This window comes from Phyllobates terribilis, unplaced genomic scaffold (assembly GCF_046119375.1).
Source record: "Phyllobates terribilis strain yellow unplaced genomic scaffold, ASM4611937v1 Scaffold_5__5_contigs__length_657084704, whole genome shotgun sequence".
Lineage (NCBI taxonomy): Eukaryota > Metazoa > Chordata > Amphibia > Anura > Dendrobatidae > Phyllobates > Phyllobates terribilis.
In genome coordinates, this window is record NW_027362765.1 from 166824230 (window position 1) to 166968408 (window position 144179).

Below are 144179 nucleotides of genomic sequence, written 5' to 3' on the forward strand. Positions count from 1 at the left end.
CACAGCCATGGATAGATTTTCCAGACATAATGTTCCCCACCTTCATTGACACGTTATGGATATTACTATTCTGTTCTCCTAATGGGGTATTCTTGTAGCTGCGGGAGTAGTGCGCGTGTGCGGCGGTCCCTTGCCCACCTGCGCTCGTGCTCAGCTGTCTTGATGGCTAGGGTGAGCGTGACGGGGGGCGTGGCTCCGGGCACACGCGCCGGCATCCTCCAATCAGCTCCCCTGACCCTTGGATCACGTGACCGATCCGGGTCGTATAATTACAGGTCCTGGTGGCGCTTTAACAATGCGCCTCTTGAGAAAGATCAGCGAAACGCGCGTCGGGGCGCGTTCTTCTCCACATGTGCCGTCCTGGGGGTATCTGGGAATTGTGGGCTCTCCTCTACTGACCTCACGGGTGAGTGTTATGGCTCATGAGTCTGGGAATCTCTCTGGGACATTACTGCAGTCCACCCTCTATTTATTGACATGTTTTTTTGCAGTTATAATTGCCCTTAACTTGAGACCTCATCCCCTGTCATTGAACAGGATCTGTGTTGTATATACATTCTCTATCTAGCATTGACTAGGAGACTTTTGCTGTTTCATGGGGGTGAGCCTCTCTTATTGTCCCAGTTACTCTCTCCTGTCGATTTCATTGATGCATATCTACCCTTGGTCATGTATACATATATTTAAACTATTGTGATTGTTCTTGCCCTCCCAGAAAATCTCCCCCCTCTGTCCCTTTTCTCTGGTACCTTGCACTTTATTCCTCAATTCTAAGGATTTTGTGTACCTTCATGTCTTGAATTTATCTATTAATAAAACTTTACTTATTTTGCCTAATTACTCATTTTTTGTTCTCCTGTTTTTTGATTGATGATATGAGTAGGCTTTTCTGGACTCGGGACTCAACATGTTTGTTCAGGTACCGTGGTCCATTTAGCGTCTTATGGTTGGCCTTGGTTTGTTCATAGGTACGCCTCTCAGTTTCCCGCGGTTACACCCTTCTTCCCGCTCGGCGGCACAACAATGGCGGCGATCTTCGCCACAGTTAAATACACAGTTCTGATTAAAGGCGCACAGTACCCGGTGGCAACGGGCACAACACTCCGTCGTTGCAGCAGGCACGGAATCCTGTTCGTGACACCAAGAAGAGATGACGCGCCCAGGGGATGGGGACGACTCGGCGCCCGGGCCTTGTTGTTGCCTGGTTTTGGGGGATGTCACGGTGGTCGGCTCCCGGGCCCGTACCCTGGGGTCACTCTTAAAAAGGGGGGAAGGTTATTGGGATAGGGAAATGTTCGTGACGCCACCTGCGGTGTCTGGTGAGGATCACCAGCGCTGCGACAGTCCTCTGAGGCCGGTGTTTAGGCAGCTTAGTTGGTGTAGCTCCCCACAGATGGAGCGGGGCCTCAGGGCAGTGTAAGTGTAGAATGCAGGACAGAGGGGACCCAGCCGGGTCAGAGGAAGAATAGGCACACACACACAACAGTTCACTTCAGTACCTTTACTGGTGGTGTTTCAGGCACGATTCAGGGTACTTCAGGGTGAAGGGTGCATATCAGGACTCTCCCCAGTGAGCGGGTGTGGGGCCTCCTGTTCCTTGCCTTTCCTTGATAAGTTTCTGACCTGCCTGGAGCTAGGCCTAACTTGGTCTCTGTCTTGCACCTGCTGACCTGGTGGTAGGGCCTTCTATTGGAGTTCACACTCCCTGGTCTCTGGGGCCTCCATGACTCCTGACCCTGGTACGTAATCAGCTTTTGGTGTTCCTGGGACATATAGTTTGCCAGGTGTTCCGGTTGTTTCTGTTGGGTGTAAGGAATCCCTGCAGACGCGGACCCGGTGTCCGGTATATGTTCTTGGGGTGAGCGGGTAAAGCTTCTCTGCCCCCTATGTTACTCTCTTTCCACTCGCCTTCGGCCACACTCGGGGCCCTCACTAGGCTTCACACTGCAGCAGGCACGCTGCGCTTCGCCGCTCTTTTGGCGTTGGCACGCCCTAGGCTCACTAACTCGAGCTCTCTGAGTCTGGACTGAACTGACTGAGCTCCACTGCAGGCTAGCTTCTGCAGGAGCTCCTCTCAAGAGACTGCCTGCCTAACTCCACCATCCAGTTTATATATCCCTATCCGGGCTCCCTCTGGTGGTCTGAGGTGGTAGGGTGGAGGTGTGTGAATGCTATGAGGGCCTCTTGTGGAGAAGTCCATCCATGCACCCCTCTGGGATCTGTGGCACCAATGCGCAGCAGGGCGCCACACAAGCATGGCCTTCATCAGTGTAATCCGACCACTGTGTAGATCAGGAATGGAGAGGGGGGAAGCTCGACTCAGTGTCACAGTAGGTGAGGACCAGTTGAGCCTGTATCACCTGTAAAGACGGTATGAGGCTGGAACGCAGTTCATGTGTCTGCCCTGTCTACACAGCGGTCGGATTACACTGATGAAGGCCATGAAGGCTGAAACGTTTGTTTTCCTGGACTGCATTTGAATTAATTAAAAATTTAATTTCATTACAAGTACATTGAGTCCCGAGGCTTTTCTCATACCCTCAGAAATATACAGACCTGGACAAGACCCTTAAACTTACTAATACAGACTCTAAACAGACTCTTACAAAGGGCAGTTCATTCTCTGACTTTTTTCTCCTCTTTGCAGGTTTTGTCCTTTGGCCTCAGGACCTGCACAGATGTAGTCATGTGGCCATATCTTTACAGGGTACTCTACACCAGTGTTTCCCAAACTCCAGTCCTCACAGTCCCCAACACGTCATGCTTTCAGGATTTCCTTAGTATTGTACAGGTGATGGAAATATTATCATAGAATCATAGAATGTTAGAGTTGTAAGGGTCATTGTGTCCAACGCCCTGCTCAATGCAGAATTCACTAAACCATCTCAGACAGATGTCTGTCCAGCCTCTGTTTGAAAGAAGAAGAAAGAAAATGCGAGCTGTGTGAAGGACCAGAGGGATAAATTAAAATGAGAACTGCCAAAGGGCCACTCACCTGGTGGAGTTGTGCACTCCTGCACTACCCTGGTGATTGCTTTGAGTCTGGGAGATGGGTGCTCTCACTGCACGCTGCAGACTGATGCTGCCACCATGTGTTGCGGACCGCCATCTGCCACCGCTACTTCCGCAGTACTTCACACAGTACGCAGACATGCGCACTCACACAGTATGCAGACATGCACACACACAGTACGCAGACATGCGCACACACAGTACACAGACATGCGCGCGCACACGGTACGCAGACATGCACACACACAGTACACAGACATATGCACACACACAGTATGCAAACATGCACACACACAGTATGCGGACATGCACACACACAGTATGCAGACATGCACACACACAGTATGCACACATGCACACTCACATACACAGTACGCAGACATGCGCACACACACAGTACACAGACATGCGCACACACACAGTACACAGACATACGCACACACACAGTACCCAGACATACGCATGTCTGCGTACTGTGTGAAGTACTGCGGAAGTAGCGGTGGCAGATGGCGGTCCGCAACACATGGTGGCAGCATCAGTCTGCAGCGTGCAGTGAGAGCACCCATCTCCCAGACACAGTACACAGACATGCACACTGTACGCAGATATGCACACACAGTATGCAGACATGTGCACACACACACAGTATGCAGGCATGCACACGCAGTGTGCAGACATGCACACACACAGTATGCAGACATGCACACACACAGTATGCAGACATGCACACACACACTATGCAGACATGCACACATTATGCAGACATGCACACAGACAGTACGCAGACATGCACACACACAGTACGCAGACATGCACGCACACACACAGCACACAGACATGCACACACATAGTACGCAGACATGCACACACAGTACGCAGACATGCACACACACAGTACGCAGACATGCACACACAGTATGCAGACATGCACACATACAGTACACAGACATGTATGAGCACACACAGTACGCAGACATGCACGTGCATGCACATGGTACACAGATACAGTATGTACACACACATTACGCAAACACGCACATACATAAACAGATATGTACTTATGCCTGTATGTGTATGTATTTGAACACATTCTTAAAAACACATAAAACAGACATAAATATATATACAGTCATACACACTGACATACACACAGACACATTAGAAATATATTTAATATGGGGATTGGGGAATCTGGTGACAAGCCTCACTTACCTGCCCCTGGCCTGTGTCCCGTCCAGCTATGCAGGGCCGCTGGCGTGTCTGATGGCCATCACAGACATGGCCCTGGACCATCAGGTGGGCCCCCTCGCCGTTGAGGCTCTGGACCATCAGGGTGGCCCACTCACCGTCGGGGCCCTGGACCATCAGGGGGGCCCCCTCGCCATCTGAGCCCGGGCCGCTCCCCCGCATCTGTGCAGGACCTCTCTCAGACTCCAGTGCTGCTTAATTGCGGGCACTTCAGACATGGCCACGCTCTGTGCGGCTGTGTCTGGTAGTAATGACGTGGCAGGAGCGACACACAAGCACAATTAAAGGTGCAGTGTCACCCCTGCCGTGTCATTACTACCAGACACAGCCGCACAGTGCGTGGCCATGTCTGAAGTGCCATGAAGGGCCATGTCACGGTGCAGGCGACTGCTATGGGGCCCCCCCGGCTCACGGGTCCCACAGCAGTCGCATGGCCTGGTCTCCATAACATCTACCAAATATCCCTCATCCTCTGGAATTCTGTGCCTCAACACGTCCAATTAGCCTCCACATTTGGATCCTTCAGACACAACCTGAAAATCCATCTCTTCAAGACAGCCTACAGCCTGTCATTGCCATGCTGCCACCTCAACACCACCGGCGCTAATGCAACTCCACAACCTACTGTCTCCTTCTCCACCATCCTGTAGAATGTAAGGCCGCAAGTGCAGGGTCTATAAGACTTAAGATGCAATATGGCACCTTGGCAAAGCCCAGTTATGTTCTCCCTCTGATCTCTAACAATAACAAACAGGTCATGCTTGAGAAACTTGCACCTACTGCCACTCAGTGTCTTCAGCTCCTTTGTGAGAAACTAATGTTTGCTCAGCCAGTCTACCAAATAAAATCCAGAGGTACGGAAATTGTGTATGGCTTTGCTTCTGGTACTGGGCGGTAATACCAAACCGTGGATCACTGGATATTCCTGGCTGGTTGGAGACAAGCTCATTTCCACAGAAAAGTACCAGCAAGCTAAGGAGATGGTGACCTCTATCATCATGAAGGAGTCTGCTCGTTGTCTAATAGTCTGACTTTTATACTAAAGATCCTGCTCATTTTTATAGTTTTAAGTGAGCACGCAAAGATCGTGGTTTCTGCAGCAGCGCCTCCAGGCGGGATAGTGGCGCAGAAATTGCTGTACCATCAGGTTCAGGATGCAAGTCATGCAAGGCACGTGTCTAAGGTTGCCCCCCGGCGTGGGCCACCACTGGGTTTGCACCATTATAGCACACGGCCCTCCATTGCTCCAGGTTCAGCAGAGATAGCCTTTGCTCAAACTCTGCCTGGAGAGCTGTCCACAACTCTTCAGCTGTATGACTGCGATCTCCAAGGCATATTAATTTTAACACTGCCTGATTGCGGTAAGCTCTGGCTGCGCAGTACGGAGGTGGGGGGGATTCTCTCTGCACTGTTGGAACATTAAGGCAGAGGTTGAGGGCACAGGTGGGGAGGCCCTAGAGGAGGTGGAGGATGCTGAAGCACTGGAGGAAGTGTTAGATACAGAGGTTTGTCCCACAAGCCTTGGGGATTCCAACACTTGCTGTCTAGTGACACCTTGGTGTCTAGTGGTTTAGTTCTCCATCCCCTGGTGTGTAGTGGTTTAGTTCTCCAACCCTAGCTGTTTAGTAGGTTAGTTTTCCAACCCCTGTTGACTAATTAGTTTAGTTCTCCAACCTCTTGTTTTCTATTAGTTTAGTTCTCCATGTTCTGGTTTGTATTTATTTATTTCTCCAACCCATCCATGCTCACCCCCAGGGGTTAACATCTGGTGACGAGGGTTTGGATTCTTCTCAAACCCAACTTCGTCCGGGCCTGGATCAAGTGAAAAAAAATTGGGCTTCACTACACATGCTTTCCCCCTCTTGAGTCTGTGAAGCTTTGGATCAGACCTCTGTTGCCCCGGAATAGAATGTGTGAACAGTTCTGCAGACACACCCATCTGTGCTTCCCCACAGTCAGTTGGGCGGTTGGAGAGTTATGACGTGGGTGAAACAAGGGTAATTGGGGTGTCACCTCTGAGGACTGTACTGCGTGTGGTGTTAAGGTGGAGGAAGAGGAACAGAGGCCAATTGATGCAGCGCTTGTCATCTACTGGAGCACATGTTCTTCCTGCCCCTCATCTACAAGGCATACCACTGTTCGACTGCCAAAGAAAGGGAGTGGAGTCAAGTAACATAAGTTTTAAAAATGCTGCACAATTGCTCACTGCAGCTAAACTAACCTACTTCTCATCTCTCATATCATACGTGTCTCACAACCCTAAACAGCTATTCAGTACTTTCAAGTCCCTCCTCTGTCCACCAGCTCCCCTTCCCTCACCAATGACTTACTAACTGCCAAATCCAAGCCAGACTACTCTGTCCTCCTCCTCCTAGACCTGTCATCTGCCTTCGACAATGTAGACCATACCCTCTTACTAAAGACTCATCTCTCGGCATCACAGACTTGGCCCTGTCTTGGATCTTTTCATACCTAACCAACAGGACATTCAGAGTCTCCCACTCACACACCACCTCCTCATCTCACCACCTATGTGTCGGTGTCCCCCAAGGTTCAGTTCTAGGACCCAGGCTCTTCTCCATCTACACCTTCAGCCTGGTACAGCTCATAGTCTCACGGCTTTCAGTATCACCTCTATGCTGATGACACACAGATCTACCTCTCTGGACCTGATATCACCTCCTTACTAACCAGAATCTCACAATTTGTGTCCTGTATTTCATCTCAAGATAATAGGTGATCACTATGGGTCTCAGATGTTATATACGTATCATTACTAGTGTTGAGCGAGCACTAAAATGCTCGGGTGCTCTAAGCTCGGGCCGAGCTCGCCGTGATACTCGGGTGCTCGACCCGAGCAACGAGCCCAATGTTAGTCTATGGGAGACTCGAGCATTTTTGCGGTGGCACCCCCGGCAGTCTTTTAAAAGCCTAACAAGTGCCCAAAACGATAGTGACAGTGCTCAAATGACATGGGGACAGCATGGGGATCGCCCCAGGAAGCATTTCTGACCCCTAGGTCACTGCTGTCAACAACGTGGTCAGAGGTATTAAGCCACTTTTACGGGCTCACAATAAAACGTTCAAAAACGAAAGTGAAACTTTTTTCCTGTGAAATATGTTAAGGAACATCCTTTCCAGGGAAAAGACTTGTGTATAAGTTAAAATAAATGACCAAAAACAAAAATACTCCTCCACACCTTCGGTTATGTTCACAAGTAGCATTTTTTATGCGTTTTTGCACTTTTGTATTGCTTTCAACTATGACAAATGCATTCACCGGGAAATGTCATTTTAACATTTTGCAACCTTATCTGGCCATGTGCTGTGTGACACATGCATAAAGTGCTGAAAAGACCTGGTAACAGCATGGGGAAGACCCCTGGAAGCATCTCTGACTCCCAGGTCACTGTCTAAAAGTGTGCCCATCATAAGTGATCCTTTCCGCATCAGAAGATGCAGACTTGCAACTATCCCCATGCAAGTTCTAGTCCCAGGGCAGTGTTCAATTGTACCTCCCCCATTCCTTGCAATACAAGCGCAAGTATGCAGCCTGCCACCCACCCACCCCCAGGCTGCAATACCATACTGCTTGCTTGCTTGAACTTGAAATTGGGCCTTTTAGGCATGTGGAGGCAGAATCTGGCCACCACATCATGGCTGTGTTGGCGGCCTGGAATCCATACTCAGTCCCCAGCCGCCCGGCGGCCGGGTGTCCATACTCGGTCCCCAGCCGCCCCGCGGCCGGGTGTCCACACACGGTCCCCAGCCGCCTGGGGGCAGCCAGGTGTCCATAAACGGTCCCCAGCCACCCCTATTTCTCCTTGGAACATCCCCCCACACACTTTTCTTAGCCCGGCCTGCTTTAGGCAGCATTGGACGAGCCCACCAGAGAAACAGACTCCTCCGGTGGGCCCTGACTTCTCCATCGGTGGAGTTGAGAGTGCTAAGGTGAGGAGCATGATGATGATGACAGAAGTTAGCATCTGCTATGTTTTCTTTTAATGCAAGTGTAAGTGTGCAGCCTGCCACCCACCCACCCCCAGACTGCAATTCCATACTGCTAGCTTGCACTTGAAATGGGGCCTTCGGCAGCGAGGTATCCATACTCAGTCCCCAGCCGCCCCTATTTGTCCTGGTGTGTCTTATACATAAGATTAAGCGCGTATACCAAAACATTACCTGTGCCCTCCCCAGTGCATTTAGTGGGAAGGAGAGCCTATCCCGCTGTAGTGTGTGCATGCCAAACCCCTGTTCATGGTACATGCGAAGATGCCTCCCACCTTGCACCTGTCATTGCAGACTTGCAACTATCCCCATTCAAGTCCTTGTCCCAGGGCAGTGTTCAATTGTACCTCTCCCATTCCTTGCAATGCAAGCGCAAGTATGCAGCCTGCCACCCACCCACCCCCAGGCTGAAATACCATACTGCTTGCTTGCTTGCACTTTAAATTGGGCCTTTTAGGCATGTGGAGGCGGAATCTGGCCACCACGCCATGGCTGTCGGCGGCCTGGTATCCATACTCAGTCCCCAGCCGCCTGGTGGCCGGGTGTCCCCGCTTGCTCCCCAGACTCCAGGGGGTGGCCGGGTGTCCATACTCGATCCCCAGCCACCCCTATTTGTCCCGGTAACCTTTCCCACACTTTTCTTAGCCTGGCCTGCTTTAGGGCAGCATTGGCCGAGCCCACCGGACTATCCGACTCCTCCGGTGGGCCCTGGCTTCTCCATCAGGGGAGTTGAGAGTGCCAAGGTGAGGAGCATGATGAGGATGATAGAAGTTAGCATCTGCTTTGTTTTGTTGTAATGCAAGCGCATGTATGTAGTAGCGGCTAGGCCTGAGGTGGTCAGCGTTTTGGCGCATATCCTACCTCCTCCGAGGATTGCTGGATGTTTTCCTGCTACTATCCAAGTTCTATGACTCCCAAAACAAAGCTTCAGGTGATAAATGATGGATGAGGTAGTGGCAAAGGAGAAAGAGCAGGAGGAACAGGGACCATTCACATCAATATCAGGCAAGTCAACCAGATATGTCTTGTAGGATATGTTTCTGTAACAAAAGGAGCGGTTCGGCTACACAGTTATAGGGCATACAGTGAGTGCAATGCCTACCAAAAATTTTGAGGCACTCCAATGCCCCTTGGAAATGACATGGAGGTCAGAGGGCGTTAACTAAACCTTTTTTTCCATTTATAGCAACTGGGTCTCCTGTGCACTGTTGGCCTAAGCAGTGAAAGGAAGGCTTTCCAAAAATTATGAGGAACTGCAATGCCCCTTACAAGAGCCATGTGTGGCACCCCAGGGGTCTGGTCACCATAGTAATAGAGATATTACGTCGGAGAGCAAGTGGGAGGTTTCCTGGTCAGGATACCTTAAACATGCAACATCCTCCTGCCCCAGTCCTGGGAGGGGAGAATTCTGCCCTTATAAACTGGATCTGGGGCGGGGTTGAGTGAGTCAGAGAACAGAGAAGAGTCAGAGTGAGATCAAGGGAAAGTAACAGCAAGGAGCTCTGTAGGAGCTAGGAGCTAAAGACCAGGGGCTGGAAGCTGAGCAGAGCTCGCCCTGGCAGAAGACAATAGGAACCGGACACAGGAGTCCGAGGCTGTGAGGACTTATATATCCAGCAGCAGAAACCAGCCGGCAGGGGATTTCAGGTCCTCTGGCCATAGAAGCCCGGAGGCTCAGTCACAAGCAAGGGACCAGCACCACCGTCGTGGAGCGGAGGCTAACAGAAGGCCCCAAGTCACCAGCCATACGGGTGAGCACTACACGGTACACTCAGGGACGTGGGCTACTTCTACCCGCTTACATCCACACTCACTGCCCTGAGTGTGCGCACACAACACCAGCCTCACCGGTCTGCCTCGCAGCGGTGGTACTCCCTGACAGCAATCCACGGGTGGCGCAGTCGGACAATTAACCTCAAAACCTAAGAAAGACTGCCACTGGTTTGACCAGCCTGAGCTTCGGAACCGGGTCACCGCCATGGAGACTACAGACCCCAGAGACCCGGCACCGGGTATCCCACACACGTGTACACATGGCCCAGGGGGCGCGTCACATGCAGTACAGCATATTACAAACATAAGTCCCATTATTGGGGAGTGAGTCTCCCATAGTATTTGCTTATGCCTTGCAAGCAAAAGCTGCCAAAAATTAGGATGGAGCAACTTGCAATGCCCCTTACAAGAGCCATGCAGTACAGCATATTACAAACATAAGTCCCATTATTGTGGAGTGGGTGTCCCATAGTATTTGCTTATACCTTGCAAGCAAAAGCTGCCAAAAATTAGGACGGAGCAACTTGCAATGCCCCTTACAAGAGCCATGCAGTACAGCATATTACGAACATAAGTCCCATTATTGGGGAGTGGGTCTCCCATAGTATTTGCTTATGCTTTCCAAGCAAAAGCTGCCAAAAATTAGGACGGAGCAACTTGCAATGCCCCTTACAAGAGCCATGCAGTACAGCATATTACAAACATAAGTCCCATTATTGGGGAGTGGATGTCCCATAGTATTTGCTTATGCTTTCCAAGCAAAAGCTGCCAAAAATTAGGACGGAGCAACTTGCAATGCCCCTTACAAGAGCCATGCAGTACAGCATATTACAAACATAAGTCCAATTATTGGGGAGTGGGTGTCCCATAGTATTTGCTTATGCCTTGCAAGCAAAAGCTGCCAAAAATTAGGACGGAGCAACTTGCAATGCCCCTTACAAGAGCCATGCAGTACAGCATATTACAAACATAAGTCCCATTATTGGGGAGTGGGTGTCCCATAGTATTTGCTTATGCTTTCCAAGCAAAAGCTGCCAAAAATTAGGACGGAGCAACTTGCAATGCCCCTTACAAGAGCCATGCAGTACAGCATATTACAAACATAAGTCCCATTATTGGGGAGTGGGTGTCCCATAGTATTTGCTTATGCTTTCCAAGCAAAAGCTGCCAAAAACTAGGACGGAGCAACTTGCAATGCCCCTTACAAGAGCCATGCAGTACAGCATATTACAAACATAAGTTCCATTATTGGGGAGTGGGTCTCCCATAGTATTTGCTTATGCCTTGCAAGCAAAAGCTGCCAAAAATTAGGATGGAGCAACTTGCAATGCCCCTTACAAGAGCCATGCAGTACAGCATATTACAAACATAAGTCCCATTATTGTGGAGTGGGTGTCCCATAGTATTTGCTTATACCTTGCAAGCAAAAGCTGCCAAAAATTAGGACGGAGCAACTTGCAATGCCCCTTACAAGAGCCATGCAGTACAGCATATTACGAACATAAGTCCCATTATTGGGGAGTGGGTCTCCCATAGTATTTGCTTATGCTTTCCAAGCAAAAGCTGCCAAAAATTAGGACGGAGCAACTTGCAATGCCCCTTACAAGAGCCATGCAGTACAGCATATTACAAACATAAGTCCCATTATTGGGGAGTGGGTGTCCCATAGTATTTGCTTATGCTTTCCAAGCAAAAGCTGCCAAAAATTAGGACGGAGCAACTTGCAATGCCCCTTACAAGAGCCATGCAGTACAGCATATTACAAACATAAGTTCCATTATTGGGGAGTGGGTGTCCCATAGTATTTGCTTATGCCTTGCAAGCAAAAGCTGCCAAAAATTAGGACGGAGCAACTTGCAATGCCCCTTACAAGAGCCATGCAGTACAGCATATTACAAACATAAGTCGCATTATTGGGGAGTGGGTCTCCCATAGTATTTGCTTATGCTTTCCAAGCAAAAGCTGCCAAAAATTAGGACGGAGCAACTTGCAATACCCCTTACAAGAGCCATGCAGTACAGCATATTACAAACATAAGTCCCATTATTGGGGAGTGGGTGTCCCATAGTATTTGCTTATGCTTTCCAAGCAAAAGCTGCCAAAAATTAGGACGGAGCAACTTGCAATGCCCCTTACAAGAGCCATGCAGTACAGCATATTACAAACATAAGTTCCATTATTGGGGAGTGGGTGTCCCATAGTATTTGCTTATGCCTTGCAAGCAAAAGCTGCCAAAAATTAGGACGGAGCAACTTGCAATGCCCCTTACAAGAGCCATGCAGTACAGCATATTACAAACATAAGTCGCATTATTGGGGAGTGGGTCTCCCATAGTATTTGCTTATGCTTTCCAAGCAAAAGCTGCCAAAAATTAGGACGGAGCAACTTGCAATACCCCTTACAAGAGCCATGCAGTACAGCATATTACAAACATAAGTCCCATTATTGGGGAGTGGGTGTCCCATATTATTTGCTTATGCCTTGCAAGCAAAAGCTGGCAAAAATTAGGACGGAGGAACTTGCAATGCTGGCACTCTGGTGGTATAGTGGTGGTGGAGGCTGAGGATAAGGAGAAGAAGATAAAACCACCGAAACGAGGAAGCGTATACCCATGTGTGGGTGTGAAGCGGTGCATGTGAATACACCTCCCGAAATAACACAGTGGATTTGACTTTATGTTACTCTGCTGTCATTTGTTGGTGATGAGAAGTCTGGCCCAATCCAGCCCTTGTTCATTTTGATAAGGGTCAGCTTGTCAGCATTGTCAGTTGACAGGCGAGTGCGCTTATCAGTTATAATTCCCCCAGCGGCACAGAGGAATCATGGAGGACGCTGGTACGGTCGGCAAGGTACTCCCTCACCATCTTTTGAAACTTTCCACTCCTTGTGAGAGTACCCCGCGCCTCAGGGCCTGTAAGCTGGGCGAGTGTCAGAAAACTGTCCCAGAACGTTGACAGTGTTCCCCTGCCTCTGCTGGATTGGAGTTGCATCTCTCTCGCCTGTACGCCTTGGTTGGGCAACGAACTGTGACCTCTGCCGCTAGCGTGTTCAGATGGGAATTTTTTTAAGAGTTCTGCAGCAAGGGCCTTCTGGTACTGCCCCATTTTTGTAGACCTCTCCACCTCAGGAATAAGAGAGTGAAAGTTCTCCTTGTAGCGGGGGTCTACAAGTGTCACCAACCAGTAATGACTGTCACCCAACATTTTGACAACGCGAGGGTCACGGTTAAGGCAGCGTAACATAAAGTCAGCCATGCGTGCCAGACTGGTAACGGGCAAGATTTCCGTGTCCTCACCAAGATGACGACTGACCATGCTCTCCTCCTCCTCTTCCTCCTCCCCCCTGTCCTCAGGCCACCCACGCTGAACCGACGGTATGACACTTGTACAGGTACTACCGTCTACAACGCATGATAGCAGCTCCTGTTCTTCCTCCTCCTCCTCCTCCTCTCCCTCATTGTCCTCCAATGCGCGTTGGGATGAGATGAGGCTGGGCTGTGTGTAATCGCCCGCTACGGCTTCTTGATCCATCTCATCATACTCTGGCTGCAATGCCTCCTCTTCAATTCTCTGCAGAGAGCGTTGCAAAAGACAGACAAGTGGGATGCTGACACTAATGATGGCGTCATCGCCACTCACCATCTTGGTGTTCTCCTCAAAGTTTGTCAGGATGGTACATATGTCAGACATCCAGGTCCACTCCTGAGATCTTATGTGTGGAGTCTGACCTGATTATCGACGGCCTTGTTGCAGCTGGTATTCCACAACTGCTCTCTTCTGCTCACAAATCCTTTGCAACATGTGGAGGGTAGAGTTCCAACGTGTGGGGACATCACACACCAGTCGGTGTGCCGGAAGCTGCAAATGCTGCTGCAACACAGCAAGGGCGGCAGAAGCTGTAGCCGACTTGCGAAAATGAGCTGACAGGCGGCGTACGTTCACGAGCAGATCTGGCAACTCGCGGTACGATTTAAGAAACTGCTGAACCACGAGGTTAAGCACATGAGCCAGGCATGGTACGTGTGTGATCTCACCTCGCCTCAGAGCCGCCACCAGGTTACGGCCATTGTCACACACGACCATGCCGGGATGTAGGTTCAGCGGTCTCAGCCACAGATCTGCCTGCTCTTTCACAGCTGCCCACAACTCACAAGCAGTGTGAAGTTTATCACCTAAGCTTATGAGCTTCATCACAGCCTGTTGCCGCTTGGCGGAGGCAGTACTTCAATGCTTCCAGCTTGTAACTGATGTAGTGATATCTGAGATGGAGGCTGAACATGAGGAGGAGGAGGAGGAGGAGGATGCGCAGGAGCTGTACACTGTGGGGGCAACTCTGACTGACATAGGGCCCGCAATCCTCGGTGTGGGGAGGATGTGTTCCGTCCCAAGGTCCGACTGGGTCCCGGCTTCCACTACGTTTACCCAGTGTGTCAGAGAGATGTACCGTTCCTGGCCACAAGCACTTGTCCACGTGTCCGTTGTCAGGTGGACTCTCCCAGTAACTGCGTTGTTGAGGGCACGGCAGATGCTTTGGGACACGTGCTTGTGTAGTGCGGGGATGGCACACCGGGCAAAATAGTGTCGGCTGGGGACCGAGTACCGAGGGACGGCCACCGCCATAAGATTGCGGAAGGATTCCGTCTCCACCAGCCTAAAAGGCAGCATTTCCAACGCAAGCAGTCGTGAAATGTGCGAATTTAGGACTGTGGCCTGTGGGGCGTTAGCTGCGAATTTCCGCTTTCGTTCAAAGGTCTGGGATATGGACAATTGAACGCTGCGGTGGGACGTGGACGTGGACGTTGATGCTGTTTCTTGAGAAACTGCCATAACAAGTGAAGACTGAGAGGAGGGGGCATCTTTACATGCAGTATGGACAGGGGATTGCCTTGCACACACAACAGGGGGTTCTATTGCACGCACAACAGTGGAAGAAGCAGTGGTGACACCCGCTGACACTGGTCGTGGACCCTGGGTTTCGCCCCACAAAGTCGGGTGCTTTGCTGCCATGTGCCTGATCATGCTGGTGGTGGTCAGGCTGGTAGTTTTGTCACCCCTGCTGATGCTGGCATGGCAGGTGGAACATATGGCCTTTTGGGGGTTATCAGCAGAGTCTTTAAAAAAATTCCAGACTCTGGAAGACCTACCGCTTGTACTGGCAACGTCCCTCGTGTTGGTGTTACGGGGAACGGTTGCCTGCCTTCTGTCTGCGGCCACCACACTGCTTCTTCCTGTCTGTTGGGGTACTCTGCCTCCCTCCCCCTGTGTGCTGCTGGCCTCACTCTGCATGTCCTCCTTCCACGTTGGGTCAGTTACTAGATCATCCACCACCTCCTCCTCTTCCACTTGCGCACCACGATCCTCCTCCTCACTTCCTGGCAATTGTGTCTCGTCATCGTCCACCTCTTGTGACAGATTGCCAACGTCGACTTCCTGTGGCCGTGGCTGTTCAAATATTTGGGCATCGCAACATGGGATCTCCTCTTCCACCACTTCAAGCGTATCAGGCGAGGGGCCCAAATATGGAAATGGACCAGTGAACAGCTCTTCAGAGTGTCCAAGTGTGGGATCACTTGCTGTCTGACGACACTCGGCATGGTGGGAGGAAGGAGCATCAGGGTGAGGAGGAGTATGCGGTCGAGACTCACGGCTACTAAGAGTTGACCGTGTGGAAGACAGACCGGAGGAGATGGTGCCCAGGTAACTGGAAGTATTATCTGCTATCCAATTAATAACCTGTTCACACTGATCAGTTCTCAATACTGGTGTTGTTCTGTGCTTCCCTAGTAATTCGGTCAAGAAGTGGGAGCGAGAAGATGTGGCTGTTGGTTGTGGCACATTTTCACCTTGGCCACGGCCCCGTCCTCTGCACGAACCATCACCACAACGTCCACTTCCACGTCCCTTGCCACGCGCCTTGCTCATTGTAAATGAAGTAAAATAGCTTACACTTGCACTATCAATGGAAAAAGGGTAATAAAGAGTAGATTAGAACCGTGGAAGAGGAAAACCACAGTTATTGTTTACTGGGGTATACCACACTTTTTTAAATAGAGATATTTGCGGCTGAACAGTGAGCGACACACTCAAACTGCTTTTTTTTTAGATACCAAAGGCCCAAAACTGGATAGTACAGCGATTTGATCCGTGGAACTGCGAAACCACACTGGGATGTCGGGCCTACACAAGACTATTTTCAACAGATATATTTTTGTGTCACAACAGTCAGGAGACACAACTGTTTTTCTTTACGGAAAAAACTACCAAAAGCTGAATAATAGAGATTTTTTACCGTGGGATGGCAAAACCACAGTTATTGTTTACTGGGGTATACCACACATTTTTAAATAGAGATATTTGCGGCTGAACAGTGAGCGACACACTCAAACTGCTTTTTTTTTAGATACCAAAGGCCCAAAACTGGATAGTACAGCGATTTGACCCATGGAACTGCGAAACCACACTGGGATGTCGGGCCTACACAAGACTATTTTCAACAGATATATTTTTGTGTCACAACAGTCAGGAGACACAACTGTTTTTCTTTACGGAAAAAACTACCAAAAGCTGAATAATAGAGATTTTTTACCGTGGGATGGCAAAACCACAGTTATTGTTTACTGGGGTATACCACACTTTTTTAAATAGAGATATTTGCGGCTGAACAGTGAGCGACACACTCAAACTGCTTTTTTTTTAGATACCAAAGGCCCAAAACTGGATAGTACAGCGATTTGACCCATGGAACTGCGAAACCACACTGGGATGTCGGGCCTACGCAAGAGTATTTTCAACAGATATATTTTTGTGTCACAACAGTCAGGAGACACTACTGTTTTTCTTTACGGAAAATATACCAAAACCTGAATAATAGAGATTTTTTACCGTGGGATGGCAAAACCACAGTTATTGTTTACTGGGGTATACCAGACTTTTTTAAATATATAGATTTGCGGCTGAACAGTGAGCGACACACTCAAACTGTTTTTTTTTTTAGATACAAATGGCCCAAAATGGATAATACAGAGGTTTGAACCATGGAAGTGCAAAACAACACTTCTGTTTCTCTAGCCTACACCAGACTATTTTCAACAGTTATATTTGTGTCTGAAAAATCAGAGACACGCTTTTTTTTTGGGGGGGGGGGGACACACCAAAAGGTTAATAAGACGGGTATTTGTACAGTGTGAAGGAGGAAAAAAAAAAGGAGGATTTAGATGAAAAAAAAAGGATTTTTCCTGGCCCCCGACACCTGGTGCTAAGTCCAGCAATTTCAGCAACAGGAGCACACAGTACTGTAATGCAGCATTTGCTGGTATAACCACTGTGTCTCCTATACAGCCTGCCTCCCTGGTATCTGGGATGGATATTAGTCCTGAAAAGGACTGTTTGTTTGTTCTGGCAGCCTTTACAGACCCTACACTAACTATTTCGCAGTTTATATCTCTCCCTAAATCAGCAGCGCTGTCCCTACACTGTCTAATCCGGAGCGACTGTGTCCAAGATGGCGGCGCCCGGTTTTAAATACTCGAGGTGACGCTGTGCGGCTAGCCAATCACTGTAATGCCCACAACCAACATGGCTGCAGCATTACAGTGACTGGCTGACAATCCCTGCATGTTCATTGGCTCTGTAAAGAGCGCCAAACATGCAGGGCGGAAACCCGAGCTCCCGCCCGAGTAACCCGGAAATGCTCGGTGCTCGCCGAACATCCCGAGTAGCGTGATGCTCGGGCGAGTACCGAGCAGTGTGGAGCATGTTCGCTCAACACTAATCATTACCTTTCTCAGGGGACCCTTCTAATAAAAAGAAGTCGACAGCCCCCCTAACATATCAACATATCAATGGCCCTTTTAAAATCTGCAAATAAATGTACAAATACAGGGACTGTACATGATAAGAAAAAAAACTTTATATTTTTTTCAGAAACAGCACCACATCAGTCCTTTTATATGAACAGAGCTGAACACAACGTGTGTGAACATAGCCTAACTAGATGTAAGTGTATGTTGTGATGACAGCACAGTAACTCAGTGGTTAGCACTATTGCTTTGCATTTATCCCCAATTAAATATACTGCAAATTTCTTAACTTCTCTTATATTACTGATTCATTATTTAATTCTAGACACTTGCAACACCATGACATCCATAAATTCTTTAAAGATGATGTGTACAGAAAGAAGGTCATCATCTTGGTATAATATATCTCTTTCTTAAAATTGTCAAGAAGTACAGCCTCCTCTGTAGTCACCATAGGACCAACACAGAATTCCATCCACCAGATCAGTGTTTCCCAAACTCCCGTCCTCACAGCCCTCAACACATCTTGTTTTCAGGATTTCCTTAGGGTTGTACAGGTGAGGGAATGGCATTATACTGCATATTAACCTGCTTTCAAAAAACCCTATTATTTACCACACTCAATAAACATGACATACGCAGATTTGGTTGGAAAAATTTATGGCCACGGCCTTTATTAAAATTTCTTATACTTAAAAAACCATAACTTTAATAAAACTCTTATAACACCGCAGCTTAGCCATAAGCTCAAGCCCGTTTACCTTACCAACCTGGTGTCCATTCAGTCTCCTGAACGACTAACCCCAAACGGCCATCGTGACTAAAAAGATACGCATGGCCCCGCCCCACCAAGGGCCAACTCAACCATTGCTTGTAAATTTAGGTTGAATATGTCAAGACCTACATCAGATAGGTGAACACAATCAACCTGAAAAAGGCCTGGCAATCCCCCTTCCAAATCCACGTGTCTAAATGAAAACCCACCAATTAGTGGCATGAATTTACTCAAAGACCTGTTTAACCTTTTATGTATTTTCTCACAAAACTTCAGCTCCGCTAAACTAACCCACAAAAGCCTGGAAATAACCTCAGAAAGTATAATCTTAACATTATAAAATGACTTCTTTAACTCTAACAAACTCTTCTTCACCTGGAATAACAGGTCAATAGTGCCCAACTTTCCAATGTCGTTTCCTCCTAGGTCTACGATAATGATGTCAGGGGCTGGAGCTCGAATACTCATTAGGGTCACTTGATCCAAAAGACCGTCCCATCTTTGTCCACTAATTCCAAACCAAAAAATTCTCACTTTATCCGAAGACAATGATAAATTTGGCCCGTCGCAGCGCTGTTGCGCCCTCCATTCAGCCCATCGGATAAATGAATGGCCCAAAATCCAGACTGTGACACCTAGAAAAACTACAACAGAAAAAAAACAATAGTGTTAATTATCTCCTAATGTACAACTTATAACATTTCGAATCCCACCTTCCCAATCTCTTAATGACTTCCTCACTCAATCCCAATCTGGCGGCCTCTGTCGCAGCACCAATCCTAAAGGAATGAGTAGAAAAATATATATCTCCCAACTGCATCACCGACAAACACTTTTTAAGAATACTCCTAAACTGGAATTGCGTCAGAGGCTCACCAGACCGATGAAGCAGGAACTTCTCTCCATTTGCCGGGCGAATATCCAAGTAGCTCTTCACCATGCCGACTGGACAGATAGCTGCATCAGAAAAACATTTTAAATGAATACCACAACCTTTACCGGACTGATCTGTCTTTGACCTAGCTATAAAAAGCATTAATGATTTTTTTCCCAACTTCACGTGCTGCCATGACAATCCTTCTGTGCCCGTCTTACTTCTGGGTAACAGCTCACCTATATGAAGAGCTCCAAAAAACATTAAAACTGCTGCTGTGGAAAATAAAATAGCCTCAAATTCATTATAACAACAAGTAAATGCCACTTCACACAGATTTCTTAGCATAGTTGGGGAAATCGGGCACCTTCCATCACGAACAAAACGCTTCCTCTTGTACCCCTTCAATACCTGCTTAATTAAAAAATAATCATTAATTGGACGCTGACCCAGAATTTTAAGAAATAAAGAAATACCGGATACATTTTTTGCTATTGTTGAATATGCAAACCCTTTATCAATACATGTCAACACAAAAGTTAAAGCAGCCTGCTCCGAACACCTGTCAGCTCTCAACCTGCCACCCGCACAGAATTCTGACCACAGCTCCCAAGACGCCAGGTAACCCTTCCAGGTTGAACCCGCTAGTGACCTCTGCAACAATTCAATTATTAGGCACAGATTATTCCCCAAAAATATCCTGGACAATCCTCTCCTATCCGTTGAGCGCGGGGTGCGAGCCTGAAGAAATCTGAGAACTGTAAATGAGAAAGTGATTCAGCAACTGCACTATATTTATTATCAACTTCTACCGCCTTCAGCCAAATGTTCCTTTTGAGACACAACAGAACTAAATGCCTGAGCAGTCTAACTACTAATTTACATTTACTTGACAAGCAATTCACAGCAAGAACTACTCCTTTCCTACTGGAATGAATGAGAATATTCCTATTAGACAACTGCTCTCCCCAAATCGCTATTGACACCAAAATGGGAAAAAATTTCTAACAAAATTATATAATTTAAAACGCCATTTTTTAACCAGGCAGGGTGCCATTTCTCTGCACACCACTTACCACCCAGATAGATACCAAAACCTAAGGAAGAATTTACATCCATATACCACTCCAATTCAACCTCAGCAACAAAGGCAGACCGCCAGATTGATAGGCGATTAAAATACTGCAAAAAATCTAACCAGACTTCTAAATCTTCCTTGACCTCCTTGGTTATGCGCACATGAAACTGTGGGTTCCCAACTCCTGTAATGTGCGCAGACAAGCGTCTACTGAAAACTACCCATAGGCATAACTCTAGACGCAAAGGCTAGCAAACCCAACACAGACTCAACTTCTTTGACCATTGCTTTCTTCTTACTGAATAATGCTAGCAATGCATTCCTACATTTGTCAATCTTAACTAAAGGTAATCGACACTTGCCCTTAACTGGATCTACTACAATACCTAAATATTCAATGCAACTAACCGGATGAATAGTTTTCCCTCTAGCTAGTGGGATACCAAACTCCACACAAATTGATTGAAAGATAGCTAACAGCTCACTACAAACATCAGAATCAGCTGGGCCTACAAAAAGAAAATCGTCCAAGTAGTGCGCTATACCGCCCTTCATGGACTTGACTGCTGTCACCCACTCCATAAATGAAGCAAACGCCTCAAAATAAAAACACGATACTGAACAACCCATAGGCAGGCATTTATCTACATAGAAAGAACCATTAAACTGAAAACTAAGAGAATTAAACCCACTAGGGTGTATAGGCAGCAGCCTAAAGGCAGATTCTATGTCGGCCTTGGCCATTAAAGCCCCAGGCCCAAAACATTTAACTATCTCCACTGCCGTATCAAATGATGTATAGCTAACAGAAATAACGCTATTGTCAATGCTGTCATTTAAAGAAGACCCGTATGGATATGATAAGTGGTGAATAAGCCTAAACGAATTTGGCTCCTTCTTAGGGACTACACCCAGAGGTGATAAACGAAAATTCTTAAACGGACGCACTCTAAAGGGGCCCGCTACTCTCCCTTCCACTATTTCTTTACTTAATTTCTTTTCTACCACCTCTGGGTGTAGATCCACAGATTTTAAATTATTCACCCATATGCAGCCTTCCCCCAGGAATTGGGGAATATAGAAACACTCCGTAAAACCGCTCTAACCAGGGGCGCATTTTCTCCAGATTTATTGGAGTCAATGCCCTTGTTAAGGTGCTCCTTTGTGGAGGGCTGTCCTGACAGGCTCACTTTTTTAAAACACCTGGACATAGGATGTGACCCTCCACAAAAGGAGCACTCGTGTTTGTATTTGCAGGTGTTGGGCCATTTACACTGTGTTTCATTGAAAGCGAAGCAAGTACCTTTCCTCATTGTAGTTTGAGCCGGTATTGGGCGCTGAACATTAGCAGGTTTGGAGGGCAACATAAGGTTCAGCCACAAACCCACATCCTTAACCCCCCATCTAAGGGATGGGTATACTGATAGTTTCTGTCTAAAATTCTCATCATAGAAATACCAGCTCAAATTACCAAAATGTTTGTATGCTTCCAATACTATTTCCACATGTTGGAAAAGCCCTGAACACTTGCTGGGAAACCTCTCACCCATAACACTGGCGTAAATACAAAAGGCTTGCAGCCAATTATTAAAAGACCGTGGAATCGGTCTGCGTCTATCATCGTCTTTCTCCAGCCGGGACAAAAAGTCCTTAGAAGCTGGCAGCAAAGACAAGATATCCAAATATTCATTACGCCAATTTTTTTTTTTTTTCTTTTACTGTTATGGGTAAGTGATAACCCAGAGGAGGACATTGCATACTAATGCTTCCTTATAACAATCCTCCCCTACCCCTTTAACCCCTGAAGCTACAGAAGTTAACATGGATTCCTGCTCCCCCCTCTCTCCCCCCAGGCCCTGGTCTAAGTGCTTCCATACCTCAGCTACACCCGGGGCCCTGAAGGACAGACTAGCTGGCCTAGAAGGCACAGCAGGGGGCTGTAATAAGTCCCTCAATGAGGACAATACATGTGACAATTGTTCCAGTGTGTAGTGTGTATCAGGATGGCTATACTCACCGCCCTCAGGCGACCCGTCCAGACTGTCCTCACGCCTGGAGACCTCGTTCTCTGCGGGCTCTCCAGCTTGCGGACCGTCAGCCTCAGGACCAGCAACAGCTTCCTCCAGCCGGTGGTCAACTGAGGCCAGCTTGGTCCTTGTGTGTGGGGTGACATCAGTGGCACCCCTGCGTCCTCGCCTCCTCCCTGGTGTCCCGTGCGCCCTCACTGGGGATGGAGAGTATACCACTCTCCTCCTCCTGCTCCTGGCTCCGGTGCGCAGGACCGCGCCGCCGGATGATGTCATCAGGGCTTCCGGCTCAGCGTCGGTGATGCGCTCCTCCAGTGCTTCCTGTTCTCCATTCAGTCTGTAGGCGGCACTCGGTCCGGGCTCATCTCCCTCATCCTGGTCCAGGCATCGACGGATCCACGACAGGGCACCTTCCTCCCCCAAGGAACCTATCAGCAGCTGTCGCATAGGGAAGAAGTAGTCTTCCCCCTGCGACACCTCACTGACAGGCTGGCTACCTGAACCAATCCCCAGCATGGCGGGAAACCGTTCCAGCCACATTAACCCTTTCAGGAGAGGAAAACAATGCATAATAATGCCATGCATTCCCCTCCTGATGGTCTGGGTCTTAACATTATCATCAAGGCATCAGAAATCGCACAGGTTCTCTCACATGTCCAATATTAAGGAAATCCTGAAAACATGATGTGTTGGGAGTCATGGGGACTGGAGTTTGGGAAACACCGCACTAGAGGTGAACAGTGAAGGATCCAATTTATGACACCAAGCAGAGATCTTGAGCAGCATGAGAAACTGATACACAAAATAAATAGGAAATTGTATAAACTTGCAGAAACTGTAACATTTCTGTAATTCTTCAATAATTTAATAAGTGTAACTGGGGAAAGGGCTTCTTTTGCATCCTATGACCTTATCTGATGGAGGGTGAACTCAGGGTGTGTGCTGATATAGTCTAGAAAAAGATAAGAGCACCAAGTGCCAAAGGTTATTGAGACAGTCATATTGCACTAAGGCGAGAAAGAAGTCTATCAACCATAGGACAAAAGTGTTTGGACTGCTTGAAAATCAGCCTTCCCTGAAATGGCAGGACCGGGCTACAGGACTGTTCTGCTACTGATTTTTATACTGGTGCCAGCACAGGCACAGTGGATAATATTTGGTGGCAACAGAGCCAAGGAAGCAACCACAACTGTACGTCACATTCCAGAGGAAACAGGTACGGAATGGGAACATGAAAGCTGTACATATTACTGACTGCCATGGGATCTCTATAGATGTGAGTTTAGAGAATGAGATGTATGACTTTCCCATTATTATGAGATCCAGATTATGTTGAGTTAACTATTTTTGTTCTGGGTACACCTGTTGCAACAAGCTCTACTATCATGCAAACATTTTTTTCTTGAATTCTTTAGAAGACAGGGCTTGAGTTGCCATAAAACATAAATGAAAGGCTAAAAGGGGTTGTCTACTTTGACGATAGGCTGGTGCTGGGACTCACCTCATTCAGTCGTAATCTGTTGGGTAACAGAACAGTAAATGACTGATTCCCTTGTAGCCCATATAGAAGAAATAGAGCATTACATGGTGCTCATTAAGGTCAATGGTTTGGCCAGTATATGCCCAGACAGGCTACGTTCTCCAAAGACCAACACTTTTTAGCTACTCCAGCCTCATGCACAGATGATTCACTGAAGGACCTCCTCCTATTAACTCAGAGTGGCCAACTATAGTAATCTAGACCGGTTTTCTGGTACCATAACATTGATGTCTTGTACTTAAAGGGGTTGTACTCTACCTTTAAAGGACCAAAAGAGGTTAAAAAAAAAAGATATTCATGTCCTGGACTGGCAACGCTTCTTCCTATTCAATGCTCTGTATTTTCTTATGCTCGGAAGAAATGTAACTGCTGAAGTCGATCAGAAGTAACTGATTGGCTGCAGCCTCTCTATTGGATGTTAATCGAAGAAAGTTGTGAGGGGCACAGTGCCGAACGTGGAGGATCGGTTCCATTTAGGGATATGAGTTTCACCTCCCTAGGCTCATTAATGAAGGGGTTGACCGCTACTTTAAGGTGCCTATTAGTGTTGAGCGAACATGCTCGACACTGCTCGGTACTCGCCCGAGCATCACGCTACTCGGGATGTTCGGCGAGCACCGAGCATTTCCGGGTTACTCGGGCGGGAGCTCGGGTCTCCGCCCTGCTTGTTTGGCGCTCTTTACAGAGCCAATGAACATGCAGGGATTGCCAGCCAGTCACTGTAATGCCGCAGCCATGTTGTTTGTGGGCATTACAGTGATTGGCTGGCCGCACAGCGTCACCTCGAGTATTTAAACCGGGCGCCGCCATCTTGGACACAGACGGCTGGGATCAGACAGTGTAGGGACAGCGCTGCTGATTTAGGGAGAGATATATCCTGCAAAATAGTTAGTGTAGGGTCTGTAAAGGCTGCCAGATCAAACAAACAGTCCTTCTCAGGACTAATATCCATCCCAGGTATATCAGGCAGGCAGGCCGGCAGGCTGTATAGGAGACGGAGTGGTTATACCAGCAAACGCTGCATTACAGTCCCGTGTGCTGCTCCTGTTGCTGAAATTGCTGGACTTAGCTCCAGGTCCCGGGGGCCAGGAAAAATCCTTTTTTTTAATCTAAATCCTCTTTTTTTTTTCCTCCTTCACAATGTACAAATACCCATCTTATTAACCTTTTGGTGCCCCCCCCCCCAAAAAAAAAGTGTGCCTCTGATTTTTCAGACACAAATATATCTGTTGAAAATAGTCTGGTGTAGGCCAGAGAAATAGAAGAGTGGTTTTGCAGTTCTATGGGCCATTTGTATCTAAAAAAAACAGTTTGAGTGTGTCGCTCACTGTTCAGCCGCAAATATATATATATTTTAAAAAGCCTGGTATACACCAGTAAATTATTACTGTGGTTTTGGTGTTCCACGGTAAAACATCTCTATTATCCTGTTTTTGGCATTTTTTGCTGTATAAAAATAATAAGTGTCTCCCTGATTTTTCAGACACAAATATATCTGTTGAAAATAGTCTGGTGTAGGCCAGAGAGACAGAAGTGTGCTTTTGCTGTTCCACGGTAAAAAATCTCTATTATCCTGCTTTTTGCATTTTTTGCTGTAAAAAAAAAAAAAAATAGTGTCTCCCTGATTTTTCAGACACAAATATATCTGTTGAAAATAGTCTGGTGTAGGCCCGAGAAATACAAGTGTGGTTTTGCAGTTCCATGGTACAAACCTCTGTATTATCCACTTTTGGGCCATTTGTATCTAAAAAAAACAGTTTGAGTGTGTCGCTCACTGTTCAGCCGCAAATATATATATATTTTAAAAAGCCTGGTATACACCAGTAAATTATTACTGTGGTTTTGATGTTCCACGGTAAAACATCTCTATTATCCTGTTTTTGGCATTTTTTGCTGTATAAAAATAATAATAGTGTCTCCCTGATTTTTCAGACACAAATATATCTGTTGAAAATAGTCTAGTGTAGGCCAGAGAGACAGAAGTGTGCTTTTGCTGTTCCATGGTAAAAAATCTCTATTATCCTGCTTTTTGCATTTTTTGCTGTAAAAAAAAAAAAAATAGTGTCTCCCGGATTTTTCAGACACAAATATATCTGTTGAAAATAGTCTGGTGTAGGCCAGAGAGACAGAAGTGTGCTTTTGCTGTTCCACGGTAAAAAATCTCTATTATCCTGCTTTTTGCATTTTTTGCTGTAAGAAAAAAAAAAAAATAGTGTCTCCCTGATTTTTCAGACACAAATATATCTGTTGAAAATAGTCGGGTGTAGGCCCGAGAAATACAAGTGTGGTTTTGCAGTTCCACGGTACAAACCTCTGTATTATCCACTTTTGGGCCATTTGTATCTAAAAAAAACAGTTTGAGTGTGTCGCTCACTGTTCAGCCGCAAATATATATATATTTTAAAAAGCCTGGTATACACCAGTAAATTATTACTGTGGTTTTGATGTTCCACGGTAAAACATCTCTATTATCCTGTTTTTGCCATTTTTTGCTGTATAAAAATAATAATAGTGTCTCCCTGATTTTTCAGACACAAATATATCTGTTGAAAATAGTCTGGTGTAGGCCAGAGAGACAGAAGTGTGCTTTTGCTGTTCCACGGTAAAAAATCTCTATTATCCTGCTTTTTGCATTTTTTGCCGTAAAAAAAAAAAAAAATAGTGTCTCCCTGATGTTTCAGACACAAATATATCTGTTGAAAATAGTCTGGTGTAGGCCCGAGAAATACAAGTGTGGTTTTGCAGTTCCACGGTACAAACCTCTGTATTATCCACTTTTGAGCCATTTGTATCTAAAAAAAACAGTTTGAGTGTGTCGCTCACTGTTCAGCCGCAAATATATATATATTTTAAAAAGCCTGGTATACACCAGTAAATTATTACTGTGGTTTTGATGTTCCACGGTAAAACATCTCTATTATCCTGTTTTTGGCATTTTTTGCTGTATAAAAATAATAATAGTGTCTCCCTGATTTTTCAGACACAGATATATCTGTTCAAAATAGTCTGGTGTAGGCCAGAGAGACAGAAGTGTGCTTTTGCTGTTCCACGGTAAAAAATCTCTATTATCCTGCTTTTTGCATTTTTTGCTGTAAAAAAAAAAAAAATAGTGTCTCCCTGATTTTTCAGACACAAATATATCTGTTGGAAATAGTCTGGTGTAGGCCCGAGAAATACAAGTGTGGTTTTGCAGTTCCACGGTACAAACCTCTGTATTATCCACTTTTGGGCCATTTGTATCTAAAAAAAACAGTTTGAGTGTGTCGCTCACTGTTCAGCCGCAAATATATATATATTTTAAAAAGCCTGGTATACACCAGTAAATTATTACTGTGGTTTTGATGTTCCACGGTAAAACAACTCTATTATCCTGTTTTTGGCATTTTTTGCTGTATAAAAATAATAATAGTGTCTCCCTGATTTTTCAGACACAAATATATCTGTTGAAAATAGTCTGGTGTAGGCCAGAGAGACAGAAGTGTGCTTTTGCTGTTCCACGGTAAAAAATCTCTATTATCCTGCTTTTTGCATTTTTTGCTGTAAAAAAAAAAAAAATAGTGTCTCCCTGATTTTTCAGACACAAATATATCTGTTGAAAATAGTCTGGTGTAGGCCAGAGAGACAGAAGTGTGCTTTTCCTGTTCCATGGTAAAAAATCTCTATTATTCTGCTTTTTGCATTTTTTGCTGTAAAAAAAAAAAAAATAGTGTCTCCCTGATTTTTCAGACACAAATATATCTGTTGAAAATAGTCTGGTGTAGGCCCGAGAAATACAAGTGTGGTTTTGCAAATATATATATATTTTCAGCCGCAAATATATATATATTTTAAAAAGACTGGTATACACCAGTAAATTATAACTGTGGTTTTGCTGTTCCACGGTAAAAAATCTCTATTATTCAGGTTTTGGTAGTTTTTTCCGTAAAGAAAAACAGTAGTGTCTCCTGACTGTTGTGACACAAAAATATATCTGTTGAAAATAGTCTTGTGTAGGCCCGACATCCCAGTGTGGTTTCGCAGTTCCACGGGTCAAATCGCTGTACTATCCAGTTTTGGGCCTTTGGTATCTAAAAAAAAAGCAGTTTGAGTGTGTCGCTCACTGTTCAGCCGCAAATATATATATATTTTAAAAAGCCTGGTATACACCAGTAAATTATTACTGTGGTTTTGATGTTCCACGGTAAAACATCTCTATTATCCTGTTTTTGCCATTTTTTGCTGTATAAAAATAATAATAGTGTCTCCCTGATTTTTCAGACACAAATATATCTGTTGAAAATAGTCTGGTGTAGGCCAGAGAGACAGAAGTGTGCTTTTGCTGTTCCACGGTAAAAAATCTCTATTATCCTGCTTTTTGCATTTTTTGCCGTAAAAAAAAAAAAAAATAGTGTCTCCCTGATGTTTCAGACACAAATATATCTGTTGAAAATAGTCTGGTGTAGGCCCGAGAAATACAAGTGTGGTTTTGCAGTTCCACGGTACAAACCTCTGTATTATCCACTTTTGAGCCATTTGTATCTAAAAAAAACAGTTTGAGTGTGTCGCTCACTGTTCAGCCGCAAATATATATATATTTTAAAAAGCCTGGTATACACCAGTAAATTATTACTGTGGTTTTGATGTTCCACGGTAAAACATCTCTATTATCCTGTTTTTGGCATTTTTTGCTGTATAAAAATAATAATAGTGTCTCCCTGATTTTTCAGACACAGATATATCTGTTCAAAATAGTCTGGTGTAGGCCAGAGAGACAGAAGTGTGCTTTTGCTGTTCCACGGTAAAAAATCTCTATTATCCTGCTTTTTGCATTTTTTGCTGTAAAAAAAAAAAAAATAGTGTCTCCCTGATTTTTCAGACACAAATATATCTGTTGGAAATAGTCTGGTGTAGGCCCGAGAAATACAAGTGTGGTTTTGCAGTTCCACGGTACAAACCTCTGTATTATCCACTTTTGGGCCATTTGTATCTAAAAAAAACAGTTTGAGTGTGTCGCTCACTGTTCAGCCGCAAATATATATATATTTTAAAAAGCCTGGTATACACCAGTAAATTATTACTGTGGTTTTGATGTTCCACGGTAAAACAACTCTATTATCCTGTTTTTGGCATTTTTTGCTGTATAAAAATAATAATAGTGTCTCCCTGATTTTTCAGACACAAATATATCTGTTGAAAATAGTCTGGTGTAGGCCAGAGAGACAGAAGTGTGCTTTTGCTGTTCCACGGTAAAAAATCTCTATTATCCTGCTTTTTGCATTTTTTGCTGTAAAAAAAAAAAAAATAGTGTCTCCCTGATTTTTCAGACACAAATATATCTGTTGAAAATAGTCTGGTGTAGGCCAGAGAGACAGAAGTGTGCTTTTCCTGTTCCATGGTAAAAAATCTCTATTATTCTGCTTTTTGCATTTTTTGCTGTAAAAAAAAAAAAAATAGTGTCTCCCTGATTTTTCAGACACAAATATATCTGTTGAAAATAGTCTGGTGTAGGCCCGAGAAATACAAGTGTGGTTTTGCAAATATATATATATTTTCAGCCGCAAATATATATATATTTTAAAAAGACTGGTATACACCAGTAAATTATAACTGTGGTTTTGCTGTTCCACGGTAAAAAATCTCTATTATTCAGGTTTTGGTAGTTTTTTCCGTAAAGAAAAACAGTAGTGTCTCCTGACTGTTGTGACACAAAAATATATCTGTTGAAAATAGTCTTGTGTAGGCCCGACATCCCAGTGTGGTTTCGCAGTTCCACGGGTCAAATCGCTGTACTATCCAGTTTTGGGCCTTTGGTATCTAAAAAAAAAGCAGTTTGAGTGTGTCGCTCACTGTTCAGCCGCAAATATCTCTATTTAAAAAAGTGTGGTATACCCCAGTAAACAATAACTGTGGTTTTCCTCTGCCACGGTTCTAATCTACTCTTTATTACCCTTTTTCAATTGATAGTGCAAGTGTAAACTATTTTACTTCATTTACAATGGGCAAGGCACGTGGCAAGGGACGTGGAATTGGACGTTCTGGTGATGGTTCGTGCAGAGGACGGGGCCGTGGCCAAGGTGAAAATGTGCCACAACCAACAGCCACATCTTCTCGCTCCCACTTCTTGACCGAATTACTAGGGAAGCACAGAACAACACCAGTATTGAGAACTGATCAATGTGAACAGGTTATTAATTGGATAGCAGACAATACTTCCAGTTACCTGGGCACCACCACCTCCGGTCTGTCTTCCACACGGTCAACTCTTAGTAGCCGTGAGTCTCGACCGCATACTCCTCCTCACCCTGATGCTCCTTCCTCCCACCATGCCGAGTGTCGTCAGACAGCAAGTGATCCCACACTTGGACACTCTGAAGAGCTGTTCACTGGTCCATTTCCATATTTGGGCCCCTCGCCTGATACGCTTGATGTGGTGGAAGAGGAGATCCCATGTTGCGATGCCCAAATATTTGAACAGCCACGGCCACAGGAAGTCGACGTTGGCAATCTGTCACAAGAGGTGGACGATGACGAGACACAATTGCCAGGAAGTGAGGAGGAGGATCGTGGTGCGCAAGTGGAAGAGGAGGAGGTGGTGGATGATCTAGTAACTGACCCAACGTGGAAGGAGGACATGCAGAGTGAGGCCAGCAGCACACAGGGGGAGGGAGGCAGAGTACCCCAACAGGCAGGAAGAAGCAGTGTGGTGGCCGCAGACAGAAGGCAGGCAACCATTCCCCGTAACACCAACACGAGGGACGTTGCCAGTACAAGCGGTAGGTCTTCCAGAGTCTGGAATTTTTTAAAGACTCTGCTGATAACCCCAAAAAGGCCATATGTTCCACCTGCCATGCCAGCATCAGCAGGGGTGACAAAACTACCAGCCTGACCACCACCAGCATGATCAGGCACATGGCAGCAAAGCACCCGACTTTGTGGGGCGAAACCCAGGGTCCCCGACCAGTGTCAGCGGGTGTCACCACTGCTTCTTCCACTGTTGTGCGTGCAATAGAACCCCCTGTTGTGTGTGCAAGGCAATCCCCTGTCCATACTGCATGTAAAGATGCCCCCTCCTCTCAGTCTTCACTTGTTATGGCAGTTTCTCAAGAAACAGCATCAACGTCCACGTCCACGTCCCACCGCAGCGTTCAATTGTCCATATCCCAGATCTTTGAACGAAAGCGGAAATTCGCAGCTAACGCCCCACAGGCCACAGTCCTAAATTCGCACATTTCACGACTGCTTGCATTGGAAATGCTGCCTTTTAGGCTGGTGGAGACGGAATCCTTCCGCAATCTTATGGCGGTGGCCGTCCCTCTGTACTCGGTCCCCAGCCGACACTATTTTGCCCGGTGTGCCATCCCCGCACTACACAAGCACGTGTCCCAAAGCATCTGCCGTGCCCTCAACAACGCAGTTACTGGGAGAGTCCACCTGACAACGGACACGTGGACAAGTGCTTGTGGCCAGGGACGGTACATCTCTCTGACGGCACACTGGGTAAACATAGTGGAAGCCGGGACCCAGTCGGTCCTTGGGACGGAACACATCCTCCCCACACCGAGGATTGCGGGCCCTATGTCAGTCAGAGTTGCCCCCACAGTGTACAGCTCCTGCGCATCCTCCTCCTCCTCCTCCTCCTCCTCATGTTCAGCCTCCATCTCAGATATCACCACATCAGTTACAAGCTGGAAGCATTGCAGTACTGCCTCCGCCAAGCGGCAACAGGCTGTGCTGAAACTCATAAGCTTAGGTGATAAACCTCACACTGCTTGTGAGTTGTGGGCAGCTGTGAAAGAGCAGGCAGATCTGTGGCTGAGACCGCTGAACCTACATCCCGGCATGGTCGTGTGTGACAATGGCCGTAACCTGGTGGTGGCTCTGAGGCGAGGTGAGATCACACACGTACCATGCCTGGCTCATGTGCTTAACCTCGTGGTTCAGCGGTTTCTTAAATCGCACCCCGAGTTGCCAGATCTGCTCGTAAAAGTACGCCGCTTGTCAGCTCATTTTCGCAAGTCAGCTACAGCTTCCGCCGCCCTTGCTGTGTTGCAGCAGCGTTTGCAGCTTCCGGCACACCGACTGGTGTGTGATGTCCCCACACGTTGGAACTCTACCCTCCACATGTTGCAAAGGATTTGTGAGCAGAAGAGAGCAGTTGTGGAGTACCAGCTGCAACAAGGCCGTCGATATTCAGGTCAGACTCCACACATAAGACCTCAGGAGTGGACCTGGATGTCTGACATATGTACCATCCTGACAAACTTTGAGGAGGCTACCAAGATGGTGAGTGGCGATGACGCCATGATTAGTGTCAGCATCCCACTTGTCTGTCTTTTGCAACGCTCTCTGCAGAGAATTAAAGAGGAGGCATTGCAGCCAGAGTATGATGAGATGGATCAAGAAGCCGTAGCGGGCGATTACACACAGCCCAGCCTCATCTCATCCCAACGTGCATTGGGGGACAATGAGGGAGAGGAGGAGGAGGAGAAGGAAGAACAGGAGCTGCTATCATGCGTTGTAGACGGTAGTACCTGTACAAGTGTCATACCGTCGGTTCAGCGTGGGTGGCCTGAGGACAGGGGGGAGGAGGAAGAGGAGGAGGAGGAGGAGAGCATGGTCAGTCGTCATCTTGGTGAGGACACGGAAATCTTGCCCGTTACCAGTCTGGCACGCATGGCTGACTTTATGTTACGCTGCCTTAACCGTGACCCTCGCGTTGTCAAAATGTTGGGTGACAGTCATTACTGGTTCGTGACACTTGTAGACCCCCGCTACAAGGAGAACTTTCACTCTCTTATTCCTGAGGTGGAGAGGTCTACAAAAATGGGGCAGTACCAGAAGGCCCTTGCTGCAGAACTCTTAAAAAAATTCCCATCTGAACACGCTAGCGGCAGAGGTCACAGTTCGTTGCCCAACCAAGGCGTACAGGCGAGAGAGATGCAACTCCAATCCAGCAGAGGCAGGGGAACACTGTCAACGTTCTGGGACAGTTTTCTGACACCCGCCCAGCTTACAGGCCCTGAGGCGCGGGGTACTCTCACAAGGAGTGGAAAGTTTCAAAAGATGGTGAGGGAGTACCTTGCCGATCGTACCAGCGTCCTCCGTGATTCCTCTGTGCCTTTTAATTATTGGGTATCCAAGCTGGACACTTGGAATGAACTCGCTCTGTACGCCTTGGAGGTCCTGGCCTGCCCTGCCGCTAGCGTGTTATCGGAGCGTGTTTTTAGTGCCGCTGGGGGAATTATAACTGATAAGCGCACTCGCCTGTCAACTGACAATGCTGACAAGCTGACCCTTATCAAAATGAACAAGGGCTGGATTGGGCCAGACTTCTCATCACCACCAAATGACAGCAGAGTAACATAAAGTCAAATCCACTGTGTTATTTCGGGAGGTGTATTCACATGCACCGCTTCACACCCACACATGGGTATACGCTTCCTCGTTTCGGCTGTTTAATCTTCTTCTCCTTATCCTCAGCCTCTACCACCACTATACCACCAGGGTGCCAGCATTGCAAGTTCCTCCGTTCTAATTTTTGGCAGCTTTTGCTGGGAAAGCATAAGCAAATACCATGGGACACCCACTCCCCAATAATGGGACTTATGTTTGTAATATGCTGTACTGCATGGCTCTTGTAAGGGGCATTGCAAGTTGCTCCATCCTAATTTTTGGCAGCTTTTGCTGGGAAAGCATAAGCAAATACTATGGGAGACCCACTCCCCAATAATGGGACTTATGTTTGTAATATGCTGTACTGCATGGCTCTGGTAAGGGGCATTGCAAGTTGCTCCGTCCTAATTTTTGGCAGCTTTTGCTGGGAAAGCATAAGCAAATACTATTCCTCATAATTTTTGGAAAGCCTTCCATTCACTGCTTAGGCCAACAGTGCACAGGAGACCCAGTTGCTATAAATGGAAAAAAAGGTTTAGTTAACGCCCTCTGACCTCCATGTCATTTCCAAGGGGCATTGGAGTGCCTCAAAATTTTTGGTAGGCATTGCACTCACTGTATGCCCTATAACTGTGTAGCCGAACCGCTCCTTTTGTTACAGAAACATATCCTACAAGACATATCTGGTTGACTTGCCTGATATTGATGTGAATGGTCCCTGTTCCTCCTGCTCTTTCTCCTTTGCCACTACCTCATCCATCATTTATCACCTGAAGCTTTGTTTTAACGGGAGTCATAGAACTTGGATAGTAGCAGGAAAACATCCAGCAATCCTCGAAGGAGGTAGGATATGCGCCAAAACGCTGACCTCCTCAGGCCTAGCCGCTACTACATACATGCGCTTGCATTACAACAAAACAAAGCAGATGCTAACTTCTATCATCCTCATCATGCTCCTCACCTTGGCACTCTCAACTCCCCTGATGGAGAAGCCAGGGCCCACCGGAGGAGTCTGATAGTCCGGTGGGCTCGGCCAATGCTGCCCTAAAGCAGGCCAGGCTAAGAAAAGTGTGGGAAAGGTTACCGGTACAAATAGGGGTGGCTGGGGACCGAGTATGGACTCCCGGCCACCCCCTGGAGGCTGGGGAGCAAGCGGGGACACCCGGCCACCAGGCGGCTGGGGACTGAGTATGGATACCAGGCCGCCGACACAGCCATGGCGTGGTGGCCAGATTCCGCCTCCACATGCCTAAAAGGCCCAATTTAAAGTGCAAGCAAGCATGCAGTATGGTATTGCAGCCTGGGGGTGGGTGGGTGGCAGGCTGCATACTTGCGCTTGCATTGCAAGGAATGGGAGAGGTACAATTGAACACTGCCCTGGGACAAGGACTTGAATGGGGATAGTTGCAAGTCTGCAACGACAGGTGCAAGGTGGGAGGCATCTTCGCATGTACCATGAACAGGGGTTTGGCATGCACACACTACAGCGGAATAGGCTCTCCTTCCCACTAAATGCACTGGGGAGGGCACAGGTAATGTTTTGGTATACGCGCTTAATCTTATGTATAAGGTACACCAGGACAAATAGGGGCGGCTGGGGACTGAGTATGGATACCTCGCTGCCGAAGCAGCCATGAGGTAGTGGCCAGCTTCGGCCTCCTCTAAACTAAAAGGCCTCATTTCAAGTGCAAGCTAGCAGTATGAATTGCAGTCTGGGGGTGGGTGGGTGGCAGGCTGCACACTTACACTTGCATTAAAAGAAAACATAGCAGATGCTAACTTCTGTCATCATCATCATGCTCCTCACCTTGGCACTCTCAACTCCACCGATGGAGAAGTCAGGGCCCACCGGAGGAGTCTGGTTCTCTGGTGGGCTCGTCCAATGCTGCCTAAAGCAGGCCGGGCTAAGAAAAGTGTGGGGGGGGATGTTCCAAGGAGAAATGGGGGCGGCTGGGGACCGTTTATGGACACCCGGCCGCCGGGCGGCTGGGGACTGAGTATGGATTCCAGGCCGCCAACACAGCCATGACGTGGTGGCCAGATTCCGCCTCCACATGCCTAAAAGGCCCAATTTCAAGTTCAAGCAAGCAAGCAGTATGGTATTGCAGCCTGGGGGTGGGTGGGTGGCAGGCTGTATACTTGCGCTTGTATTGCAAGGAATGGGGGAGGTACAATTGAACACTGCCCTGGGACTAGAACTTGCATAGGGATAGTTGCAAGTCTGCATCTTCTGATGCGGCAAGGATCACTTATGATGGGCACACTTTTAGACAGTGACCTGGGAGTCAGAGATGCTTCCAGGGGTCTTCCCCATGCTGTTCCCATGTCTTTTCAGCACTTTATGCATGTGTCACACAGCACATGGCCAGATAAGGTTGTAAAATGTTAAAATGACATTTCCCGGTGAATGCATTTGTCATAGTTGAAAGCAATACAAAAGTGCAAAAACGCATAAAAAATGCTACTTGTTTACATAGCCGAAGGTGTGGAGGAGTATTTTTGTTTTTGGTCATTTATTTTAACTTATACACAAGTCTTTTCCCTGGAAAGGATGTTCTTTAACATATTTCACAGGAAAAAAGTTTCACTTTCGTTTTATTGTGAGCCCGTAAAAGTGGCTTAATACCTCTGACCACGTTGTTGACAGCAGTGACCTGGGGTCAGAAATGCTTCCTGGGGCGATCCCCATGCTGTCCCCATGTCATTTGAGCACTGTCACTATCGTTTTGGGCACTTGTTAGGCTTTTAAAAGACTGCCGGGGGTGCCACCGCAAAAATGCTCGAGTCTCCCATAGACTAACATTGGGCTCGTTGCTCGGGTCGAGCACCCGAGTATCACGGCGAGCTCGGCCCGAGCTTCGAGCACCCGAGCATTTTAGTGCTCGCTCAACACTAGTGCATACACAGATTAACTAAATGTCAAATGAAACTGCCATTTTTTGGCAGAACCAAATGAATTTTCAATGTGAAATACTTCTCTGATAGATGATCTGGGAATAGAAGGAATGGTTATGTTGATTGACAACATCCAATCTGTTTGTTCCCACAGAAATAAGGCACTGTGTAAAAATACACACAGCATGCATATACCCACTGAAAAAACATGCATGTGTGGCTGAAGCTAATATTCATGTGTATGGGGCGGTTGTTCAATCCTATGTGTTGGGGACCTTCTGACTTTGGCATTTAAATTTAAGTGGCAGATCTTTTTCCTCTTCTTGCAGATAAGTCACTGCTGACAAAGTTGTGTGGTAGTGGCTTACTCCCCTCTTCCTATAAAGAACACTTGCACACTGAGGCGAGGCAAGGGTGCATGTGTATGAAGATGAAGGGAGGGGGTAGTAGAGACAGCTGTTGGCCGATCAAAGATTCGTCCAACACCTATGTGATGTGTATGGCCAATTTAATAATTATTGAAAGTGTATGGCCCTGTATAGGCTCTCTCTGACCTCCTCTGATCAGCAGATTAATTAGCTGTCCCCATTATTATTAACATAGACACAGCAGCTTGTCCAAGTGACTGTGATTGTTACTGCATCTTGTCACTTTAACTATTATGCTTTTATATAATTTTTCTAGACACAGATCCAGAGGACGAGGATGACTGGGAGGATGACATCAAAGTGACTTCTCCATCAGAGAACTTTAATCATGAAGAACCTCCTGAAGAAGTCAGAGAGACTACTACAATCATTAAACAACAAGATTCAACTTTGAAAAAAACAACTGAAGAATCACAGATATCTACAAGCAAGCGGGAGAATGAAGATGGGCAAGAAGACCTCAAAGTTTTTAAGGAGACAATACGAGACATCAAAAATTCTGTAAATACAGAAGAGGAAGAAGATGATACAAAAAGCTTCAGTCTTTCAACTAGATCTCTAGTTATAGATGAAGAAGATAAACCAGAACATTCATCTTTTTCCACTAACATACCAGATGTGGAGGGAGGAGTGCAGCAAGAGCACCATGCTCCTATTGTAAGCCCACCAGAACTAGAGGCTGAGGAGCAGACTACACATCCCACCACTATAAACCCACCAGAACTAGAGGCTGAGGAGCAGACTACACATCTCACCACTAAGAGAGAAACAACACCTCCCATACCATCTACTACAGATCATGCTGATGGCAAAACAATGAGGAAGGTAACACGCTCTATTTCTCAAAGCAAGAGAAAGTGAAATAAGAAAAAGCGTTGATTGAAACAGGGTTTTATTCCCCCACTGTTTTGCTGAGATATGGGCTTTTGAAGTTTAGGGTGCCCACTATGCAAATTTTCCCTTCAACCAAGGGGTCAATAACAGAGATTCTTCTCTGGGATTATTTGTTTTTTCACCTCTATGACTCTGCCCAATAATAAGAAGCCAGCAACATAGAGGAGAAAAAAAGCAAATGCCCACAGAAAAGGTCAAAAACAGTCATTTTCAGCGTGATCTGGTGAGACTTGATGTGTCTCACTTGACAAAACTGAGAACCCCTTACTTCTGTCACTTCCTGTCATTTCAGTGCCGGGATAGGAGAGCCGCAGCATGGGAGCAATGAAGATCATCGTGGGAGAAGTGTTTGTCACATACAGCGCTCTGGGCCTACTACTGGTATTGTGGAGTAAGAAGATTGACGGTATGCCGCAATGATCTTCACTGCTCTTGGGCTTCCATGCTGCAGCTCTTCTTCTCTCCTGGCACCAAAATTACAGAAAGTAATGGGAGTGAGAGGTTTTCAGCGTGGTCAAGTGAGACACATCAACTCTCACCAGATTACACTGAAAATGCCTGTTTTTGACCTGCTCTGTGGACATTTGCTTTACATTCCTCTGTATGACACTATTTTCATTCCAAGGCCCATATCTCAGCAAAGCAGCGGAGAAATAAAACTTTTAAATCATTACTTCAGCTGCTTTCTACTGATATGTACAGTATTAAATATAAAAAAAAGTTGTGAAAGTTCATCTCCCTGAAAGATACAGTTTTAATGGATTTGTTTTCACTAGAACTATATAACTCTACATGTCAGATAAATAAGCCCAGCCTTAATGGAGACATTTTTGCAGTCATACTAATCTCAGACATTATTACCAGAAATGAACAAGGAGCAAAGTCTTAAAGATAAGGCAGAAACCCACTCCTTGTATACTGTTTTAGTTTCACGTTCCTTTGTTATACAATTATAGTAGCACAATCCTGTGCGTGTCATAGCAGGACACTGAACCTTCCTGCAATATGTCATTTGTGCTACATTTTTTACAAAACCGGTTTCAAATATGGAGAATACAATCATATTTGCTTTTTATTGGTAAATTCTAAGGCTATGTTCACACATGTTGTGTTTTTTTACATCACAAATCTGCAGCAAAACTTTATCTTCAGGGGCATTTTGTTGTGGATTTTTCTTGCAGTTTTTGTGCTTTTTTGATGCGTTTTTTTCACTGTCCTTCTGTCTCTATTTAGTTCAAAATAATAATTTGCGTGCACTCTGTCAGAAGTGGAGGTGCTGATGTAATGGGCAGCGAGTGCCCCTTAACTGTAGAAAATTCAATTCATCGCACACTCAAATGTTGTGAATGCAAAAACATTTATTAATACACAGACAATTTGTTCAAACCCAGGTGCAAGTCGACAGCGGTACGACGTTTCGGCCTAAATTGCGGCCTTAATCATTTAGTCGCTTACTAAAAAGGAAAACATACAGGTGTCAGTACCAGATTTGTAATATCAAAATCAAAATTACAATCATATTGTCGAGAAGTATGACGAAGAGGTAGGGATAGAGGGGAAGGTGGGGTGGGGGGAAAGGCGGGAGGGTGGAGGGGGGAGGGAGGTGGAGGTAAGGAGAGACGAGGGTGAAGGTGTTGTGGTTACATTCAGTATAAATACGCAGAACAGGGTATAAAAACCATAAAAGTAAAAGGTAGATAAAAGCCATATTTGTTCTTACTTGTATGGGTGGTTTGAAATTGTTTAGAGTCTGAGAATAGGGCTAAAGTCCAGGAAAGAGGAGAGCTGCAATATCAAGATGTTACAGTTGAAATATATTACCCATGATTTTGCCAGTGAGATGATTGTATAGTCTGGGGTGGTTACCTCAACCAGGTCCAACAGTGGTGTGGGGCCACGTGGATCTAAAGGATAGTATGGAGAGTTCATCCCATCATTTGTTGGCTGGTCTGTAGCTTTAGCTGGTCTGTAGCTTACCATGCGGTCATATGGAGTCCATGCATAGTCAGGGTGTAGGTCCCAGAAGGGGTTGTGTCATTCATTGGTGGTATGGAGGGGTATAGCGGCGCTCCTGCGCCTTGCTGTGGCTCTGGTAAATGTCATACTGAGGAGACTGTGCTTTATACACCGGCGGGGAACGCCCGACCGGAAGTGCGTCATTGGTGGGGCGTGTCACCGGAAGTGACGTTCCGCCGGCCCCGCACTGCGTGATTGGATGGCCGGACATTGCCTGTGTTTACAGGCACGGTACCACCTCTAATATTGTGTATGGTGGTAGTCAAGGAAACTGAGCTGTGGCGCATGTGCAGGGGACAGGCTATGCATTATGGTGCTGTGCAGACGCAAATAAAGTTGCTTTTATATATTAAATGTATTGTATGGAGGTATGTTATATATTTGTCTCTAGGGCACGGTATGTTGTACATGTCATTATAGTCCTAGTGCATGACATATAGTGGATAGGTTTAATAAGTCAGTGTTAGATGGTAGTGAGTGGTAATCGTGTAGTTGGGGCATAATTACGGAGTATAGTAGGTGTTGGGTTGTAACATGGGTGATTCACGGAGCACCTTGAAATATTATAAACATTATAAACACATTATTATATACATACGGATAGAAGTTCATAGAGCACCTTGTAACATTATAAACACATAATTATATACATAGGTCTAGAAGGTATGGATTAGGTGTATTGTATAGAGGTATGGTATACAATTATCTCTAGGGTACGGTATATAGCACATGTTATTATGATCCTAGTGCATGACATATAATGGATGGATTTACTGGATCGGTGTTGATAGTGTAACTGGGGCACAATTATGAAGTATAGAAGTTATTGGATTGTCACATGGAGCATTCTAAACACAATAGTAAGGATAGAGACACTCACCCAAAGGGCAGGATGGATTCAGTGTGTCTGTGGAGGGAACAGACCAGTAAGTCAATAAATCCAATCGATTTCTCTATTCAAACCATTAGGCGCAAGGGTTTGCAGGGTATAGATCCAATATGCTTCCCGTTGTTTTAATAATTTCACATGGTGACCACCCCTCCTAGGTCTTGGGACATGTTCGATGACTTGAAAGCGGAGTTGTGCTACAGTGTGTTTCGCTTTCGAAAAGTGGTCTGGTAGTGGTAACCAGGTTTTACCGCATCTAATGGTTGATTTGTGACTTGCTATGCGATCCTTAACATGTTATGTTGTTTCACCCACATAGAGAAGGCCACAAGGGCACTTGACTACGTAGATGACAAAATTGGAATCACAAGTATGAAATCCCTTGATGGGGTAACTTTTGCCGGTCCTGGGGTGCGTGATGTTGTCTGATTTGATTACATTAGAGCAGGCGGCGCAGCTCAGACAAGGAAAGGTCCCGCACCTGCGGGTACTCAGTAGTCGTTGTGAAGGTGTGGTATGTGAGCTACCTATGTCAGCCCTAACGATCTTGTCCTTGATGTTTGGGGCTCTCCTTGTGCACATCAGAGCCGGAGTGGTAAAGGCTGGAATGTGGGGGTATGCTTTGGTGACGAGGGGCCAATGTTTCCTTATGGTAGTGTGAACTTTGGACTTGAGTGGATGATAGGTATGGACAAAGGGTTTGGGGGAGGGGGATTGGGTAGGTCTGGGTTCCGGTAATCTAGATCTTTCATCTAAAAGGAATCGACTAGGGTAGTTCCTCTCCTGAAATTTAAGTGACATCTCCTCAAGGCATAGGGGGAGGGTGTCAGGGTTAGAGACAATTCGCCTAACTCTGTGGAATTGGGAACGGGGCAGGCCATCTCTGGTGGCCTTGGAGTGGCAACTTGTGTAGTGCAATAAGCTATTGCAATCGGTTGGTTTTGAAAAAAGGTCGGTTGTAAGGGTGTCATTGTCCCCACGGATTACCATTGTGTCCAGAAAGGAGATTTGTTGTGGATTGTAGTTTAGTGTGAATTGAAGTTCTGGTCTGATAGAGTTGAGGGTGGTTAGGAATAAAGAGAGTGTCTCAGTTGACCCCTGCCAAATGAGGAAAATGTCATCAATATAGCGGTGGTAGGCGGTACCGTGTCTTTGAAAGAGCGAGGGGGGAGAGGATGGAGTCAGTGGAGGCTACAATGGGTCGGCCGGGTGGGTTGATCAGTGATTTGTGGATTTTAGGTAAGATATAGAATACAGGTGTTATCGGATGTTGATTGGTCAGGAACGTGACTGTCTTGGAATCTACTGTGTGAAGATGAAGGTGTCTAGTCAGTATCTCTTGTATTTTGGTATGGATGGTAGGTGTGGGGTCGGTATTGATCTGTCTGTAGGTAGTGGTGTCTGCTAGTTGTTGATTGATTTCGCTGATGTAGGATGACTTGTCCATAACTACTGTGGCACCCCCCTTGTCAGCAGGCTTGATGACTATAGAGTTATTGCTTTGTAGTGACCTAAGGGCGTGTTTTTCCTCATTCGTTAGGTTCTGGTGTGTAGGGAAAAAGCCGAGTCGTTGTTCGTGTATCAGATTTTTTATGTCTCTATCAATGAGTGCTATCGTTGTTTCTGCTGCATGGTTGGTGTGGGGGGGGGGCAGTAAGGACTAGTGTTGCATAATCTCAGGGCGGTAATAGAGAGCTCCGGGACAGGTGAACCCCCGGATGGAGGTGCCCTGTACAAGGAGGTCTCCTTAGATACACCATAATAAGTCTTTAAACGGATCATCCTATAGAGCCGCTGGAGGTCCTTCTTTAGCTGGAACGAGTCCCAGTTAGGTGTCGGACAGAAGGAGACATCCTTCTGAAGGACTGAGAGTTCAGTGGGAGTGAGGGTATAGCTGGAGATGTTCTTCACCAGGTTAGGTTCCTTACCTGGGATCGGGTTGTCATCCTTTCTCCTCCTCGACCTCCTTGTAGGTCTGTACGTGTCTCTATCTGTCTCTATTTATTCATATACATAAAATTCTGTGAAAAGAAAGAACCCCATTCTATTTTGCCATCAAAAATGCTGAAAAACGCTAATTCTACTTTTGGTGCGTTTTTGATGCCTTTTTTCAGCGTTTTTTTCACCACCCATTACTTCCTATGGGTGAAAAAACGCTGAAAGAAGTGACATGCTCTATTTTCCTAAAACCCAACTAAGGCATAAAATACGCAAAAAAAAACCCATGATGTGTGAACAGAGAATTGTGGTTTCTCAGAGACTTTTGCTGGTACTGGAAAACGCAGCTGAACATTTGCATAAAAATCTGCAGCAAAAAATGCTGAAAAGCCCAACATGTGTGAACATAGCCTTAGGAGGTTCTGAGGATCGACCATTAATGCCAATATTTTATTTTAAATGGTCACTGTTGCATCAATCAATGTAGTCTCATCTGAACATAATTTCTGAGCATGTTATTACCCAAAGTACTTTGCATTGCAAAGACATTGCAATGGATTGCAGGAAGCTGTGATCTCTGCTCCTGCTCTCCTGTCTGCAAAACCAAATACAGGCATGAAGAGAGATGGGCCTTTAGTTCAAAGCAGGCAAGCTATTAGACAATGGTATGAGTGATGTATGCTTACAAGTGAGGGGAAGAAAGTTTTAGCACCTATTGTGCTGGCAGAATACCAATTAAGAAGAACTACTCACTTATTAGACTGGCCCTATCAGACTCATATAGATGCTAAAAGCAGTTTAAACCCATTGTATGGGAATAGGCAGCAAGACCATGTTACCCAGGCAAAATGACAAGTACGCTTACCGGTACATTATTATTTTCTTTTTTTATGTGCTTTGATTTCATTTAAAAGTATTTTGACCAGCATTATAAATACCCTTCCAATAGGATGCATCAAAAGTAACACCTATATAGTAATGTCACATCACGAGTTTACCTTGGAATGTTACATCTTTATTGTCGAAATCTTATTATGGCACATCATATACCAATGGATGAGACAGAGACATGAAATGACACATGGGGGGTTATTATCAGCTTTAAGGCACTAAGTCACCTTCTTTACACCATACGCAGGAAAATTCGGCTCAGCCAGGTGTTCCAAAAATTCTCCAACGGAGCCACTGCCGAAATCCTCTGGCAGCGTCTTATCAATGGGGACAACATAATGATTGTATTTTGGAAATCCACCATGCCAGAACCTTCTCTCCTTACAATATCTATTAGGAGAAAGTTAGGAGGCTCCCATATACATTACATGGGTTAGATTGACTTTAGTTTAATTTATGTGTGAGCCTTAAAGGGAATCTGTCAGCAGGATTTCACAACCCAAACTATTTATATGTGCATGTAGCTCTTTTAAAGACAAGTCTAGCAATACCTTTACATGTCCAGTCCATTTCTCCGTAGCATTTCAACTCCTGGTAGACTGACAGCTCCTTTGCCTGAAGTCACACAGCCTAGAGGTTGTCAGTCAAACAAGAGATGGCGGCGCTGAGTGGGGAATAGAGCTGGAGTGACAGAGGCTTCAGATCTTCAGAATAATTTGCATATCAATTCAAACACTGATTTCTCAGTAACAGAGGAAAGGACTTACCATTCAAAGGTATTGATGAACTTGTCTTTCAAATAGCTACATGCACATATACCGTAAATTCTGAAGGTGAAATCCTGCTGAGAGATTTCCTTTAACCCCTTCACAACATCCGCCGTACATATACGCCCAAGACTAGCCTCTAACAATTGCAGGTGGTGATTTTCACCGGCCATGATTGTTAACCTGTGAAATACCGCTGTCAAACTCTGACAGCGGCATTTAATATGCGTCAGCATGGGGGCGCGTCATTCCGTGCACCCATCGCTGCACATGTGACGTGATCGCAGGTCGCCGATAGGTTGCTATGACAGCAGGGAGTCTGTTGAAGACCTCCATGCTCGTCTTTACGGAGCTCCACTGAAACCCACCATGTGGCCGGGCTTCAAAGGAGACTGTGATTTTTACTATATACAGCAATGCTGTGGCTGTGGCATTGCTGTATATAGAACAAGTTCAAATCACCCTCTTTTTCCCCCTTTAAAAATAAAGAAATAAAAAAATATACACATACGTGGTATCGCCGCATTCAGAAAAGTAAGATCTATCAAAATATAAAAATTATTAACACCGTAGACAAAAAAAATTCAAGAACGCCAAAATTACGTTTTTTTGGTAGCTGCAATACTATTATAATAATAGAATTTCTATATAATAATATTATAATAATAAAAATTCTATAACAAGCTTTCAAAACTTTATATCTATCGCAAAATGGTATCAATAAAAACATCTCGCTGTTACACAGCTTCATTGACCAAAAAATTAAAGCGTTACAGGTCTCAGAAAATGGTGACACAACCAAAACATTTTTTTTTTCAAACTTCTAATTTTTTTTACCACTAAAAAACTGGAAATATTTGGTATTACTATAATCGTACTGATTGGCAGAATCCTATTGCGAGGTTATTTTTACCACAAAATGTACACCGTAAAGATAATTCCCAAAAAACAATGCCTGAATTGCATTTTTTTCACAATTTCTCTCCACTTGGAATTTTTTTCCTGTTTTCCGGTACACTATGTAGTAAAATGAATAGGGTCATTCACAATTACAACTCGTCCCTCAAAAAAAAAGCCTTCACATAACTTGAAAAATAAAAAATTTATGGCTCTGTGAAGAAGGGGAGGAAAAAACCGAAAACGCTAAAAACGGAAATGGGCAGCGTCGTGTGCTTTTATGGTGTAAAAACGTCAGTTTAGAGTACTCTAAATTTGTGCATACATTTGCAACTTTATGAAGCAGGAGATACAGAGATCTATGCATATAAAAGTATTAATAAGAAGCAATTAATGAACTGTAATAATATAATATCCCTTTTAATGCAGGTTAACATGGGAGAAAAAAAAACACCACTGCCACCATCCAACCAAGAAGTATTCAGGACAGACAGAGGTGACATGGGTGAGAGAAAATGAAATCATACAAGAAACAGCTCAGGTCTAACAAAAATATCATAAAATGCTTTTCTTTAGGTTAGGAGGTGTTGAAACATGACTTTTTGTCATAGAGCGTTGTGTGATTTTCTTTTATCCCAGTGGTATATTTATTCTATTTGTACGTCTCTTTTCTGTTTCTAACCTGTTTCCCATTTTTTTTATACTTTCTTTGTGTTTTATATTCCTAATAATCGTTAAAACTGCACTGTCTACAGGATCTTTTCTTTAATATCTTTCCAGGTTCACTGCGTTTTATTGAGCACGAAGACCCCAGACTGATTGAGGAAATGCTGGGAAAAGCTGAGTCTCAGACAAGTCTACAAAAAGTAATACAATGTGTCTGAACGCTGCTGCAAAATTTATGGTATTATACCGGTTGTGGTAGCCCTTTCCAAGGAGAGCTAATTTGAGTTGAGATACAACTGAACTCCAATATTTCTGCCATTATTGGTTTAAATTAAATAAAATAAATACGATGCATCGGAGAAAAAAAAATAACACACAGCCAGTGTCTGAGTGTACAATTCTTGTCTGCCCTCAGATCCCAAGCAACAAGTATTTTATTACACCCCCAGAAGAAAGGGGATGGCTATGTGCCTTACCTTACACAGAAAGTATTTTAATTGGAAATAACAGAGTCTTAAATTATGGATTCTCCAGAAGTCCTTGAAAGCTGGCTCTATCTAATTAACTATACTTTTAAAAACAAAGAAGGAAAGCTTAACAAGAAGACAGCTCTATATAACATACAGTGCCCTGTGTTATTGCTTTTATGAATAACACTTATAAAGTTAATATTAAACTACAAAATTATCAAAGATATATAGGTAGATTTAAAGGGGTATTCCCATCTCCAAGATCCTATCCCAATATGTAGTAGGTGTAATAATAGTAATAATATTAGCAAATATCTCCAATTAGAAATGTAGTGCAGTTTTTTCTGATTGGCTATGTCTCTTTCCTCATATGCAGGGCATTGCAGGACCTTAGGTATCCATGGTTACGACCACTAGCAACTAACTGTCACTAGATCGGTGGTCGTAACCATGGATACCCAAGGTCCTAAAATGCCGACACATTATGAAAGATACATAGTGAATCAGAAAAACTATACTACATTTCTAATTGGAGGTAATTGCTAATATTATTATTATTACATTTACTACATATTGGGATAGGATCTTGGAGATGGCAATACCCCTTTAATTGTCTAAAATAATAATCAAAGCAAAGTATAAATATTAATCATAACATATGGTACATATCAGGGCCAGGTCTAGAGAAATCGTAGGTGGCCACCTAGGATACTTTTGGGCACTATTTGAATATTTTTACAGCCAGTTAGATGCCGTAACAGAGTGGCTGATAATGATGATTAACAACTGTGCATACATATATGGATATAGGTATACAGATATAACATGCATAATACTAGGAGAAAAAGACTGATAGGATTGTCGATTAGGCAGTTATCATGTTAAACTTTGGGAACTGAAAGTAGGGGGGCACATTCTTGAAAAAAATGCTGCCTTGGTCACCAAATGGGCCAATCCCCTTGTAAATACCATATTATCTATTAGTCAATATCATCTTAAAATGGTTTATTTCTTTCTTTAGGGCAACTTTTCTCAGTGTGTTTGTCCTATATCACCAGGACCCCAGGGGCCAAAGGTCAGTAATGTATTGGGTGCTAACAAAGGAGGAAACAAATTTAGAACATAAAGGCCAACATTGTGTTATTGCCTAACTAAAAATGAACTGTATTTCCTTTTATAACTACAATAATCTGTGTACAGTATACTTACAAACAAACATCAATTCCAATTGGCACTCAGTCCATGGTGCTCGTGTCTAGGGATGGCATCCCATTGCAAACAATATAAGAAGCAAATAATAGACAACCAACAGAAGATTAGACCCCTAAAATATAACTTTTATTCGAATATGCTAAAAAGGACTCAATAGTCACCATAACAACAAACACAAAAACAAGACAAAATGCCAGGGAACAGGGATAAGTCACACATCAGTCAGGAAGGATTACGGGCTCTATCTGTCCCTATTTTGTCCCTAAAATCTCTCCCTTCCTGACAGCGGAGGTTGGCACCCTAATTTTTGCTCCGTGGCGCCCCCGCTCAACGTCGGTGTCCCTAATATCCCTGGTAAATCTCTATCTTTATATTTAAAAAACCACAATCGTGAATAAAAGATAGAGAAAAGTGAACGTACAGATTAAGAAGCCGACAATTCATCATAGATATGCATTTACAGTCTCTATCACATTCTGGCTCTGACAATTTAGAACGACATAGAGCAGGATGCACATATGATACCGGTCTGTGGGCATTACTTCTGGGGATTAGTCTCATATATAACAGAACCTGCTTTATTAGCTTTGGTTATTTAGTATATGCTGGCTTGTGTATGAATGTAATAAACCAGCTATCTTGAGACAAATCTTACCTTCTAAAAATTCCCAGGGCTATTATTATTGTCGCAATATACAGACTTGGGTCTCCTTAAATGCATATCTATGATGAATTGTCGGCTTCTTAATCTGTACGTTCACTTTTCTCTATCTTTTATTCACGATTGTGGTTTTTTAAATATAAAGATAGAGATTTACCAGGGATATTAGGGACACCGACGTTGAGCGGGGGCGCCACGGAGCAAAAATTAGGGTGCCAACCTCCGCTGTCAGGAAGGGAGAGAATTTAGGGACAAAATAGGGACAGATAGAGCCCGTAATCCTTCCTGACTGATGTGTGACTTATCCCTGTTCCCTGGCATTTTGTCTTGTTTTTGTGTTTGTTGTTATGGTGACTACTGAGTCCTTTTTAGCATATTCGAATAAAAGTTATATTTTAGGGGTCTAATCTTCTGTTGGTTGTCTAGTTTTGCAATTGGGCCCCGCTTATACATTCCTTGTTCAGGTGTTTAATAAGAAGCAAATAATATAAGAAGACCGACACTCACTTGTAAGTTTGCAGAATTTATTCCATGCTCTTCAGAAGACAAACATGTTACGCGTTTCGGCCTGAACACAAGTCTTTTTCAGACTCTGTTTGAAAAAGGCTTGTGTTCAAGCCGAAAAGCATAACATGTTTGTTTTTAAAGCTCATGGAATAAATTCTACAAATTCTTCAAACTTACAAGTGAGTGTTGGTCTTCTTACAGCATACGTACTTGATGTCATTACTTTGATGGGTTACTTAAAAACAGATTGTAACAGAATTTTTTAAAACTCAGGATTTGTATTTATTAGGGTGACAGAGGAGATCCCGGACTCCCAGGACTTCCAGGTAGCCCAGGACGCATTGGTCCAGTCGGACTTCCAGGCCCACCAGGACCACAAGGTCCCCCAGGAAATCCAGGGCAGCCTGGTGTGGCAAGTATCTTTAGTGATGTACAGGAAGAAGAGGTAAATGTTTGGTGAATGTATGCCAATATTATACTATTATTGAATACAATTGCCTTCTAATGTTCATGTTTTTATTCTTGCAGACTCCCACACTCAGAGGTTCTCCAGGACCCCAGGGCTTTCCTGGACTCCCAGGTCCCCAGGGATTCTCTGGACCACAAGGGCCTGAAGGTCCACCTGGCTCACCTGGGCTTCCAGGATCTCCTGGTCTTCCAGGATCACCAGGGTCATCAGGGTTAAGAGGAGACCAAGGACCTGAGGGTATTCCCGGGTCAAGAGGATTTCCAGGCCAGCCAGGGCCTCAAGGTCTTGAAGGCCAACAAGGAGCAGTAGGATTACGAGGACCAGAAGGACCCCAGGGTCCACAAGGCCCCCAGGGGACTCAAGGTCTGCAAGGACTATCAGGACCAGAAGGCAGTCCTGGTCTACCAGGGCCACTAGGAATTCCAGGTGTGGATGGCCCTCAAGGTTTTCCAGGACTTCCAGGTGAAGATGGGATCCCTGGACTTCAAGGACTGCCTGGCCCAAAGGTGGTACAGTCTTATTGTGTAAAAATGAACGTTTACATTCTTTTTTCAGTGAGCAACTGACTAATTTCAAGTCTGATTTTTTAAATTTGTCTAAATTCTTTGCACCTGGGAGCTGAAATAATTGTGCCGTTCATGAAGAAAATAAGTATCTTGATCATTTATTTAGCCTAATTTCTTCTGTTATAAATGTTATTGTACTTCCTGATAAAAATTATTGTCAAGTTTTCTCTTTAATTCAACAGGGGGATAAAGGAGACACCGGAGCACTTGGTCTTCCAGGAGTTAGAGGATCACAAGGTGAAAAGGGAGATCCAGGCCTGCCAGGGCCTTCTGGAGGTTCATGTTGTAAAGTAAATATCTCCTTTACAATTATCATATCTCCCCACATGGTCTGATCTTACCACATCTCCTGGCCAGGGAAGGAAGCAAAAAAGAGTATAGAGACAGGACAGCATGGGATCGCAGCTGATTCTTTTTGTAAGGCATAACATTTCCCAGGATGATTTTAAGTAATGTTTTACCTCACAAAAAGAATCAGCTGCGATCCCATGCTGTCCTGTCTGTATACTCTTTTTTTGCTTTCTTCCCTGGCCAGAAGATGTGGTATGATCAGACTTTGTTCCTGCACAGTCAGACACGGCCATTATACAGTACATAACAGAGGCACATTTATAAGATTATCTCAGCACAGGGACATTATTTTTACCCACATCAAATTATGGAAATTATTATTCTTCAAAGATCAGTTGATTAAAATGTTGATTAAAATTAACTTTTTTCTTGGGAAAATCCCTTTAAAGATTGAAGTTTGGAAGTCTATTAACTCTATTAATGTTACTTCTTAGCTAAGTAGTATTATTAATATAAAAATATAAATGATTAATTATATCTTATTCTCATTTTCTACACACAGGATGATGTGTCTTCTGTATCTCCTGCACAACATGTAGAGGTTCTTAGACCACCTGGACCTAAGGTGAGAACTTGAAATTAAAATAAGCAATTATTATAAAATTCCACTGGTAAGGCCAATCCCCTTGTAATGATAAAAATTAGTATACAATTCCACAGATAAGGCCAATCCCATTGTAATAATAATTATTATAAAATTATACATGTAAGGCGAGTCCCCTTATAATATTTGTCCTACTGGCCCACTCTTATCATTGACACCTAAAAAGGATTCAGCAGCAGTGCTATTAAATGTGGATTTTAAAGGGAATCTATCAGCACATTTCTGCTATGTAATTTGACAGCAGCATGAGGTAGGGACAGCGTCCCTAATTCCCAGTGATGTGTCACTTAGTTTATTGGATGCAGCAGTTATGCTAGAGTCACAGTTTTCTCTGTTGCAGATTTAGCAAAGATCGGAATGATGGTAGCTGTATTATCCTTCCCACACCATTGATTGGCATCTTTTTGTCTACATTGTATGATAACAGAAAGCTGCTATTCAGTACTGGAGCTGTGGTTGGACTAGGATGCATGAGGCAGCTTGACCCGTAGTGATAATCTCCTGCTGATAAAACACTAATTGTATTGAAACAGAGAAACACAGTCCAGTAAGTGACACATCTCTGTAAACAGGATCTCTTCCACCACATCATGGTGCTCTGGATTACATAGCAAAAACCTGCTGACAAATTCCCTTTAAGGCTTTTATAGACAAAATAGATTGAGAATGTTCTATGCCAGTAACTACAGTACAGACCAAAAGTTTGGACACACCTTCTCATTTAAAGATTTTTCTGTATTTTCATGACTATGAAAATTGTACATTCACACTGAAGGCATCAAAACTATGAATTAACACATGTGGAATTATATACTTAACAAAAAAGTGTGAAACAACTGAAAATATGTCTTATATTCTAGGTTCTTCAAAGTAGCCACCTTCTGCTTTGATGACTGCTTTGTAAACTCTTGGCATTCTCTTGATGAGCTTCAAGAGGTGGTCAACGGAAATTGTCTTCCAAGAATCTTGAAGGAGTTCCCAGAGATGCTTAGCACTTGTTGCCCCTTTTGCCTTCACTCTGCGGTCCAGCTCACCCCAAACCATCTCGATATGGTTCAGGTCTGGTGACTGTGCAGGCCAGGTCATATGGCGTAGCACCCCATCACTCTCCCTCTTGGTCAAATAGCCCTTACACAGCCTGACAGGTGTGTTTGAGGTCATTGTCCTGTTGAAAAATAAATGATGGTCCAACTAAACGCAAACTGGATGGAATAGCATGCCGCTGCAAGATGCTGTGGTAGCCATGCTGGTTCAGTATGCCTTCAATTTTGAATAAATCCCCAACAGTGTCACCAGCAAAGCACCCCCACACCATCACACCTCCTCCTCCATGCTTCATAGTGAGAACCAGGCATGTAGAGTCCATCCGTTCACCTCTTCTGAGTCTCACAGAGACACGGTGGTTGGAACCAAAGATCTCAAATTTGGACTCATCAGACCAAAGCACAGATTTCCACTGGTCTAATGTCCATTCCTTGTGTTCTTTAGCGCAAACAAGTCTCTTCTGCTTGTTGCTTGTCCTTAGCAGTGGTTTCCTAGCAGCTATTTTACCATGAAGGCCTGCTGCACAAAGTCTCCTCTGAACAGTTGTTGTAGAGATGTGTCTGCTGCTAGAACTCTGTGTGGCATTGACCTGGTCTCTAATCTGAGCTGCTGTTAACCTGCGATTTCTGAGGCTGGTGACTTGGATAAACTTATCCTCAGAAGCAGAGGTGACTCTTGGTCTTCCTTTCCTGGGGCGGTCCTCATGTGAGCCAGTTTCTTTGTAGCGCTTGATGGCTTTTGCAACTGCACTTGGGGACACTTTCAAAGTTTCCCAATTTTTCGGACTGACTGACCTTCATTTCTTAAAGTAATGATGGTCACTCGTTTTTCTTTACTTAGCTGCTTTTTACTTGCCATAATACAAATTCTAACAGTCTATTCAGTAGGACTATTAGCTGTGTATCCACCAGACTTCTGCACAACACAACTGATGGTCCCAACCTCATTTATAAGGCAAGAAATCCCACTTATTAAACCTGACAGGGCACACCTGTGAAGTGAAAACCATTTCCGGTGACTACCTCTTGAAGCTTATCAAGAGAATGCCAAGAGTGTGCAAAGCAGTCATCAAAGCAAAAGGTGGCTACTTTGAAGAACCTAGAATATAAGACATATTTTCAGTTGTTTCACACTTTTTTGTTAAGTATACAATTCCACATGTGTTAATTCATAGTTTTGAAGCCTTCAGTGTGAATGTACAATTTTCATAGTCATGAAAATACAGAAAAATCTTTAAATGAGAAGGTGTGTCCAAACTTTTGGTCTGTACTGTACATTTATGTACACCGGATAACGGCCACCTAATTTACCATTAATTTAAGTTAATTTAGGCTAACAAAGAATAATTGTTATATCCTATAATATATTCTGTGTTTTGCTTGTAGGGTGAGAAGGGAGACCCAGGAGAGGTTTGTATACAGCTATGTGGCATTGTGATGGCAGCCCAATTAATGTCTCATTAACTAGGTATTTACCCTACTTATAATTTCTTCTTATTGGAAGGGCTGTAGTTTGTGCAATGACAACAGTAAGATCAAAACTATTGGTCCTCCAGGTCCTGTTGGGCCTCCAGGTCCACCAGGTCCTCCTGGCTCTCCTGGGCCCATAATTCCATCAGAAGCAAAGAGCCCTACAATCTTCCACCAGGTATGTTTTATCGTATACTGCTCATTTCCATTAACTTTTCTGTTAGTTTCTCAGCTCGATGTCCTCTAAAGCAGAAAATATGGTTGTTGTTTTTTCTATAAATCAGAAAATGTTCTCCATCCCTTACTCTGAATTCCACAGAAGGAGCACTACTATCAAGGGAACTGTGTAATGCTGGTCCCTGTGATCAGAAACCTTTATAAAAAAAAAAGAGTTTGCCCAAAAAGTACAACCCTTTTAACATTTTCTTTTTACAGAATGGCAGATCGGAGGTGTATGGCTCAGTACTTTATTCTGTGAGTTCTCTCTGCTTTTTTCTGTTCTTATACAGTATAAATTCATGAATATTGACTGTATATACATTTATAGATAGTTAGTACAAAAAGTAGTGGCACTGTGGTTAGCCACTAAAAAATATACAGGAATATAGCAGGCTTCCAAAAGTAAAGCAATTACAAATCGGCACTGTTTGTCCTAAATTCCAGGTCCTTTACAACTTCTAGCCTATTGTGATTGATATAGGATCTTGGATAACATTGGATTTACATAGAAGTTGATTATTATGAGGCCAATTCAGAAAAAAATATGTATAAAGCAGTGTGCACTGGAGAAAGATGAGCTCATCTTACAGCTTGAAAGTTACTTTTGAGGCACTAGGCTTGGAAGTTACACTTAAAGAGTTATTCCCATCTCCAAGATCGTATCCCAATATGTAGTAGGTGTCATAATAATAATAATATTAGCAAATGCCTCCAATTAGGAATGTAGTATAGTTTTTCTGATTCGCTATGTCTCTTTCCTCATGTGAAGGCATTGCAGGACCTTAGGTATCCATGGTTACGACCACTGATATAATGACAGTTAGTTAGCTAGTTGCTAGTGGTCGTAACCATGGAAACCTTAGGTCCTGCACATGAGGAAATAAACATAGCAAATCGGAAAAACTATACTACATTTCTAATTGGAGGTATTTTCTAATATTGTTATTACACCTACTACATATTGGGATAGGATCTTGGAGATGGGAATACAGCTTTAAGTTTTGAGACACAGTTTTTTAGAAGTTACACTTTAGGAAAAAGGCTTTGTGGTTACATATGCATTTTATTTGAACAATTAAAGAAGATGTCCATTACTTTTTATTATCCCCCCAATGTATTCCCCCAGGGTCCATAAGGGTTTTTGTAATTACCTTGCATTGCAGTTACTGCCTGTGAGCGGCGCTATCGCGGGCCGCTCACAGGCATCACGTGACCCGCCACTGATGTTAAGTCAAGTGAGGCGTGATATCAGTGACACGGTCCGCGCGGTGGATGCTGGGCTGAGGGACAGGTTACCTCGTGCGTCACACTCAGCATCCACCATGGAACGCAGAAGTAAGTCACATGATACCTGTGAGCGGCCAGCGATAGCGCCACTCACAGGCAGTAACTGCAACGCAAGGTATTTACAAAAACCCTTATGGGCCCCGGGGGGAATACATTAGGGGGATAATAAAAAGTAGTGGTCAACCCCTTTAATAAAATATAGCCATAACATGACATAGGACATATAGATAGGAAAGACCACAGATGAGGAAAAATGGTGAAAAACTATTGGACACAAGGTATACAAGCATTATATATAGTATATATACATCATGTAATATAAATAGCAAGGTATATCCATGAAATCATTAAGAGCAGAAGAAAATATGTAAGAGCAACATCAAATGTCTGCTTTCTATACCAATAGTAATCAATTAGCAGCAGGTCATAAACCAATATACAAGGCAATGTGTATAATATATATAAAGAAAGTTAGGCAATGTGGTTTGGTCCAAACATATGCAGTTTTATTGGTTTCATAAAACTCTTAACAAAGTATATGGTTGTATATTTTTAGTGGCTGGAAAACCCTTTTTAAATGAAACAATCATTTCTTGTAATAAGTAATACTTGTATACATTTTTTAACCCTTATGGCTGCCAATACAATGTGCAAACAATGGACAGAAATAAAGCTCTTTTCAAAACAAAAACTGGTTGCTTTTCCACTTCAGGATACATTTTAAGGAGAAACAGGGAATTTTTTTAATTCTCTGATTCTCACACTGAACAAATTTACAGTATTTTAATACTTTCAGAACATCTCAACAAACAAGACTTCAACTCTAATTATTCCCATACACTGGATTATAGTTATCCTAATCCACTGATTTCTGCAAAACTGGCCAACTATCTAATGTGTATTGGGGACCTCCCAACGCTCTACCGACAGATGCTATTGGGGTGAGATGTCAAGGGTCAAGCAGTTTAAATGTACCTGGCGATTCTTTTGTTCTCTACGTAGATAAGTCACTGGCAGATGAGTCTGGAAGTGGCTTACCCAACTCTCCTTCTACTGAAGCTTCTCCCAGCACCACAGCTGGTAATTGACAGATCAGTCCTTATGTACAAGTGAGGGAGAGACCTATAAGTTACCAGCTGTGGCGCTGGGAGAAGCCGGCCAGGGGGGCAGAGCCGGACTAGTCTCATGTCCGGATATGTTCCCCAGCCGGAGCGTTTCCATCGTGCTGCCAGGCGGCAATTTATGCTGTCCGTGGTTTGAAATAGCATGAATCACCTGACAGGTTCCCTTAGAATAACACAAAAGAAATAAAACACAGACATGTTGCAATTCAAAATCAGTACATATCTTATATAGTGCTAAACTGAAATAGTTAATGTTGACTTTCTGCACAGGGCCCTCCTGGAATCCCTGGAATCCCTGGCCCTCCAGGACCTCCCGGACCACCTGGGGTTGTTTATCTAAATGTAAGTTTTATTTTCATGAGTGTCTGTGCCCCCTGGGGTAACCGATTCTAAGCAATTATGAACACCAAGAGCAACCCCATACAAAATCTTATTATTGTACAAGTTTTGCCACCCAGGACAGAAGGGACTAGTATTTGTTACCCCTTCCCTGTTAGGTGTATCCCTCACTCTCTGTTTGTCAAAAGTGCAATTCCCCTGGACAGTGTTCTGCACAGGTTCTCCCCACCTAATAGTAAAGGGGAAAGGACTGACGACACTATGACAGCCAAATGCCAAATACTTTTGCCCTTAACCGCTTCGCGACGGCCCACTGTAGATAAACGTCGTCGCTTGCTGGGCTCTGTGCAGCGCCGACGTTTAAAAACGGTGGGTGGTCTCGCAGCGCTCAGGACCCCCAGGGTCCTGCAAGCGCTGCGTTTGCGGTGCAGAGCGATAGCTCTGACAGGGGACATCATCGAGACCTGATTGGGTCAGGTCCCAATGATATTAACCCTTTGCTATGTTCTATATGCCGCGATCTATACATTACATGAGATCAGTGATCAGAAAAATAAAAATTAATGTCCCATACAGGACTAAGTAAAAATGTGAAAAAAAAGTAAAAAAAAATGTTTTTAAACTGTTAAAAAAAATCACAAAATAAATAAAAATGAATAAATAAAATATTAAACCAATAAATCCTTATATTTATGCAAAAACAAAAAAGTACACATATTTGGTATCGCCACGTCCGAAACAACCCGATCTATAAAACTTCACACTAATTAACTCCTTCTGTGCACACCGTAATAAAAATAAATAAAAAACGGAGCAAAAAAATATGCTTTTTCATCATATCGCCAAGCAAAAAGTGGAAAAAATGCGATCAAAAAGCAAAATGGAAATAAAAATGGTACCGCTGAAAACGTCATCTTGTTCCGCAAAAAAAAAGTCGCCATACAGCTCCATCAGCCGAAAAATAAAAAAGTTATAGCGCTCAGAATAAAGCAATGCAAAAAAAATATTTTTTCTATAAAATTGTTTTATTGTGTAAAAGCGCCAAAACATAAAAAAAATATACAGCAAGTGTAGTATCGCTGTAAACGTACTGACCCGAAGAATAACGCTGCCTGATCACTTTTACCACACGCAGAACGGCATAAAAAAAAACCTCAAAAAACAATTCCTGAATTGTTGGTTTTTGTTAATTTTACCTCCCAAAAAATGGAATAGAAAGCGATCAAAAAATGTCACGTACCCAAAAATGGTACTAATAAAAATGTCAACTCGTCCCGCAAAAAACAAGCCATCACATGACTCTGTCGGCCGAAATATGGTAAAATTATAGCTCTCAAAATATGGCAATGCAAAAACTAGATTTTGCAAAAAAAAGCGTCTCTTAGTGTGTGACAGCTGTCAGTCATAAAAACCCGATATAAATCTGGTATCTCTGTAATCGCACCGACCCGAAGAATAAAGTAATCTCATCACTTATACCGCATGAGGAATGGCGTAAAAAAATAAATAAAACCAATTCTTCACCTGCTACTGATTTGTTTATTATGTCTCCCAAAGATCGAAGTAAGGCTCTGCCCACATTTATCCTGCGCTCTGCGCTAAGCACTTACACCAGAGTTTCCGTGTAAATCTCTGAAATATGTGATTCAGCCGGAATTACATCACTTGGAAATTTAGATGGAAACCCCGATGTAAGTGCTCAGCCTAGAGCGCCGGATAAATGTTACGTAAAATGTTCCCAATAAAAGCTTCAACTCAGTCCTCAAAAAAAGCTAGTCCCCACTCAGGTCCGTCATCTGTTAAAAATATAAGGGACTTCCAAGTTACTGGTAGCAGAAAGGCTCTGGAAAAGCGAAATGGCCCTTGCCCCCCAAAAGAAATTCAGAAAATGTTGTGCTCCCAAATCCAAATGCCTATTCTACAACAATTTGTTCTCCAATTGTCAAATAGCGCTCCGTCCCCCCAGATCTCGCCGTCTGGCTGAGCGGTACGATACAGCCACATATGGGGTATTGACACTTTTAGAAGAAATTGTGTGACACATTTCGGCACCATTTTTACCCATTGCCCTGTGTGAAAATATAAAATCTGAGGGTAAAACATTTTTTTGTGGTAAAAATATAATTATGCTTTTTTCACTGCCCAATGGTATAAATTTAAAAATTAAAAAATACTCACTACTTCCCTAGGTGAATTCCTTGAGAGGTGTAGTTTACAAAATGGGGTCACTTGTGGGGGTTTCTGCTGTTTCGGCATGTCAGCGACTCTTCAAATATGACATGGTGTCTGCAACCTATCCCAGCCAACATAGCGCTCCTTTCTCTTCCAAACCCTGCCGTACACCAAAGCAGTGGTTTTCCCCCACATATGGGGTATCGGCGTGTTCAGGAGAAATTGCACAACAAATTTCATGGTGCAATTTATCCTGTTACCCTTATGATAATGCAAAATTAGGGAATGAAAAACATTTTTTGTGGGAAAAATGTGAAAATTTTATTTTTATGGCTCAATATTATAAACTTCTGTGAAGCAGCTGGGGGTGCAAGGTGCTCACCACACATCTAGATAAGTTCCCTAAGGGGTCTAGTTTCCAAAATGGTGTCACTTGTGGGGGGTTTCCACTGTTTAGGCACATCAGGGGCTCCCCAAATGCAACATGGCATCCGCTAATTATTCAAACAAATTTTACATTCAAAAAGTCAAATGGCGCTCCTTCCCTTTCAAACCCTGCCGTGCGCCCAAGCAGTGGTTTGCCTCCACATATGGGGTATCATTGTGTTCAGGAGAAATTGCACAACAAATTTCATGGTGCAATTTATCCTATTACCCTTATGATAATGCAAAATTAAGGGATGAAGAACGTTTTTGTGGGAAAAATGTGAAAATTTTATTTTTACAGCTCATTATTATAAACTTCTGTGAAGCACCTTGAGGTTCAAGGTGCTCACCACACATCTACATAAGTTCCCTAAGGGGTCTAGTTTCCAAAATGGTGGCACTTGTGGGGGGTTTCCAGTGTTTAGGCACATTAGGGTCTCCCCAAATGCGACATGGCATGTGCTAATTATTCAAACAAATTTTACATTCAAAAAGTCAAATGGCGCTCCTTCCCTTTCAAACCCTGCCGTGCGCCCAAACAGTGGTTTGCCTCCACATATGGGGTATCGGCATGTTCAGGAGAAATTGCATAACAAACTTCATGGTGCAAGTTATCCTATTACCCTTATGATAATGCAAAATTAAGGGATGAAAAACGTTTTTGTGGGAAAAATGTGAAAATTGTATTTTTACAGCTCATTATTATAAACTTCTGTGAAGCACCTTGGGGTTCAAGGTGCTCACCACACATCTAGATAAGTTCCCTAAGGGGTCTAGTTTCCAAAATGGTGTCACTTGTGGGGGGTTTCCACTGTTTAGGCACATCAGGGGCTCCCCAAATGCAACATGGCATCCGCTAATTATTCAAACAAATTTTACATTCAAAAAGTCAAATGGCGCTCCTTCCCTTTCAAACCCTGCCGTGCGCCCAAGCAGTGGTTTGCCTCCACATATGGGGTATCAGCGTGTTCAGGAGAAATTGCACAACAAATTTCATGGTGCAATTTATCCTATTACCCTTATGATAATGCAAAATTAAGGGATGAAGAAAGTTTTTGTGGGAAAAATGTGAAAATTTTATTTTTACAGCTCATTATTATAAATTCTGTGAAGCACCTTGAGGTTCAAGGTGCTCACCACACATCTACATAAGTTCCCTAAGGGGTCTAGTTTCCAAAATGGTGGCACTTGTGGGGGGTTTCCAGTGTTTAGGCACATTAGGGGCTCCCCAAATGCGACATGGCATGTGCTAATTATTCAAACAAATTTTACATTCAAAAAGTCAAATGGCGCTCCTTCCCTTTCAAACCCTGCCGTGCGCCCAAACAGTGGTTTGCCTCCACATATGGGGTATCGGCATGTTCAGGAGAAATTGCATAACAAACTTCATGGTGCAATTTATCCTATTACCCTTATGATAATGCAAAATTAAGGGATGAAAAACGTTTTTGTGGGAAAAATGTGAAAATTGTATTTTTACAGCTCATTATTATAAACTTCTGTGAAGCACCTTGGGGTTCAAGGTGCTCACCACACATCTAGATAAGTTCCCTAAGGGGTCTAGTTTCCAAAATGGTGTCACTTGTGGGGGGTTTCCACTGTTTAGGCACATCAGGGGCTCCCCAAATGCAACATGGTGTCCGCTAATTATTCAAACAAATTTTACATTCAAAAAGTCAAATGGTGCTCCTTCCCTTTCAAACCCTGCCGTGCGCCCAAACAGTGGTTTGCCTCCACATATGGGGTATCGGCGTGTTCAGGAGAAATTGCACAACAAACTTCATGGTGCAATTTATCCTATTACCCTTATGATAATGCAAAATTAAGGGATGAAAAACGTTTTTGTGGGAAAAATGTGAAAATTTTATTTTTACAGCTCATTATTATAAACTTCTGTGAAGCACCTTGGGGTTCAAGGTGCTCACCACACATCTAGATAAGTTCCCTAAGGGGTCTAGTTTCCAAAATGGTGTCACTTGTGGGGGGTTTCCACTGTTTAGGCACATCAGGGACTCCCCAAATGCAACATGACGTCCGCTAATTATTCAAACAAATTTTACATTCAAAAAGTCAAATGGCGCTCCTTCCCTTTCAAACCCTGCCGTGCGCCCAAACAGTGGTTTGCCTCCACATATGGGGTATCAGCGTGTTCAGAAGAAATTGCACAACAAATTTCATGGTGCAATTTATCCTATTATCCTTATGATAATGCAAAATTAAGGGATGAAAAGCGTTTTTGTGGGAAAAATGTGAAAATTTTATTTTTACAGCTCAATATTATAAACTTCAGTGAAGCACCTTGGGGTTCAAGGTGCTCACCACACATCTAGATAAGTTCCCTAAGGGGTCTAGTTTCCAAAATGGTGTCAATTGTGGGGGGTTTCCACTGTTTAGGAACATCAGGGGCTCTCCAAACGCAACATGGTGTCTGCTAATTATTCAGACAAATTTTACATTCAAAAAGTCAAATGGCGCTCCTTCCCTTCCGAACCCTGCAGTGCGCCCAAACAGTGGTTTTCCCTCACATATGGGGTATCAGCGCACTCAAGAGAAATTGCACAAAAAAATTTGGGGTCCATTTTTTCCTGTTACCCTTGTGAAAATAAAAAAAGTTGGGTCTAAAGTAACATTTTTGTGAAAAAAGTTAAATGTTAATTTTTTTCTTCCACATTCTAAAAATTCCTGTGAAGCACCTGAAGGGTTAATAAAGTTCTTGAATGTGGTTTTGAGCACCTTGAGGGGTGCAGTTTTTAGAATGGTGTCACTTTTCGGTATTTTCTGTCATAAAGACCCTTCAAAGTGACTTCAAATATGATGTGGTCCCTAAAAAAATGTTTTTGTAAATTTTGTTGGAAAAATGAGAAATCGCTGGTCAACTTTTAACCCTTATAGCTCCCTAACAAAAAAAAATTTTGGTTCCAAAATTGTGCTGATGTAAAGTAGACATGTGGGAAATGTTATTTATTAACTATTTTGTGTGACATATCTCTCTGATTTAAAGGCATGAAAATTCAAAGTTTGAAAATTGCTAAATTTTCAAAATTTTCGCCAAATTTCCGATTTTTTCACAAATAAACGCAAGTGATGTCAAAGAAATTTTACCACTATCATGAAGTACAATATGTCACGAAAAAAAAATCTCAGAATCAGGGGAATCCGTTGAAGCGTTCCAGAGTAATTACTTCATAAAGTGACAATGGTCAGAATTGAAAAAATTGGCCCGGTCACGAAGGCAAAAACAGGCTCTGGTGCGAAGTGGTTAATTCTAAGTACCTGACCTCTATCTATACACAACGTGTACATCTTCTTTTATTGTACTGTCAATGGTTAACATTGCACGCACAGGAATTTTCATTAATAACACTGAATAGATTTTTTGGAAACCATTCCATAAGAAGTAGTCTCTGGTGAAAAAGTGATTATGATTACCAAAAAATTTCATCTCCAAAAGAAGATGACTTTTCCTGGACCTTGAGGCCATTGATTCCCACTAAGACCCACTAAAGATCATGTAGTATTCACTTTGTTTAGCATATTATTATTATTATTATTATTTATTATTATAGCATATGAAGTGTTACTTACCTGGAAACGCTTTCTTTCTGCAGAGAGTCTTCCCTGTCCCAGCACGGCCACATTGCAAGGAGACGGTAAGGTGGAAGAGCAAATATGGACTTGTATAATTTAAAACACTAACCCAATATAAATATGAGATGCCACTATTAAAATGAAGACTAATAGGATGGAGTGAAGGATTTAATGGCTCAATATGAGCTATGATAAATGAGACGCCCTTTGTGATCAGTTGTGTGGTGATATGTCTTTTTTTAAACACAGAATGATAGACTGCATTTAGTCCCAAATTCACCCTTCATTCATTTTATACAGGTTGCCAATGAAGAGACTAAAGACCCAGGTAAAAATATCTCCTTTTAGATAATTATTTTTATTGATACATTCACATTATTTGTAAATGCATTTGTTCATTGTTCTATCATCCTCCACATGCATTATCATCTGTTATGTTGTGGTCTTCAAAACTTACTTGTCATCTAAATTTCTGTTGCCAACAGACTCTGGACCAGTTGAAAAGAGTCATCATCAAAAGGTAAGAATAGACATTGTCTCCATTTTTCAAAAAAAAAAAGCTTCTTTGACACATATACCACCACTTTACTGTGTAATGGCTGTTTCTGACTGTGCAGGAACATGGTCTGATCATACCACAGCTCCTGGGCAGGGGGGGGGAGCAAAAGAGAGTATTCAGATAGGACAACATGGGATCACAGCTGATTATTTCTATGAGGTACAGGCATGGAAATGCTTTCCTTCTCAAACAGCAGCAGCTGTGATCTCATACTGTCCTGTCTGTATACTCTTTTGCTTCCTCCACTGCCCAGGAGATGTGGTATGATCAGACCATGTCCCTGTATGGTCAGACACAGCCATTACACAGTACACAGCAGGGGCACATTTATAAGATTATCTCAGCACAGGAACATTTTATTTAAACATTTTGGAACTTATTATTATTCCGAGATCTATTGATTAAAATGTTGATTAAAATTAACATTGTTCATGGGAAAACCCCTTTAAATGTCCAACCCTTTAACAAGCCATGCAGCTTGACTCTAAAGTCAGGTGGCAGTGACTAGATAGTCTTATCATTTGCAAACTCTTCTGAATTCTAAGTTTATACCAATGGTCATAGCTAGACTTTCATTTGCCTATGGCAAAGAGTCAGTTTGCTACACTATTACTGTCTCTAAGCACCCTGGCCAAGGTAGACTGGCTTTTTGGCACGTAATTGACACCCACACCTCTCAACCTATGCCCCTACCAATAGTTGGCATCTAGTATGGTGAGTGTATTAGACTCTTTGGTTGAATATAGTAATGGGAGGTAGTTGGAATATTCTTAATTTTCTAGTTTTAATATTTTATTTGAATGAAAACCTTTAAAATGATCTATTACACAAAGTTTTATCTGAGGGAAGAGGCAGAGGCAATAAAATTGTTTTGTATGGTGCAACAGATACACAGTTGGGTTTTTGCAAGCAAAGATGAGATGTCTCAGGCTTGGGAGGATGTAGCAGAAGGCAGCCTGGTGTACGTGAAGGTACCAAGTAGTGCTTTCTTCCGGACGAATGTGGGATGGAGTAAAATCATGGTATGTTCCACATAGATACTGTCCTGAACATGTATGTTATGCCTAATATTATTGTATGTGCGCCTCATGTTTATAGTGCTAGTTGCAAATGGCTGCATATGTGTTTACTTCTTTTAGTTGGAAGAGTCTGAACCCATTTTCTCAGCTGATGACCCCTTATTGTCGGAGGAAGTAACAGTGAGTACCCGATGGAGACCTATAATGAGTGCTACATTTGGCTTATGAAAACTCACATTTATAGCTTTTTCTTATTATTAACAGTACTCTCTATTGTCAGGAGGAAGACTTTGATAACCATGATGAGATTGTAGCAGTGCTGCCGAGCATCAGCCCCAGGATTCCCTCAGTAAGATTTCTTCATATGATCAAATTTTCTTCTGGCTCTTACAGTAAGGTGATATTAAAGAGTAACTATAATTTCATAAAACTTCTGAGATGGCATGTTAAAAGCCTTGAAAGGTGCGGTCTGAGTGCTGACTTGCATCATTTGCTGGGTAACATGCTTCCATCATTATTTATTATCTCTGCTTGTGTCTGTATTTCTACAGGCCATACACTGTACATATATAGTCCGATAAATGCAGACGGAAGTCCAATGGGCACATTTCTCAGTAGAATATCTCCTTTCATAAAGATGTATGCCAACCTGGAAACAGTCAACTGTGCTCACTGACTAAACATTGTCAGTTTTCTCTTTGGAGGTGGATGACGCATGCTGCTTGTCCTGCTCGCAGGACAATATTTTAAAGTTCTTGATTTCCCCAGCAGTGAGCAGCTACCAGGTGGTAATCTTGGCAATAGCAGCTTTCATTTATTGTCTGTGACACCCTCAAAATAGAGGAAAGTCTTTAAAAATAACAGAACCCCAAGGGGGAAACTTGCGAGCGAGTGGCCAAGTGACCAAAACTGCATCCACCCAAGGTGGCCAAATGGCTGCACAACGATGAAACAAAATCCAACCTTAAGTTCAGATGAACTTACTTTTGGAAAGTATGATGTCTACATAAAAATTGACAAAACACACTAGTTTGTTCCGATTTATGGATTACTCTACTGCATGTAAATAGTAGACCCGTTTTCTAAGTGGACGAGTGCGATGTGATTGGTATGCAAAGTTCAGCGCTTGTAAAAAGGATGTCCAGGTTGAGGAGAAAGGGTCTGCTTTGTTTCTAGAAACAGCAATATATCTGTCTATGGATTGTGTCTAGCATTGCAGTTAATCCAATTTCACTTGAATAGAAATATACATTACAAATATTACTGTTTTTAAAGGGGTTGCAAGCTTTCTGCTTAAATCCTAGAATTACCATACATTGACATGTAATAGCATAAGAAACACAATGCTTTATGTCATGGGTGTGTCAGGTTTGACAGTCATACGGGGTCCGGCTGTAGAAGGTCGTTGCGTTTGGCAAACATCTTCCTGATCCTTTCATGATCACTCTCCCTTTAGGACCCAACAGTGATCCTCACCTTGCTTGGGGATTATACCTTTAGGACCCAGCGGTGATCCTCACCTTCTGCTGCTAATTATCACACCGTTGCTGGATCCTTAAATAAGGCCTTATCCTTAAATACACTCAGTTTCTCCAGAAAGTTGCTGGTGATAGAATGTTCTGATCTATTCGGGCCTGAAATTCTAGTAGTTGGCTAGAATTTTCTTGGAGTTCCTTCGTGATTCTTGCCATGTTTTCTCCAGTGTCATCTTGAAGCTAAGTGTATTCCCATGTTCGTTTCCCTTGAATGTATTTTAGTTTGCAGTGGGGCTGACTAGTACATGCCTCTCCCCCTCCCTACCTTGGGCCTAGCTTTAGGGTCAGCTAGGGTCAGGTTTCCTGCTCGGTGATAAGTGCAGAACCTATATAAGGTCTATAGGGGAGTCAGAGTTTGTTGTTTGAGCTGTTTAGGGGTCTCCACTCCCCCTTTCCCTACTTGTGGGGCACCCTTCCCTTTTTCTGTCGTTATATGCTGGGTTCTATCCATACCCAGCGTGAGACTTTAGGGCTTATGTTAGCTCACAGAGTGAAGTCCTCGGAGTCCATAAGTAACACTTGGAAACAAGTCGCAGTGTCCATCGCTTACCAGGTTGGTAGCTGCATCTGACTCGCCCCCTGGGCCGTGGGGTACCCAGAACCGGGCCTTCTGTACGATGCTGGGGGTAGTAGTGGCAACCCGATCCCGTGGTTCAGGGTGGTCAGACCAAGTTGTGGCAGTCTATCAATCAGTGCTTTAAATGTCTGACTACGCCACCCGTGGATTGCGGTCAGGGATAACCGCCGCTGCAGGCAGGCCACCGGGGCTGGTGTTGGTGTGCAGCACAGAGGTTGAATAACTCCCCACGGGAGGAGCGTAGCCCCAGGGTAGTGTAGGTGGATGTTGGGGGTGATAGTGCAGGCCGCAATAGTAAGAGTTCAGAGTCCGCTTCAAACAGTTCAGGGTCTTTATTGTACATATTATTAATGACCCAACAGTAGTACCGGTTAGGAATGGGCCTGGGTGTCTGAGAGCATTCGGTGAACCCCACTGGTCAGGGTGAGTGTGTAGGCCTACCGTTCTCTCTATGCTCTTTCTGACTATCCCCCTTTTCGTGGTGTAATAGCCCACGTCCCTGAGCTGGCCGTGTACTTCTCGCCTGTATGGCTTGCGACTTGGGCCTTGGGTACCTTTTGCTTTCTCCTTGCGGTACTGGTCCCTCTGTGTGGCGGAGCCTCCAGGCTTCTTAGGCCAAGGGACCTGAAATCCCTCGCGGGTTGGTTCTCTGCTGCTGGGCTTATAACCCTGACAGCCTCGGACCCCAATGTCCGGTTGTGTGATTCTCTCAGCCAGGACCGGCTCTCGTCGCCTCTGTCCCTGGCTTGCCGTCTCTCCTCTGCCTCACGGACTCCTCAGCTGCTGCTGACCTGTCCCTTTTCTCTGAGAACCCTTCTGGTCACTTCAGAAGTGGGTTCTGATCTCTCTAACTCTGCCCCAGTTCCAGCTTTTATAGGGCAGCCAGCTCCCCCTACTGGCCTGGGACAGGAGGTGCTGCATGCTAATGGTCCCTAACCAGGGAACCTCCCTCCTGCTCTCAGACACAGATTATTGTTTGTGGCATCCAGGCCTGGGGTGACACACATCCTCTACTAAACAGGTGCTGAACCTGCCCAGCACGGTTTACAAGCAGGAGGACCTCCTGTATCTGCTCTCAGCATCTGTGCAGTAGACCACAGAACAGCCATTTTGACAAGTTATGGGGGCAGCCGTTTGCTTACATGCGTAACCCATGGGCACTTATTGGTTTAACGGGGTTGGCCAAAGTAAGAACTAAAACGTTTGTGTTTCTTATTACGAGTTAGAAAATTTGGGCAGAAAGCAGACAACCCATTAGATGTACCTTAGAGAATATATCACAGGACAAGTTTTATCTGCTTAAACATCAGTCATCAGTGCTACTGCACCTAACAAGCAGTACAGCATGTATAAGTGCCCGAGCACTGTGCCGATTGTGAAGTATCAGATAATTAGTATTCTGACACATCTAATATGAAAGTTAACGATGTGAATAGCCATCAGGGGATGTCAGAGCAGCATACTGAACATCGCACCTTGGGCTGCCATGATAGTTCCCTTTAGGAGTAGGTGAGTAGTTGGCGACTGAGATATAATAATTTTGATTATAAATACCAGATGTTCTTCTTACTATGAAATCAACAGCTTCGCCTCATAGCACTAAACATTCCTTTGTCTGGGGACATGACGGGGATCCGGGGAGCTGACTTACAGTGCTATCGTCAGGCTCAGGAGATGTCTCTTTTTGGGACATTCAGAGCACTTCTCTCCTCCTCCAGTCAATCCCTGTCTTCTATAGTGAAGAAGACTGACAGGGGACTTCCCATAGTGAACTTCAAGGTAAGCAAAAGCTACAGTGTGATCATTTATTATTGATCTTCAGAGAATGTGAAGATGCAGCTAAATACTATTTCTTCTTGTCGATAGGGAGAAATGCTCATTAGGAACTGGCACTCTCTTTTTGATAGTAAATTGTCCATCCATAAGTCTGGTGTCCCAATTTATTCTTTCAATGGAAGAAACATACTCAGTGACCCTTTATGGTAAGAAAAGTATTTTTTTCTATTTTCAGCACAACAATAATCTCTAAAAACATAAACAGTTTAAAAAAAATCTAACAAAAAGCAAAACTTCATCTTGAACATTGTGTGCAGAAACACTGGTTCTCTACACTCAATATGCAAAACTTCTGGTCTCCAGAATTGCAAGAAGTCTCAGTATAATCACCCTGCATCCCTCAACAAACACAGAGCTTGAAATGAATCGCTCATTAGGGAATCTTTTCAGGAATCTGTCACCAGGTTTTTGCTACCTTACCTGACAGCAGTATGATGTAGAGGCTGTGATTCCAGCGATGCGCCACTTACTGGGCTGCTGTTACACCTCAGGATTTGATCCGTCAGTCTTGTGTTTGTCTGCCAGTGTCTCTATCTGCTGAGCCACTGGAGATCCGGTTGCTGTCTAGGTGCTGATTAACCTTTGACTTTCATCCACTCGTTTCTTACAGCAGGTATTTTCCATTTGCTATTTGGTGTATCCTATCACTCGGCAGGGGCTTCTGTTTAAACATCACTTCTACCTCTGTTCCCTGCTGGTGATAGCTTACAACTACCCAGTTTGGTGTTGAAGGGGTAGTCCTTATTTGTAGCTTTATGTTGTAGTGATCTGAGTGTTTATCTCTTTGTCCGTATTCCTATTTAGTTGGTTTATTCCTTCCTTTCCCTATTTGCCTCCTTATCTGTTGGTATGTGTTTTTGTGTGATAGTGGTATTCATTTATCCCATTTGTCTTTGTGTCCTGTTTCCCTTATATTTCTGTCCCATGCCTCATGGAGCATTGTAAGGTCAGAGACCCAAGCCTCTGTACCATCAGGAGCATAGTAAGGTCGGAGACCCAGGCCTCTGTACCTCTGGTACAAGGATAGTTAGAGTCCCAGTTCCAGGGACAGTTGTAGGCCCTTTGGCCCCTGTCCCTTACTTCTAGCCATCACGTTGTGACAGTTGCTTGCTGCAGTTTTGATGAAATCACTGTTTTATCAGCAGGAGATTATCATTAGAGGACTACTAAACCTGCTGCCATACTATGAGCTTGGCATATTCCCTCCCCCACCACTGATTACAAAAATCATTTTATTCGCTAAGAAATAATAATTCTGGAGCATCATTTCTTTGTTCTATTTCTCTATTATTCCTCCCGTAAAAGTATGAACAAATTGACAGCTGGGTGTTACCATCTATAATATTTACCATATTGTCAAAGTAGTGTGTCTCCACACATTTTGATACAGTCAACTTTAATTGGATAGTGTGGAGTGCACACTCCCCACTGGTAGCACCCATTTGGAAATTCATACATTTTCAGGATGCCTAATGAGCTAAAGGCACAAAGAAAATATGCTCCAGAATTGTGTTCTTCTTAGCAAATACAATTATTTACTAAAACAGATTCGCCAGAAAAGCTGACAGCTCCTCATTAAAGTGAATCTATCGCCACATTTGACCATTCTAAACTATTATTATGGGCATTCAGGTTATAGACTGTTGAAGAAAGTGATACCTGTATGTCTCAGATCAGATGCCTGGTTGTGGATAAATCATCTTGTATCACTTTATATAAATGACCTCTTCCAGGCTCTGGGGAGGACACTGCCTGGAAGATAACTCTGCCTCCAGAGATTATTATACATGAAGGGGAGTTACCAGTGTGATGTGTGATGGCCGCTCTCTGCTCCCCTGATCTCACTGCTGAGCTGTGTGTGATTATACCTGACACATCTTCAGGTTCCTCTCAGCTTCAGCTTCCAGCTCACAGGCAGACAGAGTTGTAATATTGTTGCAATACAGCAGAGCTCAGAGAGCTGCAAAAAATGTGTTTGCAAGAAGACAAATTCCATTACTCCTGTTCTGTGTTAGTTACTTGTCTCACACTGGTAACTCCTCCCTCATGTAAAATAATCTCTAGAGGCAAAGTTATCTTCCAGGGAACATCCTCCCCATAGCCTGGAAAACGTCATTTACATGTAAGAAAAATGTGGATTTCTCTGGAATAAGACATCGGATTGCAGATATCAAGGTATCATTTTATTCAGCTGCCTATGACCTGTGCACCCATATAGGCGGCTTAAGGGGGTTGATCCTACTGACAGATTCTCTTTAAGGTCAACTTGCAATCTCCATGGCAAAATCTAATTTACAGTTATATTTGAAATGTCATGATTTTTTTAAGGATGCGCATATTGGAGTAGATTTATCAACTGTTTAATTCTTAGACAGTGCAAACTGAGACAAAACAGTCTTAAAATCCATGTACATGAACCAACTGGTATCACAAAACGACCAGCCATCAGCTACTTGTTTGCCAGTCTGTGGTACTTTCATATCCTGTGTACACAGGTAGACCGTGCTTCAGATGTGCATTGAACTATCTGCAACAGATGGTTGAGTGCACAGAGGCTGCCATGGTTCTCAGCAGCACAAGCCCTGTCTACACTGAATGATGTGCTGCCGAGAACGATGATCTTTTGTGCAAACAAAAAGATCATTTCATCCAACAAACAAGCATTTTGCTTTTTTCTTTGAGTCATTGGCAGCCTGCTTAGACTGCAAGATTATCGTAAAACAAGCTCTACTAGGAACGATATTTGTCCAGTATAAACTGACCTTTAAAATGAGCCAGATTTAACAAAGTTGTGCATGCTGTTTGATAAAATTGGTGTAGCTTTGACTGTTCAGTTTAATTTTATACAACTTTTTATTTTTCTTTCTTTGTGTCAGAAATATACGCCAAAATTTAAAAGCATTTTTGTCACACAGTGTCGAACCCTAAGCCATGCACCCTTTCCACTAATCCACATCCCTTTTTAAGTGGTCATACCACTTTGTCAGAAAAAGTGTAGAAAGTGTCTAAAACTCATAATAAATATTGTTAGAAGTCATAAAAGGCAGTTTGTTGGTGCAAATTCTGCTTCAATTCTAGTGCATTTAACTTGATAAATCTCTGCTATTGTTTGTAGGAATTAATAAGTATTCACAAATAACTGACTGTATTTTCTCACTTTCAGGCCACATAAGGCTTTCTGGCATGGCTCTAGCCAAAGGGGGTCTTTTGTCCGTGGCCGAAACTGCAAGGAATGGAGAAATCAAGTCAATGCAGAAGGCCTTGCATCACCATTTACAAGTCACTGGATCCAAGAAAATGATTCCTTTAGTTGTACCAAGACGTTAGCCATCCTATGCATAGAAATAGCATTCCCATATCACTATATGTGGTGATCGCAGATCCGCAGCAGCAAACCATGCAGGCAGCATATTTATATTCCTATATTTATATTGTATACATAACAAGCAATCATGTCAGCACTTGCTTCTCCTTTCACAGCTGCTGGACATCACACGTACAATCTAGAAGTACTCGAGTTGTGACCTCAAAACAGTTTACTACTGCTGTGCTTATCATGTTGTGTCTATTAACGGGAACCTGTCAGCAGGTTTTTGCTAACTCATCTGAGTGCAGCATGATGTAGGCAAAGAGACCCTGAATCCAATGATATATCACTTAGATTACTGAGTGCAGCAATTGTGACACAATCAGAGTTCTGAGATTTAGCATGTAGCAGAGCTGAGAAAGCTAACCCCACCCACACCAGGTTCTCTATGTACATTTTTCTATTGTCAGTGAGCTGCTTATCACGGGAGGGGGTGGAGTCGGACTAGAAGGCACTCACTGCTGTAGTCCAGGCAATGATAATCACCAGGTGATAAAACCTTCGGAGTAAGTAAACAGCATACAGCCTGACATGTGACATATCTTTGAAATCTGAACCTCTACCTCATGCTGTCCTCAGATTACAAAGCAAAAACCTGCTGACAGATTCCCTTTAAATAGCAGCACCATCAAAATACCAACATTTGCACAGAAACGCCCATACCATTATCACATAGAGAATTTTGCCAGCATAATAGCACAACAAGAATGGAAATAGAAAACCATTAACACTGGACAGGGGAGCACAGAGGATATGCATAAGATGCCCCCTCCCTCCTTCCCCTCTAGTTATTGCATATTCTGCAGCTCTATATACTTTCCTTAGCAGAAATGACCTGAATCAGCACCAGGTTTCCTTGTAGATCACTAACTGGCAAATGGTTTTATGGAAGTCCGTAGTCTGCAACCTATAGGCTTAAAGATGGCCAAAAAAATACAGACTACATGAAAACTTCTGAGTTTTAGGACTAATTTACCCTTCATGATAAGGGGGCTATATGAGGATTACGCACCTAACCCCCTTCTTCCTCCAGTTTCCCCCACTATCATATTTTGCATTAGATCATATTCATTTACTGATATTATAAGAAAATTATACTAATAAGTCCCCTTTTAACCCACCAGTATGAATATTTAGGTTTATTCTGTGATTAATTTGTGAAAATTCGTAATTATCACTTTTTGTAAAAGTTTATTTAAAGTTCAATAAATGATATTGAAATAGTAAATATAAAAAAAATGACATTATTATCATTGTAAGGCCACGTTCACACATTCAGTATTTGGTCAGTATTTTACATCAATATTTGTAGGCCAAAACCAGGAGTGGGTGATAAATACAGAAGTGGTGACGTGTTTCTATTATACTTTTCCTCTGATTGTTCCACTCCTGGTTGTGGCTTACAAATACTCCAGTGTGACCCCCAGTCTAGTGCATGCTCTCCCGGCGTAGAGATGTGGTCCATGAATGAGCGCTGAATGGCCACTACTGGACTAAATAAAGTGAATGTTACAGTAGAGAAACACTACAAAGAAAGTTAATAATTATCAAGTCATCATAGAGACAGATCGAGCATAGATCGAGCATAGATAATGTTCCATAGACTATGCTATGCAGGATGGTCAAGGTTGACAAATGGATTCATAAAGATTCTGGAGTTGTGCAATTAGCTTTGGTTTTTCCATAGCGTGATTAAATACATTCTTCATTGGGCAACTGGTCTTAAAAAAGTGGCCAGTGTCCACTTTGCAGTCGTCATTGTGCAATATTGTGTGGATTTTCCATTTTTTGCAATGGATAAATTCACAGAAAATTCACAAAAAAATCTACAGGGGTTTTCCTTTTTCACGTTTCTCACCTTTATTGGTTAGCGCAGTGTAAAAATATTAAAAACAGATGGTACTCACTCTCCCAAAGTTCAATGCCGGCTCTACACTTCTGCTCAAGTCTCTGTGTAAAGGCACGTTCACACATTCAGTATTTGGTCAGTATTTTACATCAGTATTTGTAAGCCAAAACCAGGAGTGGGTGATAAATACAGAAGTGGTGACGGGTTTCTATTATACTTTTCTTCTGTTTGTTCTGTGACACCCCAGGGGTCTGGTTGTCACAGTGATAGAGATATTACGTCTGAGAGCAGGTGGGAGGTCCTTTGGTCAGGGATCCTGTGCATGCCACACCTCCTGCCCAGCCTTGGGAGGGGAAGAACTTCCCCTGTATAAACCCGGGGCTGAGGCAGGGTTAGTGAGTCCAGGAAGAGTAGAGACAAGAGCAGCATAGGAAGCAGCAGAGTCACAAGGAGTCAGGGGCTGGCAGCTAAAGAGCTCGCCCTGACTAAGAAGATTCTTTACCGGACCCGGAGTCCGAGGCTGTGGGGACTAACTTCTACCCAGCAGCAGAATCCGTCAGGCAGGGGATTTCAGGTCCCCTGGCCCAGAAGCCCGAAGGCCCGGTCACACGCGTGGGACCAGCACTGCCATCGTGGAGCGGAAGCCATTAGAAGGCCCCGAGTCACCGGCCATACGGGTGAGCACCACACGGTACACTCAGGGACGTGGGCTACTTACATCAGCTTCTAGCAAGGTAGCCAGAAGAGTACAGTCAGCTTGGGAGGCCTACAACTACGCCTGGCCAGGGGAGATCCCATCTGCTCAAGGACTGACCAGGCCCCGTTCGCTAGCAAGTACTCCGGGAGGGTCTATCGTTGTTACCAGTAAAGACCCTGAACGCTACCATACCGTCTCTGAGTGGTTCCTGCTACCCCCATCATCCACGTCGGCTGCCCTGAGGCCATACCCCTCCCGTTGGGGGTTATACTATCACGCTGCACCATCCTTCCACCGGCCTCAGCGGTCTGCCCTGCAGCAGCAGCCCCCCTGGCTGCATTCAACGGGTGGCGTAGTCATCAACCATTTTCTACCGCTAACAGACTGCCGTCCAGTTTGACTCCCTGGGCACGGACCGGGTCACCGCCACGAGACTACAACCCTAAACAGATCCGGCTCCGGGTAAGCTCCCGCGTGCGCAACGCAGCGCGACACAGGCCCAGGGGCGCGTCAACTTTGGCGTAGTCGGCAGGATCTCGTGCCCGCAACCACCGGGTACTGCGTGCATGAAAAAGAGACTTTTCAAACTTACCAGTGGTGAAGATTCCAGCCATCTGTGAAGATTCCCGCCATCCGTGGAGTTTTCCCGCCATCCGGCGCCATCTTCTGCCTTCTTCCCGCCATCCGAGGAGTTTTCCCGCCATCCGGCGCCATCTTCTGCCTTCTTCCCGCCATCCGAGGAGTTTTCCCGCCATCCGGCGCCATCTTGGAGACGCCGCGCGGGAAGAAGAGGGGCGTGGACTCCGAAAGCGCGCGAGAACTGAAGCCCCGCCTCACGTCCGGACGTTGCGTAAGGTCCTGGAAGGAGCCCAGCAGACGCCGACGTCACAGGAGCGCGACGGAAGGTCCTCAACCCTGACGATCCACTGCGGAGCCGCGGCCTACGGAACAGGATCATCGCAAGGTAGGCCACGGTCCACTAGGGGGGAGGAAGATGTCGGATACGGAGGAGAGCTCCACTGCCTCAACCCCCGCCAGCGCTACCTCTGTTGCAGTTATGCCCTTCACCATGCCCTATATCCCGGGAGCAGCTTGGCTACCCCAGTACTCAGGGGAGTCACATACCCTGCATGACTTTAGAGAAAAGCTGGATAGCCTCTTCCAGGTGTACCCCCTCACAGAAGAGCAAAAAGTGAGCATCCTGGTGGCCCAACTAACTGGGGCAGCCAAAAGGGAAGTAAAATCCTGGCCACCTGGGAGGAAGACTGTCGCAGGGATACTAACCCGGCTGAAGGACACCTTTGATACCCGCACCTCAGCCGAGATTAAACTTAGATTCTACGGGTGCAAGCAGCGAGCGCATGAGAGTATAAGGGACTATGCACTCAACCTACAAGAGGCCCTGAGGGCCATTAAGCAGACCGACCCTAATGGAGTGGGAAACGAGGACAGGCTGTTGACCGAACAATTTATAGAGGGTTTATATTGCAATGCCCACCGCACCCAGTTGCGGGCAATGGCCTTACAGGACCCTCATCTAGAATTTGCACAGTTCAAGGACAGAGCCATCCGGGTGCTCCGAGAACCGGCACCAGGTGGCGTTGTGACCCACAGACGCCCCACTACCACTTACTACCAGGAGGCGGCGCCCTTGTCAGCAGGGCCTGTGGGAGCTGATGCGCAGGCTTTGGACAATGACCCGGCTCCAGACCTACACCATCAGGTCCAAGAGCTAGCTAAAAGCGTTGCTGCGCTAACCCGAACTGTGCAGTCTTTACAGGTTTCCACTCCAGGGAAGATCCAGCTGGCATCCGGACCGGAGGACATCCCGTGGCGTCGACCAAGGAGGACCCCACCGGCCAGAGGAAGACCCAGTGACCGATACAGCGAGGACGGACGACCCATCTGCCGCCGCTGCAATCAACCCGGACATATGGAAAGGTACTGTTCTTTAAACGGGCACAACCTGGGGTAGAGGGCCAACCCCCAGGAAAAAGATCACCAGGCCCATCGAACTGGCGCGACAGATATGTGGGAGGACGTCCAGTCTTGCCTGTGGTACTGGATGGCATTCCCATGAGTGCCCTACTGGACACCGGGTCACAGGTCACCACCATCCCGTACGTGCTCTTCAAGCAGTACTGGAATGACTCGGATATTACCCGCTACCCTGACGACGACTTGAGTATCATCGCCAGCAATGGTCAGCCCGTGCCACAGATCGGATTTAAAGAGGTGACCATCAAAATTGGTAGAGTCGAACTGGCCGCACAGGGACTGATCATTGTAGATATTGACAAACATGAGAGTCACCCAAAAATAACTCTAGGAACTAATGTAATTGAAAATTGTCTTGCAGAGGTGATTTTCCTTTTACAGCAGGTTGCCAAGAATGCCAGCTCCGGCGAGCAGCGGGTGCTCCAGAAAGAGATCCGGGCACTGATGCAACGGCAACAAGTGGAACTCTCCGGCGGTGAGATTGGTAGCGTAAGAATGTGTGACCCTTTTCCTATTGCCATGCCCCCAAAAAGTGAAATGATGATTTGGTGCCGGGCAGCTATTGGTCTGAGAGGTAGAGATTACCAGGCAATGGTAGAACCAGTTTACTCAGACAGTAGGCCCACCATTTTGACAGCACGGGGGGTGGTCAATGTACGCCATGGGAGGGTGCCCGTTCGCATAATAAATATCGGGGAGAGGGAAGTGTACCTGCCCCGGTATGCCACGCTAGACAAATTATATACCACTAATCAAAATTCTATACAATCTGTGGAACCCTTGCCTCCATCTCACCCGGAGGAAGGTAACGGCTCTAAGAAAGACATGGAGGACTGGTGTCAGCAACTACATCTGGGTACTGACTCCACTCCCTCACACCAGAAACAAGGAGTCTATCGTGTGGTTCAAGAGTATGAGAGAGTGTTTAGTAAACACCCGTTAGACTTCGGGCGAGTCAAGGGGGTAGAACACCGCATCCCCACGGGAGATCATCCTCCCATAAAAGAGAGGTATCGACCCGTACCCCCTGCACATTACCAACACGCCAAGGGGATGCTTAGAGACATGAAGGAGGCTGGGGTAATCCGGGATAGCTGTAGCCCCTGGGCAGCCCCACTAGTTTTAGTCAAAAAGAAAGACAACACCATGAGGATGTGTGTAGATTACCGGAAAATCAACCGTATCACACACAAGGATGCGTACCCCTTACCAAGGATAGAGGAGTCATTGGCTGCTTTAAGATCTGCTAACTTCTTCTCTACCTTGGATCTCACTAGCGGGTACTGGCAGGTTCCTGTAGCAGAGGCGGACCGGGAGAAGACCGCATTCACCACCCCGATGGGACTTAGCGAGTTCACCTGCATGCCGTTCGGACTCTGCAACGCCCCAGGAACCTTCCAACGATTAATGGAGTGCTGTCTGGGCCACAGAAACTTCGAGACGGTCCTGTTGTACCTGGACGATGTCATCGTATACTCCAAAACTTATGAGGACCACCTGAAACACCTGGCGGAGGTGTTCGAAGCTCTGGCGAGTTACGGCCTAAAGGTGAAACCCTCCAAGTGTCACCTCCTGAAACCAAAGGTGCAATACCTGGGACACGTGGTGAGCGCTGACGGAGTGGCTCCCGACCCCGATAAGATCACCGCAATTAAGGGATGGCCAAGCCCCTCCAGCGTAAAAGAAGTGCGGCAGTTCCTAGGGTTGGTAGGCTACTACCGAAGGTTTATTCCCGGTTTCACCAAAAAGGCAGCACCTATGCAGGACCTCCTGATAGGCCAGTCCCGGAAGGCCAAGAACCAGAAGCCGCCCTTCAAATGGGAAAAGCTAGAAGAAGAGTCCTTCCGCCAGCTGAAGATGGCCCTCACGGGGGATGAAATCTTGGCGTACCCGGACTATAGCCAGCCCTTCATCCTCTACACCGACGCCAGTAACATCGGGCTAGGAGCCGTACTGTCCCAGATTCAGCAGGGGAGAGAACGAGTAATCTCCTATGCCAGCCGAAAACTGCGACCCACCGAAAGGAACCCCGAAAATTACAGCTCATTTAAGCTAGAGTTCCTGGCCGTGGTATGGGCAGTCACCGAGCGCTTTAGGCATTACCTCGCTTCTTCCCGGTTCACCGTATACACGGATAACAACCCGTTGACACACCTGGACACGGCAAGACTCGGTGCCCTGGAGCAGAGGTGGATGGCCCGTCTGTCCAACTACGAGTTCACAATTAAATACCGGGCAGGGCGCTCCAATACCAACGCGGACGCCCTGTCCAGGATGCCCAACCTGCCGGACGGAGGAGAAGATCCGGAGGGACTGGAAGAAGTTGAACTCCCTGCGTTCCACCGTCATGGGACTATCCAGTATTCCCACCGGGTAAGGAGTAAGCAGGCTGCTACGTTGAACCCCTTACCTCACTACAACTGGGCGGAAACGCAAGACAGCGACCCTGCCGTCCGACTGGTGAAGGAGATGCTGACTCGCCCGGAGGCTAGCCTGGAATCAGACGCTCCAGAGGAAGCCAAACAACTATGGGCAGAGAAGAGTCGACTGTTCCTTTACAAGGGGAAGTTGTGCCGCAGAATGGTTAACTCCAGGACGCATGAACTACTCTGGCAAGTAGTGGTGCCACGAAGAGACGCAGCCATGGTGATGGAGGCATACCACGACGGAGCTGGACACTTCGGGTGGAAAAAGCTGGAGTTCCTGCTGCGCGAGCGGTTCCACTGGGTAGGCATGAGGGGAACCATCGAGAAGTGGTGCAGAGACTGTGGCCCGTGCAATCTGAGAAGGAAGGACCGGGCCAGCCAGAAGACTCCCCTGCAGTCCATCGTCACCCGGCAACCGTTGGAACTGGTAGCCTTGGATCATGTAAAACTGACCCCCAGCAGAAGTGGCTACGTCTACGCGTTAACCATCGTGGATCATTACTCCCGGTTTCTGGTTGTCGTCCCCGTCAAGGACTTAACGGCTCGAACAGCAGCTAGAGCCTTCCAGCAGCACTTTTGCCGTCCACACGGGTACCCGGACCAAGTGCTGACGGACCAGGGACCTGCCTTTGAAGCGGAGGTCTTCCAGGAATTCTGCAATCTGTATGGCTGCCGGAAGATAAGGACGACACCCTACCATCCGCAAACTAATGGACTTTGTGAGAAAATGAACCAGGTGGTAATGGATCTTCTAAAAACGTTGCCCCTGGAAGAACGCAGTCTGTGGCCTGAGAAGTTGCCCGATCTGGTGGACCTATACAACCACATCCCGGTAGGTTCCACCAACTGTACCCCGGCTTACCTAATGAGGGCAAGACCTGGTAAGTTACCTGTTGACCTGGAAATGGGAGTCCTGACGCCCGAGGACACTTCACCAGAAACAGACTGGGACACAGAGAGGCAGCAGCAGTACCGGAAAGTACAGGAGAGCGTGGAGCGAAGTCTCTGTCAGGCTAGGGAAAGACAAGAGAAGACTTACAACCAGTATGCTCCCGCTGTTCCCCTGGTACCCGGAGAGCAGGTCTTGAAGAGGAAGAGACGGCTCCACAAGTTGGACGACCAGTGGGAGAAGGACCCGTACACCGTACTGCCCTCAAGCCACGAGAACCCGAAGGTCTGTACCATCAGTAAAGACGGAGGGGAAACCACAGCCATTGTATCCCGGGACCACCTGAAGAAGTGCCCCGAACAACTGAGGAACCCTGAGGAGGAACAGGAAGACCATCCACCCGTGGAAGAAAGGGAAGATATGGTTAGTACCGTGCTCGGGGACTTCCCTCGGTCTTGGACTCAAGTTAATGGTGCAGTTGTGGTACCCGTACTCACCTTCCTCCAACCATCATCCCAAGAACCTACGGAGCAACGGGTAGAGCTGGAAGAGCAGCCGGTCCAGGAGGCAGAAGACTCCACCCAAGCGGAACAGGAGAATCCACCCTCTGCTTATAGTGAGCCTGCCGTACCCCTAGTGAGACAAAGAGCCGGTAGACAGCTGCCCAGTTTACCCTTGACAGCTCCTACACCCTGTAGTTCAGGGCCAGACAGTCAGCTCCGTAGGTCCACTAGGGCCACTAGAGGCCAGTTACCCGCACGTTGGAGGATCTAAATGTTTAAGTTGTTTTACAATGTTTACCTGTTTATTGTTGCTTGTGTGTAATTTTGTGTTTCTAGTTGTTTTTAGGAGTCTTCGGTGGATTTACCGGGAATCCTTTGTATATAGTTGGAGCGTAACCCAGGATGGACTAGAGACTGTTAAGGACTTGGGGTAGGACAGACCCCTACCTGGTTACGTCTCCCTGTGTTGGTGAAATGGACACCTTTGCTTTTCTTCAAAGACTGCACCCGGTTGCGGACATCCGTGACCATCTTATTGTGTTTCCTTATTGTATGTTATTGTTCTTTGATATACCTTGTTATATTTTTCTAAAAAGTGTTTAGTCCCGGAGTACTAAATTTCACTAGGGGGGAGTGTGACACCCCAGGGGTCTGGTTGTCACAGTGATAGAGATATTACGTCTGAGAGCAGGTGGGAGGTCCTTTGGTCAGGGATCCTGTGCATGCCACACCTCCTGCCCAGCCTTGGGAGGGGAAGAACTTCCCCTGTATAAACCCGGGGCTGAGGCAGGGTTAGTGAGTCCAGGAAGAGTAGAGACAAGAGCAGCATAGGAAGCAGCAGAGTCACAAGGAGTCAGGGGCTGGCAGCTAAAGAGCTCGCCCTGACTAAGAAGATTCTTTACCGGACCCGGAGTCCGAGGCTGTGGGGACTAACTTCTACCCAGCAGCAGAATCCGTCAGGCAGGGGATTTCAGGTCCCCTGGCCCAGAAGCCCGAAGGCCCGGTCACACGCGTGGGACCAGCACTGCCATCGTGGAGCGGAAGCCATTAGAAGGCCCCGAGTCACCGGCCATACGGGTGAGCACCACACGGTACACTCAGGGACGTGGGCTACTTACATCAGCTTCTAGCAAGGTAGCCAGAAGAGTACAGTCAGCTTGGGAGGCCTACAACTACGCCTGGCCAGGGGAGATCCCATCTGCTCAAGGACTGACCAGGCCCCGTTCGCTAGCAAGTACTCCGGGAGGGTCTATCGTTGTTACCAGTAAAGACCCTGAACGCTACCATACCGTCTCTGAGTGGTTCCTGCTACCCCCATCATCCACGTCGGCTGCCCTGAGGCCATACCCCTCCCGTTGGGGGTTATACTATCACGCTGCACCATCCTTCCACCGGCCTCAGCGGTCTGCCCTGCAGCAGCAGCCCCCCTGGCTGCATTCAACGGGTGGCGTAGTCATCAACCATTTTCTACCGCTAACAGACTGCCGTCCAGTTTGACTCCCTGGGCACGGACCGGGTCACCGCCACGAGACTACAACCCTAAACAGATCCGGCTCCGGGTAAGCTCCCGCGTGCGCAACGCAGCGCGACACAGGCCCAGGGGCGCGTCAGTTCCACTTATAAATACTGAGGCAAAATACTGACCAAATACCTAATAACTACAATGACTACAACTCACATCACTGCTGCAGACAATCACTGAGCCCAGAAGCTTTTCTGATGTAGCTGATAGCCTCACTGATCGGCTGCAGCGTTGTGCGCTGTAATCATGACATCACCGCTGCAGCTAACACATAGTGACTGAAATAGCAGCAGACTGCCGCCACTGGACCTTGGGAGGGTGAGTTCCATCTGATTTTATTATTTTTACAAAGCGCTGGCGAGTGGAAGGCAGAACATAGAAGTGCAAAAGCCCTGTAATGAAATGTAGTGAACATCCTCTTTAATTTTTCAAAATACCCCATAGATTTTTTTGGGAAATTTTCAATGATTTTACCCAGAAAAGTGCTTCCTCCTCCAGACCCAGCTAACATGTGATCGCCAAGTGCCATTAGGGAGCAGGAGCTGCTGAGTTCTAGTAGATCAGATCTGCTGTTCAAGCAGGAGGCCGAATTTCTCCATAATTGGGGCTAACATGCCAGCCTCAGTTACAGGGGAAACCAGCAATATAAAAATGTATTAAAATGTTGAAATGTACCTCAAAAGTCTTTTATGACCTTATGGGAGGAAATGTTTGAACTAAATGGAACAAAAAAAGACCAACCCACCAGTCCAAATTGCTGTTTCTAGCCCTGCCTCCATAAAAAATAAAAATATGTGTTCAATGTCTAAAACAGTTTCTGCGGAAGGGGAATACAATTTAAAATATTTTTAGTGGTCCACTGTGGGCATAAAAAGTAAAAATGTGAAAAATTAGACATATTTTCTTTTTTTTCTGCTATATTTTCCCTCCCCCTGCACCAGCAAAATAAAAATAAAAGAACATAGCGACATAAAATTTAGGCTCCATGTATCATGAAATAAAGTGGCAAAAAGAATTGAGTATCTAAATGAGAATTTTGTAGAGATATTAAAGAACCAATCATGTCAGAAACGCTATCTATCTCCAGATATAGGCTTTATCTGCAAGTAAATAGCATTAAAACCATGTCTGTTTGACTTACTGGAGCAGCAGCCGCAGGAAGAATATGAACTTAAATCCTCCCTGTAGCCGCTCACTTCCAGCCATTGGGGCGGTGCAGGGAGCGGTTGCAGTCACCCCTCATTATATATTGAACACTGCTGTAATCACGCCCCAGCACTTTGACTGACAGCCTGCTCTACACACACACACGGTGCACACATACACACCACAGTGATTACAGCCAGCAGGTAAATAATGTCACTTTATGTGACAAGTAGTGTTGAGCGATACCTTCCGATATCGGCAAATATCGGATCGGATTGGATCGGACCGATACCCCAAAAGTATCGGATATCGTCGATTCCGATACCGGAAACCAATGCAAGTCAATGGGACAGAAATATCGGAATGAAAATACACCCTTTCTTTCCTTGTAGGTTAATTCTACATGAAGGAAAACAACTAAGAATAATGTAGAATGTATTGGGGGAGGTGGGGGAGACAATAAAGGCATAGAGGTTTAGCCCAATCAAATGGAATAGCAGGAATTAATATTTTTTTTAAGACGTTCTGAGTTACGGAAATATTGACTATGTTAAGTATTTTTATATTTTGTCAGATATTTATGTTTCACTACTTCCATGCTCTTCACCTTCTTTTTTACTTCTCCCACACTTTCTCCTTCATCATCCTCAGCATCAGCATCTTTTTCATCCACTTCTTCTTCACCTTCTTCATCTTCTTTTTCTTCACCTTCTTCGTATTATTCTTTTTTTTTACATTCTTCATATTCTTCTTATTCAACTATTATTCTTCTTCATATTCTACTTCTTCATCTTCTTCATATTCTTCTTCTTCATCATATTCTTATTTGTGACAGGCATTCCTGTAGTTGTTATCTATAAAAGTTTGAACATTACACCTTTCGTTCTGCCCGTCACAAAAGATTTACAACAGGATTTGTCCGCGTTCAGTTTGGCCCGCAGCAGCAGGTCTTTTCCAGGGGCACCACGAGGAGGAACGGACTCACCCCCATACACTGCTTAGTCATCTTCTGCTTATAATTTAGATATTATCTTTTGCTCTGATTTTTAGTCTTATACTTAATGTTCTTCCGCTTTTTGTTCTGCAGCTTCTTGTACTTCTGCTTCTTGGTTTTCTGTCTCTTGTTCTTCTGTATCTTGGTGGTTGTCTTCTCTTCTTTGTCCTCTTGGTCATCTTCTTCAGGGTCATCTTCTTGGTCTTCTTCGGGGTGGTCTTCAGGGTCGTTGTCTTTGGGGTCCTCATCTTCAGGGTCGTCGTCTTTGGGGTCCTCGTCTTCGGGGTCCTCGTCTTCTTCGGGTTGGTCTTCAGGGTCCTCGTCTTCGGGGTCCTCGTCTTCTTCGGGGTGGTCTTCAGGGTCCTCGTCTTCTTCGGGGTGGTCTTCAGGGTCCTTGTCTTCAGGGTCCTCGTCTTCGGGGTCCTCGTCTTCTTCGGGTTGGTCTTCAGGGTCCTCGTCTTCAGGGTCCTCGTCAGGGAGATCCAGAGTGATTGCCAAGAACCATTTCAAAAAGCTTGAACTTGGAAATGTAGCAGAAGGTACAAGAAGGCTGAGGAACTACCGAGGACCAGCTGACGGTACTGGAACCCGGATGGGTAGCAGAAGGTACTAGAGCCAATGGAACTACCGAGGACCAGCTGACGGTACTGGAACTCGGTTACTAAGCAGGAGGTACCTGTGCCAGAAAGCACTACCAAGGACCAGCAGACGTTGGTGGAACTTGGATACCGAGAAGGAGGCACCTAATCCAAAGGCACTGCCAAGAACCAGCTGACGGTACTGGAACCCGGATGGGTAGCAGAAGGTACAAGAGCCAATGGAACTACCGAGGACCAGCTGACGGTACTGGAACTCGGTTACTAAGCAGGAGGTACCTGTGCCAGAAAGCACTACCAAGGACCAGCAGACGTTGGTGGAACTTGGATACCGAGAAGGAGGCACCTAATCCAAAGGCACTGTCGAGAACCAGCTGACGATACTGGAACCCGGATGGGTAGCATAAGGTACAAGAGCCAATGGAACTACCGAGGACCAGCTGCAGTTACCAAAACCCACAGTCCTACAGGGGGTGCTTGTTCTATTGGCACTATGGAACCAGCCTTCATTGCCAGATCCCGCAGCCCACATAGGAGTCACCTAAACTGCAGGCACCATAGAGTCGGCTAACCCGACCGCAACACGACAGGCAACGCATTGGAGGCAAAGTGACGTTGACACTACCCGGAAACAGCTGGCGTGCTGGAACCAGGCTGGGCAGGAGGGAGAACCCATGCCAAAGACACTGCCGAGAACCAGCTGACGGTACTGGAACCCGGATGGGTAGTAGAAGGTACAAGAGCAAATGGAACTACCGAGGACCAGCTGACGGTACTGGAACCCGGATGGGTAGCAGAAGGTACAAGAGCCAATGGAACTACCGAAGACCAGCTGACGGTACTGGAACTCGGTTACTAAGCAGGAGGTACCTGTGCCAGAAAGCACTACCAATGACCAGCAGACGTTGGTGGAACTTGGATACCGAGAAGGAGGCACCTAATCCAAAGGCACTGCCGAGAACCAGCTGACGGTACTGGAACCCAGATGGGTGGCAGAAGGTACCCATGTAAAAAAAAGTTTCAAGGCCGCGAGCCGGCCGCAGTTACCAAAACCCACAGTCCTACAGGGGGTGCTTGTCCTATTGGCACTATTGAACCAGCCTTCATTGCCAGATCCCGCAGCCCACATAGGAGTCACCTAAACTGCAGGCACCATAGAGTCGGCTAACCCGACCGCAACACGACAGGACAACGCATTGGAGGCAAAGTGACGTTGACACTACCCAGAAACAGCTGGCGTGCTGGAACCAGGCTGGGCAGGAGGGAGTACCCGTGCCAAAGACACTGCTGGGAAACAGCTGGCGGTGCTGGAACCCAGGGTAAATACTAAAAACAGAGTGGAGCCAGAGGCGTAATTGGAGCAACTTTAAAATCTGTAGTAGTGTGAATGTCGACAGAGCAGGAGAATTTGCCGGACACACAGCTGGGGATCAGCTGACGTTACTGAACCCCAATAACACTGGAGCAAGCGTTGATAGTGCAGATGGCACTTCTGAGCAGCAACTAGCGGTATTGGAGCCCAGGGTAAATACTGAAAACAGCTGGCGTGCTGGAACCAGGCTGGGCAGGAGGGAGTACCCGTGCCAAAGACACTGCTGGGAAACAGCTGGCGGTGCTGGAACCCAGGGTAAATACTAAAAACAGAGTGGAGCCTGAGGTGTAATTGGAGCAAGTTTTAAATCAGTAGTACATTGGATGTGGACAAAGCAGGAGAATTTGCCGGACACATAGCAGGGGAACAGCTGACGTTACTGAACCCCAATAACACGCCAGTGTGGTCACTGCATTCTGAGTCTTCTATCCTTTGGATTATGAGCTCGGAGAGACTGAGACACAGGACAAGGATGTACGTGTCAAACAAGCTCTAAACTTTATTACAAAGCATGGGTTTTGTATTCACCCTGAAGGCAGGAAACGGATTTACCATATATGGTTTGATTATACAATTTTAGCACACAAAGACTGATTTCTATTCTCGTGCTTGTGTTGAAACATTCAATTGGACACATTTGATTAGACACATTTAATTAGATACATTCTGATGACTAGCAAGGACGCATTATTGATTCAAGAAGGAACATTCACAGCTGGTGTTTTTCTTTGACCTAAAGTAACTTTCAGACTTATATAGCATAGATGGGGTCTTTGAATTTGAGGGGCCTCATCTTCTGCTATAACACCAGCAAGTGTTGACTGTGCAAACGGCACTTCCGAGCGCCAACTAGCGGTATTGGAGCCCAGGGTAAATACTAAAAACAGAGGAGCCAGAGGTGTAATTGGAGCAAGTTTTAAATCAGTAGTACAGTGGATGTGGACAAAGCAGGAGAATTTGCCGGACACACAGCAGGGGAACAGCTGACATTACTGAACCCCAATAACACGGCAGCAAGTGTTGACTGTGCAGACGGCACTTCCGAGCGCCAACTGGCGGTGTTGGAGCTCAGGGATAATACTGAAAACAGAGGAACCAGAGGTGTAATTGGAGCAACTTTAAAATCTGTAGTAGTGAGAATGTGGACAGAGCAGGAGAAATTGCCGTCCGCACAGCAGGGGAACAGCTGACGTTACTGAACCACAATAACACGGCAGCAAGTGTTGACTGTGCAGACGGCACTTCCGAGCGCCAACTGGCGGTGTTGGAGCTCAGGGATAATACTGAAAACAGAGGAGCCAGAGGTGTAATTGGAGCAACTTTAAAATCTGTAGTAGTGAGAATGTGGACACAGCAGGAGAAATTGCCGTCTGCACAGCAGGGGAACAGCTGACGTTACTGAACCCCAATAACACGGCAGCAAGTGTTGACTGTGCAAACGGCACTTCTGAGCAGCAACTAGCGGTATTGGAGCCCAGGGTAAATACTAAAAACAGAGGAGCCAGAGGTGTAATTGGAGCAAGTTTTAAATCAGTAGTACAGTGGATGTGGACAAAGCAGGAGAATTTGCCGGACACACAGCAGGGGAACAGCTGACGTTACTGAACCCCAATAACACGGCAGCAAGTGTTGACTGTGCGGACAGCACTTCCGAGCGCCAACTAGCGGTGTTGGAGCTCAGGGATAATACTGAAAACAGAGGAGCCAGAGGTGTAATTGGAGCAACTTTAAAATCTGTAGTAGTGAGAATGTGGACAGAGCAGGAGAAATTGCCGTCCGCACAGCAGGGGAACAGCTGACATTACTGAACCCCAATAACACGGCAGCAAGTGTTGACTGTGCAGACGGCACTTCCGAGTGCCAACTGGCGGTGTTGGAGCTCAGGGATCACAGTTCAGGTGGTAGAAATATGAACACAACAGGAGACCTGGATACTGTTGCCAACCAATTATTTATTCTGGAAGAGGACTGGCAAATTCATGAGAGATCCAGGTCTTATTCATTTTGAGAAAAGTAAGCCGGTCAACGTTATCGGAGGATAGTCGCATGCGACGGTCTGTTAGTACACCACCTGCGGCACTAAAGACGCGTTCCGATAATACACTAGCAGCAGGGCAAGCTAGCACCTCCAATGCATACTGACTAAGCTCTGGCCATGTATCCAGCTTACAGACCCAAAACTTGAAGGGAGAAGAGCCGTCTGGGAGTACACTAAGAGGGCAAGACATGTAGTCTGTCACCATCTGACGGAAACGTTGCCTCCTGCTGACTGGAGCCGTTTGTGATGGTATAGACATTTGTGGCGGCGGGGACACAAAACTTTGCCACATTTCGGCCATACTGGTCTTGCCTTGTGCTGAGGCGCTGCTTCTGCTCCCTCTTTGTGCAGAGCTTCCTCCACTGCCTCGACGCACTGAGCTGCTTTGTAAAGCACTAGCAGCACTGCTCTCGGTTGGAATGGAGAACATGATGGAATGCACCAGTGCGTCTTGGTACTCCCGCATTTTACGCTCCCGGTTCAACGGTGTTATGAGGCTTTGTAAGTTGTCCCAGTAGCAAGGATCTAGGAGGGTGGACACCCAATAATCAGCCGTGTTGAGAATGTGGGCGATGCGGCGGTCGTTTCTCAGGCACTGCAGCATGAAATCAACCATGTGCTGCAGACTGCCAACTGGCGAAGAAACGCTGTCCCCTGCTTGAGGCGTGATCTCTGCCTGCTCTGCATCACCCCACCCTCGCTCTAAATACTGACTACTAGAGCAGTGTGTACCTCCCTCCTCTGTACAGATGTCTTCCTCATCCATTGACTCCTCCTCATCCTCCTCACAAAGTGTCCCCTGCCTAGGCCTTTGTGAGGAACCACGTTGCGCAGACTGTAAAGAAGCAGATGGCATTTGTGACTCCTCATCCTCCACCTCTTCCAAAACCTCGTCCCTTAGTGCTTGCAGTGTTTTTTCAAGCAGGCAGATAAGGGGGATAGTCATGCTGACTAGTGCATCATCTGCACTCGCCATCCGCGTGGAATAATCGAAGGCACGCAAAACGTGGCAAATGTCCTTCATAGAGGCCCACTCAGTGGTGGTGAAGTGTGAACGGCGCGCACTGCGACTTGTTTGCGCCTGCTGCAGCTGGTACTCCATTACTGCTGCCTGCTGCTCACACAACCTCTCCAACATATGTAACGTTGAATTCCACCTGGTGGGTAGGTCACATATGATGTGATGTTCCGGAAGACGTAATCGGCGCTGCAGAGCTGCAATGCGTGATCTTGCATTGCTGGAACGCCGCAAGTGAGCGCACTCTATGCGGACCTTGTGAAGCAGTGCATCAAGATCCGGATAGTCCCTCAAAAAACTCTGCACGACCAAGTTGAGCACATGTGCCAGACATGGGATGTGAGTGAGGTTGCCTAGGCCCAGAGCTGCCACCAGATTTCGGCCATTGTCACACACTACCATGCCTGGCTGGAGATTCGCTGGCACAAACCACACGTCGCTCTGCTGCTTGATGGCATTCCAGAACTCCTGCGCTGTGTGGCTTCGATTCCCCAAAGAAATTAATTTTAATACGGCCTGTTGACGTTTGGCCACGGCTGTGCTCATATTGGTCATCATAACAGGTAACCGTTCACGGGTCGATGTGGAGGTAGACCGTGACGGCTCCTGCAGCGCTGATTCAGAGGAACTGGAGTATGAGGAGGAGTCAATGTGTACAGACTGGATTCCTGCAATCCTTGGAGTTGGCAGAACACGTACAGCGCCACTCTCAAGATCTGTACCCGGCTCCACAACATTTACCCAATGGGCAGTGAGGGAAAGGTTTCGTCCCTGTCCATGCTTACTGGTCCACGCATCGGTGGTCAGGTGGACCTTGCTACTGACGGTGTTTTGTAGCGCATGTTTAATTTTTCCCTCCACATGATGTTGCAGGGCAGGGACGGCTTGCCTGCTGAAATAAAAGCAGCTGGGCACGTTGTATTGTGGGACTGCCAATGCCATAAAGTTACGGAAGGTGTCAGTCTCCACCAGCCTGAATGATAGCATTTCAAGGGCCAGTAGTTTAGCAATGCCAGCATTCAGAGCCTGTACTCGGGGGTGGTTTGCCGAGTATGGGCGCCTTTTCTCCCATGCCTGTGCTAACGATGGCTGTAGACTGGCCTGGGAGTGTGAGGATGACTGGGAAAGTGGTGCTGTGGGTGGAATTACACTGTGTCTCTGTACAGCAGTGCCAGAGATTCTTCCATGGCGATCCTGTGAGGAAGCCGAACCAGCTGTGTGTGAGCTGGAGGAAGAGGCTACAACACGAGCTGAAGAGGTGGTAGGTGGCGCTGTAGGCTGGCCTAGGTCTTCAGTGTGTTTTTGTAACTCCACCACGTGCTTGGTCCGCACATGTTTCCACATATTTGTGGTATTGAGGTTGCTGACACTTTTCCCTCTTTTCACCTTCTGATTACACAGCTTGCATTTGACAAAACAAATGTCATCTGCAACTGTGTCAAAAAAGGACCAGGCACTGCAAGTCTTGGGAGCGCCCGCTTTGGATTTTGGAAGAGCCATGCTCCTAATGGATGCCGAAGTGGAGGCTACAGGCAACCAAGTCTGCCCCCTCCCTCTCCCTCCTTTTTTGGCTGTTCGGGGAATCTCTTCCTCAGAGCTGCTCCCACCACCTTCCTGTCCCTCACGCCATGATGGGTCAAGGACCTCATCATCTACACCACCCTCTTCAAACAACTGCTTCTCCTGGGTAGTCTCGACAGCACAGTATGCACCAGAAAGTGGCACCTGAGTCTCATCATCAGATGCGTACTGAGGTGTGCTGCTGACCATAGGCATTGGCCCACCCGCCTCTTCAGATTCAGAGAGACAAAACGGTTGCGCATCACTGCATACTACCTCTTCTTCAAATTCTCGAATTCTGCTTGGCTGGCCCCCTCTTTCCAAGCCAAGAGATTCAGAGAACAGATGTAGAGATGGCTCCTGTCCAGGGCTCTCTGACTGCCTGGGCAATTTGGCAGGTGGTGAAGAGACAGATGGGTGCTCTTCAGTGCTCAGGACCTGAGAGGATCTGGAACTAATTGAAGTCGATGCGTTAGCTGTCATCCATCCAACAACGGCTTCAATTTGGTCCTCCCGCAGCAGTGGGGTACGGCTAGCTCCTACAAAGCTGCGCATAAAGGACTGTTCCCTGGTAAAACTGGGGGATGCTGAGTCACTGGTGCCCGCAGCAGGCACAGAATCCCCACGTCCTCTCCCTGCAGGCACAGAATCCTCACGTCCTCTCCCTGCAGAAACTCCACGCCCACGACCACGACCACATGCCTTACTCCCTGCCTTCTTCATCTTGGTAGACTGATAAAGATAGGCAGAAAAGTAGTAAGGGCTTAGTGTGCTTATTCCTGAACAGCTGCTAGCAGGTATAAGAAACACTAATTTTATAAAGTGTGGACTAGACTTTAATATGAGCTAATGTGGCCTACACAACTGTAAAGTAGAGTGTTTGGTGAACTTTATTTAGGGTTTTTTTGTCACAAAAAGACACTGGATGTGCCCAAAGATGTAATACCGATAGTATCACAAACTTTTTGTAGCTATTACAATGTAGGAAGGTAACCTACAATGCAATAGCTGAGGCTACAAAAAATAGGCTAATACTAATCTGGCTGGGGCTGCGGGGCACAATGCTGCAGAAAGGCTCCTCTAACTACTCCTATATAGTGTGTTTGGAACCAATGTAGCTGAATACGGATGGAACCACCACACTAATAGGAGAAATCAGGAAAAATTATGAATTGGCAAAAAAGGACAATGTATGAGGCAGTGACACACACTGAGTGCACTACAACCAGACGTGGCTGAAGCACACACTACAGGGTGAGCTGCACTCACACACACAGACCTTGCAGACAGCGGTGAACAGTGCAGATGCAGAGCACTGTGCACTAGGGCTGCAAGACAAAAAAAAATTCTCTATCTACTTCTATATAGTGGGTTTGGAACCAATTTAGCTGAATATGGATGGAACCACCACACTAATAGGAGATATCAGGAAAAATTATGAATTGGCAAAAAAGGACAATGTATGAGGCAGTGACACACACTGAGTGCACTACAACCAGACGTGGCTGAAGTACACACTACAGGGTGAGCTGCACTCACACACACAGACCTTGCAGACAGCGGTGAACAGTACAGATGCAGAGCACTGTGCACTAGAACTGCAAGACAAAAAAAATTTCTCTATCTACTCCTATATAGTGTGTTTGGAACCAATTTTGCTGAATACGGATGGAACCACCACACTAATAGGAGATATCAGGAAAAATTATGAATTGGCAAAAAAGGACAATGTATGAGGCAGTGACACACACTGAGTGCACTACAACCAGACGTGGCTGAAGCACACACTACAGGGTGAGCTGCACTCACACACGCAGACCTTGCAGACAGCGGTGAACAGCACAGAGAACTGTGCACTAGCGCTGCAAGGCACAGCGATTTATAAAGTAGCTTGGGTAAAGCAGAATAGACCAAATAGGTAGCTAAAACTGTCCCTCAGAACAACAGCGTCCTATCCCTAACTGAATTCACAGCAGAGTGAGATCAAAATGGTGGCGGCGACTTTTATAGTGCATCATGACATCATTTCAGCAGCCAATCACAGCCATGCCATTAGTTAAGATGCCTACATGCCTAACAGGATGTGACCACACTTCTTAGGATCCTCATTGGCTGAATAAAATGAAACTGGCTCATTGCATTATGGGAACTTCCGATTCCGGTATACGATATTGCAAAAGTATCGGAATTAAGTATCGGAATTCCGATACCGTGAATATCGGCCGATACCCGATATTTCAGTATCGGAATGCTCAACACTAGTGACAAGTTCCCTTTAAAATCTGCATGTACAAAAAAAAATGCACCTAGTGAGCAATGGTAGAATATGGAGGAATATGGCCTGGTCCTGAACAGGTTTATATACAAATTAACTAATGGTAATGGAAACAAATTAATAAAATGTAGTGGACAGCCTCTTAAAGGGTGTTACGTATCTGGGTGGTGGAACCTCTGTGCTGCGGTGGAAGGAGGGACTAGAGGGGCGTGACTAAGTATCTACTCGGCCCGACCAAGGTCGTACGGCGACTCAGTTGACTCCGTGAACCAGGGAGGAACCGAGCAGAGGGGCAAGGTGCCACTCTGGGACCAACCTTGTAAGAGAGCAGGTGACTCCCACGGGTCAGAAGGCAGGAACTGACCAGTACAGTGGATGAGCACGGCAGGCAGGCTGACGGGTGGTCCGGGTAGACAAGCAGGCTGATAGCCAGATGGGTGCTCTGGGTAAGCAGGCTGGCGGGCACAACAGGTAACTGGCAGGTGCTTCCAGGTAAGCGGGCTGGCGGGCACGGCAGATAACAGGCAGGTACTTCCAGGTAAGAAGGCGAGCAGACACAGCAGGTAACAGGCAGGTGCTTCCAGGTAAGCAGGCGGGCAGACACGGCAGGTAACAGGCAGGTGCTTCCAGGTAAGCAGGCGGGCAGACATGACAGGTAACAGGCAGGTGCTTCTGACTCGCCCCCTGGGCCGAGGGGCACCCGGTACCGGGGCTTCTGGGGGTTGTAGTCTCCATGGCGGTGACCCGGTCCCGTGGCTCAGGGTGGTCAGGCCAATGGCGGTCTTTTGTGGGGGTTTTTATGATTTAATGTCCAACTACGCCACCCATGGATTGCGGTCAGTGCGAACCGCCGCTGCAAGGGCAGACCGCTGGGGCTGATGGTGTATGCAGCTAAGGTAGTGTGACTCCCCACGGGAAGAGTGCAGCCCCAGGGCAGTGTAGTTGGTGGTGGGAGTAATGGTGCGAGCGTCCCAGCACTAGTAGTGCTGCTGCAGCGATGAAGCACAGAGACGTGGGATTGCAGTTCAAATGCTTTACTCACAGTTCTTTATATTCTTAGTCATTCCGCCGGCAATGACTCCCCAAGCCGTGCTGCGTCCACCAGGCAGGGGGCTCGGTCAACCCCCAGGTAATTCCAGAGTGTGGCACAGGACTCCCTTCTACTCCTTTCTCTGGCCGTGCCCCACCAGTGACACTACTTTTGTCCAGCTGCCTCGGGTCTTCTCTTGGGATGCTGGGTGTCCACTTCCCTGACCCTATGTGGTGTGCCTTTCTAGTAGGTATAGTGAGGGGTCGCACCAAGATGTGATCACGACCGCCGGTCCTTGGCTGAGGATTAGTCGCCTCTACCAACTTGGGATCCGGTACCCTGTTCTGCCAACCCGTCACCCGCAATCTCCTGGGCCTTTGGGGTTCCTTTTGCCTTCGTGTCTCTGGGCCTCTCTTGGTGTTCTGTTTCTTCTTCCTTTCCTTTCTGTTCCTGTTCCTTGCTGTTTCTGTTCCTCTCCTCTGGCTCTGGCCTCCTCTCCAGGCCTGCCTCGTGGAGCTGGGCCCAGACTGAGCCACAGCTCCCTGTCAGCCCTCTCTGGCTGAACTCCTTCTCTCTCTCCACTCTCTGTCTGAACTCACTGTCCTTCTAAGATGGTGCCACCTTATATACCTCCCTCTAGTGTATGAGCCCAGGTGACTTGCAACCAATGGGCTCCTACCTATGCCCAGAAACCGTCCCCTCCTGCTCCTACATCACTGGGTTTTCCTCCCCCCTCCCCACTCCAGCCAGGGACATGTTCTGTCGTGCCTGCATTACTGTCTAATGGGAGCACCGTTGAGCTGTCCCCCGGAAATGGGGTGTGTGTGATGCATGCAGCTAAACGAGCTCTGTTCCACACTCCATCCTTACCCGGGAGTGGAATATCACACCTCTGGTTTGAGGTGCAATACCCCTGTAGCGGCCGAACCCTCGGGGCGCTACATTCCCCCCTGGTAAACCACAGCACGTCCTCAGGCTGGAAAAGAGCAAAGACAATTTAAAACATACAAAATTTTAGAATGCATTTGCATATAAGACAATAACTATTAACCCATCCCTTTATGGGAGGCACTTTTCTCTTTTAACGTTACTGGTACACTTTTTCTCTTTTAACAAATATTACAAGACTTTCTTCGCACACATAAAATACTATAAAACTTCTTTTAGCAGCATATAAAACTTTTCATTATAAAACATCTTTAAGTAAACATATTCTTCTTAAAGGTGCAACAGTCCAGTAAATTCGTCTTGAGGTAGACGCTGCAGTCTTTTTATAAAACCAGTAGGGGGCGCTTTAAGAAGCGCAACTATTTACAAGGGCGGCCGCTCTCAGTCCTCGGCCAGTTTTGGGAAAGGGGATGGCTGCTCTCAGTCCTCAGCCAGGTAACCTAGGGGATGGGGCAACTTTTCAAACCGGTGACAGTCCCACAACAGTTCTGATACCCAGACGGGTAACTATATATATAGGCACATGTTACCGTTTACTGGTAACAGTGTCCTCCTGATGCTCCTTGCTCTTCCGGGTAGTCTTCAGGCCCGTCCGGACCCTCTTGATACTCGGTGTCTGAGCGGTACTGCAATTCCTGCTCAGTTAGCCGGTGGATGTGGAGGGCATACAGTCCTTTGGCGCCTTTGTGCCGGGTGTAGGTGACCACGTCACCAGGGTACAGGTCACGTCCGTGATGTCCCTCTGGCAGGTGGCTCTCGACGTCCCTCCTTGTCATGAAGACGTCGTTCGCGGCCTCCGGGTCTCTAATGAAGCCCCAGCCGTGCTCCAGCTGAAACTTTACTACGGTCCCGGTGGCTCGGGAGCCGCGGGCGGCTTGGGGATTCTGACGAGCTCTCCGTTTCTGTTCCGCGCTCCGGGCTTGGAGTCGCTCCTCCCTGATACGCCTCTCCCGCCGCTCTCTCTCAAAGGTCGCCAGCTGCTGACGGCAGGATTCCAGGCGACGGGCTGCGTCTGCCCGGGTCTCCTGAGTGAACCCCATTAAGTTCTCACCAATGGGGTCCCACTCAAATTGGGCGTCTTCTAGTGGGAGCGGGGTGTCCTCTACGGGCTCCGGAGCCGGTATCAGAGGCTCGTGCGGGGGCTGGGTTTTCCAGGGCTGACCGCTGGTCAGTTCAGCCGGCCATTCCAGCGGCAGTCCATCCGGACCAGTATGATGGGCAAACAGGTCCACGCCCAGCGGTGGTATGGCAGGGGACCCCAGTCGGGGAGCAGCGCCCGGGGGCACTCGGCCTTGCGACCAGGCCGGTGGTCGTCTGCTGGTCGTGCCGGGGAGTGGCGCAGCCAAGGTAGGGGGCGCTGGTGAGGCGGCGGAGTCCGGGTGCACTAGGCCTTGCGTCCCGGCCTGTGACGTCTCCCTCTTTACTGCGCCCGGGGTTAATGGGCACGGCGCGGAGCGGGGCGTAGCCGCGGCTCTTGCCGCCTGAGGACTAGCTGGGAGTAGTGGCGGCGCGCCAACAGGTGCGGTGAGTGGGGCTTCGGGTTCTGCGATGGGAGGCTGGGGCAGGCCTGCAGCTGCTGGACCCGGGATGGTTGCGTCCCCTGTACTTGCCTCAGTCCTCGCGGCTCCCTCCGCGACGTCGTCTCCGGCCCTCACTCCTCCTGCACCGTCCTCAGAGGCAGGCAGACTCCGGGGTGCGGGCGAGGCCTGCCGCTGGTGGGTTTCAGCCTGCCGGGCCAACTCCTCCTTCCACCCGGCAAACACATCTCGCTGCGCCCGGACCATCCTCCGGTCCAAATCCTCCAGCGCAGCTCGCGCACACTCTGGGTCTCTGGGAAGCTGTGCCAGCAACTCCGTTAGGCTGCACGGTGGTTCAGCCTGCAGCAGGCTGCGGGCCAGGGTGCTGGTCGTGCTCGGTGCTCCTTCCATTCCCGGGTGCGGTATGTCCAGACTGATCCAGACCGCACCCTGCCCCACAGTTTTCTTTCCTGTCCGCCCCCATTGGGGGTGGTCTCGGGGCCATCTGCTGACAATCACTTTCTGGGGCAGCCCACCCACGCTGATGGACATCTCTACAGCCGCACTCATGGCTGTTGGGGGCGGGCTCCTTCTTTGGCGCCATTCTGTGACCTGGCTCACGATGGGAGGTGGCTTCCTGCTGTCTTTTGGCGCGCACATTATGGCGTCCGTTCTGCTGGGGCGGGCACCATTTTCAACACAGTCAATTTCAATTCAAACAGTCTCTTTCTCTTCAGGCGCGCAATACCCGTTTGTGGCGGATTGGTAACGATCCTGCCGACTACGCCAAAGCTGACTCGCCCCCTGGGCCGAGGGGCACCCGGAACCGGGGCTTCTGGGGGTTTTAGTCTCCGTGGCGGTGACCCGGTCCCGTGGCTCAGGGTGGTCAGGCCAATGGCGGTCTTTTGTGGGGGCTTTTATGATTTAATGTCCGACTACGCCACCCGTGGATTGCGGTCAGTGCGAACCGCCGCTGCAAGGGCAGACCGCTGGGGCTGATGGTGTATGCAGCTAAGGTAGTGTGACTCCCCACGGGAAGAGTGCAGCCCCAGGGCAGTGTAGTTGATGGTGGGAGTGATGGTGCGAGCGTCCCAGCACTAGCAGTGCTGGTGCGGCGATGAAGCACAGAGACGTGGGATTGCAGTTCAAATGCTTTACTCACAGTTCTTTATATTCTTAGTCATTCCGTCGGCAATGACTCCCCAAGCCGTGCTGCGTCCAACAGGCAGGGGGCTCGGTCAACCCCCAGGTAATTCCAGAGTGTGGCACAGGACTCCCTTCTACTCCTTTCTCTGGCCGTGCCCCACCAGTGACACTACTTTTGTCCAGCTGCCTCGGGTCTTCTCTTGGGATGCTGGGTGTCCACTTCCCTGACCCTATGTGGTGTGCCTTTCTAGTAGGTATAGTGAGGGGTCGCACCAAGATGTGATCACGACCGCTGGTCCTTGGCAGAGGATTAGTCGCCTCTACCAACTTGGGATCCGGTACCCTGTTCTGCCAACCCGTCACCCGCAATCTCCTGGGCCTTTGGGGTTCCTTCTGCCTTCGTGTCTCTGGGCCTCTCTTGGTGTTCTGTTTCTTCTTCCTTTTCTTTCTGTTCCTGTTCCTTGCTGTTTCTGTTCCTCTCCTCTGGCTCTGGCCTCCTCTCCAGGCCTGCCTCGTGGAGCTGGGCCCAGACTGAGCCACAGCTCCCTGTCAGCCCTCTCTGGCTGAACTCCTTCTCTCTCTCCACTCTCTGTCTGAACTCACTGTCCTTCTAAGATGGTGCCACCTTATATACCTCCCTCTAGTGTATGAGCCCAGGTGACTTGCAACCAATGGGCTCCTACCTATGCCCAGAAACCGTCCCCTCCTGCTCCTACATCACTGGGTTTTCCTCCCCCCTCCCCACTCCAGCCAGGGACATGTTCTGTCGTGCCTGCATTACTGTCTAATGGGAGCACCGTTGAGCTGTCCCCCGGAAATGGGGTGTGTGTGATGCATGCAGCTAAACGAGCCCTGTTCCACACTCCATCCTTACCCGGGAGTGGAATATCACACCTCTGGTTTGAGGTGCAATACCCCTGTAGCGGCCGAACCCTCGGGGCGCTACACTTCCAGGTAAGCAGGCGGGCAGTGCCCATAGACAGACTGGCGGACTGGACTGTAGACAGACTGTCGGGTTGGAGAGAAGTCAGACTGGCGGACTGAGCTGAAGATCAGACTGGGACAGGACTGACTTGCAGAGGACCTGAGGGCTGAAGCAAAGTAAGTATCACAGAGCAACAACCTTGCACGGGCAACTCCATATTGGAGGAGGTGCCTTTTATAGAGGAAGTCCTCCGGCCATTGGCCGGGGACTTTTTAGGATGGCGCGTGGCCCCTTTAAGAGGGAGGGTGCGTGCACGCCCTAAGCACAGAGCCAGGGAACCTGCGTGCACCAGCAACAGCAGGGAGGCCGGAAGACGGCAGAGCAGGACCGCAGCGGTAAGGGGGACGGCGTCTCTGCCTGGCAGGGGGCAGAGATGCCGATGCTACAAAGGGACTCTGTTCCGCACAACATGACTGTTCAAAGTAAGTCCCGCTGCTTGGGGCTTGACAGCGGGGCCAATCATTTAAATACACCTTCCCACCTGCTTGCTTTCCCTTTATCTCAGCCTCCTTTATTTGATTGACAGCTTTGGCTTCATAGAGCCAGAGAAGGGCAGAGATAGAGGGAAAACAAGCAGGTGGGAAGGTATATTTAAATGATTGGCCCCGTCATTATGCACCGAGCTCTTGTACTTGGTTTGAACAGTCATTCTGTGCTGACAGGGTCTACTTTACATCAACATAATTTTTGAAACATAATAGTAGGAAGTTAGAAGGGTTAAAAGCAATTTCTCATTTTTCCAACAAAATTTACAAAACCATTTTTTAGGGACCACATACCATTTGAAGTGACTTTGAGGGGTCTAGGTGACAGAAAATACCCAAAGGTGACACCATTTTATAAACTGTACTCCTCAAAGTTCTCAGAAACACATTCAAGAAGTGTATTACCCCTTTAGGTGCTTCACAGGAATTAAAGAAATGTGGAAGGAAAAAAGCGAAAATGTTATACTTTCCTACAAAAATGTTAGTTTAGCCCCAAATTTTTCATTTTCGCAAGGGAAACAAGAGATAATGGACACCAAAACTTATTGTGCAATTTCTCCTAAGTATGCAGACACTCCATATGTGGTGGAAAACTATTTTTTGGGCACATGGCAGGGCTCGGAAGGGAAGGAGCACCATCTGACTTTTGAAGGGGAAAATTAACTGGAATAGACAGCGGACACCATGTTGCATTTGCAAAGCCCCTGATGTGCCTAAACAGTGGAAAACCCCTCAAGTAACCCCATTTTGGAAACTACAACCCTCAAGGAATTTATCTAGAAGTGTGCTAAGTACCTTGAACATACAGTGCTTCACAGAATTTGATAATATTGAGGTGTTAAAATCTAAAAAATAAATTTTTCCCACAAAAATGTTGTTTTAGCCCCAAATTTTTCATTTTCACAAGAGTAACAGGAGAAAATAGACCCCAAAATTTGCTGTGAAATTTTTCCTGAGTATGCCGATACTCCATATGTGGTGGAAAACTACTTTGGGTACACGGCAAGGCTCAGAAGGGAAGAAGAACCATTTGTCTTTTGGAGCGGAAAATTGGCTGGAATAGATATCGGATGCCACGTCACGTTTGTAGAGCCCCTGCTATACTTAAACAGTGGAAACCCCCCACAAGTGACCCCATTTTGGAAACTACACCTCTCAAGGAGGAATTTATCTAAAGGTGTGGTGAGCACTTTGAACCCACACGTGCTTCATAGAATATGATAATGTTGAGCTGTGAAAAAAAAATGTTGCTTAAGCCCCAAATTTTTAATTTTCACAAAGATAGCAGATGAAAATGGACCCCAAAATTTGTTGTGCAATTTCTCCTGAGTACGCCAAATCCCCCTGTGTGTTGGGAAACTATTGTTTGGGCACACTGTCAAGCTCCGAAAAGGAAGGAGAGACATTTTTTATCCCATACTCTGATGGAATGCCTGTGGATGTAGTGTTTGCAGAGCCCAAGATAGTTTCCAAATAGTGAAACTCCTAACAAGTGACCCCATTTTGGAAACTACACCCCTCAAGGAATTTATCTAGAGGTGTGGTGAGCACCTTGAATGCACATGTGTTTCATAGAATTTTATAATGCTGAGCTGTGAAAATAAAAAAATGACAATTTTCCCACAAAAATATTGCTTTAACCCCAATTTTTTCAATTTCATACGGGTAAACAGGAGAAAATGAATTGCACAATTTCTCCTGTGTACGCCAATACCCCACATGTGGTAAAAAAAACAACTGAACTTGGTAATACCCCATGTGTGTCTGTCCCTCCCTATACTGCTGTCCCTCCCTATACTGCTTAGCCACATGGCAAGACTCGGAAGGGATGATGCGCTATTTGACTCTTGGAGCACATATTTTCTTCAAAGTTTGTGAACTCTGTATACAGATTCCCCAAGTCCAAAACAGCTGAATCACCCATCAACTGACCCTTTTTGGAAATTACATCCCTCAGGGAATTTATCTATAGGTGTTGTGACGATTTTGAGTCCATGGGTGTTTTCCAGAAACAAACAGCAATATATGTTGCAAAGTGAAAATTGCAAATCTGCCATTGTAGTGCCCAGTACATTGTAGTGCCTGTACATTGTGCCCAACTCATGCTTCTGGAGACACGCACCCTGTAAATTAAGTAGGCTCTCATCGCTACAGTACTGACAAACACATGGACGCTAAATGTTGATAAGGCACACTGTGGGGCTCAGAAGGAAGAAGAGCATTTGCATTTGGATGTGCAGAAGTAGCTGGATTTTTTTTGGGGGGCGAGGAGCCATTTCACTTTTCAAGAGCGTTTGTGCTACCAGTGACATAGAAGCAGAAGCAATTTATATTTCTATTGACAGATGATGGACCTGAGTGAGGACTTGCTTTTTTTGTGGACTTAGTTGAAGCATTTATTGGGAACATTTTACATTACATTTTGGATCACATTTATCCTTTGCTCTACGTTGAGCACTTTCATAGGGGTTTTCATCTAAATTTCCTAGTGATGTAATTCAGATGAAACCCCCGAGGGATCAACTCACTATAATGAGGCAGCAGAGTTACTCTGGACTCCGTCTGGCCTCTGTTCCGCGATGTCCTTCTTTTCAGAGGTGCACAAAACTGTGGCCGACGGCACTTTTATGCATGCCTAAAAAGACGGATACCGCCGGATCACAGGGCAGAGAGCGTCCACAGTGCCTCCATCTGCCTCATTTTAGGGAATCTTCCGCTGGAGGTTGCATCTGAATAACGTATATCAGAGATTTACATGGAAACCCTGGGGTAAGCACTCAGCGTAGAGTGCAGGATAAATGTGAGCCGAAACTTACTGTGATCTTTGGGAGGCAAAATGAACAAATCAACAGTAGGTGAAGAATTGGTTTTATACATTTTTTACGCCGTTCCTCGTTCAGTGTAAGTGATTAGACGACTTTATTCTTCGGGTCAGTGCGATTACAGCGATACCAGATTTATATTGGGTTTTTATGTTTGGCTGCGGTCACACACTAAAAGACGCTTTTTTTTGCAAAAACTTGTTTTTTCATCGCCATATTTTGAGAGCTATCATTTTTCCATATTTCGGCTGATAGAGTCATGCAAGGGCTTGTTTTTTGCGGGACGAATTGATGTTTTTATTGGTACCATTTTTGGTCACATGACATTTTTTGATCGCTCTCTATTCCGATTTTTGGGAGGCAGAATGAACAAAAACCACCATTCCAGGAAGTTTTTTTTAAATTTTTTTATGTCATTCTGCATGTGGTAAAATTAGTAAGGCAGCTTTATTCTTTGGGTGAGCACAATTACAGCGATACCACATTTATATAATTTTTTTATGCTTTGGCACTTTTACACTATAAAAACTATTTTATAGAAGAAATAATTATTTTTGCATTGCTTTATTCTGAGAGCTGTAACTTTTTATTTTTCCACTGATGGATCTATATGGCTTGTTTTTTTGAGGGACAGGATAATGTTTTCAGAGGTACCATTTTTATTTACATTTGTCTTTTTGATTGCGTTTTGTTCAACAGTGTGATGATAAAGAATTGTTTTTTTTTATGTTGTTCACTAAACGGGATAACTAGTGGGACAATTTTATAGGTCTGGTTGTTCTGGACGCGGCGATACTACATATATGTGTACTTATTTTGTTTATTTTTTTTTTCCATAAAAATATTTATTCATGGGTACAATATATATATATTTTTTTATTTTGAGAATTTTAAAAATATATATTTTTACAATTTTTTTTTCGTTTTGTTCACTTTCATTTACTTTTTTACTTTGTCCCACTATGGGACTTTCACTTTTTTCAGACTGATCACTTATAAAGCATTGCTATTCCTTATAAACTGTCAGCGTTGCACTGACTGCCAAACTTGCTACACCATCCAAAGAGCATGGTGTAGCAAGTTTGCCAGCTCTGGTGACCGAGATGTCGTTGTAACATCCCTGGCGGCGGGCTGGCATGGTTTACCACCTCCCACCATGCAAGACCGCCATCTTACCTATCAGTCCAGGCTGCACACTTTGCTCCAGTACCTGCTGTGTGCATGTCTCTTGTCTGATTGCTTAGGGCAGCGGCGCGGTTACTGCCTGATGTAACGGGTCCGGGAGGCGGACTGTAACGGGTCCGGGAGGCGGAACCTCTGAGCTACTATACAAGGGGGCGGCCCTTGTAAGGGAGCGGGTGGCAGTCTCTGGGTGAACGGACAGGGAGTTACGGCAAGTGATCAGGGCAGTCTCTGGGTAAGGGGTAGGTACGACCTGTGATGGCAGAGCCTCCGGGTAGGCTAGCAGGCAGATGGTAGATGTGTGCTCCCAGGTGAGCAAGCGAGAGTCTCTGGAATCGCAGGTGGTCACGGCACGTGACGGCGGAACCTCCGGGCTGGCAGGCAGGTAGGTAACGGAGAAGCGCTCCCAGGTGAGCGGGCAAGAGTCTCTGGAATAGCTGGTGGTCACCGCACGTGACAACGGGACCTCCGGGCTGGCAAGCAGGCAGGTAACGGAGATGCGCTCCCAGGTGAGCGGGCAAGAGTCTCTGAGATAGCTGGTGGTCACAGCACGTGACAACGGAGCCTCCGGGCTGGCAAGCAGGCAGATAACGGAGAAGCGCTCCCAGGTGAGCGGGCAAGCTGGTCCATAGACAGACTGACCGGAGTAGTAAGGCAGACCGTCGGACCTCAGGCAAGCAGGCAGGTAGCTGATATGCGCTCCCAGGTGAGCGGGCAGGCTGGTCCTTTAGACAGACTGACAGGAGTAGTAAGGCAGACCGTCGGACCTCAGACTGGCAGACAGGTAACAAGTATTCAGGCAGGAAACAGGCAGGTAACTGGCAGGTAACTAGCAGGAAACTGGCTGGTAACTGGCAACGGGACCTGAGGGCTGAAGCACAGGTGAGACACAGGTGCAAACAACATTGCTCGGGCACCTCCATTTTGGAGGAGGTGCCTTATATATGATGAAGTCCTCCGGCCATTGGCCGGGGACTCTTTAGGGCGGCGCGCGCGGCCCCTTTAAGAGGAGGGGAGCGCGCGCGCGCGCGCCCTAAGCACAGGGGCCGGGAAGGAGCGCGCGCTGAGAGCAGAGCGGGAGGAGGACGCCGGGAAGGAGCGCGCGCTGACAGCAGAGCGGGGAGAGGACGCCGGGCACGGAGCAGAGCGGTGAGGGGAGCAGCGTCCCTGCCTAGCAGAGGGCAGGGACGCCGGCGCTACAGTACCCCCCCCTTTAGGCCCCCCCTTTTTTAGGCCAGACAGAAATTTAGCTAGGATGAGAGGGGCATGGATGTTCTCCCGGGGCTCCCACGTTCTCTCCTCAGGACCAAACCCCTTCCAATCTACCAGGAAAAAGGTCTTTCCTCTTACCCTTTTGGTGGCAAGAATGTTCTCTACCTCAAACTCGTCCTCAGCAGAAACCGGAGCAGGAGGCGTACCTGTAGACTTGGAAAAAGAGTTAAGCACCACAGGTTTGAGGAGAGACACATGGAAGGAGTTAGGGATCCGTAAGTTGGCCGGGAGTTTCAATTTATAGGCCACCGGGTTGATCTGACTGATGACCTCCAGTGGGCCGATGAACCGAGGCCCTAACTTATAGGAAGGGATCTTGAGCCGGACATATTTGGACGAGAGCCAGACTTTATCCCCAGGGCGGAATTGAGGAGGGTCCAGACGTTTTTTGTCAGCGTGTCTTTTCATACGCTCGGATGACAGAAGGAGTGCGGACCGGGTACTCTCCCATATGGAGGAAAATTTGTTAACAAGAGATTCCGCAGCTGGATTGTCCGCCGAGGTGGAGACGGGAAACGGGATCCGAGGATGCTGACCGTAGACTACAAAAAACGGGGATTTGGAGGAAGACTCGCTCTCGTGATTGTTGTACGAGAATTCGGCCCATGGCAGGAGATCCACCCAGTCAGAATGGTGGGCATTAACGAAGTGCCGAAGGTAACTGGTCAGGTTCTGATTGATCCGCTCCACTTGACCATTAGACTGTGGGTGGTAAGCGGAGGAGAAGTCCAGGGTGACGTCCAGCAATTTACAAGTGGCTCTCCAGAAACGGGAAGTGAACTGTACCCCACGATCCGACACGATGTGACGGGGCAGGCCATGAAGACGGAAGATGTGGCGGATAAAGTCTTTAGCCAGCTCGGGTGCAGACGGAAGACCTGGCAGTGGAATGAAGTGAGCCATCTTGGAGAAGCGGTCAGCGACCACCCAAATGACCGTACAACCGGCAGAGACGGGCAGATCAGTAATGAAGTCCATCGCTATATGCTGCCAGGGGGCAGCAGGTACTGGCAGAGGTAGGAGGCGGCCGGCCGGCAGGTGTCTCGGAACTTTGTTGCGGGCGCAGGACACACAGGCAGAAACAAAGTCTATTACATCCTTGTGCAGGTTAGGCCACCAGTAGTGCCGGGTAATAAGCTGGAGGGTCTTTTTCTGACCGGCGTGGCCAGCTAGTTTAGACGAATGACCCCAGTGTAGGATCTTCTCCCGATCAGGTACTGGTACGAACGTCTTACCAGGAGGAAGACGATTTAGACTCACGGGAGCCACCTGCATTACTCTGGCGGGATCGATGATATGTTTCGGATCCTCCTCGAGATCAGACACCAGAAAGGACCGAGACAAGGCGTCCGCCTTGACGTTTTTGTCAGCCGGGCGAAAATGAAGGACAAAATCAAAACGAGCAAAAAACAAGGACCACCGGGCTTGGCGCGGGTTAAGTCTCTGGGCATGCTGGAGGTAAGCCAAGTTCTTGTGGTCAGTGTAAATTATTACCGGGTGAAGAGCCCCCTCGAGCAGGTAACGCCACTCCTCCAATGCCAGTTTGATGGCCAATAACTCTCGGTCTCCTATGGAATAGTTGCGCTCAGAGGAGGAGAAGAGTTTAGAGAAGAAGCCACAAGTTACCATCCTCCCGGAAGATGATTTTTGAGTAAGTACCGCTCCGGCTCCAGAGGAGGAGGCGTCAACTTCCAGGAAGAACTGCTTGTTGCCATCTGGGCGATGCAGCACCGGGGCGGAAGAGAAGGCCTGTTTAAGGGAAAGAAAGGCCTCCTCTGCTTCGGGTGGCCACTCTTTGGGATTAGTACCTTTACGGGTGAGCGCAGAAATTGGGGCCGTCCGGGAAGAGAAGTGTGGTATGAAGAGGCGGTAGTAGTTGGCGAAGCCCAGGAATCGCTGAATGGCCTTCAACCCCTCCGGTCGGGGCCATTTCTTGATGGCAGACAGTTTCTCAGGATCCATTTGTAGGCCGGTCTGAGAGATAATGTAGCCCAGAAACGGAAGCGAGGTCTGCTCAAAGAGGCACTTCTCAAATTTAGCGTAGAGATGGTTCTGCCTTAGCCTGAGCAGGACCTGACGAACGTCCCTCCGGTGAGTCTGGAGATCCGGAGAGAAGACCAAGATGTCGTCCAGGTACACCACTACGCAGGAGTAGAGAAGGTCCCGGAAGATGTCATTGACCAACTCTTGAAAGACGGCAGGAGCGTTACAGAGACCAAAGGGCATTACCAGGTATTCATAGTGGCCGTCCCGGGTGTTGAATGCCGTCTTCCATTCATCCCCCTGACGAATACGAACCAGGTTGTACGCCCCACGAAGGTCCAGTTTGGTGAAGATCCTAGCCCCCCTCAGACGATCAAATAATTCTGGAATGAGCGGAAGGGGGTACTTATTCTTCACCGTGATCAGGTTTAGGCCTCTATAGTCTATACAGGGACGGAGAGAGCCGTCCTTCTTTTTGACGAAAAAGAAGCCTGCTCCCGCCGGGGAGGTAGATTTCCGGATGAATCCTCTGGCCAGATTCTCCTCAATATATTCGGACATTGACCGGGTCTCAGCAGCGGATAAAGGATAGATACGCCCACGGGGAGGAGTAGTACCGGGTAGTAGATCGATGGGACAGTCGTATGGTCTATGTGGTGGTAATGTCTCTGCCTCCTTTTTATTAAAGACATCTGCATAAGACCAATAAGGAATCGGAAGTCCAGGTAGATTAGCTGGGGTAGGAGAGGGACGGACGGGATGGACGGGAACCAGGCAGGTTTTATGACAGTCTTGTCCCCAGCGAAGGACCTCTCCGGTTTGCCAGTCTAGCACGGGTGCATGTCTCTGGAGCCAGGGCAGACCTAGCAAGAGGGCGTGAGAGAGTCCAGGCAGAACATGAAAGGAGATACTTTCAGAATGCAGCATTCCCACCTGCAGGGTAATGGATTCGGTGATGAGTTGAATGGGGCGAGGTAAGAGGCCCCCATCCACGGCAGCGACAGACAAGGGTACAGCCAGAGGTTTGGTGGGGATGCGGTATTTCTCAACCAGGGACTGTGAAATAAGGTTCCCGGCTGCTCCAGAGTCAAGTTGGGCTAGTTCGAAATAACGGTTCTCCCCGTAGATGATCGAAACTGACAACAGCAGGGATGGAGAGGATTTATTCTTGTCTAGGTGGACCTCTCTGAGCGAACCTAGACACAGGCGTTTCCCGACCTCTCCGGGCAGGCACGGATCCGGTGCTCCTTACTGCCACAGTAGAAGCAGCTCCCCTCGGCACGGCGTGAGTCCTGACGGGTTTTGACCATCTTGGTCTGGTCGACCTGCATAGGCTCAGGAGAGTGTACCTGGGGAGAGATGGAGGGAATGACGGGTTTCTGGAAAGTAGGAGCTAAACGTGGAATCCTTCTCTCACGGGTGACCTCTTTGGCACGCTCCTGGAACCGTAGGTCAATCCGGGTGGCAAGGGTTATTAGATCATCGAGAGAGGTAGGAATGTCCCGACCAGCAAGTTCATCTTTAATACGACCGGACAGACCCTCCCAGAAGACGGATACCAGAGCGTCGTTATCCCAAGCCAGCTCCGAGGCAAGGGTGCGGAACCGTATGGCATATTGGCCCACGGTGAGACCCTCCTGACGGAGGCGTAGCAGAGAGGATGCGGATGAGGTCTTCCGTCCGGGTTCGTCGAAGACTTTCCGGAAAGCCGAGAGAAAAGCAGGCAAGTTGGACACCAGGGGGTCTCCTCTCTCCCATAGAGGATTTAGCCAGGCCAGGGCCTCCCCGGTGAGATGGGACATGATAAAGGCAATTTTGGCCCGGTCGGAATTAAACTGATGGGACAAAAGTTCAAAGTGCAGGGTGCACTGATTTATGAAGCCCCGAGCCTGGACGGAGTCGCCTCCGAAGCGAGGAGGTGCAGACAGCCGGGGACCGGGATAGGTTACCATGGTATTAGTGGGTAGCGGAGCTGCCGGGTTGCGAGTCATGGTACTGGCAGTGGCTGCAGGTGGTGCAGTCAGAGTGTCCAGGCGAGTATTGACATTCCGCAGGTGACCCAGGATGGACTCCTGTTGGGACCTTTGACGGGACAGTTCATGACACAGGTCCGTGAGCGAGGGAGCTTGGGTGCCACCGGGTTCCGTGGCCCGAGCAAACTGTAACGGGTCCGGGAGGCGGACTGTAACGGGTCCGGGAGGTGGAACCTCTGAGCTACTATACAAGGGGGCGGCCCTTGTAAGGGAGCGGGTGGCAGTCTCTGGGTGAACGGACAGGGAGTTACGGCAAGTGATCAGGGCAGTCTCTGGGTAAGGGGTAGGTACGACCTGTGATGGCAGAGCCTCCGGGTAGGCTAGCAGGCAGATGGTAGATGTGTGCTCCCAGGTGAGCAAGCGAGAGTCTCTGGAATCGCAGGTGGTCACGGCACGTGACGGCGGAACCTCCGGGCTGGCAGGCAGGTAGGTAACGGAGAAGCGCTCCCAGGTGAGCGGGCAAGAGTCTCTGGAATAGCTGGTGGTCACCGCACGTGACAACGGGACCTCCGGGCTGGCAAGCAGGCAGGTAACGGAGATGCGCTCCCAGGTGAGCGGGCAAGAGTCTCTGAGATAGCTGGTGGTCACAGCACGTGACAACGGAGCCTCCGGGCTGGCAAGCAGGCAGATAACGGAGAAGTGCTCCCAGGTGAGCGGGCAAGCTGGTCCATAGACAGACTGACCGGAGTAGTAAGGCAGACCGTCGGACCTCAGGCAAGCAGGCAGGTAGCTGATATGCGCTCCCAGGTGAGCGGGCAGGCTGGTCCTTTAGACAGACTGACAGGAGTAGTAAGGCAGACCGTCGGACCTCAGACTGGCAGACAGGTAACAAGTATTCAGGCAGGAAACAGGCAGGTAACTGGCAGGTAACTAGCAGGAAACTGGCTGGTAACTGGCAACGGGACCTGAGGGCTGAAGCACAGGTGAGACACAGGTGCAAACAACATTGCTCGGGCACCTCCATTTTGGAGGAGGTGCCTTATATATGATGAAGTCCTCCGGCCATTGGCCGGGGACTCTTTAGGGCGGCGCGCGCGGCCCCTTTAAGAGGAGGGGAGCGCGCGCGCGCGCGCCCTAAGCACAGGGGCCGGGAAGGAGCGCGCGCTGAGAGCAGAGCGGGAGGAGGACGCCGGGAAGGAGCGCGCGCTGACAGCAGAGCGGGGAGAGGACGCCGGGCACGGAGCAGAGCGGTGAGGGGAGCAGCGTCCCTGCCTAGCAGAGGGCAGGGACGCCGGCGCTACACCTGATTCTTATAGTTACTGTGTGCGCACTCGTAATGCGTCCCCAGCCTATTGTTGTGAGTCACTGGATACTTAAACCCCTTCCACCCAGTAGGAGGTGCCTGAGCAACACTTTCTTTCAGTGTGTTCTGTGCAACTGAGTTGCCAGGTCCTGTTCTGTATCTTGCCTGTTGCCTGTATCTGTGACTTTTAGTCTGTTTCCGCCACCCTGGGGGCTGAGTTCCCAGGCTCGTTCCTGTATCTTGTTCCTGGTTCAGTTCCTGTCTGAACAATGTCCTAGCCCATTACTTGTTTGTCTCTATGTTCGTATCTTTCTTTTCCTGCAGTGTCTGAACCTGCACCTAACTCCAACTCGTTGTCTCTGTACTTCTGTTTGTGAGTTTAGTGTCCACTCGCTACTTCATTGTAAGTACCTTGTGTGTATCTGCTCTGCTTGTCTACCACACTGCTCTGCTTGTCTACCGCACCTGCGGGTTTTGCTCTGCTCTGCTTGTCTACCGCACCAGCGGGTTTTGCTCTGCTTTGCTTGTCTACCGCACTTGCGGGTTTTGCTCTGCTCTGCTTGTCTACCGCACCTGCGGGTTTTGCTCTGCTCTGCTTGTCTACCGCACCTGCGGGTTTTGCTCTGCTCTGTTTGTCTACCGCACTTGCGGGTTTTGCTCTGCTTGTCTACCGCACCTGCGGGTTTTGCTCTGCTCTGCTTGTCTACTGCACCTGCGGGTTTTGCTCTGCTCTGCTTGTCTACCGCACCTGCAGGTTTTGCTCTTCTCTGCTTGTCTACCGCACCTGCGGGTTTTGCTCTGCTCTGCTTGTCTACCGCACCTGCGGGTTTTCTGCTGCACTGCTTGTCTACTGCAGCTGCGGGTTTTGCTCTGCTCTGCTTGTCTACCGCACCTGCGGGTTTTGCTCTGCTCTGCTTGTCTACCGCACCTGCCGGTTTTGCTCTGCTCTCCTTGTCTACCGCACCTGCGGGTTTTGCTCTGCTCTGCTTGTCTACCGCACCTGCGGTTTTGCTCTGCTCTGCTTGTCTACTGCACTTGCGGGTTTCGCTCTGCTTTGCTTGTCTACCGCACCTGCGGGTTTTGCTCTGCTCTGCTTGTCTACCGCACCTGCGGGTTTTGCTCTGCTCTGCTTGTCTACCGCACCTGCGGGTTTTGCTCTGCTCTGCTTGTCTACTGCACCTCCGGGTTTTGCTCTGCTCTGCTTGTCTACCGCACTAGTGGGTTTTGCCCTGCTCTGCTTGTCTACCGCACCTGCGGGTTTTGCTCTGCTCTGCTTGTCTGCCGCACTTGCGGCTCTGTTCCTGCATCCCAGTCTGTACTAGTCCCTATCCTACCTGCGTTCCTACCTGCCAGTACCCACCTGTCTGTATAACAGCCGGCCGTGCCTGCCAGTATCCACCTGTCTGCATACCAGCCGTGCCTGCCAGTACCCACCTGTCTGCTTACCAGCCATGCCTGCCAGTACCCACCTGTCAGTATGCCAGCCTAACCTACCTGTTCCTGCATTCCCCAGTGTGGGTCAACAGCTGTGACCGGGGTCTGAACTGGAGTAGCACCTGGTTCCTCTGCTCGGTTCCTCCCTGAACTGAGCGACTGAGCCGCCGTGCGACCTTGGTCGGACCGAGTTGATACTTAGTCACGCCCCTCCAGGCACTCCTCGGTTCATGGTCTAGTGGGATCACTAACCACGCTCACGCCAGTCAGTCCGGGCATGAGCGTAACAGTCGTCATGACGACATCAGGTCACTATGGCAACGATCGGGCCCACGAGATGACGTTGCAGGGGCGGTGATCGGAGGGCAGAGGGGCTTCCTCCCTCTGCCTGCTCTCTAAATGCTGCGATCGATATTGATTGCAGCATTTAGGGGGTTAAAGACCTGCGAGCCTGTGCACAGCCTCTGTGCGCACAAAATCGCATGGACGTATCCTTACGTCCAAGGTCGTGGAGGGTAGGCCTGCAATCGGCGCTAGGACCAATAGTGGGCGTTTCTGCAGGGTGTCAGCTATAATATAGCGCTGACACCTGTTGATGAACGCGCCTGCTCCGAAATAGGCATGACGGTTTGCGGGAATGCACCTCCTGCGGCACCATACATGTACAGTGGATGTCGTGAAGGGATTAAGGGGAATCTGTCAGTAGGATCAACCCTCCTAAGCTGTTTATTTGTAGTGGAGAGAAGATTTCCCTTTTTCGGCGCTTCCAGAGGATAAGGATCGTTACTAGTGTTGAGCGAACATGCTCGACACTGCTCGGTACTCGCCCGAGCATCACACTACTCGGGATGTTCGGCGAGCACCGAGCATTTCCGGGTTACTCGGGCGGGAGCTCGGGTCTCCGCCCTGCATGTTTGGCGCTCTTTACAGAGCCAATGAACATGCAGGGATTGCCAGCCAGTCACTGTAATGCCGCAGCCATGTTGTTTGTGGGCATTACAGTGATTGGCTGGCCGCACAGCGTCACCTCGAGTATTTAAAACCGGGCGCCGCCATCTTGGACACAGTCGCTCCGGATCAGACAGTGTAGGGACAGTGCTGCTGATTTAGGGAGAGATATATCCTGCAAAATAGTTAGTGTAGGGTCTGTAAAGGCTGCCAGATCAAACAAACAGTCCTTCTCAGGACTAATATCCATCCCAGGTATATCAGGCAGGCAGGCAGGCTGTATAGGAGACGCAGTGGTTATACCAGCAAACGCTGCATTACAGTCCTGTGTGCTGCTCCTGTTGCTGAAATTGCTGGACTTAGCTCCAGGTCCCGGGGGCCAGGAAAAATCCTTTTTTTTTATCTAAATCCTCTTTTTTTTTTCCTCCTTCACAATGTACAAATACCCATCTTATTAACCTTTTGGTGTCCTCCCCCCCCCCCAAAAAAAAAATGTGCCTCTGATTTTTCAGACACAAATATATCTGTTGAAAATAGTCTGGTGTAGGCCCGAGAAATACAAGTGTGGTTTTGCAGTTCCACGGTACAAACCTCTGTATTATCCACTTTGGGCCATTTGTATCTAAAAAAAACAGTTTGAGTGTGTCGCTCACTGTTCAGCCGCAAATATATGTATATTTTAAAAAACCTGGTATACACCAGTAAATTATAACTGTGGTTTTGCTGTTCCACAGTAAAAAATCTCTATTATCCTGCTTTTGGCATTTTTTGCTGTAAAAAATAAATAGTGTCTCCTGATTGTTCAGACACAAATATATCTGTTGAAAATAGTCTGGTGTAGGCCTGAGAAATACAAGTGTGGTTTTGCAGTTCCACGGTTCAAACCTCTGTATTATCCACTTTTGGGCCATTTGTATCTAAAAAAAACAGTTTGAGTGTGTCGCTCACTGTTCAACCGCAAATATATATATATTCAAAAAAGTCTGGTATACACCAGTAAATTATAACTGTGGTTTTGCTGTTCCAAGGTAAAACATCTCTATTATCCTGCTTTTGGCATTTTTTGCCGTAAAAAATAAATAGTCTCTCCTGATTGTTCAGACACAAATATATCTGTTGAAAATAGTATGGTGTAGGCCCGAGAAATACAAGTGTGGTTTTGCAGTTCCACGGTTCAAACCTCTGTATTATCCACTTTTGGGCCATTTGTATCTAAAAAAAACAGGTTGAGTGTGTCGCTCACTGTTCAGCCGCAAATATATATATATTCAAAAAAGTCTGGTATACACCAGTAAATTATAACTGTGGTTTTGCTGTTCCACGGTAAAACATCTCTATTATCCTGCTTTTGGCATTTTTTGCCGTAAAAAATAAATAGTGTCTCCTGATTGTTCAGACACAAATATATCTGTTGAAAATAGTCTGGTGTAGGCCCAAGAAATACAAGTGTGGCTTTGCAGTTTCACGGTTCAAGCCTCTGTATTATCCACTTTTGGGCCATTTGTATCTAAAAAAAACAGTTTGAGTGTGTCGCTCACTGTTCAGCCGCAAATATATATATATTCAAAAAAGTCTGGTATACACCAGTAAATTATAACTGTGGTTTTGCTGTTCCAAGGTAAAACATCTCTATTATCCTGCTTTTGGCATTTTTTGCCGTAAAAAATAAATAGTGTCTCCTGATTGTTCAGACACAAATATATCTGTTGAAAATAGTCTGGTGTAGGCCCGAGAAATACAAGTGTGGCTTTGCAGTTTCACGGTTCAAACCTCTGTATTATCCACTTTTGGGCCATTTGTATCTAAAAAAAACAGTTTGAGTATGTTGCTCACTGTTCAGCCGCAAATATCTCTATTTAAAAAAGTGTGGTATACCCCAGTAAACAATAACTGTGGTTTTCCTCTTCCACGGTTCTAATCTACTCTTTATTACCCTTTTTCCATTGATAGTGCAAGTGTAAGCTATTTTACTTCATTTACAATGGGCAAGGCACGTGGCAAGGGACGTGGAAGTGGACGTTCTGGTGATGGTTCGTGCAGAGGACGGGGCCGTGGCCAAGGTGAAAATGTGCCACAACCAACAGCCACATCGTCTCGCTCCCACTTCTTGACCGAATTACTAGGGAAGCACAGAACAACACCAGTATTGAGAACTGATCAGTGTGAACAGGTTATTAATTGGATAGCAGACAATACTTCCAGTTACCTGGGCACCACCACCTCCGGTCTGTCTTCCACACGGTCAACTCTTAGTAGCCGTGAGTCTCGACCGCATACTCCTCCTCACCCTGATGCTCCTTCCTCCCACCATGCCGAGTGTCGTCAGACAGCAAGTGATCCCACACTTGGACACTCTGAAGAGCTGTTCACTGCTCCATTTCCATATTTGGGCCCCTCGCCTGATACGCTTGAAGTGGTGGAAGAGGAGATCCCATGTTGCGATGCCCAAATATTTGAACAGCCACGGCCACAGGAAGTCGACGTTGGCAATCTGTCACAAGAGGTGGACGATGACGAGACACAATTGCCAGGAAGTGAGGAGGAGGATCGTGGTGCGCAAGTGGAAGAGGAGGAGGTGGTGGATGATCTAGTAACTGACCCAACATGGAAGGAGGACATGCAGAGTGAGGCCAGCAGCACACAGGGGGAGGGAGGAAGAGTACCCCAACAGGGAGGAAGAAGCAGTGTGGTGGCCGCAGACAGAAGGCAGGCAACCGTTCCCCGTAACACCAACACGAGGGACGTTGCCAGTACAAGCGGTAGGTCTTCCAGAGTCTGGAATTTTTTTAAAGACTCTGATGATAACCCCAAAAAGGCCATATGTTCCACCTGCCATGCCAGCATCAGCAGGGGTGACAAAACTACCAGCCTGACCACCACCAGCATGATCAGGCACAAGGCAGCAAAGCACGCGACTTTGTGGGGCGAAACCCAGGGTCCACGACCAGTGTCAGCGGGTGTCACCACTGCTTCTTCCACTGTTGTGCGTGCAATAGAACCCCCTGTTGTGTGTGCAAGGCAATCCCCTGTCCATACTGCATGTAAAGATGCCCCCTCCTCTCAGTCTTCACTTGTTATGGCAGTTTCTCAAGAAACAGCATCAACGTCCACGTCCACGTCCCACCGCAGCGTTCAATTGTTCATATCCCAGACCTTTGAACGAAAGTGGAAATTCGCAGCTAACGCCCCACAGGCCACAGTCCTAAATTCGCACATTTCACGACTGCTTGCATTGGAAATGCTGCCTTTTAGGCTGGTGGAGACGGAATCCTTCCGCAATCTTATGGCGGTGGCCGTCCCTCGGTACTCGGTCCCCAGCCGACACTATTTTGCCCGGTGTGCCATCCCCGCACTACACAAGCACGTGTCCCAAAGCATCTGCCGTACCCTCAACAACGCAGTTACTGGGAGAGTCCACCTGACAACGGACACGTGGACAAGTGCTTGTGGCCAGGGACGGTACATCTCTCTGACGGCACACTGGGTAAACATAGTGGAAGCCGGGACCCAGTCGGACCTTGGGACGGAACACATCCTCCCCACACCAAGGATTGTGGGCCCTATGTCAGTCAGAGTTACGCCCACAGTGTACAGCTCCTGCGCATCCTCCTCCTCCTCCTTCTCCTCATGTTCAGCCTCCATCTCAGATATCACCACATCAGTTACAAGCTGGAAGCATTGCAGTACTGCCTCCGCCAAGCGGCAACAGGCTGTGCTGAAACTCATAAGCTTAGGTGATAAACCTCACACTGCTTGTGAGTTGTGGACAGCTGTGAAAGAGCAGGCAGATCTGTGGCTGAGACCGCTGAACCTACATCCCGGCATGGTCGTGTGTGACAATGGCCTAACCTGGTGGCGGCTCTGAGGCGAGGTGAGATCACACACGTACCATGCCTGGCTCATGTGCTTAACCTCGTGGTTCAGCGGATTCTTAAATCGTACCCCGAGTTGCCAGATCTGCTCGTGAAAGTACGCCGCCTGTCAGCTCATTTTCGCAAGTCGGCTACAGCTTCCGCCGCCCTTGCTGTGTTGCAGCATCGTTTGCAGCTTCCGGCACACCGACTGGTGTGTGATGTCCCCACACGTTGGAACTCTACCCTCCACATGTTGCAAAGGATTTGTGAGCAGAAGAGAGCAGTTGTGGAGTACCAGCTGCAACAATGCCGTCGATATTCAGGTCAGACTCCACACATAAGACCTCAGGAGTGGACCTGGATGTCTGACATATGTACCATCCTGACAAACTTTGAGGAGGCCACCAAGATGGTGAGTGGCGATGACGCCATCATTAGTGTCAGCATCCCACTTGTCTGTCTTTTGCAACGCTCTCTGCAGAGAATTAAAGAGGAGGCATTGCAGCCAGAGTATGATGAGATGGATCAAGAAGCCGTAGCGGGCGATTACACACAGCCCAGCCTCATCTCATCCCAACGTGCATTGGGGGACAATGAGGGAGAGGAGGAGGAGGAGGAGGAGGAAGAACAGGAGCTGCTATCATGCGTTGTAGACGGTAGTACCTGTACAAGTGTCATACCATCGGTTCAGCGTGGGAGGCCTGAGGACAGGGGGGAGGAGGAAGAGGAGGAGGAGGAGGAGGAGAGCATGGTCAGTCGTCATCTTGGTGAGGACACGGAAATCTTGCCCGTTACCAGTCTGGCACGCATGGCTGACTTTACGTTACGCTGCCTTAACCGTGACCCTCGCGTTGTCAAAATGTTGGGTGACAGTCATTACTGGTTGGTGACACTTGTAGACCCCCGCTACAAGGAGAACTTTCACTCTCTTATTCCTGAGGTGGAGAGGTCTACAAAAATGGGGCAATACCAGAAGGCCCTTGCTGCAGAACTCTTAAAAAAATTCCCATCTGAACACGCTAGCGGCAGAGGTCACAGTTCGTTGCCCAACCAAGGCGTACAGGCGAGAGAGATGCAACTCCAATCCAACAGAGGCAGGGGAACACTGTCAACGTTCTGGGACAGTTTTCTGACACCCGCCCAGCCTACAGGCCCTGAGGCGCGGGGTACTCTCACAAGGAGTGGAAAGTTTCAAAAGATGGTGAGGGAGTACCAGCGTCCTCCGTGATTCCTCTGTGCCTTTTAATTATTGGGTATCCAAGCTGGACACTTGGAATGAACTCACTCTGTATGCCTTGGAGGTCCGGGCCTGCCCTGCCGCTAGCGTGTTATCGGAGCATGTTTTTAGTGCCGCTGGGGGAATTATAACTGATAAGCGCACTCGCCTGTCAACTGACAATGCTGACAAGCTGACCCTTATCAAAATGAACAAGGGCTGGATTGGGCCAGACTTCTCATCACCACCAAATGACAGCAGAGTAACATAAAGTCAAATCCACTGTGTTATTTCGGGAGGTGTATTCCCATGCATCGCTTCACACCCACACATGGGTATACGCTTCCTCATGTCGGTTGTTTTTTGCTCTTCTCCTTATCCTCAGCCTCCACGACCACTATACCACCAGGGTGACCGTGGTCCATGTTGCCAGCATTGCAAGTTCCTCTGTCCTAATTTTTGGCAGCTTTTGCTTGGAAGGCATAGGCAAAGACTATGGGAGACCCACTCCCCAATAATGGGAATAATGTTTTTAATATGCTGTACTGCATGGCTCTTGTAAGGGGCATTAAAATCGTCTTGTTAAGCTACTGTGACCTCCACGTCTCTTCCAAGGGTCGTTAATATTGTCTTTTTATTCCACTGCGACCTCCACCACTCTTCCAAGGGGCATTAAAAGCGTCTTGTTAAGCTACTGTGACCTCCACGTCTCTTCCACAGGGCGTTGATATTGTCTTTTTATTCCACTGTAACCTCCACCACTCTTCCAAGGGGCATTGATATTGTCTTTTTATTCCACTGCGACCTCCACCACTCTTCCAATGGCCATTAAAACCGTCTTGTTAAGCTATTGCGACCTCCACATCTCTTCCAAGGGGCATTAAAACTGTCTTGTTAAACCACTCTGAACTCCACAGCTCTTCCAAGGGGCATTGACATGTTGTTTTTAATTACCTCTAACCTCCACGACTCTTGCAACGGGCATTGCATTTCCTCCTAATTTTTGTTAGCTTTTGCTTTTCAATGCATAGGCGAACACTAAGGGAGACCCACTCCCCAATAATGGGTAGAAGGTTTTTAATACGCTGTAATCCACATCTGTTTCAAGGGGCATTGCAGTGCCTAATAATTTTTGGAAAGCCTTCCATTCCCTGCTTAGGCCAACAGTGTACAGGAGACCCAGTTGCTATAAATGGAAAAAACGGTTTAGTTAAGGCCCTCTGACCTCCATGTCACTTCCAAGGGGCATTGGAGTGCCTCGAAATTTTTGGTAGGCATTGCATTCACTGTATGCCTTATAACTGTGTAGCTGAACCGCTCCTTTTGGTACAGAAACATATCCTACAAGACATGTGTGGTTGGCTGGCCTGATATTGATGTGAATGGTCCCTGTTCCTCCTGCTCTTTCTCCTTTGCCACCACCTCATCCATCATTCATCACCTGAAGCTTTGTTTTAACGGGAGTCATAGAACTGGGATAGTAGCAGGAAAACATCCAGCAATCCTCGAAGGAGGTAGAATATGCGCCAAAACGCTGACCACCTCAGGCCTAGCTGCTACTACATACATGCGCTTGCATTCCAAGGAACAGAAAGCTAAGGAGGTGGATGGCCTCATGATCATGAATAATTTACTCGTTGTGTAGGAGGCCGACCACTGCTGCTGTCTACCTTCTGAACTTTGTGTTGAAGCCTGATTGACCCAGGACCCGCAATCCTCTATGTCTGGAGGACGTGTTGCATCCCAGTGTCCAACTGTGTCCCGGCTTCCACAATATTAACCCAGTGTGAAGGCGTCAGTGAGATGGACCATTCCTGGCCACATTCACTTGTCCACGTGTTTGTGGTTAGGCTGTCCTTCCCACTAAATGCACTGGGGAGGGCACAGGTAATGTTTTGGTATGCGCGCTTGTGTATAAGGCGCACCGGGACAAATAGGGGCGGCTGGGGACCCTTTATGGACACCCCCACGCGGCTGGTGACTGTGTGTGGGCACCCGGCCGCCCCCTGGTGGCTGGGGACCAAGCGTGGACACCCGGCCGCCGGGCGGCTGGGGACTGAGTATGAATACCAGGCTACCGACGCAGCCATGACGTGGTGGCCAGATTCCACCTCTACATGCCTAAAAGGCCCAATTTCAAGTGCAAGCAAGCTAGCAGTATGGTATTGCAGCCTGGGGGTGGGTGGGTGGCAGGCTGCATACTTGCGCTTGTATTGCAAGTTATGGGGGAGGTACAATTGAACACTGCCCTGGGACAAGGACTTGCACGGGGATAGTTGCAAGTCTGCATCTTCTGATGCGGCAAGGATCACTTCTGATGGGCACACTTTTAGGCAGTGACCTGGGTGTCAGAAATGCTTCCAGGGGTCTTCCCCATGCTGTTCCCATGTCTTTTTAGCACTGTATGCATGTGTCACACAGCACATGGCCAGATAACGTTGTAAAATGTTAAAATGACATTTACCGGTGAATGCATTTGTCACGGTTGAAAGCAATACAAACGTGCAAAAACGCATAAAAAATGCTACTTGTGAACATAGCCCAAGGTGTGGAGGAGTATTTTTGTTTTTGGTTATTTATTTTACCTTATACACAAGTCTTTACCCTGGAAAGGATGTTCCTTAACCCCTTTCCGACCTGGTCAGTAATAGTACGCACCAGGTCGGGAAGGCCGGTTCAGCGGGGGCTCCGGCGGTGAGCCCGCACTGAAGCGAGCACATGTCAGCTGATTATTGGAATCGCAATCCACCCGCAGCTGTTAACATGTTAAATCTCTGACAGTGGCATTTAACTCGCGCTTCCGGGAGTCCTAAGCCCCGCCCATCAGTGACCCCGTCACGTGATCGCGGGTCACCAATGGGTGGGCATGACAACTCAGGGTCTGCAGCAGACGCCTGTGGTTGTCATGTCTCAATTGCTATGAGCGCCACCTAGTGGTCAGCGCGCATAGCAAGTGAGCATTTCTCCTGCATACAAGCGATCTGCTCATCGCTTGTATGCAGTAGAAGCAATCAGACAACTGCTGCTTCTAGTTTACTCTGGAGACTATAGAAGCAAGCAGAAAGTGTAAAAAAAAGTTTTTAAAAAAATAAAAAAAATAAAAAATATATAAAAGTTTAAGTCACCCACCTTTCGCCCCATTCAAAATAAAATATATATATATAAAAAAAAAACACATACACATATTTGGTATCGCCGCGTTCAGAATCGCCCGATCTAGCAATATAAAAGAAGAATTAATACAATCAGTAAACGGCGTAACGATAAAAAAATTTTAAAAGCCAGAATTAAGTTTTTTTGGTCGCTACAACTTTGCAATAAAATGCAATAACGGGCGATCAAAACATCGGATCTACCCCAAAATGGTATCAATAAAAACGTCAGCCCGGCACGCCAAAAATAAGCCCTCACCTGGCCCCAGATCCCGAAAAATGGAGAAGCTAAGGGTCTCGGAAAATGGCGTCATTTTTTTTGTTTTTTTTAGCAAGCTTTGGATTTTTTTTTCACCACTTAAATAAAAAAGAACCTATACATGTTTGGTGTCTGTGAACTCGTAACGACCTGGAAAATAATGATGGCAGGTCAGTTTTAGCAATCTGTGAACGTGGTAAAAAAAGGACCCAAAAAACAAATGTGGAATTGCATTTTTTTTGCAGTTTCACTGTACTTGGAATTTTTTTCCCATTTTCCAGCACACGATATGGTAAAACCAGTGATGATGTTTAAAAGTACAACTCGTCCCGCAAAAAATAAGCCCTCACATGGCCATATTGAACGAAAATTAAAAAAGTTCTGGCTCTGGGAAGAAGGGGAGCAAAAAAGGAAAACACAAAAAACAGAAAGACCCATGGTCATTAAGGGGTTAACATATTTCACAGGAAAGCACTTTCACTTTCGTTTTTGAACGTTTTATTGTGAGCCTGTAAAAGTGGCTTAATACCTCTGACCACGTTGTTGACAGCAGTGACCTGGGGGTCAGAAATGCTTCCTGGGGCGATCCCCATGCTGTCCCCATGTCATTTGAGCACTGTCACTATCGTTTTGGGTACTTTTTAGGCTTTCTACAGACTGCCGGGGGAGCCGCCGCAAAAATGTTCGGGTCTCCCATAGACTAACATTGGGCTCGTTGCTCGGGTCGAGCAACCGAGTATCACAGTGAGCTCGGCCCGAGCTTCGAGCACCCGAGCATTTTAGTGCTCGCTCAACACTAATCGTTACAGATGAATTATTTTTCTCAAAATCAGATTTATTCGGACACTATATTAAGAACAAACAAAGCGTTTCTGCCAGCGACGGCCTTCATCAGGATAATATGCATATAATATGCTGGCAGAAACGCGTTGTTTGTTCTTAATATAGTGTCCGAATAAATCTGATTTTGAGAAAAAGAATTCATCTGTAACGATCCTTATCCTCTGGAAGCGCCGAAAAAGGGAAATCTTCTCTCCACTACAATATCCAACATGCAAGCCTTATACCAGGGCTGACATAGTTCCCTCATTTGTGCTGCAGACCAGAGGATTGCAAAGAGCTGATCCACTATAAGGATCATTTGAGTGAAAATACAAGACATCTAAAGGGTGAGTGCAAAAAACAAATATTGTTGTGGCAAATACACATATTCATCTACACTTAGACTCTGCGCCCCTTGTCTCCCCTTTTTTTCTTTTTTTATATCACTGTGAAGCTGTTTATTTGGGCATGTAAGTCATAGGAATCTGATTGAAATTATACCTTGATATCTGTGATCCGATGTCTGGATAAAAGTGCAATTGTTTCACACCTTTGACATGACTATATGCAATAGCAGTCGTCTATAGCAAATTTGTCACATACACTATATGTGACACCCCAGGGGTCTGGTTGCCACAGTAATAGAGATATTATGTCTGAGAGCAAGTGGGAGGTTTCTCTGGTCAGGATCCCTAAACATGCAACACGGTCCGCCCAGACCTGGGAGGGGAGGAATCTGCCTTTTAAACTGAGTCTGGGGCGGGATTAGAGCAGTCAGAGCCTGGAGAGGGAAAGGAAGAACTAGGAGCTCTGTAGGAGCAGTAGCAGAAGTCCAGGGGCTGGAGCTGAGCAGAGTTCGCCCTGGACGAAGATACTAAAGCCGGACACAGGAGTCCGAGGCTGTGGGGACTGATATACACCCAGCAGCAGAAACCAGCCGGCAGGGGATTCCAGGTCCTCTGGCCATAGAAGCCCGGAGGCTCAGTCACAGAGAAGGGACCAGCGCCGCCATCCAGGAGCGGAGGCTAACAGAAGGCCCCAAGTCACCAGCCATACGGGTGAGCACCACGCGGTATACTCAGGGACGTGGGCTACTTGTAACCGCTGATAGCAAGGTAGCCAGGAAGAGTGCAGATAAACGGGGAGGCCTACAACTCCACCTGGCCAGGGGAACTCCTGCTTGCTCGCAGACTGACCAGGCCCCTTATACTAGCCAGTACTCCCGGGAGGGTCTGCCTTGTACCATCAGTAAAGACCCTGAACTGCACCACACGTCTCTGTGATTCCTTGCCGCTCCTGCACCATTAGCACTGGGACCCTCAGACCATCACTCCCATCATCTTCCACATTAGCTGCCCTGAGGCAATACTTCTCCCGTGGGGAGTCATCCCATACTCAGCTGCGCAAACAACATCAGCCTCAGCGGTCTGCAGCGCAGCGGCGGTCCCCACTGACCGCAATCCACGGGTGGCGTAGTCGGACACTTATTCCAATACAAATAGACTGCCACTGGTTTGACCACCCTGGGCACGGACCGGGTCACCGCCACGGAGAACTACAACCCCCAGCGATCCGGCTCCGGGTATTCCCCCTGCACAGCAGCAGCAGCACAGGCCCAGGGGGCGCGTCATATATACGGTACATTCTATGCAATATCTGACACATATGGAGTTCACACGCATTGGTAACAGTGTGCCGATGGTTCAGTTGTGAAGGGCACAGACTCTTTGCCCCATTTTACTGCAGATTAGCTCAGTTTTCACTCAGACTGTCAGGGTACATTTAAACTGGATGATAATCTGGAAGGTGCTTTTCTAGGATGGCTTGTTTGCCAATTATCAGTCCGATTAAAGAGGCCTCTAATCACTCAATGTACCATCAAAACGCTGGTTGAAATGATTTTTAAGTTTGTTTGAAAATCATATTTCCAGGCAGCACATCATCTTGTCTGTCTAGAACAATGATAGTCTATGTTTACAGTAAGATTATATTAATAATCGTTTTGTGCACAGGGAAGTGCAGTCAGCCTGTTTTAATAGGCGTTCAAAAAGTCTGCTTTTCAAGGAAAAAGGAGACACCTTTTATAGACCATCAGTTGAACCAGCTGATATTATTTTTCACTTATTGACAGGTTTGCTAATTACTGATAGATTTCATCTGGTGTGGTGACTTTCCATGGCTTTTTGCACCTCTCTTTCTTCATGTGTTCAATACTTTTTCCCTGTGTCATTTCTGATTATTACTAGTGATGAGCGAGCACTAGAATGCTTGAGTACTTGTCACTCGGGTCGAGTAAATCGTAATGTTCGGATGCTCGACCCGAGTAACAAGTACAATATAAGTCAATGGTAAACTCGAGCATTTTGAGGGGGTCTGGAGTGGGTCGAAAAATTGGTCAAATCGATGGAAACAGTGCTGAAATGACATGGGAACAGCATGGGGAAGACCCCTGGACCATCTCTGACTCCCAGGTCACTGCTGTGAACAATGTTGTCAGAGTATTGCGCCACTTTTACGGACTGACAATAAAACATACAAAAACGAAGCCAAAATGGATTTTCCTGGAAAAAATGTTAAGAAACATTCTTTCCAGGGCAATCACTTGTATGTAAGGCAAAATAAATAACCACAAACAAAAATGCTCCTCAACACCTTGGACTATGTTCACACGTAGTGTTTTTGATGCGTTTTTTCACTTTTGCATTGCTTTCAATGGTGAAAAATACATTCACCAATAAATGTAATTTTAACATTTTACTACCTTATCTGGCCATGTGGTGTGTGAGATATGATCAGACACATCCTGTTTAATTTATGAAGGAGGGACTCTGAATTTCACAAAATATATTTTTACAGGGCCATCAGGCGGTCCTTACTATTGGTAAAGGGCCAGCAGTCGTTCCTCACTATTGTTAGAGGGCCATCAGCCAGCTATGCTTTGCATAGCCGTATATTGCTACTGTAATATAAACTATCTATCTGAGGAGGTAAAATTTTCTTTTTTGTATATATTCTGTAAAGTTTGAAACGTAGATGTCCAGGAGGTGGCCCTCAAAATTTAGAGAGTGCCAGCAGGTGGTCTCCACTATTTTTAGAGGGCCAGCTGGTGTCTTGGGGACAGATGAGACCAATATGGAGCTTTTTGGTAACGCTCATCATTGAACTGTTTACTGTGAATGGAATGAGGCCTATAAATAAAAGAGCACAGTACTTACAGTCAAATATGATGGAGGTCCAAAAATATTTAGGGGTTGTCTTGCTGCCTCTGGCACAGAGTGCCTTGACTGTGCGCAAGGCATCATGAAATCTGAAGATTCCCAAAGGATTTTGGGTCGCAATGTAGTGCCCAGTGTCATAAAGCTGGGTTTGTATTCTAGGTCATGGGTTTTCCAGCAGGACAATGACCCCAAACATAATTCAAGAAGCACCCAGAAATGGATGGAAACAAAGCATTGGAGAGTTCTGAAGTAGTAATTCCAGCTCCAGTAGCGTAAAGTTTCTCACCACTACCTCTTAAGAGATTGATCGGGAACTTAAACTAATTCAAAAACAGATGTCTCAGGAAATGTCATCCGAACTACTCGATAAATTTTATCATGACATGAACATTAAATGGAAAAATGGGAAGGAAGACTCAATTAGTAAAACAAAAATGAAATATTTGAGATGTTGGGGATTACGAAAATAAAAATGTATTCCGGTGGCAATACAAAAACGTGGATGACACAAAAATAATAGTACAGAATACATCCACTACATCTATGTCATCTTCATCTAGTAGTGCGACTTCAGGTTTTGAAAACGAACCTGCCACCAATCGATACATAAAAACACGTTATGGTGGAAAAGGAAAATCTCGTAATGATCGTGTATCCAACTATGGAAATAAAAGCACTGATCACCCCAAGGTAATTAATTTGTCTACTTATATATTAACTAAACAACAGATCAAGTTATTAGAAAAAGGATTAACATCCCCCCTCCCCCTCAACCTTTAGATGCCTTCACGGAAAAAGCAGGTCTTGCTATCCTTGAATCGCCAGCTGATGAAGATCCTGAGTTGGTAAGTACATTTCCGAGGCAGTTGGTTAATAAATCCACAAAATTTCCCAACATAAATACATGTCCAGCTGTCGACATTTTTGTAAAATTAGAGACCAGGGATATTGATTAATTGAAGCTCAGTACCTCTGGTCATCATGATAAGAATCAATTCATGAAAACAATTCAGGAAGTTGGAAAATGGGATGACTGTGTTCTTAAAATGGATGACAAGGGGAGCAATTTAGTTATTTGGCCTAACCAACTATATGAAACACAGGCCCATAAACTCTTGTCAGACCAGCGATGCTATAAAAAACTTTCCTGTAATCCCATGACCAAATTCCAATCTGAATTGATTGATATTTTAGAAAAAGCCTATGAAAATGGAACAATTCCAAAGAAACTTCTGGACAGTATAAAAAAATTAAAACCCCGTATGCCAACTCTATATTTGATCCCTAAGATCCACAAAAATCCCACAGATCCCCCAGGTAGACCAATTATTTCTGGAAAAGGGGGATTATTGCCACTATTTGTTTACTAATAGACCACTATTTGAAACCCATCGTGGCTACACTTCCTTTACATATGCAGGACACATCTGCAGCACTCAGACGTTTAGACCAACTACATTTAGACCCCCATATGATGTTGGTCACTGCAGATGTGGAGGCCTTATACACTTCCATCAAGCATGCCCATGGCTTGAAGGCCACGACGTGATATCTTAAGAATAGCAATTTGGATCTTGACCTTGTTTAACTACTAGTTGTGTTGTTAGAATTTATATTGAAACACAACTGTTTTTTATTTAAGGCCCAGGTATTCTTACAAACACAGGGGACTGCCATGGGGGCAGCATGTGCTCCTGCCTACGCAAACTTATTCTTAGGAGCATGGGAGAGAGACATTTTTCAATGTTCCCCAATTGTAGGCAGTGAGAAGATCCACAACTGGATCAGATATATTGATGACATCCTGTTTGTGTGGGAGGGCTCCATTGAGGACCTCCATGAACTTATGCGTACCATTAACAATAATGATCTTAACATTAGACTAATGTATCAATATGGACGTAGAGTAAATTTTCTTGACATTGTTGTGTCATCTAGCGGAATTATACAACAGATATATTTCGCAACCCCAACTGCCACTAACTCCATTTTGAGGGCTGATTCTTCCCATTTACCATCTGCTGTATGTGGCATACCTGTTGGACAATACCTGCAAGCGAGAAGAATTTGTTCAACTGAGGAAGCTTTTGAGAAACAGGCAGTAGATTTATACAGCAGGTTCAGGGAACGTGGTTATTGACATAGGCAAATCAGACGTGGATACAGGAGGGCCAAAGCAGTCAGTAGGGATCAAGCACTTTATTCACGGAGTAGTTCTAAGGAAAATCAGGGTATTAATCAGATTAGACTAATTACTCCATATAATAGTCAGTGGGATAAATTTTCTCAAACTATCCAAAAACATTGGAATGTTCTCCAAACAGATGTGATTCTCGGAAAAACTCTGCCATCGAAACCATGTATCACAGCCAAGAGATCAAAAAATTGAAAAGACTTCTTGGTACGGAGTCAATATAAACCATCCAACAGCACATCGACATCCTTCAGGGACCAAATACAAGGTTTTTGTCCCTGCGGACAATGTAAAGCATGCCTTAATACCATCAAAAGCAAAGTATTTCATAATTCTGAGCAGGATCGTGAGTTTATCATGACAATTTCTTACATGCTCAACAAAGGGAAACGTATATGTGGCTGAATGCCCATGTAACAAGATTTATGTAGGCATGACTACTAGGGAGTTCCGAATCCGTGTGAGAGAGGATGTACATGATATCGAGAAGTCGAGAAATGCTGAAGAAAATGAACAGTTAAAGACTCTCCCACGTCATTTCAAACAATTTCATGATTCAGACGCAACGCTTTTGAAAATCAAAGCCATTGACAAGGTATCCTTAGGCATGAGGAGTGGAGATTTATTTAAGACACTATCTCAGGTAGAAAGTCGGTGGATATATCGACTTAATTCAATTGTTCCATATGGATTGAATGAGAATTTTGGTTTTGGTTCATTTCTTTAAACATTGGGTATTTGTTTATAAAGCATTTTTAAGCGATTTTAACTCACTTTTATTAATATACAGGTGTATATGCTTTCTTGTATGGTGGATGTTGAAGTACTCCTTTCAGCTTTGTCATCAGTGGCATTGAAGTATCCCTTCCAACTTTGTTATCATTGGCGGTCCGTGGGAGGATGTTCGTATAACATCATCAACAGGGGCGGACACAGACTGTAGTGGGCCCCTGTGCAAGAAATTTTGGGGGGCCCCCCCTGCCCTTCATAAGGCAACAAAGTTATGTAAACATAACCCCCCATGTGCATCTCTCACCCCCCCATGTGCAGCTCTCATCCCACCCATGTGCAGCTCTCATCCCCCCCATGTGCATCTCTCATCCCCCCCATGTGCATCTCTCATCCCCCCATGTGCATCTCTCATCCCCCCTATGTGCATCTCTCACCCCCCCATGTGCATCTCTCACCCCCCCATGTGCATCTCTCACTGCCCCATGTGCATCTCTCACCCCCCCATGTGCATCTCTCACCCCCCCCATGTGCATCTCTCACCCCCCCCATGTGCATCTCTCATCCCCCCCCATGTGCATCTCTCATCCCCCCCGTGCATCTCTCATCCCCCCCGTGCATCTCTGATTCCCCCCACTCCTAGTTAATTAATTGTATTTAAAAAAAATAAAACTTGTTATACTTACCCCCATGCAATCCCTGCAGAATCCTGGCGCTCGTCCACGTCGCTGCCACCAGGTTCTCCTGACGTTCGGCCATGTGACGGCGCCACATACATAGCCATCAGCTTTTGTTTTGGCCAAAAGATTTTTAAAGCCGCCACCACGATAAGGTAGACTCTTCTGGGCGGGCCCTACTCTAACCTATTAAAATTTTCTTAAAATATCCAATACTCTTTTTAGATATATTTTTATTTAGTTTTCTTTAAGGGAATGTGTCATATACATTTTTTTTTTAAATGACCAATAATACCACATACAGGGAATACCGCCACACCATGACCAGACCACATATTACCACAACATAGTGACCGAATAATACCACACAGAAGGGAGAAAAACTGCCACACCATGACCAGACCACATATTACCACTACATTACTAATATTACCACCACATTACTAATATTACCATAAGTGTCATTATACACGGGAGCTCTATACATGGTATGTATAACGTAAGTGTCCAGGTAATCTAGTGATCACCAGTGAAATTATACACAGGAGCTCTGTATATAGTGTCAGTGTACAGGTAATACAGTGACATTATACACAGGAGCTCTGTATATAGTGTACAGGTAATACAGTGATCATCAGTGACATTATACACAGGAGCTCTGTATATAGTGTCAGTGTACAGGTAATACAGGGATCACCAGTGACATTATACACAGGAGCTCTGTATATAGTGTCAGTGTACAGGTAATACAGTGATCACCAGTGAAATTATACACAGGAGCTCTGTATATAGTGTCAGTGTACAGGTAATACAGTGATCACCAGTGACATTATACACAGGAGCTCTGTATATAGTGTCAGTGTACAGGTAATACAGTGATCACCAGTGACATTATACACAGTGTACATGTAATAGACTGACTCACCGGTGACGTCTCTAGGTGAAGTCCTTCATCTTCGCTTTTCTCCTTCATCCAGCACAGACCGCCATCACGTCTTCCAGCCAGGACTCGTCTCTGCATAAAATAACACAGTTATCTAGAGCACATTCCCCAACTTCTACATTACGCAGCTGAATACAGACGTGCATCCACCATCAATATATGGTTAGTTATTAGGCAACCTACCATTCCAAATATAAATTGTAATCCACCACTGTGCCCCCATTAACTGTAAATAGGCACTTAATATATAATTTAATTAGAACCTCTACTCTTTCCGCCAATTTGTTACCAGTCACACTCCTGCATCCGCAACGCCCCCTACTCTATACTTCCTGCTCCCCGCATTCAATATTTACATGCACCCCCTGCCCCAATTCATTATATCATGTCCGTGCTCTCCCCACCCCATCATCATTTATCATTTACTCTCCCCCACCCCACATTCGTTATGTGCAGCTCATTATCCCCCTACTCACAATTCCCCCATGTGGAGCTCTCAAACCCCCCCATGTGCAGCTCTCATCCCCCTCCATGTGCCCCTCTCTCACCCCCTCCCCCCCACATGTGCCCCTCTCTCACCCCCTCCCCCCCACATGTGCCCCTCTCTCACCCCCACATGTGCCCCTCTCTCATCCCCCTCCCCCACATGTGCCCCTCTCTCATCCCCCTCCCCCACATGTGCCCCTCTCTCATCCCCCTCCCCCACATGTGCCCCTCTCTCATCCCCCTCCCCCACATGTGCCCCTCTCTCATCCCCCTCCCCCACATGTGCCCCTCTCTCATCCCCCTCCCCCACATGTGCCCCTCTCTCATCCCCCTCCCCCACATGTGCCCCTCTCTCATCCCCCTCCCCCACATGTGCACCTCTCTCATCTCCCCCCACATGTGCATCTCCCATCTCCCCCCCACACATGTGCATCTCCCATCTCCCCCACACATGTGCATCTCCCATCTCCCCCCCCACACACGTGCATCTCCCATCTCCCCCCCCCCACACATGTGCATCTCCCATCCCCCCCCCACACACATGTGCATCTCCCATCCCCCCCACACACATGTGCATCTCCCATCCCCCCCACACACACATGTGCATCTCCCATCTCCCCCACACATGTGCATCTCCCATCTCCCCCCCCACACACGTGCATCTCCCATCTCCCCCCCCCCACACATGTGCATCTCCCATCCCCCCCCCACACACATGTGCATCTCCCATCCCCCCCACACACATGTGCATCTCCCATCCCCCCCACACACACATGTGCATCTCCCATCTCCCCCCCCTACACACATGTGCATCTCCCATCTCCCCCCCTACACACATGTGCATCTCCCATCTCCCCCCCCCCACACACATGTGCATCTCCCATCTCCCCCCCCACATACATGTGCATCTCCCATCTCCCCCCCCACACACATGTGCATCTCCCATCTCCCCCCCCACACACGTGCATCTCCCATCTCCCCCCCCACACACGTGCATCTCCCATCTCCCCCCCCACACACATGTGCATCTCCCATCTCCCCCCCCACACACATGTGCATCTCCCATCTCCCCCCCCACACACACACGTGCATCTCCCATCTCCCCCCCACACACACATGTGCATCTCCCATATCCCCCCCCACACACACATACATACATACATACATACACACACACACACACACACACATGTGCTTCTCCCATCTCTCCACTCCTAGTTAATTGTATTTTAAAAAAAATAAAACTTGTTATACTTACCCCCATGCGATCCCTGCAGAATCCTGGCGCTCGTCCAAATCGCTGACAGCAGGTTCTCCTGACTTCCGGCCATGTGACGGCGCCGTCACATGACCGGAAGTCAGGGGAATCATGAAGGCGCTGCTGCAACAGCGCAGCTCAGCGCTGAAATGTCCCGGACCCGGCGCATAGCATGGGGCCGGGGGCCCCATGAGGAGAGAGACGCACAAGAGGGGGGCCCCCGAGGGGGCCCCTACCGGCCGGGCCCCATACTGGAGTCAGGGCAGTCATGCCCTGATGGCGGCCCTGCTGGAGGCTGGAGGGGCCCCCTCTCCCTCGGGGCCCCCGTTCAATGAACCGGCTGCACGGGCGGTAGTTCCGCCCCTGATCATCAATGTCACAAAGAATACATTATGATATAGTACCAATGTCATCATTATTTATCATAGATCACGTCGGAGGTTTACAGCCAATCTCTATTTATTATGAACTTTAAGCTGTATATTTTATTATTTTTTTCAAAAGTCCAGTGACACTATGGATTGAACATTGGATATTTGACATTCCTGTATATCTTGACCACAAAAAAAGTACCATCTTGCTAATAGGGCATCATGAAGGTTTTCTTTATACAATTTTTATATATTCATTCACTTAAGTGAAGTTTTGTTTTTTTCCCCTCTATTGTATAACAAGTATTAACAAGTATTCCATTTTACCACTTTTTTGCACCTTATTTGCCATATTTATGCACATTTACATTTTAGTATTTTATTTGGTACATATTGGCACATAATTTTATTCAGAATATTAGTACGTTTTTATTCATCATACATTCACGCACATCCGCACTTGAGCATTTTATTTTTTATTTTTTTATTTTTAACTTATCGGCACACAGTTATTCATTTATTTTCATCAATTCTCATAAAATTTTAGTATTCTTAATCACATTTCATTTTGGATATATTCACAAAGGTACTATTCTAATTTCAGATATATATTCATAAAGGTTCTATTGCATATTTTGCACATTGTTCATGATTGAAGATTCATGTGTTAGTTATTTATTGAAAACATATGATGTGTCATGCAAAGTATTGTTTTTTTGTACATGGATTTATTGTATTCATGATTTATACTAGTTTGGGAAATGTCACATATTGCTTAAATTTTGTGATATTGGTATCTGTACTATTAGTATCCGTAGCTGGCAGCATTGATATTTATTTGTTTTTCTTATTAGGATTGTTCATATATGCCATTGGTAGAGTGCCCGGAATGGTACACATGCGCGGGATTGGCCACTTCCGGGATTCTTCCCAACTCTGCCACTGTGGCCTCAAGCGAACATGTGTTCCCTAGCAACCTTGCAGTTCACCGGCCGCGAATGGACGTTCCATGGTTGAAGGAAGTTGTCATCCTGCGCATGCGCCATTGAAGGTTTGGGTCCTGATGGGATGTAGCAGAGCGTACACCTGGTAATGCTGTGTGAATCACATTTCTGCTATATATACCACACATGCGACATATAAACCTTAGCTCCCTGAAGAAGGCTAGACGAAACGCGCGTCGGGGCGGCGAGCTTCTGCACACACCACTTTATTCAGGTAATACCTTTCAGCATTTATCTACAGTACAGACCAAAAGTTTGGACACACCTTCTATTTTAAAGATTTTTCTGTATTTTCATGACTATGAAAATTGTACATTCACACTGAAGGCATCAAAACTATGAGTTAACACATGTGAAATTATATACTTAACAAAAAAGTGTGAAACAACTCAAAATATGTCATATTCTAGGTTCTTCAAAGTAGCCACCTTTTGCTTTGATGACTGCTTTGTGCACTCTTGGCATTCTCTTGATGAGCTTCAAGAGGTAGTCACCGGAATTGGTCTTCCAACAATCTTGAAGGAGTTCCCAGAGATGCTTAGCACTTGTTGGCCCTTTTGCCTTCACTCTGCGGTCCAGCTCACCCCAAACCATCTCGATTGGGTTCTGGTCTGGTGACTGTGGAGGCCAGGTCATCTGGCGTAGCACCCCATCACTCTCCTTCTTGGTCAAATAGCCCTTACACAGCCTGGAGGTGTGTTTGAGGTCATTGTCCTGTTGAAAAATAAATGATGGTCCAACTAAACGCAAAACGCATGGAATAGCATGCTGCTGCAAGATGCTGTGGTAGCCATGCTGGTTCAGTATGCCTTCAATTTTGAATAAATCTCCAACAGTGTCACCAGCAAAGCACTCCCACACCATCACACCTCCTCCTCCATGCTTCACGGTGGGAACCAGGCATGTAGAGTCCATCCATTCACCATTTTTGTGTTGCACAAAGACACAGTGGTTGGAACCAAAGATCTCAACTTTGGACTCATCAGACAAACGCACAGATTTCCACTGGTCTAATGTCCATTCCTTGTGTTCTTTAGCCTAAACAAGTCTCTTCTGCTTGTTGCCTGTCCTTAGCAGTGGTTTCCTAGCAGCTATTTTACCATGAAGGCCTGCTGCACAAAGTCTCCTCTTAACAGTTGTTGAAGAGATGTGTCTGCTGCTAGAACTCTGTTTCATTGACCTGGTCTCTAATCTGAGCTGCTGTTAACCTGCGATTTCTGAGGCTGTTGACTCGGATAAACTGATCCTCAGAAGCAGAGGTGACTCTTGGTCTTCCTTTCCTGGGGCGGTCCTCATGTGAGCCAGTTTCTTTGTAGCGCTTGATGGTTTTTGCAACTGCACTTGGGGACACTTTCAAAGTTTTCCCAATTTTTCGGACTGACTGACCTTCATTTCTAAAAGTAATGATGGCCACTCGTTTTTCTTTACTTACCTGCTTTTTTCACCTTCTCATTTAAAGATTTTTCTGTATTTTCATGACTATGAAAATTGTACATTCACACTGAAGGCATCAAAACTATGAATTAACACATGTGGAATTATATACTTAACAAAAAAGTGTGAAACAGCGATACTACATTTATATAGTTTTTTTGTGTTTTGGCGCTTTTACCCAATAAAAACTATTTTATAGAAATTATATATTTTTTTTGCATCGCTTTATTCTAAGAGCTATATCTTTTTTATTTTTCGGCTAATGGAGCTTAATGGCAGCTTGTTTTTTGCGGGACAAGATGACGTCAGATCGTTCTGGAAGCGGTAATACCAAATATGTGTACTTTTATTGTTTATTTTATTTTTTTTCGTGATAATATTTATTTATATACCCATATACAGTACAGACCAAAAGTTTGGACACACCTTCTCATTTAAAGATTTTTCTGTATTTTCATGACTATGAAAATTGTACATTCATACTGAAGGCATCAAAACTATGAATTAACACATGTGGAATACTTAACAAAAAAGTGTGAAACAACTGAAAATATGTCTTATATTCTAGGTTCTTCAAAGTAGCCACCTTTTGCTTTGATGACTGCTTTGCACACTCTTGGCATTCTCTTGATGAGCTTCAAGAGGTAGTCACCGGAAATGGTTTTCACTTCACAGGTGTGCCCTGTCAGGTTTAATAAGTGGGATTTCTTGCCTTATAAATGGGGTTGGGACCATCAGTTGTGTTGTGCAGAAGTCTGGTGGATACACAGCTGATAGTCCTACTGAATAGACTGTTAGAATTTGTATTATGGCAAGAAAAAAGCAGCTAAGTAAAGAAAAACAAGTGGCCATCATTACTTTAAGAAATGAAGGTCAGTCAGTGCGAAAAATTGTGAAAACTTTGAAAGTGTCCCCAAGTGCAGTTGCAAAAACCATCAAGTGCTACAAAGAAACTGGCTCACATAAGGACCGCCCCAGGAAAGGAAGACCAAGAGTCACCTCTGCTTCTGAGGATAAGTTTATCTGAGTCACCAGCCTCAGAATTCGCAGGTTAACAGCAGCTCAGATTAGAGACCAGGTCAATGACACACAGAGTTCTAGCAGCAGACACATCTCTACAACAACTGTTAAGAGGAGACTTTGTGCAGCAGGCTTTCATGGTAAAATAGCTGCTAGGAAACCACTGCTAAGGACAGGCAACAAGCAGAAGAGACTTGTTTGGGCTAAAGAACACAAGGAATGGACATTAGATCAGTGGAAATCTGTGCTTTGGTCTGATGAGTCCAAATTTGAGATCTTTGGTTCCAACCACCGTGTCTTTGTTCGACGCAGAAGAGGTGAACGGATGGACTCTACATGCCTGATTCTCACCGTGAAGCATGGAGGAGGAGGTGTGATGGTGTGGGGGTGCTTTGCTGGTGACACTGTTGGGGATTTATTCAAAATTGAAGGCATACCGAACCAACATGGCTACCACAGCATCTTGCAACGGCATGCTATTCCATCCGGTTTGCATTTCGTTGGACCATCATTTATTTTTCAACAGGACAATGACCCCAAACACACCTCCAGGCTGTGTAAGGGCTATTTGACCAAGAAGGAGAGTGATGGGGTGCTACGCCAGATGACCTGGCCTCCACAGTCACCAGACCTGAACCCAATCGAGATGGTTTGGGGTGAGCTGGACCGCAGAGTGAAGGCAAAAGTGCCAGAAGTGCTAAGCACCTCTGGGAACTCCTTCAAGATTGTTGGAAGATCATTTCCGGTGACTACCTCTTGAATCTCATCAAGAGAATGCCAAGAGTGTGCAAAGCAGTCATCAAAGCAAAAGGTGGCTAATTTGAAGAACCTAGAATATAAGACATATTTTCAGTTGTTTCACACTTTTTTGTTAAGTATATAATTCCACATGTGTTACTTCATAGTTTTGATGCCTTCAGTGTGAATGTACAATTTTCATAGTCATGAAAATACAGAAAAATCTTTAAATGAGATGTGTCCAAACTTTTGGTCTGTACTGTAAACCCAATATATATATATATTTTTAATATTATTTTTCCATTTTTTTTTAAATATTTTTTGTTTTTTACAACTTTTTTTTAACTTTTTTTTCACTTTTTTACTTAGTCCCACTATGGGACTTTCATGTTCTGCAGTCTGATCACAATTATAAGGCATAGCAGTGCAGGATCACTGCTATACCTCATAACTGCTGCAGACACAAGCTAGTTTGATCACGCACCGCGCATGATCAAACTAGCTTGCTAGTGCCTGGTGACCTGGATGTCGTCATGACGACATCGGATCACCATGGGAATGATCAGGACCCCGCGATGACGTTGCGAGGTCACCGGTCCAAGGGCAGAGGGGCTTTTGTCCCTCTGCTCGCTCGCTAAATGGTGCAATCAGAGCATTTAGGGGGTTAAAGTGCCCAGAGTGGTGCGGTGGCGGGTGTCAGCTGTCAGAATCAAACCTCTGTGCGGGCGCGATTGCAGAGATGTAATAATACGTGCCTGGTCCATAAGGCCCAGGGCACAGGGACGTATTTATTATGTATAATGTCAGAAAGGTGTTAAATAACAGAGTGTAAAAGAAAAGGATCATGCTGAGGAACAGCTTTCTCTCCAAGGCAAAGTGGTGAAGGGCAAAAGTGGAAGACATCAGGTGAAGAAGATGCAGTTACAGGAGATCTTGCCATCACCCCATAGAAGGCGGATCATTCTGTGACATGCAGAAGTAGTGCTGTTGCTTTAAAAACATCCAGCAACTATTAGGGGTTAACACAGTCACAGGAGACAGGGTGTGTTTTAGCAGAGCTCCAGGGGGATTGTGGGGAAGTTGTGTACTGTCTGGCTGGAGCCGAAGAGAAAGGTGATGTGTGTGATCTGTATCTCACAGAATCGCCCTTTCAAGTGAAAAGGATTCAAGTCAGGAGTGAAGCTAAGCACAGGTCAGGTAGAGTTCCTGTGCTAGCAGTGCAGAGTATTGTCAGGCAGGAAGATAAGGACTGGAAGAAATGGTGTCACAGGGATCATCTCCCTAAGCAAACCCTCCCCCCTCCTCCATCTCACTGTACTGTAAAGAATGCTGTGTTCATTAATGTGCCTTTGTATTAGAACTGTGCTGTCCTGTACTACTGGGAAGACTGTGAACTGCTGTGCTGCTAAGGAAACTGTACTGTTTGTCACTGGAGCCTGTTGCTCATAAGACTTAACTTGCACAGGCCGTGCGGCTTCTTATTAAATGCTACTGTTCTACCTTTTAAGAGGACTCTTGTCAAGTGTGTCTGGTCAGCAAATGAAACAACCTACGTTTCTGTGCCTGAGGGTCAATACCCCTGTGTGCCTGAGAGAAGCTGCAGCATATGGTCTATGGTCGCCCTGAGTAACGGTTCCCCCAGGATTCCAAAGAATTCATGTAACCTGTCTTGCCCCTATCTGAACCTAGCTGCGTGTGTGTAACATTGGTGGCCGGTACGGGGAATCCTGAGCGGGAATTAGCGTTTAGAGGGAGAAGAGAAAAAGTGTCTGGAAAAACACAGCAGCACAGCACCTCAATTCAACTCTGCTACACCAATTAAAGGAGACCAGCCCTAAAGAAAACTGACTAGCAGCAATGGATGTGGAAATACAAATGGACAGAATTAGTGAGCTACTTCTTCAGTTAACCTGGGAAGAATTGAGAAAAGTATCAGAACATATAAAGATGTCAGAAGAACAGATTTCTAAACCACACAACTGCAGGCAACTGTTAGCCGCCATTAATGAAAACATGGATGAGCTGGGGGAGAAAAAAGCTGAAGACGTCATGGGGACATTTCTCCAGGAGCTAACACAGTTTCTAACCAGGTTGAATTTGGAGGATGGAGGGGCGGCACCAGTTACCAAAAGTGGGAATCTCCGTCTGCAGACAGAACTACAGGAATTGAAAGAACAATTCAAAGCCCTAACAACAGCCCTGCAGGAATCGACCAAAACCTCTGAATGGGTGATAGACTCAGACAGGACCTTTAACCTGCTCGGGTTAGATAAATCAGGGAGGCAGTCCTCTCTAACACCACAAATCACCATAAGGAAAGAATTCAAGATCCTGGGACAGATTGGAGAGTGTAAACAGAAAGCGAGACTGTCTTATATGAACTTTTTCCACCAGATCGATGCAGGCTTACAGAAAGGCTACCAGCCAGGTGCCATCATTGAGGGGGTGGTGAAAGCGATCAGCCCAGGACTGAACCTCCGTAGTATGCTAGAAATGAAGAGTCAATTGACCTTGCAGCAGCTGAAGATGATTTTAAAAGGGCACTATAAAGAAGAGAGTACTTCAGAATTGTTCCACCGACTCATTAACCTCTCACAGAAAAATAATGAATCACCCCAAAGTTTCTTGTTCAGAGCAATTGAACTGAAGGATAGACTATTGTTTGCATCCAGAGATGTAGAAGCGGAAGAGAAGTTTGATGCTGGACTAGTCCAGAAGAAGTTCTTGAGATCATTGGGAACGGGGTTAATCAGCAAAGACATCAAGCTGCAGCTGAAACAGTACCTAGAAGATCCTGGCATTCTAGACGAAGTCCTAATTGAAAAAATTAATGAGGCAGCTAGTTTGGAGTAAGAGAGCGAAGAGAAATCTCACCAAAGCCCAGAACGGCGCATGAGGTAAAATGGCTGCTTCAGTACTATCCCCAAGTGTGTTCCTCTCTACAACAGCTGCAAGAGAGACAGGGGCATCAGTTGCTTAATGCCCAGTGCGGAGGTCAAATGATGTACTCCTGGGAGGAGGATTCATCGGTCAATAAAGATAGCCTCATCAGCCTAATCTGTGAAAGGTGCTTTATACAGTGCCAGCTAGATGGACTCCTGGAAAAAGCACTGTGGGACACAGGAGCCCAAGCAAGCCTTTTAAATGAATAATGAAGAAGGCGCTACCTGCCCCATACCTGCCTTCAGTCGCTAAAAGAACTTTTAGGACCAGCGGAACTCCACGGCAAAGCTGTCAACCAGACTGAAATTCCTTTCATAGGCTGGGTGGAAGAGACTTTCCAACTGAGTGCCACGAAGAACAGCAATACCATTGAGCTCTTGGTACCTTTTCCCGTGACCAGTGATCAGAACGTGGCAGAGGATCCTATCCTGGGTTATAATGTAATTAGTGAGGTCATCACGAAACACAAGTCAGGGATACTGGTGATGGATACAATCGCCACATCGCTCGCCATACTCAACGCCGTGGCGGACAATGTGATTCATAGAGTAAAGAAAGCACAGAATACAATGGACCTAAAAGAAGTCAAGGTAGGCTGGCACCCAACCATCATCCCTGCAAACCAAATGGTGGGGGTGAGATGTGGAGTCCGGGAAGAACCGGGAAGAAAAGTCCAGAAAAGACTGTTCAGGCCAAAAGACTCCTCAGAACTTCCGGAAAGCCTAGTTCTAAGTGAGACTGTGCTTACGATCCATACTGGTGGGTTTGCTCGAGTGACAGTACCGGTAATGAATACTACGAGACATGAAATTAGATTGGATCCAAAGACTGTGTTAGGTCACATCAAAACCATTAAAATGGTATATCCAGCCAGTGTGAGACCCGCCCAGGGGTCTACCGTGAATTCAGTCTCCCCACCAAGGAACAGGAGTTGCCCAGGGGAAGAAATTGCACGACCCATCTCGGAGTCCTTCGATCCCCCAGTACCCCTGGAACACTTGTGTGCTGAAGATCGAGTGGTAGCAAAACAGATGCTGAGAGAAGAGTGTCATGCATTTTCCAAAGATGACTCTGATATAGGCTGTATCCTGTTGTTGCAGACACGACCCCAGTAAACAGAAGTTACATGTCTGTACCGAAACCATTACACCGTGAAGTGAAAAAGTATTTACAAGACCTAATAAACAGAGATTGGGTCCAAAAGTCAAAGTTGTCTTATTCCTCTCCTATTGTTTGTGTTAGGAAGAAGGATGGTACGTTGAGACTCTGCTGTGATTACTGGGAACTAAACCGAAAGTCAGTACCTGATCGGCACCCGATACCAAAGATCCAAGATATGCTGGATAGCCTATCAGGAAGTACCTGGTTCTCTGTCTTCGATCAGGGTAAAGCATACCATTAAAGGTTTGTTGAAGAGTCCAGTAGACCTTTGACAGCATTCATCACACCATGGGGATTATATGAATGGATCCGCATACTGTTTGGGCTCAGTTCAGTTCCAGCAGAATTCCAGAAGAGCATTGAGACATGCTTAGAAGGATTAAGGGACGATATCTGCCAGCCGTACTTGGATGACAATGTGGTACACAGCAAAACCTTCCGGGAGCATGTTGAACACATGAGGACCGTACTCCAGCGGTATCAACAACACGGCGTTAAGTTGATCCCAAAGAAGTGTGAACTGTTCAAAAGGCAAGTCCGATTTCTAGGGAAAATTGTGTCCGGAGAAGGATATACCATGGACCCAGCAGAAATCGCTCCGGTACTGGCCTTGAAAGACAAGCAGCCCTCTACTGTCGGGGAGTTGAGGTAGATCTTGGGATTCCTCTCCTATTATCGTACTTACGATCGAAACTTCTCCAGGATTGCCGCCCCACTATACCCCCTCTTGAGGGGGACAACAGAGTCAACAACATCCATGGAGAAAAAGAAGAACGCGGGCAGGACCGGGCTTAAAAGAAACAACGCCGTTTCGTCCCAACAGCCCATTCTCTGGACAGCAGATCATCAGGAGGTATTGGAAGAACTAGTAGATTACCTGGCTAAACCACCCATCTTGGGATATCCTGATTTCAATTTACCATTTTGTTCTTCATTGTGACGCTTCTTAAGTTGGATTGGGAGCAACCCTGTATCATCATCAAGATGGAAAATTGAGAGTCATCAGTTACAGTTCTAGAACGTTGACAGACGTCAAAAACAATTACCATCAACATTCTGGAAAATTGGAGTTCCTGGCATTGAAATGGGCTATCTGTGAACAATTTAGAGATTATCTCTATTACAGCAGAGAGTTTGAGGTATACACTGACAACAACCCTTTGACCTATGTCCTCAGTACAGCCAAACTGAATGCAACGGGTCAGAGATGGGTCGCTGAACTAGCTGACTTCAATTTCAGCATCAAATACAGGCCAGGAAAATGCAATGCGGATGCTGACGGATTGTCGAGAATGCCACTATAGCCTGAGGAGTTCATGCAAGAATGCTTAGAGGAAGTCAGTCTGGAAGCAATTGAGAGCACTACAAGCTTATCAGGAGGAAGACACACCATTGTGGTGTCCGTTGACAGTGGAAACCACCATAAGAGTGAGAGAACAAGATCACCCCCTGTCTGTTCAACAACTACCAAAAGGAAAAATCCATAGAGCACAACAGGAAGATCAGATAATTGGTAGAATACTACTTTATGTGGACCAAAATCGGTTTCTAAGTAAACGGGAGAGCGACAATGAATGGGGAGAGTCAGAGCGTGTGGTGGATGCTGGGTGTGACGTGCAGGCTAACCCCGCCCACCCACAGCCTGGCATCCACCGTGTCGTGAAATCAGCGGATGTCAAAGCCGACTGCAGCCGGGGGTCACGTGATGGCCGTGAGCGGCCAGTGATAGCGCCACTCACAGGCAATATCTGCAACAGAAGGTATTTACAAGAAGTCTTAGGGGCCACGGGGGATACATGGGGGGGATATAAAGTAGTGGACAACCCCTTTAAAATATCCCCTCAGCTTGGACTGGCATTGAAAACACTTCTCTGAGAGAATAATGTCTCTCCTATATCTTCCTGAGGCAGCAGGAACCGCCCACAACTGGTTTGTACCAGAGTTCAGTCAGAGTGTGGCCTGAGCTGGGAGACTCCTCCCAGCCATTGCTATGGCAGCTTGTTGTGTAGAGATGAATCACTTATTTTCATATACACACACTGGCCAGTAGATGGCAGGAAAGTACAATTTACAATGCAATGTATTATATCCCCTAACTCAGTACACACAATGGAATAAATCTATTACCACACTACAACTGTCTCATTTAGCAGCAGTAGAATGGGTATCGGGATGCCACAAAACCAGCGTCATGTGTTTTCCTTAGACTGACGACATTGCTAAGAAAATGGAGTTTGGCGATGATGGTGATGAGCTGCAGGAGAGCCCTGGGAACAGCCCTCAAAGTGGCCTAGAAAGCATGTCACTCGCTGAAAGACTGAGCAAAAAAGTCAAAAAAGTAAAAGCTGAGCCAGGTTTGTGTTTTTCTTTTTTCTTTCTCTCATGGTTAAAGCTTTGGTTTAACTGCAATTCCTAAGTAATGTTAAATGTAAATTAAATAGGAACCAAGGCAAAAGCAACCAAAGGCAAGAAACAGGCAACCCTCCCATTCAAGCCTGTGAAAAAAGAAAGCCCCCACATGGATTCATTTAGTGACTCTGAACCCGAGGTTGTGGCTCCACGTGTCGCTCAACCAAGACGTGCTGCTGGTAAGATGTTAATGTACCAAGTATTGTTCATTATTTCATTGGTTAAAGATGACACACGCAAGCTGTCAAATGACTGGGGCTGGCACCTGCACCTTATATTTTACCAAAAATACCCTTAACGACCGACCTATGACTTACTCTCCATATCCATCCTATGTAAAAAATTATGAAGCAGGAACTGCCTCTCCGCCGGCGTCTGTCAGATATGTAGTGTAGCCGGCATCTGTTGCAGCAGCGTTCGGAGCTTTCTCCGATTGACAGGGGCATTAAAATGGTTAAACTACAACAATCTGTGACAGCAACGGTTAAATGACATATTGCCGCACCGTGCTTGTTCGCTACCAATAATGTAGTATAGCAGTATGTAAGGTAAGCAATCAATCGCAGGTTCAATATATGTCTATCCTGTGTAATGTGTATGTAACCCCTGCTACATTCCCTCTTTATTATGAATACATTTAGATCGTTCTCCCTACACATCCATATGCAAGTGAGGAAGGAGTGGGTAGTTGGAGTAGAGTAGTCTCTTTATTTCTAGGGCTGCTGTTCTGGTGCTTTGTGCATTACTTATTTTCCCCGCAACAGTGTCCAGTACACGAGATCATGCTGGGGGTAAAGTAGACGGGGTGAAGGCGGAGTTACAGGGGGTGTGCCCACTTCTTGCTTAAAGCAGAGCACAAGGGCTGATGGGAAATGTAGTCAGAAGGTAGCACAGAATTCTGGAGACGAAGTGATGGCTGTGACAGCAGAGCAGGAGATAGGAAGTGAAGCTGGCCGAGAAGGCCAAAGATAGATTCATATGCACCATTGATAGATTTGTTCTGAACTCGGCTGGGCCTCCCACCAGGTCCAAAAGCAGTATAAAAGTTCAGGAAAGCCAAGGCATCAAAACAGCAGGATCTTGATAAAAAATTGTTCTTTATTCCATGTCAGTTAATAAAATCACAGAAAGACACAGCAGGCAACATTTTGGCCATAATTGGCCTTTATCAAGCCCTCAAAGATTTCATACAGCTCACTGGCAGAAAAGGTATATGGGCATATGGGTATATGGACCTTTAGGGGCATTATCCTTAAGCATTTATGGCAAAATCAGTAACTGACATAGGGTAGAGGACAACCTCTTTAAATTGCTAAAGGGGGGGAGATATCTGAACTTCAGGAATTGCTTTTTGGTTGCTGCACTTTCTACCCCCAAAAAAGACAAAAAGCGATGAAAACACACATAACCTACAATGGTACCAATAAAAGTGTCATTTCAGGGCTCAAAAAACAAGAAAAACAAGAATTTCAGAGTTCCTTTTTCAAAAAGAACATAAAACTGGAAAGGTTTTGTATCGCCATAATGATACTGATCTAGAGAATCATGTTGCCAGATTACCTCACAATGAACAAGTGATATTTTTTTAAGCAATTTAAACTTTCTTGGATTTTTTTTTTTATGAATGGTGTCATCCAAAACTACAATTCATCCCACTGAAAATAAGCCCTTATGGCTCTCTTGACAGAAAAAAAAAAAAAAAAGGTGGCTGTTGGAACAGGGAGGAAAAAACAAAAGTGCAAAAAAACAATTCTTTGGTTGAAAAGGATTTAAAGTGTTTTTTGATTTAGACTGCCCCCTGTAAATTGTCCTACAATGTCATGTTTGGGGAATAGATGGATATGTGGTGGTCTGCCAGCTTTACTCAAGAACACCGGCAAACTGAAAAGGGGGCTTTCCAGACCAACATCAGTGCTTGCACTATATTCACATTGCTTTAATCTCTTGTTATAAACATAATTGTCTCTGTCCAGACAAACTGCCATCCATCATGGAAGCATTTTCTAATTCTGATGATGACGAGCCAAAACCCAAGAAGACGGCAAAACCCCGCAAGAGGAAGAACTCCGATTCGGACTCTGGTTCAGATTTTGGTGTGAAACAACAAACCAAACCATCAAAGGTAAGAATGAGTTGAATAGTTCCCCAAGTGTAATACTTTCCCTGAAGGATTATTGCATTCATTCCTATATTAGATGCTTTCTACTAGCCCTGGTAAAATTTAGCTGTGACCTTTTTCTCATGATCATATAATATATATATATGTATATATATATATATATATATATTTTTTTTTTTTTTTTTCATTTAGAAATCTAAGGCAGTGGATGATGACGACTTCATTGCAAACTTCTCTGATTCTGAAAATGATGCCAGCATTGCACCATCTCGTTCACGAACAGCCCGTGCAAAGAAACCCATCACCTATATTGAGGATTCGGACAATGATGACATGTTCTAACCTCTTTCTACACCTTTTCTAACTCAGTAGATGGCAGCTATAAACTTTACAATAGCACTGCACAAAGGAAGATTTTATCAGTCTCAAGACCTGCTAAACTGACATTTGTGTATCTTAAAATCTAAATATAGTTTTAAGCTTGGATTTTAGGCACTGCCAAGTTATTTATTACCACCCGCTCCTTTACAATGACGCCAAAGTCACTGTGGGTGTTCGTATTGCTTGCAGCATTTGTTGACCTTTTGATGTTTTTTTTCTTTGTTAGTATTTGGTTTTTATTTAGATACTGTAAAGTTTCATAGATTTTAATAATGGCGAAGGTGAAATTTTAATTTTGCCCTCATGTTCGTCCCCTGCCCTTTACAGTTGAGGCTTCTTGAATCCTTGTGACTTGATCTGCTTGTAGAATTTTTTTTTAACCCTTTCACGCTAGAGCCTGTTTTTGCCTTCGTGACCAGGCCAATTTTTTCAATTCTGACCAGTGTCACTTTATGAGGTACAGTAATTACTCTGGAACACTTCTATATATCCCAGTGATTCTGAGACTGTTTTTTCGTGACATATTGTACTTCATGATAGTGGTAAAAAAAAATCTATATAACTCGTGTTTATTTCTGAAAATATCGGAAATTTGCCAAAAATTTGGAACATTTTGCTATTTCAAAATTTTAATTTTTATGCTCTTAACCCAGAGAGTTATGTCACATAAAATAGTTAATAAATAACATTTCC

General features: G+C 46.2%; 1 protein-coding gene across 2 annotated transcripts; it reads left to right on the forward strand.

Annotated features, from left to right (window-relative positions):
* Nucleotides 1-23559: 23559 nt before the first annotated feature.
* Nucleotides 23560-72426, forward strand: LOC141272540 (uncharacterized). 2 transcript variants are annotated; one of them, XM_073683361.1, is made up of 22 exons: nt 23560-23809; nt 37085-37653; nt 45550-45625; nt 45901-45986; nt 47278-47331; nt 48926-49081; nt 49165-49611; nt 49854-49961; nt 50525-50587; nt 53056-53079; nt 53174-53317; nt 53575-53613; nt 56040-56111; nt 62315-62356; nt 62595-62622; nt 62780-62814; nt 63741-63875; nt 63993-64052; nt 64153-64221; nt 67569-67763; nt 67851-67966; nt 70984-72426. In XM_073683361.1, exons 1-22 carry the CDS (start codon nt 23674-23676, stop codon nt 71192-71194), a joined length of 2865 nt encoding a protein of 954 aa, XP_073539462.1. In that variant the 5' UTR covers nt 23560-23673; the 3' UTR covers nt 71195-72426. The 2 variants fall into 2 exon arrangements, with proteins under 2 accessions (XP_073539462.1, XP_073539463.1); XM_073683362.1 differs by having other exon boundaries at nt 37091-37653.
* Nucleotides 72427-144179: the final 71753 nt, after the last annotated feature.

Coding starts and splice junctions, on each gene's coding strand:
- LOC141272540 (XM_073683361.1), top strand. CDS start 23,674: ATGGCAGGACCGGGCTACAGGACTGTTCTGCTACTGATTTTTATACTG. Junction 45,987..47,277: donor CTCAGACAAGTCTACAAAAA/GTAATACAATGT, acceptor TTCTTTCTTTAG/GGCAACTTTTCTCAGTGTGT. Junction 50,588..53,055: donor TTAGACCACCTGGACCTAAG/GTGAGAACTTGA, acceptor TTTTGCTTGTAG/GGTGAGAAGGGAGACCCAGG.